This window comes from Schistocerca americana, chromosome 7 (genome assembly GCF_021461395.2).
Source record: "Schistocerca americana isolate TAMUIC-IGC-003095 chromosome 7, iqSchAmer2.1, whole genome shotgun sequence".
Taxonomy (NCBI): Eukaryota; Metazoa; Arthropoda; class Insecta; order Orthoptera; family Acrididae; genus Schistocerca; species Schistocerca americana.
The window spans coordinates 365,232,076-365,376,254 of record NC_060125.1 but is presented as its reverse complement, the minus strand read 5'-3'; the positions used below and the strand labels follow the sequence as shown (position 1 = coordinate 365,376,254).

The 144,179-nt window shown below is 41.3% G+C and overlaps 1 protein-coding gene across 2 annotated transcripts; it reads left to right on the top strand.

The window, feature by feature from the left end:
* The first annotated feature begins 42,463 nt into the window (after positions 1–42,463).
* Positions 42,464–129,596, top strand: LOC124622180 (BTB/POZ domain-containing protein 2-like). Of its 2 annotated transcripts, none has more exons than XM_047147826.1 (7): positions 42,464–42,772; positions 42,984–43,559; positions 58,576–58,911; positions 69,103–69,262; positions 89,029–89,186; positions 110,404–110,638; positions 127,528–129,596. In XM_047147826.1, the coding sequence occupies exons 2-7, from the start codon at positions 42,985–42,987 to the stop codon at positions 127,684–127,686; spliced, it is 1,623 nt and encodes a 540-aa protein (XP_047003782.1). In that variant the 5' UTR covers positions 42,464–42,772; position 42,984; the 3' UTR covers positions 127,687–129,596. The 2 variants fall into 2 exon arrangements, with proteins under 2 accessions (XP_047003782.1, XP_047003781.1); XM_047147825.1 differs by having other exon boundaries at positions 42,464–42,874.
* The last annotated feature ends 14,583 nt before the right edge of the window (positions 129,597–144,179 follow it).

Sequence of the window (144,179 nt, the reverse complement as noted above, 5' to 3'; positions counted from 1 at the left end):
TACAGTCAAAATGTCCAAAAGTGTCTCTTTACTTTTTAAAGATGACATCGGAAAGATGTGCTCCCATTCGGCGTTCACACTCTAACAGCCTGTTATGAAAACGCTGGAATGCGCGGTGTAGCAAATCTTGGGGAATGGCAGTGATTTCGTTTTCAATGTTCTCCTTCAGTTCATGGATTGTTGCAGGACGTGTACGGTACACCTTGCCTTTAAGATATCCTCACAGGAAGAAGTCGCACACACTAAGATCAGGGGATCTCGCAGGCCATGCAATGTCACCGTTACGTGAAATAATGCGTCTTCCAAACAGTTGACGAACTGCTGCCATCGATTGTCGAGCAGTGTGTGACGTGGCTCTGTCCTGCTGAAACATGTTTTCGACGTTAAGATTAAGCTCGTACAGTCTCTGCGTAAAGAATGTTTGAAGCATTTCAGCATATCGAGCGGATGTTACTGTCACTGCACTACCATCCCCACATTCAAAAAAATAAGGGCCGATAACACCATGACATGATACAGCACACCATATTGTGACCTTGGTGCTATGTAGTGGTCGCTGGTGAAACTCACAAGGATTGTCCTGTGCCCAAAAACGAAAATTCTGTTTGTTCACGAATCCGTTCAGGTGGAAATGGGCTTCGTCTGATATCCATAAGTAACCAAAGAAATTCGCGTCCTCGTTGATTTTAGCCAATATCTGGCTACTAAACTCCATACGTGACGCTGGGTCTCGTTCATGGAAGTGTTGCACAATCTGCAACTTGTAGGGATGGAAGTCTAATTCGTGCAGTATTCTTTGTAAGCTTCGTCGCTTAATCCCTAGCGAGGATGCATGCTTTCGAACGGAGCGGCGAGGACTTCCCTCGATTGCAGCTCTAGCAGCTGGAATGTTCTCTGGGGTACGTACCGTTGGAATGCCACCTGGAGGTTTCTTTTTCAAGGCAGATCCTGTTTCTTCAAAATTACGCACCCACGTTGTAATCGCATGCGCAGATGGGACAGGTCCATGACGTCCAAGTTGGTAATGCTGTCGAAATGTTCTCTGCGCGGCAGTCGCTCTATCACCATTTTTGTAAAACGCTCTCATAGCTACTGCACGTTCCGCACCAGTCCAATTCTCCATGATTACTAAATGGCAATGCGTTCACATCAATTGTGCAAAGTTTCGAACATCTGTCGGCGCTACAGTGCTGCCAACTGTAACATTCAAAATTTCCCGTTTCCCTGCGTGACCCTGTACATATACGGTAATATCAACAGCAGCAGAAAATGGTGTAACGCAAGTAGGACACGTCGTGAATGGGAAACTAAGGTAGGAATTGAGTTGCTGTGAAAAATTTAGTGATGAGTTTGTTCTCATCAGAATCGATAGCAAACCAGTGCAAACAACAGTAGTTCAGGTGCACATGGTGACATCACTTGCAAATGAAGAGACAGAGACAGTAGATGAAGATTCTGAACAGGTGCTCCTTAACATAATGGGAGATGAAAATTTAATAGACAGGGGTCTTGGAATACAGTATTAGGGGAGGAGTAAAAGGAAGTATTGTGTTGGCTACTGTGAGATTCAGCAGACACAAACAAGGATGGAGAAAAGTTGCGATGTCTGGTGGTAGGAACCCAAAATGTTCTGTATATACACTTGCAGATTAATAGAAGTTCTCAGTTTTAATAGAACTTCATAGTTCTGAAAAGGAAAGAAACATACCTTCTCATTATGAAATGGCTTGATGTGCTCCCTGTGTCTCCTGCATGCAATTATGTTACACACCATTACTACCCGCAGAACACAGGCTAAATATCGTCTTCCTATTATTCATTACTGATGCTCTCGAAGTCTGCAACCAAATTGGGCCTGACCACTGATGGGAAGCTGGTTAAGACAGCGTTGACAGGGGGTGCTGAACTCTGTCTTCCTGGAGGTGTGGCACTGCCCGCTCTTTCCACTGGCGCCGGATCAGTGCCTTCTTGTTGCCATTTCGCGGTGCTGTGCTGGTCAGGGTGCAGTTGATGCCTTATGACGGCGCAATCCGCCCTGCTCCCCAAAACGCCACACTATTGTAGTGCAGGGAGCCATCTTACGACAACATGGGGGGGAGGTGGAGGCATGAAGCTGTGTGGCGTGAGGAGCTGGGAGTCGCAACACCTGGCTGCGCTCCAAGGAGAACATTGGTCGCGAAAACCCCCGGAAAGAGGCCCACCTCTTCCTGAGCCAGTCCAACGAAAAACAGAGAGGATGGCGATAAGGAGGGCGGCGGCGGCGGCGACGACGACGACGACGACGACGGCACGGTGGGCGACGGGGACGAGGGCCGGGAAGTTGAACTTCTGCAGTAGTGAAGGCGACAGGTTCAGCTCCACTGGTCCTGCAGGCAGTGCCGAACAGGCACCCGAGTGTGTCCACGCCCGCCGCAACATCCCAGTAGGGGCAAATCTGGGGATAGAAAATCTATGGAAGAATCTCGCAATCGACACGCACAAATCTGCTTCTGATGGTACTGCAGCAACCCAGCAGGACCTTGAATTAAATACATGCAAGTGCCCAAATTTCGAAGAATCGTCCCTCTCTCCTAGGTCCTGATGTGAGCAAAATTCTGGAAAGCATAGAACCATTAGGCGCAAAGCAGTGCCTGAGGAATGTGGGAGGCGCCATGCGATGCGGCGCGTACAGCAACTGGAGCATCATGTGTGGCGCTGGGCATATAGAAGCTCCACCAGCGACGAGCATCGCAGGGCTGGGAGCAGTGCGTTGTCAGGAAGAAGGAGTAAGGAGTGCTTGCTCCCATGTGTGGCAGGCATGTAGTTTGTTCATCTATTGCTTGAACGTATGCACAAATCATTCAGCTTCTCCGTTCGACTGAAGATGAAATGGAGCACTGCTAAGGTGAGTAATACCACTGGCTGTACAAAACTGTTCGAAGTCCTGAGCCATAAAGTGTGGTTCATTGTCTGTAACCAACACTTCAGGCAAACCTTCCACGCAAAAAATAGATGACAAAGCGTGAATGGTACTACGCGATGTAGTCGAATTGATGGCACTGCAGACTGATATTTACTAAAAGAGTCCACAACAATAAGCCAGCGAGTGTTCCAAAAGGGACCAGCAAAGTCAACATGTAGTTATCGCCACTGCGATTTAGACTTTGGCCAAGATGAAAACCTTTGCGGCAGCACCAATAAATTTTCAGCACAAGTGCGACACTGTGACGTCATCTGTTCAATGTGGGTGTCCATGCCCGGTCAAGTAAAGTGCCGACACAGTAACTGTTTTGTGCTTACAATTTCCCAATGTCCTTGCTGGAGCAATCGTAGCAAATCTTTTTGTAACACTTTATGAACAAGCACACGTGATTCTCCAGAGACATTTTGCAATAAAATCACACGATGCTGCATGGAGAGACCGTGTAGACGAGCAAACTATTGGCGCACAAAAGAGTGCTGAATGGTTTTCACTGAACGAGGTCAAGCAGTACAGCTGTAGTGCAACAAATGGTTCAAATTAGGGTCTACTTGTGTGACCTGTACAATTTTCCAATAGTGCAGTGGAAGTCTGTAAAAGTTGAGTGTCCTGCCCATCGATCTGACGACAAGAAGCAGCAGTAACATCGAATTCAGAATCAGGACCAACAGGAGCGCGATAAGGGGCGTCAGCATATACACGATTCGACGTGGGCTGGTACAGTATTTTGCGCTGATACTGTGATAGTAACCAAGCGCAACGTTGCAGCTTCAGAGCCGTGTGTGGTAGGAAAGGTTGGGACACATGAAACAAAGACTGAGGTGGCTTATGGTCTGTCACTAGGTTAAACTTCCGACCAAACAAATAATGGTGGAACTTGTAACTCCTCCTTGCTAATCGGCCTATCCTGCTTGCGATATAAAATAAGACCATAGATCGCGTGTATGCCTAATGGATTTTTACTAATTGGATAAGCCTATCTTTCCCGAAGAAATATTACCGATAAGTAGGAGGAAAGTGTACAACAGACCCTTCTGGTGGAAAAGTCTACTATAAATAAAAGGTAGTTAAACCGAACATGGTTAAAATTTGGAAAAATGAAATTTATTTTGTGCACTCAGTCACGATCAACACTGGACAGAAAAGGGGTACCACTGATCATGAATCCAAAAGTTACATTAATGAACGAAAAGGAAATAATTAACAGTCGCCAGCCCACTAGGGCAGTTTACATCCAAAATCATGTACAAGATGATGTATTATTAAACACTGACATGGCAACTGAAGGTTGTCACTTTTTTTACGCTAATTATAGCGAGTACATAATGATAAATAAAATTGAGAAATTTCTCTTACGTTATGTTTGTCATTAAATTTTGAAAAAAAAATCGAGTAATGATTTGAAAATATGCAATTAAACTGTATGTTAGTACTGAGCTTCGTTATGAAAAACAAATCGAGTAATGATTTGAAAATATGCAATTAAACTGTATGTTAGTACTGAGCTTCGTTATGTGAACAATGACTTTCAGTGACCTCAATGTAACATCATCAAAGAAATTTAGAAAAAAAACCAAGCACTTTTTACTTTGCAGTTACTTATTTTTCAAATTCGATTTCAAATTATTGTCTTAACAAACGAGCCTCTTTTCCTGACTTAAACAGAAATAAATAACAGAATACTTACCAAACCAAACAGCCATGCGCTCCCAGCTGTATGTAAAATAAATGAAACTTCCCCAATCTTAATTTGTGCATTTCTTTATATCTGCATTTTTTCCTGTGATTGAGTCTCAAACTTGAAAAATGAAATTGCTTTACTTTATTCATAATGAAGCATCAGTTGTACAACAGTTAATTGAAAGTAGACTGAGGCTAAAATCCTTAAAAGTGAAATCATTCATTAATAAACTGGATGTAACTATTCAATTTGTTTCTCACGACACTCAGTTAGGATATAAGGAAAAAAAGGAAAAAGGATCCAGCTTGGTAACAATGTCTGAGGTCAATGAGGACACAATCGCCCTGAATTTAACTCATTATTGTTTAAATAAATTTTTATCAATCAAATTACATTCAGTTGCGCTGCTCCGTTAGCCGTTAATATTTTCTACCAATGAACAGTCTTATTTCAGTGCTGTGCATACGACGAACCTCGGAGCCAACGACGAATCTGTGTTGCTGGAACTGCTGCTGTTGTTGAAGACGGTAGCATCTTGTGGAGCACAACTAATTACAGGAATGGGCAATCGTAATTAATATAGCGTCTTCCGCCCGTCCAGTGTCCTTACTCCTGCTACTAGACATCTGGCCGGCGCGCGTACATGATGCCGTCGAAATGGTGAGAGCGAACACCACAGACTACTAGCTCTGGAACCTCTCTCTCTCTCTCTCTCTCTCTCTCTCTCAGCGCGGTCCGCGCAACAACTCCCTACCCAAAGATTTTACAGTGCACAAGCACAGCTATTATCGTTGCTAGTCGATGCAAATAACAATTCTTTTGGCTTTTCCCCAGAGCTTATAAGTTTCACAGTAAGACACAAATAAATACAATGAAATGTCAACAGACTTCTACCTAAATTTACACATACAGTGAAGCAATGTCCTTACTTATTAAAAGAAAGCATTTAAATTGCAAATATTTACATACTATTCAGCAAAAAAAATTATATATTGGTAGCAGGTGCCATGCATCCTGCATTTTCAGTGTTACAAACTTTGTCACCCCATAGATAATAGCGAGAACTTCCTTCTCGATATGGGAATAGTTACATTGAGTCGTGGTCAATAACTCGGAAGCGAAAGCAGTCAGCCTACCCTGTGAACCAAATCTGTGCGAGAGCACAGTTCTAATCATGTATGAAGAAGCATCCACTGCCAAAACCACAGGCTTTGTGGGACCGAAATGAACAAGACATGTGTCACTCAACAAGACATTTTTAAGTTTCTGGAATGCATCCTGACACACTATGTTCCAAACAAAAGACACATTCTTCCAGGTCAAATGATGCTACAGAGTCACGATCTGGATTGTGTTGGGTATAAACCGGATATTATATGTAATCTTCCCAAAATCTGACTGCAATTCCGTCGCGTTTCGTGGGGCTGGGAGGTCCTGGATGGCCAGCAAATGTGATTAAAGGGGATGAACGCCTTGGCTATTAAGAACACACTCTAAGTACTGAATTTTGGTCTGAAAAAAGGCACATTTGTCCAGGTGACACTTCAAATCTGCAGTTGAAACTATTTATAAAAGCATACTAAGGTTACTTATATATTCCTCTCGTGTACGTCCTGACACCACAATATCGTCCAAGTAATTTGAACAGAATGGAACTTTTGCGGAAAGCTGTTCTTACAAGTGAATGGTCCAACAAGACATGTCGAAACCTACCCTGAAATATTTTACTCAGGAAGAAGACAACAAAAGAAATAATTAAAGCTGCTAAGAGACACTGCAAGTATTTTATATTAAATGTCGAAGTTACACATTTGTGCTGCTCGAAGAACAGTTTATAACAGCGGTTTGTACAGCCCTTCCCACCTAGCGAATATAAAACTCTGTATAGGGAAAGTACGGCTAACTTTCCAGTGGCCTCCATTTTGGGCCCACTGCACCGCTGGCGATACATTGACCTCTGCAGCATGTTTAGCCATGTATATTAAAGAAGTGCACTCAGCCGTCTAATGCACTGCTAAAACTTATCAGTGGCTTCAAACGGAACATGCCGCATATTAAGCAACAAAAAGTCTCAACAAATTTAAGCTAAATGAGTCGAAAAGCATTTGTTGTGGTGAGCATGAAACACAATTTTTTTCCTGCTATCCTTTATTAATAGCGAAAGCCGATTTCGCAGTCTTTGTTGCGGTATCGAGATTGAACACTTTTAGCGTTAAATTGGTTCTATCCAATAGTCAACAGGACAAAAGGGATCCAATATTAATCCGCAAGTGCAAGGAAAAATCCATCACTAATTTAAAGCTCTATATCGACTTACTTCTTGTTCCTGCTACTCCGTATTACGAAAATTCGCCCCATGTCTATTTTGTCATACGAAATAAAGCTTTCGATTCAAATATATATGCGCGGTACCTTTGTAAAGAGAACTGATAAACATGCCCATATGATTACACATGCTTTATATATATATATATATTTTTCAGATCTGTCCCATAAAATTTTGTCTGGAAATTGTTCTATGACATTAGGAGAATGATTTCGAAAGTACAACAGAATACAATATCTTTAAAATGTGTTGGGATAAAACTAGGCCAACGATAAAAAAGTAGGCTGTAGGAAACAGTAACAACTGTATTCCTCCAGAATGAGATTTTCGCTCTGCAGCGGAGTGTGTGCTGATATGGAACTTCCTGGAAGATTAAAACTGTGTGCCGGACCGAGAATCGAACTCGGGACTCGAGACTTGAGTCTCGGTCCGGCACACAGTTTTAATCTGCCAGGAAGTTTCAACTGTATTCCTATTAATATAGTTTAGATTAGCAAGCAGGTTGCAAAGTAATGATAGTCTGTTATTAACATTAGTGGTTACTGAATGAAAAGTAGCAGGTTTGGTATTTGCCTAGTGCAAACAATTTTTTTTGTACATTATACTGTGTGGAACAAAGTACAACTTCTTATTGTGAGCATCGTAAATATAAGTTTAAACCATACTGTACAGTCAAGCAGGTGAAATTTTTTACCAGTGACTATTTTTCGTTTTATGTGTTAACAGTGGCAGTTTTATCTCTAAGATTTCTATTTTGTAATTAAATCACCATTAAACTTTAGCTCTTATGACCTTTTTTTGCTGTTCGAATGGATTGGGAACTAAGTAACAGAAATGTAAAAAGGAGACAAAGACAAAACGCCAGAAATGAATAAAATAAACTGAATGGTTAAGTCGAGTTCTTGCAACCTTTCCCTTTGTGACCAGTATTCTCCTTCCTGTTGCACCTCTCCCTTCGGATGGAATTCTGTACAGTTTTCCTCCATCTTTTCCTCGAAATGAACAGCCAAAAGCACTGCACTGAGGCATTATTCTACTTAAAACTTCGAAGACACACACTTCCTATGCTTCACACGTAACGCTTGGGCTCACAATGGCTGCTAATGTCACGTGACGCAGTTTCAGCCAATCCTAAACTGCGGGCAGCGACGAATGCAGGGGAAAACGATTTTTTTTTCTTTATTGTATTTCAATTCCCCAACGGGGCGGGCTGGCAGCAACATATGCGCTGCTCTTCAGCTGAAAGACATAGAACAATCAATAGAAGACATTTAAAAATAACAAAGGAGAGAATATGGTGAACATAGATATAAAAAGGGGGAACGTCATGGAAGGCAATAGACAAAAAACGGGGTGACCGTAAAATGGAGATAAAAAACTGTTAAAAAAGTTGAAAAGTAACACACAGAAAAAGCCACACACTGCGACAATTAAAAGAACACAAGGCACAGTATGACTGGAGCATAAAAGGTATTGACGGATGGTGTAGCACATAACAAACACTGACGGCGAACCTCAAGGCAGTACACAATTAAAAGCACACCTCTTGACACACAGGAGAAACAGCACTAAACACAACACTGATGTGGTACACTGACGATGATCAAAACAGAGGATCTGCCAGGCGCAAGGAGATGAGGGAGACAGGAAGGAGGGAGGGAGGGGAAGAGAGGGGGAGATGAGCGGGTGGCGCGCTGAAGAGGGCCAGGTAGGGAGGGATGTGGGAAGGAAAGAGGCAAGTATGGGGTGCAGGGTCTCAGGGGAGGGGGGGGGGGAAGGAGGAAAATCCGCTCTGGGAGAAGGAGGGAAGAGGAAAAAGGGGGCCCTGAGGAGGGGGGGGGGAACAAGGCCAGGTTATAGCGGGAAGGAAGGGTAGATGTTACGGCAAAGTTCGTCATCTGGGAGGGGGAGGCGTTGGAAATTGGCCTGATGAAGGAGATGGAGGGTGTGGAGGTGGAGAGGGGGAGGAATACAGCGATAGAGGTGTGGCAACAGGTGGAGGGTGGAGAGGAAGGAGGAAACCAGAGGGTGGGGGGGATCAAGCCTGCGGACAATGTAAAGGATGCGGAGATGTTGGAGGACAGGAGGAGGTGGGGGAAGGGGATCAGTTCATACAGGAGCCATGTGGGGGAAGGAAGGCAGATACAGAAGGCAAGGCGGAGCGCATGGCGTTCAAGGATTTGGAGGGCCTTGTAAAAGCGGGTGGGGGAAGAGATCCAGGCAACGCTGGCATAACAGAGGATAGGACGGATGAGGGATTTGTAGGTGTGGAGGATGGTAGAAGGATGCAATCCCCATGTCCGGCCAGACAGGAGTTTCAGAAGGCGGAGGCGGGAATGGGCTTTCTGGTGGACGGTCTGGAGACGAGGGGTCCAGGTGAGGTGTCGGTCGAGGGTGAGGCCGAGGTATTTCAGGGTGGGGGTGAGCTGGATGGGACGACCATAAAGGGTGAGGTAGAAATCATGGAGGCGAAAGGAGCTAGTGGTGCGGCCTATGAGATTGCCTGGGTTTTGGAGGGGTTGAGGCAGAGGAACCACTGGTTACACCAAGTGGTGAACTGGTTTAGGTGGGTTTGGAGGGTACATTGAGACTGTTCAAGGGTAGGATAGAGAGCCAGGAAGGCGGTGTCATCAGCATACTGGAGAAGGTGGACTGGTGGGGGTGGCTTGGGCATATCAGCTGTATACAAGAGATAAAGCAGAGGGGAGAGGACAGAACCCTGGGGGACGCCTGCCGTGGGATATAAGATACGGGAGTTGGTGTTGTGGAGGGTGACATAGGAAGGACGGTATGAGAGGAAGGAAGCGACCAGATGGACAAAATTGATAGGCAGGGGGTGGGTTTGGAGTTTAAAGAGGAGACCGGTATGCCATACACGGTCATAGGCGTTTTGGAGGTCAAGGCAAACAAAAATGGCAGAGCGACAGGAATTGAGCTGGAGGGACAGAAGGTGAACAAGGTTGAGGAGTTGGTCTTCAGCAGAGAAGGAGGGTCGGAAGCAACACTAGGTAAGGGGGAGGAGGTGGTGTTGAGCAAGGTGCTGATGGATACCGTGGGAGAGGATGGATTCAAGGACCTTACTGAAGACAAAGGTGAGGCAGATGGGACGTTAGGAATAGGTGGCAGAAGGGCGTTTGTTGGGTTTGGGGAATAAGAGGATGCGGGAGGTCTTCCACAGGTCAAGGTAGAAGCCAGTAGAGAGGATGACTATAGAGATGGGCGAGGACAGTCAGGAAGGAATAGGGGCTTTCTCAAGGGTAACGGTAGGTGACACAGTCGTGACCAGGGGCCGTGTTGCTTTTGGACTGGAGGATAAGTTTAATGTCTTGTGCTGTGATGAGAGTGTTTGTGTTGGAGGGGGGCAACTGTCCCAAGTACTGGAGACTAGGAGCAAGTGGAGTGACCAAGGTATCGGCACGTTCCATGACGGTGGGGAAAAGCGAATAATCAAAGTGGGGATCATCAGGGATGGAGAAGACCTCGGAAAGGTGGGAAGCGAAGTGGTTGGCCTTACTGAGGTTGTCAGGAAGGGGGCGATCGTTAGGGAGAAGGGGGTAGTGGGGAGCGGAATGGGAACCAGTAAGGCGATGGAAGGCGGACCAGTACTTGGAGGAGTTGATAGGGAGGGTAGCGTTGAGTCGTGTGCAGGTCTGGCGCCAGTCTCGGCGTTTCATTGCTGTAATAAGGTTCCGTACGTGTCGCTGTATTTGCCGGTGGCATTGGAGTGTATCCCTGTCACGAGTGCGCAGGAAGGAGCGATAGAGGTGGCGGGATTCACGGAGGAGGAGGACAGCCCGCGGAGGGAGAGTGGGACGGTGTGGGTGGATGGTTTTAGTAGGAACATGGGCCGCCACGGTGTCAGTAATTACCCTCTGAAGGAAGGACAAAGCATGGATGATGTCGTCAGGATGGCGATAGGTAAGAGGGTGGCTTTCGACCTGGGTGGAGATGGAGTCCTGGTAGGCATCCCATCTGGCACGGTGATAGTCATGGACGACCTTGGGAGGGGGTTCAGGGTGGGGGGCCGGAGGGGGGCGGTGAGCAGACGTTATGGCGAGAAGGACAGGGAGGTGATCGCTACCTGTGGGGTCAAGGATGGCGACAGCAATATGCCCAAGGAGGTTGGCAGAGGCAATGACAACATCGGGGGTGGTGTCACTTTCAGGTCGGGTGTGCTGGGGAAGGGGAACAAGGTCACCTTGGATTGTGGAGAGGAACTGATGCCACCGCCGAAGGGCAGCAGGAGTGCAGCTATGGATGTTGAGGTCGGAGGCAATCACATAGGTGGAGAAGGTGCGGTCAATGTGCGAGATGAAGTCATAAGGAAGAGGAGCAGGGGAGCAGACATAGATGGTGGCACAGGTAATGGTGAGGGAGGGGAAGAAGACGCTAAGGATAAGGTGTTCAGTGGGGTAATTGAGGAGTGGTTGTGGCCAGATGGGAATATGCTTAAGGTGGCCAATCGCGACTCCACCCTGCACACGAGGACCAGGAGCGCAGTGCGGTGGAGGATATAGGGAGAGGTGCGGATAGAATGGTGGGGCTGGAGAAAGGTTCCGTTCAAGAGGAAGGTGTCGATCTGGTGGTGGGAGAGGGTGTGCATGAGGAGGTATTTGTTGGAGCGGAAGGAGCGAATGTTCTGGAAGAGGATGCGATACTCGTTCCGCGCCATGGCGGGAAGGAGGGGGGGAAGAGATGGAATTGAAGAGACTTAAACTAGGGTGTTGAGGCAGGTGAAGGTGAAGTGGGCTTGGTTGTGGGAGTAAGTGGCGAAGGTGTTCAGGTGGAAAACGGAGCGAGCAGCAAGGGAGATTTGTTGGAAGGTGTGGGGGTGCTGAAACGGGTGAATGTTTTGGAGTACAAAGGTAAGGAACCGCATGATGTCCTCGGCCATGGGGGGTGGACGGAGGGAATTCTTGGGACAGACAGGGGGATCGACAGGACGAACTGGGACTGTAAGCTCAGGGGTGGCTGGAGGGGGTTTAGCTTTACACTTGTGGGAGTAGGTGGGATGGGGGCCATTGCAGATATTACAGGAAGGAGGAGCAGCGAGGTTGGGGCAGTTCTTAAGAAAGTAGGAGGCCTTGCAATGGGGACAAATGGGAGGGGTTTTTGCAGTTGGGAGTCAGGTGGTCATTGTACATCAGGCATCACTGGCAACGGTAGGATTGGGGAGGGGATTTGGAGGATTCGACAGGATGGCGACGGTGGTATATCAGGGCACCCTGGGTGAGGAGATGGTCAATGGATGGGGCAGACTCAGAGAACACCCGCATGAGGTAGGTGGGCCCAGAGGCATTGTGGATACGGCGGTCAGAGCGGATTTCCAAGTCCGGGTGGGAGTTCAGTTCTGCCAACACTTCATCCTCTGTGATCACCGGGCTGAGCTCGGTGATCACAGTGGTGTAGGTTGGGGGGGCGATTGGGAGGCTGGGGCTGACGAGGAGTGGAAGCGGAAAGGAAGGGTTTCAGAGAGGTGTGGGGGCCAAACATAACTCATGGGAGTTTTTGCAGGAGGTCAGTGTGAAAGGATGGGGACGGAGACTTGATAAGGACTGAGTCCCTGCGGGGAATGAGTTGGGAAATGGGAACACCAGGTAAGTACTTTCGTATCTCCATGGTGAGGATACGAGCGTCGAGGAACTTAGGATCGGGAGTTGACAGGACAAAGGTGTGGAGGGTGGGGGCCGAGGTATGGGTGGCAGGAGGAGGGGTGGTGTCCATGGAGACGGCATGGGGAGGGGGAGGTGGTGTTGACTTTTTGTGGGAAGTGGCAGGAGCAGAGTCGGTAATGACGCGCTTTTGGGGTTTTTGGAGACTGGAGGCTGGGCGGAGGGGAGAGGGACGGGGAGGAGAGGGAGGTGGCGGGTGGCAGATCCTTGTGTCGTAGTGGAGGCGCCAGGAGAAGCAGCCGGTTCAGTGGTGGCGATGGTGGCTCGGCGCGACGTGATGCATGCGGGAGATGCAGATGATGAAGCGACGGAGTGGGTGAGAGAGGGAAAGCCAACCACCTAAGGGGCGGCAGCAGAGGTGTACGTGAGGGCGGGGGTAGTAGTGGGAGCCGTTGAGGGTGTGGAGGCTGGAGGAAGGGTGTAGAGGTGTGGGTATACAGCAGGGCAGGAGATAGGGGGATGGGTAAGTGGGAGAAGGGGAGGGGAGGTGTAAGGAGGGAGGCCAGGGGCGGCACTCCAGGAAGTGACTGTGGTAGAGGAGGAGAGGGAGTGTAGATGACAGTGGAGGTGGGAGTACTCATTGCAGACGAACGGCGACGGACAGACGGACGGGCAGCAGGTGGCGGCGGCGGCGGCGGCGGCGGCGATGGTCGGCGACGAACAGACGGACGGACAGCAAGCAGCAGCGGCGGCGGCGGCAGCGGTTACGGCGACGGCGATGGACAGCGAGCAAGCAGACGGACGGACGAACAGCTACAGCAGCAAGCGGCGGGCGGGCGGACAGCAGACGGACAGACAGACACAATCTTTGAAGACGGAGATTTCTCCCTGAGAGTAGCCCAGGCTTTGCAATCTGACGCTTTCGAAGGAGGGGTTCCAACCCTCTAGATGGGGAAAACGAAACCCATTCTTTCCTTTATACAGAGCTTTAGACGAATCACTTACGCAGCGCCGCGTAGCGGAACTATCCGGAGTTCACAGACACCAATTTAGCCTGGTTTACAATGGGGCGAATGGAAGCAAACACGTGCGAATGAGCATTTGCATAAAATTCACTACCATTCGCTTGTATGTGGGTAGATTCGTTTATGCTAGAGGGAATGGAAGAGAACACGAGGTAGTGAACATTTGTTATGAACGCTGTGTTATTAGTTTTTAGTTTTTGGAGTTACTATTTGGCATAGAGGATACAACTCTATCGTGTTAGAGCCACAGTACAGAACTTTGCCGGTCGCTGTGGCCGAACGGTTCTAGGCGCTTCAGTCCGGCGCCGCACGGCTACTACGGTCGCATTTTCGAATCCTGCCTCGAACATGGATGTGTGTGATGTCCTTAGGTTAATTAGGTTTAAGCAGGTCTAAGTCTAGGGGACTGATGACCTCAGACGTTAAGGCCCATAGTGGTTAGAACCATTTGAACCATTTGAACAAAACTTTGTTATTCAGTGAGGATTATTTTACATGGCGAGCGCACTGTTCTTGACGGAGGATGCATAATGATACAGGGAAGGAAAAATTTAAGTGTCTCAATTTGAATGGAAGCATGACGTGCATGGAGATCGTGCACTTTAGACGGAATTGCATCTACATCTCTCCTTAGCACTGGTCCAAAATTTCCCTTGTATGTCGGCTCCCACTTTTCCCTGGCTTCTCATTACCATTGAGGTGAAATTTATAAACAGAACATTAATTACCGACGTCGAGCATCATCTCGAGAGATGACAGCTAGCGTTTCCACTAAACGTGTAAGGTCTAACGGTATTTTTTTTCTGGACCAAAACTGGTCTAGTGGCAAAGCATGCACTTCATGATCCAGACGGCGTGGGATCAAATCCCATTCAGACCACAACTTTTTCACTATGAGTTTTTACCGAGCATCCACATCTCACAGATGTTGGAGTGGCCACGAAAGACATGTAGTTCGGATTCCACATTAAACTGCAGGTCTCTATTTTCCGATTAGGTTACTGGGGAAGGTTGAAAGACCTGCAAGAGGCCTATAGCGTGCACCATACAGAATTTCCTTTTGCTCGTGCTTGTTAACTTGCTTTCTCCGGTGAAAACCTGACTTAAACAATACAAACTTTTTGAATAACTTCATATCGCAGTTCAATTCTTGGACATGTAATTCTGATTAAAGTTGCTAGCAGAGAAAATAAAATCATGGCATTGTTTGATGTCACAGACGACTTCCATCAATGAGGACTTGTAACTCTTTGAAATGAAATGGGTCTTGCAGTATTAGATTTTGTAATAATTTCTGTAGGCCATTCCTTATAATAATGTTTGAATGTTGTACATTTGACTAACAGTGAAACAGTTCTTTGTTTATTCTTTGTAGTCGTCATAAAAATGTGAAGTGTCTAGTGAATGACAAAAACAAACATTTTTCTTGCACCAGGCCCTCCAGAAAGAGGAAAAATTGATGCAGTCAGGCACTTCGCAGTAACCACTACTTTTACTTAGAACTGGGATGGAGTCAGAAAAATCTCCTGGCTGCTGTTCTGCATATTGCACTACATACCAGGCATACTTGATCGAATTCGTAAAGCGTGGCGAAGAAACTGGTAAAGCACGAATGACTGAAGCTTAAGAATACTGTTCCGCTGATAAACCTGAAATGAGAGAGAGTTACCGGAAATGACGTTATCTGATAATTTCCTGAAAATGCTGTCCATTATCGAAAAAATTGTTTATCGAGAGGTTGAATCGTGCTAGTAGTTCCAGGCGGAATCCACATTAAATCTATAGATTCTACGTCGTCCTCCACAAAAACAGAGGCGTCATTATGCCCAGACAATGAATCCAACAAAAGCAGTGAATTAATTTCTGCAGCTGGCAGGAATACGTTTCGAACGAAAGGTTGAAAATTATCTTACCCATTTTTCCAGATTTTGATTCCACTTTTTATTTTTTGGTCCTAATTTTCCTTGCGGTTCTTGGAGACAGATATACAGCTGCGGAAGCAGTAAACCACTCATGTTTATCACTGGCATTATCGTATATAAATGAATGATTGCGTTCATTGACTGGGCAAGCGACTCCGTGTTTTTTACACCCAAAAATGATAAAATGCGGTGTGCACGGATTTCTTTCACGAAATCTGACTGATCAGCGTTATAAACAGCAGTTGCTGGCATAGCAGCAAATGTCTATGTCAGCTATGAATTTCTCTATAGCATTGTCTATCACTGGCAGCTGCTCTACACGTTTACGTGACGTAAACTTCGTAATTTTGGTACTTCCTACTCTGTACAATTTCTTCAACCTTCATAGCCAGGCCGACGAAGCTAGGAAATTAGCAATGTTTATGTCAGACGCAAATCGGAGGGCTCAGTCTCGTAGATCTCAATTGGTAAAGGTGAGTAGCCTCTCACGAGCAGTTCGAAATCTCTCAAACAGTTTTTGATTCATATGGTTTCGGGTTTCCATTTGGCGCATATTTCTTACTTTATGTAATTCATTCTTCCATTTGTACGGCTCATTCTCCGATTTTACGAAACGAAAACGCCTTTGCACACTGCGTAACTTCAAATGTTTTTCCCTTCCTTTGTTTAATCAATATTTCACTGCCTTTTTTGTCGCTGAAAGCTGTTGCAGTACGTTTTCTTTTAGTCTTAGAAGGTATAGGTATTCTTATTCAGAACTGTTGCTGACACAACTGATGTGGTTCGAACCACAATTAATGGGGTGGTCACAGTTATTTCCTATTTCTTCTAACGCATCCACAATTTCAAACGAAATGTCGATATCATCCGAATCGATGTCAAGGGAATCAACTAACAAATGACACATATGTACGTCCTCAGAAGAAGTGGGTGATTTTGGCTGGAACCACGTTCTTCATATTTCATCATTGCTAAATTGAGAACGTTAATTGGATTCCACATTACTGCGAAACTGGAAGAAAAAAAAGGTACTATTAGCAGGCATGCCTTACGAAAGCACAATAAATATTAATTCAGCTTTATCTGTATTGTCAATACTTACCAATACTGCTAAAAGCAACTGATAATTTGTAATAGATGTTACTTGGGTGGCTTATTCGAAAGAACAGTAATGTGTACTGTAGTGTCAGAGAAACTACCAAAGAACAGTAACATGAAACGTCCTTCACAAATTACGATCAGATTGTGTCGTGTTTCCTGTTTACAAATGAGCCGCCGACCTCGGCTGTGTGTGTGTGTGTGTGTGCGCCTAGTTGCGCATGCGCCGTTGCTACAGCCACAGTAGGTTTGTACATTTCTACCGCCGCCTTGCACGAATTTCGCAATTTTCAGCTATATTGTTAACACTGCCAGTGCCTCTTAGCAGCTAAAATTTGGTAGTGCATTTTTTCGTTGTCTTCTTCCTGTGTAAAAAATTACAAGGTACGTTTCGACATGTCTTGTTGGACCATTCCCTTGTAAGTAGCATTGGAACATGGCAAGCGCAGAAGCGCTGCCAAGGGTAAGCGCAAAAATTTGAACATTCCTAAATGTGTGTTGATCACAAACTCTTTTTGAGACTCCTCATCTATCGCTATTTGCAAATGCACATCACGTAAGTCAATTTTTGAAAAATAGTGGCCTGTACCAAGCCCCTGTCCTCAGGGCGAGTCAACGGATAAATATCAGTTATTGTTTGTGGAGACACAGTGGCTTTGAAGTCAACACGAAGACGAAGTCTTACAAAAGGCTTTGGTAAGATTACTAAGGAGAAGCACATGGACTAGTCTGGTTAGCAGCAATAACACCATTGCCATTCCTTACGTTCACTTGCAACTCTGTCTCTAATTGCATGAGGCACGGGACGCGCCCAAAAGAACTTAGGGTGAGCATTTTCATTGTAATATACGCCACAAAATTATTCGCTCTGCTGAGTCCTTCAGAAAATAAGTCAAGAAAAACCTCAACCAAATGAGTAACACTATCTTTTAGGTTGAAAGCAGAAACAGAAATTACATTGCCCTGTACACGAAAACCAAACACATCATTTGAATCTAACCCCAAAATATTTTCACAGTTTCACGAACGCAAGATTATAAATGTCTCTTGTATGAGACTGGAATGTGGCAAGCAAATTATACGTACCAAGCACTAGAATGTCCTGACCATTATTCGCAGTAAGTTACGTGCAAGATTTTGGCAATTGTGGCGAGCCCAATTGTTCATAAATGGCACGATTAAGGAATGTAACAGAAATGCCAATGTGTAATTGAAGTCGCACACAGCATCTTGCAACGACTAAGTTCACAAACAGTTGTTGCACAGCACTTGGACAGGGTGAAGGCACATCCTGAATTTCGTCATTACTAGTGCCGGCAGCCGGCTTCGTAAAAACTACATTCACTGAATGAGAACGTGCTCTGTGCTTGTGAGAGTGAAACGTAGGTAGAGTTCTTTTTCTGTTGCAAGCACACAGACTATACATGACCTGGCTCTCCACAGGCAAAGCAAGTTGCATTCCGTGAAGGGAAATTCTTTCTTTTACGTGTGAAAAAGCAGCGTGTACATGATTTCACAGCAGACACATGCATTGACACTTGTTTACTCTGTCCAAGGCGCGGTGACTTGTTTGCGCAAAGCGGTCGGTCACAAGGTCATACCTCTCTGTCATGTTGTGTTGCACTGAAAATTGGAACTGCCTCAACGCTACCTCACACGAGTCCTAGTGTTCAATAATTTGTAACTCTTGTTTCAAAACAGCATCAAAATCTCTGAGAATTTATTAACAAATCCAACTGTCTGGCACATTGTACATAACTGCATCACGAATCATTGTGTAACTATAGTACTGTCCAGTGCTGCATTGAAAACGACACTGTCGTGCCAAACTCTGGAGTTCTGTGACCCACTGATGGTGGGTTTTTTCCCACAATCGAAAGAACTTGTAATGAACTGCAGCAGCCTGTACCTCATCCTCATAATACTTAGTGAGAGTGGAAACTAAATCTTCAAGAACTAGCAACTCTGGCCTACTACTCAGGAATAGCTTCTGAGAGAGGCGGTAAAGTCCTTTGTCGGATGTTGACAAGCTATGGGGTACACTGACAGACATATACAGACTCTCTGACACTGCCATAGAGTGCCTCAAGAACATTTATAATTTTGTATAGTATTATAAGAACACATTTAAGGTATATTGTAATTCAGTTAATACATTTTCTGATGACTGCCTTTGTAAATGACAAATGATTAAATAAATATATAAAATCCAAAAATGTTTTTGACTTGGTGCTTTCATTATCTTATGTTTTGAATTCAGGATTTAGTCACCACAGTTTCTGATAAATTCTTTCCAAGAAGTGGACAACTTGCATTATGAATTTGCGAGAATCTTTCCCCCAGGATTAAGTTGTGTAGCACATCACTAGGATTACAATATGTTAAAACAAAGCCAGTGTCAAGTCAACAGTAAAAAAAATGAATTAAATTGATTGGAGACATCAAGCATATTTCATTCAGCCAGCTGGCATCACTCCTAATTAGTATTCAGAGCTACAAATAAAAAGAAAGCAATGTGGTCTGTTATCAGAAGAGAAACTGGCAAAACAATGGAAAAACCCTGTAACATTAATATATTTGAAAGTAGAGACAAAATAATTATCCACATAGAGTATCTGATGTATTTAATCTGTATTGCATGGAAATAGCAGACAATTTGATAGGCAAATACCAAAAAGCATCTTCTGAAAACAGATGCACAAAAAATCTATTTAAATGAAGAAACAATTTTTTGTGTTCAACAGATGAAAGAAAATACTGAATACTATGAAAGAATTAAAGTCAAAGTTTTCTTCAGGCAGAGACAGGATTCCTGATTACATATTTTAAAAAATGTGCAAGAGTACTGACTAAGCCCCTAACTCATCTTTGCAACTCTTCATTATCTGGTGGTGTTTTTCCAGAAAAACAAAAAATAGCCAACATAAGGCTCCTGTTGAAGAATGGAGACAAGACATATGAAAAGAATTACCAACCAATGTCTCTGCTCTCTGGTTTTTCTAAAATACTGGAAAAAGTATTTTTCAAAAGACTTACTTAATTCATACAGAAAAATAATTTTGTGTGAAGTATTCAAAATGGATTCAGAAAACTTAAGTTAATAGAAACTGCCGTTTGTGATTTTGTTAGTTAAGCCTTGACTACTATAGACAAGAAATCACATGTACTGACAATATTTCTGGACCTCACAAAAGCTTTGATCTGATAGAACGCAACTTACTGCCTCAAAAACTGGAATATGTAGGAAGTAAGGGCTTGGCAGACGAATGATTGACATCTTACCTGAAAAACAGAAAGCAGATGGTAGGAATGATGAACCACGGAAGAAATAATTATGTACGCTTACAAATCTAAAAAAAGAAATTAAGTATGTTGTGTTCCAAGATTCTATTTTGGGTCAAGTGTTGTTCTTCATATTTATCAATGACCTAGAGTCATCCAGTAACTCCATAAAGTATATATAAATTGCAGATGACACAAGTGTACACATTCATCAATATCTGCAGCTATACTCTGTAAACCACCATGAGGTGCATGGCAGATGGTACATCCTATTGTATCAGTTATTAGGATTTCTTCCTATTCCATTCATGTATGGAGCATGGGAAGAATGATTGTTTGAATGCCTGTACAGGTGCAGTAATTATTCTTATCTTATCTTCATGATCCCTATGTGAGCAGTATGTAGGAGGTCTTAGTATATTCCTAGTGTCATGATTTAGAGCCAGTTTTTGAGACTTTGTTAACAGACTTTCTCAGGATAGATTACATCTATCTTCTGAAGCCTTCCAGTTCAATTCCTTCAGTATCTCTGTGACACTCTCCCATGGCTCAAACAAACATGTGACCATTGATGTTGCCTTTCTCTGTATGTGTTCAATGTCTCCTGTTAGTCCTATTTGGCATGGGTCCCACACACTTGAGCAATATTCTGGAACTGGTCATATAAGAGATTTGTAAACAATCTCCTATGTAGACTGATTGCATTCTCCCAGTATTCTATCAACAAGCTGAAGCCTACCACCTGCTTTACCCACAACTGAGCATATGTGACCATTCCATTTCATATTCCTACAAAATGTAACACCCAGGATTTTATATGAGTTGGGCAACTTTAACAGTGACTCACTTATATTATAGTCGTTTTTCATTTTGTGAAGTGCACAGTTTTACATTTTTGAACATTTAAAGCAAGTTGCCAATCTTTGCAGTACTTTGACATCTTATCAAGATCTGACTGACTATTTGTGCAGCTTCTTTCAGACAGTACTTCTTCATACATACCCGCACCATCTGAAAAATCTGAGATTACTATTAATATTGCCTGCAAGGTCACTGATATACAACATGAACAGCAAGGGTCCCAACACACTTCCATGGGGCACACTTGAAATTACTTCTACATCTGAAGATGACTCTCTATCCAAGATAATATGCTGCACCCTCTCTAGCACAAAGTCCTCAGTCCAGTCACAAATTTCACTTGATACTCCATATGATCGTACTTTTGACATAAGCATATGTGTGGTACTTAGTCAAATGCTTTTCAGAAATCAAGAAATACTGCATCTACCTGAATGCTTTGATTCAAAACTTTCACCATATCATGTGAGAAAGGTGCCAGTTTGGTTTCACATGAATGATGTTTTTTGTATCTGTGTTGTTTGGCATTGAGGAGTACATGCTGTTTAAGATATTTCATTATGTCTCAGGTTAGAATATGTTCTAGGATTCCACAACAAATCGATGTCAAGGGTATTGCACGGTAGTTGTGTGGCTCACTTCTACCATCCTTCTTGTAGATGGGTGTGATCCGTGATTTTCCAAGACCTGGGCATGAATTTTTGTTCGAGGGATCTACAACAGATTATAGTTAGAAGAGGGGCTAATTCAGCCGAAAATTCAGTATACAATCTTACAGGGATTCCATCAGGTCCTGGAGCTTTGTTCAGTTTCAATGATTTCAGCTGTTTCTCGACACCACTGATACTAATACGCATTTCATTCATCTTTTCAGTGGCATAAGAATTAAATTGGGGTTTTCCTTTGTAAAAGAACATTATAAAACCGAGTTAAATATTTCAGCTTTTGGTTTGCTATCCTCAATATCAGTTCGTGTCTCATCCCCCTGAAACTGGACACTAACTTTGGCGCCACTAACAGCCTTTACATAAAATCTGATTTTCTTTGGGTTTGTGATATATCATTTCACAATATTTTCCTTTGATAGTTATTGAAGGCATCATGAATTGCACTCTCGACAGTCAAACGTGTTTCATGCAGAACCTCTCTACCTACAGTCCTACACTTTATTTTACATCTATTATGCAGTTATCTCTATTTCTTTAGAAATTTCTTTACAGTGATTGTATACCTTGGAGGGTCCCTCCCATTCTGAACTACTCTATTGGGTACATATCAACCCAGAACATGATCAACTATTCTTTCAAGCTTGAGCCATAGTACCCCTACATGCTACTGCCCTGGGACGAAAGTTTCAAGTTCTTCATTGAGGTATGACGCTACTGATCTTTTGTCTAGTTCACTGAACATAAACAGGGTGATTCTTTCCACAATGTACAGACTCTAAGGACTGATTGATACGAGAATACAGAACAAGAAAAATCTTATGAACTTATGTCTGGAAGTGGACAGTTTCCTCACTGAAGACCATTTATTGAATCATACATTGTTACACATTAGACACAAAGCCCACGCCTACTACAGTAGTACAAGTTTATATGCCAACTAGCTCTGAAGATGACGAAGAAATTGAAGAAATGTATGATGAAATTGAAACGTCCCCTTTCAACAATTATACATGACTGTGCTTAAACTGACACACAATGTAGGCTGTTTAGGTTTTTTATTGGTAACGCCACCTCTGTAAGAAAATCACTGGCTGTGCTGTGTGCAGTCTGTGGCTGCTTTGCATTGTTGTAATACTCGCCATTGTAGTGTTAGGCAGCTGGATGTGAACAGCGCGTAGCGTTGCGCAGTTGGAGGTGAGCCGCCAGCAGTGGTGGATGTGGGGAGAGAGATGGCGGAGTTTTGAAATTTGTCATGAACTGCTATATTTATATATGATGATATCAAGGTAAATACATTGTTTGTTCTCTATTAATATCTTTCATTTGCTAACTATCCCTATCAGTAGTTAGTGCCTTCCATAGTTTGAATCTTTTATTTAGCTGGCAGTAGTGGCGCTCGCTGTATTGCAGTAGCTTGAGCAGCGAAGATTTTTGTGAGGTAAGTGATTTGTGAAAGGTATAGTTTAATGTTAGTCAGGGCCATTCTTTTGTAGGGAATTTTGAAAGTCAGATTGCGTTGCGCTAAAAAAATATTGTGTGTCAGGTTCAGCACAGTCATGTATAATTGTTCAAAGGGGACGTTTCATATGGCGACCCAATTATTCAGGTAGTGAAGGGAGACGAAAATTTAATAGTCATGGGTGACTAGAACTTGAGGTAGGAAAAGGGAGAGAAGGAAACGTAGTAGATGAATATGAATTGGGGCTAAGAAATGAAAGAGGAAGTCGCCTGATAGAATTTTGCACAGAGCACAACTTAATCATAGCTAACACTTGGTTCAAGAATCATAAAAGAAGGTTGTCTATATGGAAGAAGCCTGGAGATACTGACAGGTTTCAGATAGATTACATAATGGTAAGACAGAGATTTAGGAACCAGGTTTTAATTTTTGTAAGACATTTCCAGTGGCAGATGTGGACTCTGATCACAATCTATTGGTTATGAACTGTAGACTAAAACTGAAGAAACTCCAAAAAGGTGGGAATTTAAGGAGATGGGACCTGGATAAACTGACTAAACCAGAGGTTGTACAGAGTTTCAGGAAGAGCATAAGGGAACAATTGACAGGAATGGGGGAAAGAAATACAGTAGAAGAAGAATGGGTAGCTCTGAGGGTTGGTTGGTTGGTTGTTTGGGGAAGGAGACCACACAGCGTGGTCATCGGTCTCATCTGATTAGGGAAGGATGGGGAAGGAAGTCGGCCGTGCCCTTTCAGAGGAACCATCCCGGCATTTGCCTGAAGTGATTTAGGGAAATCACGGAAAACCCAAATCAGGACGGCCGGACGCGGGATTGAACCGTCGGCCTCCCGAATGCGAGTCCAGTGTCTAACCACTGCGCCACCTCGCTCGGTGGCTCTGAGGGATGAAGTAGTGAAGGCAGCAGACGATCAAGTAGGTAAAAAGACGAGGGCTAATAGAAATCCTTGGGTAACAGAAGAAATATTGAATTTAACTGATGAGAGGAGAAAATATAAAAATGCAGTAAATGAAGCAGGCAAAAAGGAATACAAACGTTTCAAAAATGAGACTGACAGGAAGTGCAAAATGGCTAAGCAGGGAAGGCTAGAGGACAAATGTGAGGATGTAGCGGCTTATCTCACTAGGGGTAAGATAAATACTGCCTACAGGAAAATTAAAGAGACCTTTGGAGAGAAGAGAACCACTTGTTTGAATATCAAGAGCTCAGATGGAAACCCAGTTCTAAGCAAAGAAGGGAAAGCAGAATGGTGGAGGGAGTATATAGAGGGTCTATACAAGGGCAATGTACTTGAGGACAATATTATGGAAATGGAAGAGGATGTAGATGGAGATGAAATGGGAGATACGATACTGCGTGAAGAGTTTGACAGAGCACTGAAAGACCTGAGTCGAAATATGGCCCCGGGAGTAGACAACATTCCATTAGAACTACTGACGGCCTTGGGAGAGCCAGTCCTGACAAAACTCTATCATCTGTTGAGCAAGGTGTATGAGACAGGTGAAATACCCTCAGACTTCAAGAAGAATATAATAATTCCTATTCCAAAGAAAGCAGGTGCTGACAGATGTGAAAATTACCGAACTATCAGTTTAATAAGTCACGGATGCAAAATACTAACGCGTATTCTCTACAGACGAATGGAAAAACTGGTAGAAGCTGACCTCGGGGAAGATCAGTTTGGATTCTGTGGAAATATTGGAACACGTGAGGCAATACTGACCCTACGACTTATCTTAGAAGCTACATTAAGGAAAGGCAAACCTACGTTTCTAGCATTTGTAGACTAAGAGAAAGCTTTTCACAATGTGGACTGGGATACTCTCTTTCAAATTCTGAGGGTGGCAGGGGTAAAATACAGGGAGCGAAAGGCTATTTACAATTTGTACAGAAACCAGATGGCAGTTATAAGAGTCGAGGAACATGAAAGGGAAGCAGTGGTGGGGAAGGGAGTGAGACAGAGTTGTAGCCTCTCCCTGATGTTATTCAATCTGTATATTGAGCAAGCAGTGAAGGAAACAAAAGAAAAATTCGGAGAAGGTATTAAAATCCATGGAGAAGAAATAAAAACTTTGAGGTTCGCCGATGACATTGTAATTCTGTCAGAGACAGCAAAGGACTTGGAAGAGCAGTTGAGTGGAATGGATAGTGTCATGAAAGGAGGGTATAAGATGAACATCAACAAAAGCAAAACGAGGATAATGGAATGTAGTCTAACTAAGTCAGGTGATGCTGAATGAATTAGACTAGGAAATGAGACACTGAAAGTAGTAAAGGAGTTGTGCTATTTGGGGAGCAAAATAACTGATGATGGTCGAAGTAGAGAGGATATGAAATGTAGACTGGCAATGGCAAGGAAAGCGTTTCTGAAGAAGAGAAATTTGTTAACATCGAGTATAGATTTAAGTGTTAGGAAGTCGTTTCTGAAAGTATTTGTATGAAGTGTAGCCATGTATGGAAGTGAAACATGGACGATAACTCGTTTGGACAAGAAGAGAATAGAAGTTTTCGACATTTGGTGCTACAGAAGAACGCTGAAGATTAGATGGTAGATCATATAATTAATGAGGCGGTATTGAATAGGATTGGGAAGAAGAGGAGTTTGTGGCACAACTTGACTAGAAGAAGGGATCGGTTGGTAGGATATGTTCTGAGGCATCAAGGGATCACCAATTTAGTATTGGTGGGCAGTGTGGAGGGTAAAAATCGTAGAGGGAGACCAAGAGATGAATACACTAAACAGATTCAGAAGGATGTAGGTTGCAGTAGGTACTGGGAGATGAAGAAGCTTGCACAGGATGGAGTAGCATGGAGAGCAGCATCAAACCAGTCTCAGGACTGAAAAACACAACAACAACAACATTGTTACATAGACTGCAGTCTACCATGCATGGTACTACACAGCTACAGTTATTGCATGTGTTGAAAATGGTTTCCATGTGCTAGTGAGCAAGTAGGCCATGCAACTGGAACCCCTTGTCCGATCCATCGACCAGGGAAAAGACGATTGAGATGTGTCCAGACATTAATGACGAAGTGGGCTGGAGCACCATCATGTAGCAAAAACGCATAATCCTTCGAATCATCTATGGTACTTCTTCCAGCAGAGGAGGAAAAGTCACCTGTAAGAAACGCCGATGGTTCTGGCCTGTTAGGCGACGTGGAAGGAAGACTGGCCCAAGAGTATGGTCGCCAATCATTCCTGACCACACATTTTCGCTGCACTGATGCTAATGATTCCCTGTCACCATACACTGGGGTTCTGCCTACTATTCCACAGATGAGTAAGATCTCGATTACAATATGGAGCCATCGTGTACCACGCTGTATCACAGCTACTACTAGGTGAGTTGGCAAAAGATGTGAATCAGACACAACATTACCAATTACAATGGCAGTAGAGGCGCTAGGGTATGATGTATGAGGAACAGTACCACTCTCTACCATTCATAATTTAACTGTGGTTGCGTGGTACAGAAAATATCAGACCGCATTCTCTGTAACAAAGTGTGATTGAGTAAATGGTCTCTAGCATGGAAACCATGCATTTCCAGACATAAGTTCATTAGACCTTTTTTGTATCATATATCCTCTTACTGATCAATCCCTAGAGTTTGTAGATGGTGGAAAAAATCACCTTGTATATCTTTCTGCTTGTGGTAGTTGTAATTTGTACTTTGATAATCACTGTTGGCATAGCCACATCATGTTCACAGACACCAGTTTTGATGAGGACCTCCTCAAAGAGTCTAGTTGTTGCCACTATATCAAATAGATTTCCATCATGAAGGGGGATTCCTACTGTTCTATGTAGTTTTCAGAGAAGGCATTTAGTAATGTTTCACAGGATGTCTTATGACCCACACCACTAACAAAACTGTAATTTTCTAAATTAATTGGTTGGTTGATTTGGGGGAGGACACCAAATATGTAGTTTTCAGAGAAGGCATTTAGTAATGTTTCACAGGATGTCTTATGACCCACACCACTAACAAAACTGTAATTTTCTAAATTAATTGGTTGGTTGATTTGGGGGAGGACACCAAATAGCGAGGTCATTGGTCCCATCGGATTAGGGAATACTGACTGTACCCTTTCAAAGGAACCACGCTGGCCTTTGCCTGAAGCAATGTAGGAAAATCAGGGAAAACCTAAATCAGGATGGCCAGACGCAGGCTTGTACCATCGTCCTCTTAAATGTGAGTCCAGTGTGTGACCCACTGCGCCATCTCACTTGGTCTCAGTTAATTGTTGGATGATTAAAGTCTATGGGGATGATTACAGTACAATTTAGGAACTTACGTACAAGTGAAATGAGGTTTTCTTTGAAGTTTTTGGTTACATCAGGAGATGAATCTGGTGGCTGATAAAAGGATCCACTTATCATTTTACGCCCACCACTCATACTGAGTCGTGTCCAAATTCTCTCACACACAGCTTCAGTTTTTACCGTGGTGGATTTGATATGCAACAAATACACCACATCCATTTCCCATTGGCCTTTCCATTCGATACACACTCAAATTTTCTCAAAAACTCTCACTGCTGCCAATTTCAGGTTTCAGCCAGCTTTCTGCATCTAGTATAATGTGAGCTTCACTGCACTTTAAGAGCACTCCAACCTCTGGTTCTTTGTTGTGAATGCTTCGGCAGTTACCCATTAGAATTTTAACATTCTCACCTCTGAGATACTTTTGGGTTTCGTACAGCTATCGGATGGAGTGTTGCCTAATCTAAAAACCGTTGAGTGCGCCCCAGTAGCAACCTCTGACATAGAGTGCACTCCTGACCCATTTAGGGAGCCCTACAATTCTCAACCCTTTGGCGCAAGTCAAGGAAGTCGCAGCATAGCTTGTCATAGAACCTTTGAAGTTTCTGGTTCAGATCTTCTGCTCAACTCAGAACCAAAGAGCCACAATCAGTTTTGAGGACAATACTGCAAATTGCGAGCTTCGTTGAAACTCTACACACAAGGCTGGTCTTCTCAACCTTCTCTGCCAGACGCTGGAATTAACTAAGAATTTCGGAGCCCAGACAACAGGCTTCATTTGTTCCAATGTTCATCACAATCTGCAGTTGGTTGCAAACTGTTTCCTCGATGGCTGTCGGAATAGCCTCTTCAACACGTTTGAACTTCTGACGATTAATAGACCGCTATACTTTTGCTTTTTGCCTCCTCCTGACACCAGACAAAACAGGTTTCTCCAAAACATGTGAAGAGAGTCCCACTGCCTCGGTTTCAGTTTTAGTTCAAGACAGCACCTGAAACTTATTAGTTATGGGGATCAGTACGACACCCTGAGTCCTTCCAGGCCTCCATCCTTCCCTGTAGAGGACGCCTAGATCTACCATTCGCACACAGCTTGCAGTGAAGTGGACGAGTAATGGCATATCCTGAACTTTCTGCAGAGGATATATGATCCACAGGAAGGGATAGTACTCGAGGTACCTCTGGTACGAGTATCACAGTACATGACAATCAGGAACTCTTCCAACACATCAATTCGTAGCAACTGCCAATCGTTTGACAGTAGTCAGAGCAATTTCCAGCTGCGTACGAACGACAACCAACTCGTCCCGTGTTTGAGAACAGCATTCATAGTGGAGCTGCGCTTTAGCTGGTACAGTGTATTAAAGGGCCTTAAAATACGTCCACTGATTATCATTTAATCTGTTGAGCTAAAAAGTTGCTAATTCCCTGTATGAATTGAAGAAAATGCACAAAACGAGATTTCTGTTAATGCAATACAAAAATCTGTGATTAAAATTACAAGTTTCCTAAAATATTTTGAGTTAATTTTAGTTTTTAGCAAACTCAAAAACAGAGTTAATTTACGATAAATGTAAATAATATATAGGGCTACTCCTCTTTAAGGGAGAAATAGATGTAACACAATGTGTTAGCTAGAATATCTGCTACAGTAACTAAATCACAAGCGCTGATTTACTACAAATTACTCATAAATTATGCAATGGACAATGACAGCTTCTGAAAATTCTCAGAAACGCACGTTTATATGTTTTGGTATACAATGAATTTCAGATGTGATGTATTCTTTGGTAGCAACTGTGAACAGCTGATTTGCTACAAAATGGGTTACATGTTCATAACAGTCGTATTGGTAAGCTTTGTAAAAAAAATCTATTTCTCATGTAATTATACAATGAAATTAGGGAATGATTGTTTTGAATGATGGTAGGCCTACTGTTCTTAAAATTTTGAAACATCAAAATTAAGTTAAAGTCTAAAACTAACAGCAACAATATATGTTTATACTCGCGAATGTTCGAAATTTCAGAATATATTACAATACAAATGGGTATTGGCGCAATCAATGGCAGATTATGCAGAAGCGACATGAATAGTAATATATATGAATCTAGGGCTTCAAATCGGCACACGAATCTTGTACACATGGTCTGACACAAAGGAAATTCTGAAGTCAGATTTTATATATGTATAAATAAACGTACCTCTTGCACGGATTTTTCACTTAGCTGTTTTTGTGCACAATGCTACACTGGCTTGCAGAAGAGGAACACTGCAGCTTGAGTTAATCTCACTCAAAATCGCTAAACTGTGCAGCACCAACAAAGTATGTCTTCAGACAGTTGCTGCTAATAACATGTGTTCAAAAAAGGCAAACCTGCAGCAGAACTACAATATGAAATACAGAGTTGTACCAGACACTTTGTGGAATGGTTCACCACTAGCAGTCTTATAGTTAACACAGGAAACTTTTGCAATACACCTTCATTACCACAAATGAAACATCCATTAGCACCCACCATACATCTATTTAATAAACAATTATAACTATTAAACTCAACAAAATTTCTAGGAATATGGATTCAGGACAACATGAGGTGGCACACATGCTTCAAATACATAAACAAGGAGCTAAGAAGAATATGTAATGACAGAAAAATACTTGCAAGATGTGCAAAAAAAGAAACATTAAAATATGTCTATTATGCCAAAGGGGAATAACTGCTATGATATAGGTTACTTTTTTAAGGCAACTCACCAGTAAGCAAAAGCTGCTTCATAGCACAGAAGAGAATCTTAACAGTAACGGAAAATACTACACCCATACAATCTTGCAAACTGCTTTTTAAAGCATCTCATAACTACTACTACCACGCCTGTATACTCCTGAGATAGTTACTTGCATAAAGACAATTTCAGAGGCTAAAAATAACTTAGTTTGTACAAATCAAGCAGTCCACACATATGATACAAGACAAAAATTGGACTTTCACAGTGAGTATGCAAGCATGTCACTCAGACAAAAAGGACCACTGCAAACTGGTAAAAAAACTCTGCAATTAACCTCCTTACTACACCAAGACAATAAAAGAAATGCAAAAATTCGAAGCAGCTCTAAAACACAGTGCAAAGCAGGTGCTATTCCCTGTAAATGAATATCTTTTAACATAAATTAACCTGTATCATATATCAAAAATATGATGAATAGATGCTTAATAAGTAAAAATAAATAAGGTGGGTGGCAGGGATGTAGCCTTTCCCCATTACTCTTCAACATATACTGTGAGAATGCAGTAAACAAACAGAAAAGTCTGTATGTTGAGGCAATAGCTATACGTAAGAAAATATAAAAATGCTTAGATTCACATATGGTACAACAGTGGTAGCTAAATCTGAAAAGGATTTCTAAAATACAGGATATGCATTTTCAGTTGTGAGTACAGGCAACCTCCAGCTGTAAAATAGAATAATGACACTGAAAATTTGTGATGGTCGAGGACTTGATCCCAGATCTCCCACTTGTCACAGGCGGTTGCCTTAATCATTTTCGTTACCCATGCATGCTTCACGGCCAGATCGAAACTTCCATATGTCGATATTGTCACCCATGTGTTATTAATCTGCATTCATACACATAATATAATTTCTGTTCAGGGGAAACCTTTCATCAAAAGTCACTAGCCACACATTGGCAGATAAATACTATATTACAGATTATAAGAAGTGTGATTCTATGTGCCTTACGTGCATGCATGCATTTAGTCTGTGGCAAGCATGTCCAAAGCAACATTATGTTGCATTTCTTACAAACACAAGCACTGTAGAATAGTATTTATCTCCCGATACCAGGCTAGCGACTTTCGCTTAAACATCTTCCCTGTGCAGGAATTACAGGAGTTGTAAGAGTGAAGATTAATGACACATGTATGATGATGTATGGATGTTTGGGAGTGCCTGTGAAGCATGTATGGATAGCTGAAATGATTAAGGGGGCTGCTTGTAACAAGTGGGAAATCCAGGTTCAAGTCCTGGTCTGGCACAAATAATCCCTGACGTCGTTCCATTCTACATTGCAAGTTGCCTATATTCATAACTGTGAATACATTTCCTGTATTTCATAACAATTGTAGTCGCCACAGAACGTGTTACTTTGGACACTCATGCAGGCAAACTGTATCACAATTTTTACAAACACAACCACTGCAATATCATAATCTTCAAAATGCTATAGACGTATCAAACAGTGTATTTTGAGGGATATATGAAAATAAGGTAGAAGAAAATCAAAAACCTCATATGTAGCAAAGCTCCAATAGCAGCAAACCTGTCTATGAATTAAGATTATCTGGAGCAAATGACTGGCTTTAAGTCCTGTACCTTGGTATTAAATTAACAGAGGATGGTGGATCATGCCAAGTGATTAAATCCAGAAGCGCACATGCGAAAATGGCATTTAATAAAAGAGAAGCTACTAATACGTAAAAATTTTAGTTTCAATGCGCAGTACACAAAAAGTTTTTGTTTGGAGTGCTGCTGTTTACTACTTAGAGACGTGTAAAGTAGTAGAACCAGAACGGAAAAGTCTACGGGATTTTGAGGCATAGTGTTAGAGAAGAGTCCTGTAGATTTCATGAACAAAGAGAATGACCAGCTAACAAATTTTCAAAAACAAAGTAGAAAAAAGTCTTGATGGGGAATTGTCAAGGAACAGAGGGACCAGTGCTTTGGATACCTAAATAGGCATTGTGTCTCATTGCGAAATTAATAAAATAGAAATGCCTGAGAAGAGTGCATGAAGAGACCAACACTTCATTGCATCAGGCAGATAAAAGAAAATCTGAAACTGACAACACACTTGGAACTGAATAGGAATGTAGACGATGGCTAATATGGAGAACAGGAATTGCAGCTGATAAGCCATGAGCTGAGAACAAAAGAATAAGTAATTGGTGATTTTTTTAGACTCATGCTCACAAACACATCATGATAAATAAGAATACAATCTCTAAAAGAGAAAGGGCTTTGTGTGTATCTAAATGAAGCACTGCAAAATTTAAACCCAAGATTTTGGCTCCAAAGATTTAGTGATGGCGTTGAAACACAGATTAACATGGTTAACTATATGATTGCTCACATTTTACATTGTTGTCACATGACAGGTTGCAATGTTATTTTAATTTCTTGATTTCTCATCATTCTGACACTTCATTAGCGTCTGTTGCATTGTTGGTCTTCTCATTCATTATTGCCTCACCACTGTTTACTAAAGCCACTTATGACACATTATAATTGTTGTATTATTCATAAAGACTGTATAAAACTATAATATACCACTGTTTCGCTGGGATAGGGGAAAGAGTATCTATATTTAGGTCAGTACTCAAAAACTTTGCTTGCAGTTTGTGATGTGAGGTTACTTTTGGTACTACTATCATTTCAGAGCTTCCCTTTCCATTTGTGTATAATGTGTGATAAGAACAACTTTCGATAAACCTCCAAATGGAGTTCAGGTTTTCTGATTTTGTCTTTATGGTCATTTTGCGAGGTACATGTGCGAGGGCATAATGTGCTGCCCAACTCTTCTTGGAACGTACCCTCACAGAGGTTCAATATCAAAATATCCGTTATGAACAGTATCTTTCTTGTACAATGTTTGCTACTAGAGTTTGAGGAGCATCTCCATAGCGCTCTCATGCTTACTAAACGATCCAATGACGAAATGTGTCGCACTTTATCGGATTTACTGTATCTCATCCATTAATCCACCCCATTACAGGTCCCAGACTGATGAACAATACTGAAAAATGTGTCATACAATGGGTTTACAAGCAATTTCTGTCATTGACGTCTTACATTTCTTTAACATTCTTCCACTAAATCACAAGCTTCATCTGCTTTCCTACAACTAGTCTTTTGTAGCCATTCCAATTTAGGTCATTCCATGCAGTTACTGGAAGCTATTTTACCATTGTTACTGTTGTTGGTGATTGATTACCATCAGTGTAATCAAACAGTTACAGATGCTGTCGCCTATTTACACACAATATGTCGTTCAGAGTCAGCTGCCAGCTGCTGTACCAGTCACTGAATTTCCACAGGTCTACTGCATTTTGCTCCATGTGCTAGTCTTCTGGCATTGAAGATTTCCTACACAGGACAACATCTTTGAAAACAGCATCATGGAGCTTCTGGCGTTACCTGCTACTTTCTTACATTATTGACCATGTCTGGAGCTGCATATTAATGATATAGCAGAGAGCATCAGTTGTAATGCCATAATTTTCTATCTGATAAATACTATACTAATTTTATAAATTATCAGCTTTGAGAGACAGCAGCATCTAAATCTTAATACAGAGTGACACAAAATGATGCACTTGTCAAAACATAAAAACTTGGTAGTCCTTGCCTACAGTTTCAATCGCCCCATTTACATGGGGCTCCCAAAACCGAATCTCGTAAACCGATTTCCTAATACTGCTTTTGGTTAGTCATGTAAATACCTCTAATTCAAGTCTGTAAATTCGCTTCTACTTGCCGGTTTTCCAATTCTACAATCGATTTCCGCCTCCATGTAAACGCAACTGGTTTTGAAACAGGCTTGAGTCATCACGTCTTGTCTTTTTTATTTAAAAAATATTGGCTAATATGTATGGAGTGGCTCTTTGAACTGTGAAGGATAAGTAGAAATATTAGACTGAAGCTGTTTACACCTCATTTAACTGAAGGGAAATAGTGATAGTGCTGACAAAATCAGAAACTTTTGTAGCTGTTTTTCAGGCACCATAAGTGGGTTAGAAAATTCGCTTCAAACCTTAACATGTAAAAGCGACAGCGAAAACCAGTTTCCCAAATTCGGTTTTTGTCTTTCGGAAAATGTGTCTCATGTAAACATAGTGTATAAGCCACAACTAATGTCTGCTACATCACACAAGTACCGTATAACGAGGTGAATAGCAACAAATTTGAACTTCAGTTGAAAAATTTACTTATTGTTTGTCAAGTTTAAACAAAAAAATACTACCCAAAACTCTGATCTGTATTGCTCTTATCAGCATTTGATATTATTATCAATTTTTTTCTTTCAATAAATTAAAAAAAATAAGCGTGCTGTTTCTAATCACCCTGTACAAAGGGTGAATAAAAACAGTGTTATAAGACTCTCATTTTTTCTTTTAAAAGCAACGAGAGATTGATAAAAGCTATGAAATATTTTTTCTATTATAAAATAAGCAGATAAACATTTATTTCAAAAGATAATGGTTTATTAATTTTAAAAGTAAGTAAAATATACAAAAATGTTTGTGTCACATAGCTAATCTATGCAAACTTAAAGGGAACAAACAGAACACAGCTGTTTACCACGTGTCTGGGATTGTATTATTAATAAATTGTTAAATCAGACAGCTCATCCTCAAAAAATAGCATGTCTTTGGAACGAGCACTTGAACTGAGAGCCTGCGACAACAATTTTAGGACGACATTGTTTCTTGAGACAAAAGATTCATCTTCAGCCACTGTGAACTTTTTGGTTTGAGGAACTCTTTTTAAAAATGTTCCAACTAAATCATTGTCAATAAGGTAATAAACTTTGCAAACATAACATCGAAAAGATGATGTTTTACCATACACTTTGACCACCATATAGTCACCTTGGCTTATGGAGATACCAGTATTTTCATCTTGATCCTTAGAATCTGATGAGGACAAAATCAAGTCTTCACCACTGTCCTGCACTGAGTAGGCATCTTCATCCTTTGATGATGAATCAGGAAGTTTTCTGAATGAGATTTTGACGATGCAGCGGAGTGTGCGCTGATATGAAACTTCCTAGCAGATTAAAACTGTGTGCCGGACCGAAACTCGAACTCGAGACCTTTGCCTTTCACGGGCAAGTGCTCTAGCAACTGAGCTACCCAAGCACAACTCACGCCCCGTCCTCATAGCTTTACTTCTGCCACTACCTCGTCTCCTACCTTCCAAACTTTACAGAAGCTCTCCTGCAAACCTTGCAGTACTAGCACACCTGAAAGAAAGGATATTATGGAGACATGGCTTAGCCACAGCCTCGAGGATGTTTCCAGAATGAGATTTTCACTCTGCAGTGGAGTGTGCGCTTATATGAAACTTCCTGGCAAATTAAAACTGCAGAGTGAGAATCTCATTCTGGAAACATCCCTGAGGCTGTGTCTAAGCCATATCTCCACAATATCCTTTCTTTCAGGAGTGCTAGTTCTGCAAGGTTCGCAGGAAAGCTTCTGTGAAGTTTGGAAGGTAGGAGACGAGGTACTGGCAGAAGTAAAGCTGTGAGGACGGGGCATGACTCATGCTTGGATAGCTCAGTTGGTAGAACACTTGCCCACGAAAGGCAAAGGTCCCGAGTTCGAGTCTCGATCTGGTACACAGTTTTAATCTGCCAGGAAGTTTCAAGAAGTTTTCTGTTTTTCTTGGTAATTTTTTCCTAAAACCGACAACAACATTTTTTGGTACAAGGAGTCACACAACATTTTCAGAAGCAGAGGAAATTTATCTTTAGGAACTCTTGCCTCATTTTTTCTTGGGGCTTTATTCCAGTCTTCTAATATTTGACGCTAAGTAGTTTTAAGAGACCGAAAATATGCCACATCCAATTGTTGTGTCAGGTATGTTGAATTTTCTGGTAGGAATATAAATCTTATGTCAATGTCCTGACACAACTTAACTGATTCTGTGCACAGATGCGAAGCCGGCCGAAGTGGCCGTGCGGTTAAAGACGCTGCAGTCTGGAGCCGGAAGACCATTACGGCCGCAGGTTCGAATCCTGCCTTGGGCATGGATGTTTGTGATGTCCTTAGGTTAGTTAGGTTTAACTAGTTCTAAGTTCTAGGGGACTAATGACCTCAGCAGTTGAGTCCCATAGTGCTCAGAGCCATTTGAACCATTTTTGAACAGAAGCGAAGATAAATTGTCTCCAATGAGAAATTTCTTACCTTCCAGCTTTTTTATGTGTGGGACAGCAAATGTAAGGTCCGAATCATTGAAGCAGAACGAATCGAACCAGCCAGATTTTGTCTGATTGCATCTTGCATATTTTGGCCCACCTTTGGTCCAGCTTCGATATAAATGCAAAGCAAAGCCTTATACATGACATATGGAGGTAGTATAGTGCCATCTGCAGCAGCTGCAAACATTACAGAGATTGATGCCTTTGAGGAGTGCATGACCCTTTCGGGATATTTAGTTCCCCTCTGCATGACTACCTTTCGTTTTCCTGGGTCATTTGTAAGGCTTGTCTCATCATAATTTAATGTATTAGACGGCAGCACGTTCTCCAATTTCTTAGAAAGTTCAACGAAGTAATTGTTGATAGTTTCTGGTGTAACACCAGCTCTGGAGCGTTTTATGTTTGGCACATTGGCACTGCTAATTGATCATTTTGTCGCCTCATAAATGATTCCACAAAACCATGACCAGGGAGATTATTCGTAAACCTTCTCACTTCCTTCCCCCTTCTGTCCAGAGAATCCTTTACTATAAGTCTTAAGGTTGTAAAGTCAATAGGATAACCCCATTCACAGCATATCTACAATCTGTCCACAAACAGCTTCTCTTCTTCAAAAGACAGTTTGTCCACCCTGAGGGTTAATGTTAACGCCTCTTTTTAGATGTCTGTAGTGCAGTAAAATGAATCCCATGTTTTTCAGCTGCTTTCTGCAAGCTAGCGCCTGATTTGATGCCAGAGCAGGCCCTGTTAAACGATTAAGTCTGTGTTTTTGCAACCATCTCCGATGGCGGGTTTGTATTTTCATGGCATATTTAAACAAAAACTCTGAAACAAGGAAGATATGATGTAACATATGCATGTAACATAACTAGAGAATTATGTAGTATTAATATGGCATACTAATAGAGTTTTTAGATTTTGTTATTGTGGGGTAAATAGAAACACCATAATTCATATGTTTCTATTCACCCCACAAAGCTTATAAACATAACCTAAAACGTTTGAAAATTCACAGACCTGATTTCATTGAAAGTGAAACAAAAACCAGCCCTAACTGTTTTATATAGCTGTTATATCTACTACTTACAATGCCATTAACTGTCATATGTGGAATATGTAAAAAGGTATAGGAAAATATACCGCAGAGTAACTGCAAATCAAAAGTTACTAAGTAATGACATGGAAATAAAACAGTCTAGAAATAAAACTAAAATACCATGGGAAATTGTGAGAAAAGAAACTGGGGTACCTCATTAAAATAAGGAAATTATTCTAAAAGATAAGGAGAATTAAATGGTATATAAATATGCCATACCTAATTATATAAATAATTACTTTTTAAATATATCCCAGACAATAAGCAGATTAAGAGAGCAGCACCCTAGGCAGCCAGCAGTATGATGGCAGTCTCAACAAACGAAAAGGAGGTTTTAAAAGTGATTAAAAGTCTGAAGTCCAAGATGTCAGCTGGAGTAGATGAGGTGCCAATAATACTAGTAAAGAAAACAGCTAATCAAATAGCGAAACCATTATCGCACATAGCAAACTGGTGAATGGCTGAGGGCGTGTTTCCACAGAAACTGAAAAATGTCTAAAGTCGTTCCCCTGTTGAAAAAGGGTAATAAGCTTAAAATAGAAACTACAGACCTGTCTCACTTCTCCCAATTTTCTCTAAGGTTTCAGAGATATTAATGAAATATAGTCACACATTATCTTAATATCCACAATCTGATAAACAGTAATCAGCATGGATTTCAAGTGGGAGAAGTTCCGAAACAGCTGTACCGGAATACACAAAAGAAATAACCAATTAATTGGAAGAGGGAAAAAGTGTAGTTGCGATAAATCTAGATCTGTCAAAAGCCTTTGACACTGTTGACCACAGCATACTTTTGAAAAAGCTTGAAGCTATAGGTATCAGAGGACCAGTAAAAAAGTGGTTTGAGTCGTATCTGGAAAAGAGGATGCAGGTGGTTGAAATTACAGTATCAAATATTAACCAAAAAATTAAACTAAGATCAGATCTAAGGGACGTCACAGTAGGAGTACCCCAAGGAAGTGTATTAGGCCCCTTGCTGTTCCTCATTTACATTAATGATATTCAGGTGTCAGAGAAAAAAGCTAGACTCTTGTTATTTACTGATGATACTAGTTATATAGTTAGTGATATGAAGCAGTAAATTCACAGTACTGTGGACCATGTCTTACAAGATATACAAAAATGGTTTAGGTCAAACAAGTTAACACTGAATGAAAAAAAAAAAACTAATTCTGAGCAATATGGAAAAATAAGTGAACATGACGACCTCAATCCCACCATGGAGAGCAAACAACTAGAAAGTGTACAGTGTGCAAAATTCCTGGACATCCACATTGATGGGAAGATAAACTGGAGGGACCATGTGGTGAGTTTAGCACTAAAACTAAATTCAGTATTATTTGTACTTAGAATAATTTCAAGAGTTTGTAGTAATGACTGTACCAGATTAGTATATTTTGGCTATTTTCAGTCCATTGCAATCTATGGGATAGTATTGTGGGGAAAAAAATTGTTGTCTAAATGAGATTTTCAAATTACAAAAGCGCGCTATTCGGATAATGACCCAGAGCCCACCTCGCACACATTGTAGGCCCCTTTTTAAAGCATTGAAAGTTTAACAATTCCATCATTATACATTCTGAAATGACTGATCAAAAGAAATCAGGACAAAATGAAAACCAACACAGACTACCATAATTATAATACACAGTAATGTAAAGATCTCCACTTACAAGCTGTTTCAAGGACCCAAAGTCAGAAACTTGTCTGTAATCAAGACATCAAACTTTTTAATGCACTACCAAAATATATCAAAGTGCTGGAAAATGAGGATAAATTTAAACCTGTTATAAAGAATCACGTGCTCGACAAATGTTACTACAGTGTAAGTGAATTTCTATGCTCAACTGTATTAGAATATAAAGAGCCACATGCTTGGCAAATGTTATTACAGCATAAGTGAATATCTCTGTGCAACTGTATAAGAATAAATGTTTAAATTAATGAGACAAATGAAATTACATCAATGAATATGTCTCTCAAGCACATAAGAAGATTAAGAACCACATGCTTAACAAATGTCACTACAGTATGAGTGAATAGCTCTGCTCAACTGTATAAGAATATATGATATCATAAATGTGACAAATGAAATCACAACATCATGGAATAGGTCTGTCAAGAACATAAGAAATTATGTTATAAAATCACTTATTAGTTATATATTGCATTTAACATAAGATAGATTCATATGAATTCAGCATAGAAAAACATTTTGTAAAGATATTACATATTTGTTGAAATGTATCTTGACAAATCCTATATCACAAATGTGATCATTGGGATGATAATAAATAAATAAATGTAGAATACATGCTTACTTACCAGAGAAATTCAAAGTAGTTAGGAACACAACTTAAAAACTATTGACACAGACAAAAGGATAAACATCAACCTACAATGCTGTCAACCCAACAAAACATAATTTCCTTGTTAGTCTGAAGTGTTGCCAACCCACAAATGGTAATAGTTGATGTCCAGTACAACCTTATAGTATTCAAAGTAATTGTGTATATGAAGTTTTGTTTCTATTCACCATGCTGTTTCTATTCACCCAGTTTTATGGTATTTAGAGAGTAACAATCAGTTGAGTTATGATGTGAAAGCAACATATAAGTTCAATTTTTTGTAAAACAGTTCACAAGTTTTGTTTCATTGATAGGCTAATGACTAACTGCGGTTTGTCTGCAAACGAGTTTGCTTACAGAACTCTTGTACAGACCATAATTGAATGCTTCTCATGTGTACATGGACCAGATTATACTGATAAGACAAAGTAAATTGAACTTATAGATAAAGGGAAGTACAAAATGATTGAAGCTTGTGTGGCAAGTATGAGAGTTTAATGAAGTTGTTGAAGGTCTTAATAACAGACAGTAAAGTAGTATAACATAATTTTCACGATAACTCTCTTAGGTAACTCCGACAAGCTGGTTTCGGAGCTGAACTTATGAATAATCTGAAGTCCCCTGTAGGCACAAAGATCGTGAAAATAAAATTAAGTGTATGAGCAATGATTTTCACGTGAACTATCTGTAAATATAATGGACAGAAACCTTAAATATTTATATAATAAAAATAAATACTTGGCTACACTGTAGAAACACTGATGCAAAATAAAATAAAAATTCGTAGATAACTGTCTGCCTCATACTTTTAATACTTTATAGTGATTATACTATTTATTATACTATAGAAGTAGAGCTCAGATGGAAACCCAGTTCTAAGCTAAGAAGGGAAAGTAGAAAGGTGGAAGGAGTATATAGAGGGTCTATACAAGGGCGATGTACTTGAGGACAATATTATGGAAATGGAAGAGGATGTAGATGACGATGAAATAGGAGATATAATACTGCATGAAGAGTTCGACAGAGGACTGAAAGACCTGAGTCGAAACAAGGCCTCCGGAGTAGACAACATTCCATTAGAACTACTGACGGCCTTGGGAGAGCCAGTCCTGACAAAACTCTACCATCTGGTGAGCAAGATATATGAGACAGGCGAAATACCCTCAGACTTCAAGAAGAATATAATAATCCCAATCCCAAAGAAAGCAGGTGCTGACAGATGTGAAAATTACCGAACTATCAGTTTAATAAGTCACGGCTGCAAAATACTAACGCGAATTCTTTACAGATGAATGGGAAAACTAGTAGAAGCCGACCTTGGGGAAGATCAGTTTGGATTCCGTAGAAATATTGGAAGACGTGAGGCAATACTGACCATACAGCTTATCTTAGAAAATAGATTAAGGAAAGGCAAACCTACGTTTCTAGCATTTGTAGACTTAGAGAAAGCTTTTAACAATGTTGACTGGAATACTCTCTTTCAAATTCTGAAGGTGGCAGGGGCTAAATATAGCGAGCGAAAGGCTATTTACAACTTGTATAGAAACCAAATGGCAGTTATAAGAGATGAGGGGCATGAAAGGGATGCAGTGGTTTGGAAGGGAGTGAGGCAGGGCTGTAGCCTGTCCCTGATGTTATTCAATCTCTATATTGAGCAAGCAGTGAAGGCAACAAAAGAAAAATTCGGTGTAGGTATTAAAATCCATGGAGAAGAAATAAAAACTTTGAGGTTCGCCGATGATATTGTAATTCTGTCAGAGACAGCAAAGGACTTGGAAGAGCAGTAAAACGGAATGGATGGTGTCTTGAAGGGAGGATATAAGATGAACATCAACAAAAGCAAAACGAAGATAATGGAATGTAGTCGAATTAAGTCGGGTGATGCTGAGGGCATTAGATTAGGAAATGAAACACTTAAAGTAGTAAAGGAGTTTTGCTATTTGGGGAACAAAATAACTGATGATGGTCGAAGTAGAGCGGATATAAAATGTAGACTGACGATGGGAAGGAAAGCGTTTCTGAAGAAGAGAAATTTGTTAACATCGAGTATTGATGTAAGTGTTAGGAAGTCGTTTCTGAAAGCATTTGTATGGAGTGTAGCCATGTATGGAAGTGAAACATGGACGATAAATAGTTTAGACAAGAAGAGAATAGAAGCTTTCGAAATGTGGTGCTACAGAAGAATGCTGAAGATTAGATGGATAGATCACATAACTAATGAGGAAGTATTGAATAGAATTGGGGAGAAGAGGAGTTTGTGGCACAACTTGACAAGAAGAAGGGATCGGTTGGTAGGGCATGTTCTGAGGCATCAACGGATCACCAATTTAGTATTGGAGGGCAGCGTGGAGGGTAAAAATCGTAGAGGGAGACCAAGAGATGAATACACCAAGCAGATTCAGGAGGATGTAGGTTGCAGTAGGTACTGGGAGATGAAGAAGCTTGCACAGGATGGAGTAGCATGGAGAGCTGCATCAAACCAGTCTCAGGACTGAAGACCACAACAACAACAACAGAAGTAGAAAGCAATTTTTGCTGTATCTATGTATTGTTTGGTACCGTTTCAGTCATTATACTTATTATAGTTTCAGAATAGTATAGAATGCATGAATTCACGAGAGTGAAAATGCTAATAGGCGACCTTTGTTTAATTGAAGGTCACGAAATGGCCTATCGTTGATGATGTTTTATTCTTTCATGAATGATTTTATCAGTAGCCTTTGTTGACAGATATTGAATGAATACATAAATGTTTTACAAGACCATTGGTAACCAACAACAGTCGTAACTTTTATCACCTTTGATTGGCGTACTGCCATTTATTGTACGTATAATATCTTTGCATGTAATGTTTTGTTTCGTGATTGTCAAGTGGGTGGTGTTTGTGAGTGAATCAAAGAGTGTCGGTATTAACGTTGTAGAAACAATTGTACGGTTTTGGTGGTGAAGGAAGCTTATTGGCTTTCAGTTGAATGAAACGAATACGTTATCAAGAAAACTGTGTTAATTCTTTAATGTTACTATTACGAAAATTGAAGTATGCTGCTTCATGAAGCAAATGTTCTACAGCTCTGAACTATTGAAAAACTGCACGATAGAACTCGGCGTGCCTTAGTTCTTCAACTGAACTACAGCTTTCAAAGCTGTACAGTCTGTATGGTTAGCGAATCCCTGTAAATTTGTTCATTCAAACCCCGTCTCTTGTAAGTTAAAGTTTGTGGAGGATCATATTTGAAGAAATTAGAAGGGTACCATTGGCAGGTGATGCGTTTGTTTTGTGATTTGTTATTTGGCAACGCCCATATGTTGGTAATTATGAAACATTATCAATAATTTGTATTTGTCGCTTAGCTGGTGTGTTATTTTGCAGTATGTCGCCGGGAGTTTCAACGAAGGATTTATACAACATTCTCAATCCATTAGAAAGACCTGCCAGAAACGTAAGAATGGATGAGTCGGACGGTTATACTGAGCATGCAGACGTCCCTCAGAATATGTTAACTCTTGGAGCTTCCGGCCCACAGAATCACCTTCACTCAAATTCTGCGGAACGAGACAGTTCTCCATGCAATGTAAACGGTTTTTCTGCATGTGCAAGGCATGGCAGTGTCAATAGTAACGGTAGCGCATCAAATGGAATGTCAGTAGCACAAAGCCTAACGAATACGTCGGCCCACAGTTCAAATAGTCATACTGTTTACAATTGGCAGGCAACGAAAACAACGGTGAAAGAGCGATTTGCTTTTATGTTTAATAATGAAATTCTTTGTGATGTCCACTTTATAGTTGGACGTGATATACAGCAACAGCGTATCCCAGCGCACAAATTCGTTCTTTCTGTGGGAAGTGCTGTATTCGATGCCATGTTCAATGGTACATTGGCCACAAAAGCTGATGAGATTGAATTACCTGATGTGGAGCCTGCAGCTTTCCTTGCCTTGTTGAAGTGAGTATGATGAACCTTATAGCATGAATATAAGATAAAAGTTTCTATGCGGAATGTTGAATTTACAGTAGTTTTTAAACTCCTGTTAACATTTTTTAAGCTTGTTATGTATTTGTGCAATAGAATCTTTGAAATACATTAAATATGTTATGAATGAATTCTTGTTTTGCGGGTATGTCAGATATTTGTGCTGCTGTCCATGATGAGGGAATGGAATTGTCAACAGTGGTACTTCTGGACTGTGCAGAGTGAGATTTAGTGGTACTTAACGTAATAATATTGTATTTAAATATCCTACTGGTTACTGTGAAGTCAGATTTAATACTTATCGGCAACTATGATTGTTGGGTATGATAGACCTAAATACAGTTTTCTAAACGTAGAGCAAACCCACTCTTTTACATTGCCATGTGTATTTACTGCTTTCTCCTCTGCGACCACATATCGTCATTTGATGTGATTGGTTTAAAGCACTAGGATTGTGTTTGGGAGGGTGCATTTAATATCCTTGTTTGGCAATCCAATTCTTTTTGCCATATACCTTAAGGCACAAGTCAGATTTTATCCTTTGAAAAGCTAGATAGTTGATTTCCCTCCCAGTTCTGACCTATTGAGCTCATGCTAAGTTTGTAATGACCTTGTTAAATTCTAGTCTCAATTTTTTCCTATACATATTTTCTGCTTGTGTGAGAAGGATAATGAACTGCTGCTTGCCATCAGGTACATACATAATTTAACTACAAACCATGGCTTTTGCCTTTACCCTTCCAAAGATGTCATTGCATTACATGGCAATTTTACACTCTTATAAAGGGCTACTGTGAGTAGCAAGTAAGGATTGTTTTGTTTGTTGATTTCAGCAACCAAAACAACAAGGTAAGTTATTTGCAAGTTAAGGTTAGTTTTAGATAAAGTCCACAAAATTACACAAGAGATTCAGACTTCTTAACTTTTATGGTTATGTTAAATACAATTTCACCCTTCTCTAGACTGGAGTACAAAATACCATGGATGTTCAGTACTGCTCTTTATCATCAGGAGCTATGATCTTATGCGGATTCTCAGTGCATAGGGGATTACAGGAGCATCCGATTCCACCTGTCTGCTTTGACCCGTGATGTCATCAATATGGCAGAAATGACCATTCTCAGCGTCTCCAATATGGCGCCTTTGACGTCACTACATAACATGGCAACAAACATGAAAATACATATAAGTGCAATATCATCTCCCTCCAAAAATATAATGACACTAATGGTATAAGCGCATTGGGAATTGGGAGTTTTAGGATGGGGACTAACTAAATATAAACATAAAAAGACGCACACCACAATTAAAAAAAGAAAAAAAACCGCAATGTTCCCACTTTCCGCTACACCCACAAAATCCACAGGCTTTCCCCCTCACCTACATAGCTCAACTGCTAGTGTCAATACCACCAAAAAAACACCTAAAAATACAAAAATTGGGATCGGAGACTTCCCTTGATGTATATACGAGGGTCACTCCAAAAGAAATGCACACTGTTTTTGAAAAAACAAAAAACAGTTTTCCTTCCCCCTTGTTTTCAAACTTAGTTCAACCTGTTCCTGTGAGTGGCGCCATCACAGCATGTCCTCAAGATGGCTGCTACACTTGACGTTCGTCAGAAGCAATGTGCTGTTATAGAATTCCTGTACTGTGAAAATGAGACAGTGGGAAACATCCACAAAAGGTTGAAAAAGGTGTATAGAGATGCTGCTGTCAATCACAATACAGTTAGTCAGTGGGCAAGCAGGTTATGTGATGAAAGCGGGCACAGCAATATAGAGGATTGTCCTCGTAGCGGCAGGCCTCGTACACACTCCAGACGGTGTGCAGAAAGTTAAGGAATTTGTGACTGCTCACAGACGCATCACAGTGAATGAATTGTCACACTACGTTGGGATAGGGGAAGGAAGTGTTTGCAGAATACTGAAAGTGTTGGCGTTAAATAGGCTTGTGCCAGGTGGGTTCCCAGGATGTTGACAGTGGCTCACAAAGAAACAAGAAAAATGGTTTGCAGTGATCTTTCGGAAAAGTATAAGAATGGTGGAGATTAATTTCTTGGAAGAATTGTGACAGGTGATGAAACATGACTCCATCATTTTTCACCAGAGACGAAGAGGCAATCAGTGGAGTGGCATCATGCAAATTCACCCAAGGAAAAAAAAAAATTCAAAACCACACCTTCTGCTGGAAACATTATGGCTATGGTGTTTTTCGATTTCGAAGGACTCTTGCTTGTGCACATCATGCCAAGTGGAACCACCATAAATTCTGATGCATATGTGACGACACTGAAGAAACTTCAAGCTCGACTGAGTTGTGTTTGACCACATCAGCAAAAGCAGGATGTTTGCTGTTGCATGACAATGCACGGCCATATGCCAGTCAAAAAACCATGGAAGCAATGACAAAACTCAGATGGACCTGGCTCCATGTGACTATCATCTCTTTGGGAAACTGAAAGACTCTCTTCATGGAACAAGGTTTGAAGATGATGACTCCCTTGTGCACACTGCCAAACAATGGCTCCAACAGGTTAGTCCAGAATTTTACCATGCGGGTGTACAGGCGCTGGTTCCAAGATAGTGTAAGCCAGTTGAGAGGGATAGAAATTATGTGGAGAAATGAAAATATTGCTTGTAAAGGATGTATCTACACACTGTACAAATTTCAAACATGTAGAATAATAGATGGATTAAAAAAAAAAAAAAATGTGCAATTCTTTTGGAGTGACCCTCGTAGCTCAACCACAACCATCGATACCACAAGCCCAACACCTAAAACAATAAAAATTGGAATCGGGTTCTTCCCTTAACCTATACATGTCAGCTACAGCTGATGACACCAAAACACAAACGCCTACAACTGAAACAGTTAGAACAGTGCCTCTTCACCCTCCCTATGACTCATTAAACCGCCTCCCAAAGCCCTGTGTTGTATTAGTACAAGCCCCAGTTTCATAATTTTTAACCTCAAAACTATGGTTTACAACTAAATGATCATAACCCTTCTTCCTCAAACTCCTGTATGATGAAAAAGCGTCTGAAACTACAGTATTCCCCTCCTCAGTATACTCTTCAATTAAACCCACCAATTCGCTCTTAAAACTACCCTCCAAATCCCTGAAAACACTATCAGCATACACAACCCCCCACACCCAAAAACCAACCAGAGACTTACCCCTCCCATACTTCATCTTCCCAATCCATGATTCGTCTGTCTCAGCCATCACCCCCAGCCCACCCAACTTATCCCTATACTTCACATACTCAGAACACACTTCCCTACAAAAAGAAAACCAATCTAACACTGTTCTCTCATTCACTCCAGTCTCTTGTGCACAAAAACTAATAGAGGACATATAACAAAAGTAGTAAGTCATCAAAACACTCTCTCTCATGGCCAACCTAGTTTCTCAAACCAGGTACCGTGTCTAATGCAGCACCAAAGGTTGTCCTTTAGACACTGCCACATGTACTTGTCCCTGGTCTGAGACACCAGAACTCTTGCCAACCTCATATTTTCTGGGCAGATGCTACATTTGACAATCTTTGCTATCAATCCAAACATTTGCAGGAACTTGATCGAGGACATCATGTCCACCCGCAACCTCGCGCTATTGAACTTGATCATCATATCCATATCCTTGGATCAGGTATGGGGTCTCACATTGGTGTGGACTATACTAGGCATGGCCTTCACGTCAGCGGGAAAGGGGAGCAAAAACTGTCGGGGCTAACAGCAAATAACTTAAGTGGGGCACTATCACAAGTGGTAAAGTATCAGTTGTTAAGTGACAAAATAGCAGTTTTTTGGGATAGGGAGGGCAGAACAAAAGATGTTCAGAGACAGGCTGAAAATGACATTCACACTGATAAAACAGGCAGCCAGAAAGCAAATTTTAATGTACACAATTTATGCAGACAACCTCTGATTGAAACTGGAGGTATTCAAAAATTGACAGAAAAATTAGTTTCATCCAGTTGTAATTCAGCCAGTGCACAAAATCGGTTATCCGTATTGCATCAGAATATCCAAGGACTAAGGGGTAAGTTTAACAAGTTGCTTGTTTATGTTTAAGAATTAGATTTGAGCAAAACAGTTAATATAATCAACTTAAGTGAACATCATCTGAGCACTGGTATAGATATGCAAAATGTTACAGGATTCGAGTTGGCTTCTGTAGAGAATACATGCAGAAAGGAGGAGTTGCCACATTTTTCACAATCTGTTTTCATGTCAAGAATATTAATAAATTTTGCTCAGAGCAGCACTTACAAGCTTGTGTAGCAGTAGTAGTATTTCACAATAAGTCCTTTATAGCGGTAAATATATACAGAGCACAGCTTTAACCTCTTCATAAAAAATCTGGAAGCTTTGCTGTCCTACCTCACAGTAGAAAATAAGGAAATAGTGGTTGCTGGTGATTTTAATGTAGATTTATTGAAAATATCTGCCAGTGAACAATTACTGAATGAGTAATTCTGCCATTCAATTTAATTCCTACTGTGAACTTCGCAACTTTTCTCAAGTCTTCAGTCTTTTGACTAGTTTGATGTGGCCCACCTCAAATTCTTCTCCTGTGCCATCCTCTTCATCTCAGAGTAGCACTTGCAAACTATATCCTGAATTATTTGCTGTATGTATTCCAATCTGTGTCTTCCTTTACAGCTTTTGCCCTCTACAGCTCCCTCGAGTACCATGGAAGTCATTCCCTGATGTCATAACATGTTCTATCATCCTATCTCTTCTCCTTGTCATTGTTTTCTGCATATTCCTTTCGTCCCCAATTCTGCACAGAAGTGCATATTCCTTTCCTCCCCAATTCTGCACAGAAGCACCTCATTCCTTATTTTATCAGTTCACATAATATTCAACATTCGTCTGTAACTCTGCATCTCAAATGCTTCTGTTCTCTTCTGTTCCATTTTTCCCACAGTCCATGTTTCACTACCATATGAAGCTGTGCTCCAAATGTACTTTCCCAGAAATTTCTTCCTCAAATTAAGGCCTCTGTTTGATACCAGTAGACTTCTCTTGGCCAGGAAAACCCCTTTTGCCAGTGGTAGTCTGCTTTTGATGTCCTCCTCACTCCGTCTGTCATTGGTTATTTTTCTGCCTAAGTATTTTAATTCCTTAACTTCATCTACTTCATGACCATCAATCCTGATGTTAAGTTTCTTGCTGTTCTCATTTCTGCTACTTCTCATTACTTTAGTTTTTCTTTTATTTGCTCTCAGTCCGACTGTTCATTCCATTCAGCAGATCACATACTTCTTTCTCACTTTCACTCAGGATAGCAATGTCGTCAGTGCATCATATCATCAGTATCCTTTCACCTTGAATTTTAATTCCTCTCCTGAACCTTTCCTTTATTTCTATCATTTCTTCTTCAGTGTACAGATTGAATAGTATTGGCAAAATACTGCATCCCAGTCTCACACTCTTTTTAATCCAAACATTTTGTTCTTGGTCATCCAGTCTTATTATTCCCTCTTGGCTCTTGTACATATTGTATAGGATCCATCTCTCCTTATAGCTTAACCCTATTTTTCTCAGAATTTTGAACATTTTGCACCATTTTACATTGTTGAATGCTTTTTCCAGGTCGACAAATCATGTGAACGTGTCTTGATTTTTGTTTAGTCTTGCTTCCATTATCAACCGCAATGTCAGAACTGCCTTTTGCATCTTTACCTTTTCTAAAGCCAAACTGATCGTCATATAGCACGTCCTCAATTTGTTTTTCCATTCTTCTGTATATTGTTCCTGTAAGCAACTTGGATGCATGAGCTATTAAGCTGATTGTGCAATAATTCTTGTACTTGTCAGCTCTTGCAGTCTTTGGAATTGTGTGGGTGATATTTTTCCGAAAATTGATGGTATGTTGCCAAGCTCGTATATTCTACACACCAATGCGAATAGTCATTTTGTTACCATTCCCCTCAATGATTTTAGAAATTCTGTTGCAATGTTATCTATTCCTTCTGCCTTATTGACCTTAAGTCCTTCAGAGCTCTTTTAAATCCTGATTCTAATACTGACTCCCCCATCTCCTGGAAATCTACATGTCTTTCTTCTTCTATCATATCAGACAAATCTTTCCCTTCATAGAGGCCTTCAGTGTACTCTTCCCATCTATCTGCTCTCTCCTCAGCATTTAACAGTGGAATACCCATTGCGCTCTTAATATTACCACCCTTGTTTTTAATTTCCTATAGGCTGAGTCAGTCCTTCTGACAGTCATTTCTATTTCGATTTCTCTACCTTTTCCCTGCACTGCCTATTTAGTTCTTTCCTCAATGACTTGTACTTCACTATTCCTAAGTTTTCCTTCTTTCATCGATTAAGTGAAGTATTTCTTTTGTTATCCATAGTTACTTCGTGGTTACCCTCTTTGTGCCTATGTTTTACTTTCAATCTTCTGTGATTGCCCTTTTTAGAGATGTCCATTCCTCCTCAACCATACTGCCTACTGAACTATTCCTTATTGCTGTATCTATAGCCCTAGAGAACTTAAAGTGCATCTCATCATTCCTTAGTACTTTTATATCCCACTTCTTTGTGTTCTGATTCTTCTTGACTAATCTCTTAAACTTCAGCCTACTCTTCATCACTACTACATTGTGAACTGGGTCTACACCTGCTCTTGGGTACGCCTTACAATCCAGTATCTGGTTTCAGAATCTCTGTCTGACCATGACGTGATCTAACTGAAATCTTCCTGTATCACGTGGCCTCATCCATGTATACCTCCTGCTCTTGTGATTCTTGAACAGAGTATTCACTATTACTAGCTGAAATTTATTACAGGACTCAGTTACTCTTTCTCCTCTCTTGTTCCTTGTCCGAAGCCCATACTCTCCTGTAACTTTTTCTTCTACTCCTTCCCTTACAACTGCATTCCAGTTCCCCATGACTATTAGATTTTCATCTCCATTTTTGTACTGTATTACTATTTCAATATCATATACTTTCTCTTCTTTTCATCTTGAGCATGCAATGTCTGCATGTGTACTTGAACTATCATTGTCGATGTTGGTTTGCTGTCGATTCTGATAAGAAAAATGTTGTGATTCGCCAATCTTTCAAAGTGCCGCCATGCAGTTACGCACGTCCTCTATGTGCGGCGTTGTCTTCCAGCCATGCAGCAGCAGCGCCACCTAAGCGGCCAGCCAGCCAGCGGCCGCTAGACTTGGACTCAGTTATGATTTGACTGTTAAAGTGTACACACGTCTTACTCTGTTTACTTGATCTGTGACTTTCATGTATTGCATCTTCCTTGAAATATATTTGTTCAACTTGAAGTTATTACAATTGGCGACGAGGTAGTGATTTTTCTTTTCCATCGTTGACCCACATGTTTCCATGGCTACTTTAGAGCAACTATTGCAAGGTCTCATAGAACAGCAAACGCTTCTCACAAATGTGATTCGTGATTTCGTCGCAGCATCAAATGTGGGGCGTCTCTCATCGTTGTCTCTACCTACTTTTTCTCCTTACAACGAGACGGCGGAAGACTGGTCTGATTACGAAAAACGTCTTTGACACACTTTTTGGCATTTCATGTCGCAGACGAACAAACGTAAGTCTCTGTTCCTTCCATGGATTTCACCTCAAATGTATTGGTTGTTGTCGCAATTGGCTCCTTTGAAGGATCCTGTGTCTTTGTCCTTTGCTGAAATGTGCTCACTTCTGTCCATCTATTTTCAAAAGCAAACGCGTGTGGTAGCCTCTCGTGTTGCCTTTTATTGTTGTCAAAAACAACAGTCATTCGTATCGCACTTGGGCTGCTGAACTTCACGGCCTCAGTAGAAAGTGTCAATTTGTTACTGAAGTTCACAAAGAATCCTACTCCGATTTCGTGGTACGGGATGCTATTATCCGATCGGCGCCCAATAAAGAAGTTAGGCAACGTGCCCTTCAGTTGGCAACTCTGATTCTAGATCAGGTCTTATCCATCGCTCAGTCTTTTGAAATTTCTTGTGCCGCTGGAGTGCAAATAGAGGCATGGGGCGACGCCGGGGAAATACAACCTCTGTGTGATGTTGACGAAGCATGTGGAGTGTCCCTGCCGGCCGACGTGGCCGCAGTACGCTCCCAAGCGCAGCCTCGGCCTAACCATAAACAAACCTCTAAGAACCTGCAGCAAAACCCACGGCAACTTCCTTCATGTCCGCGGTGTTTTACGAAACATTCATGGGAAGATTGTCCACAACTTTGGGCCGTGTGTCACAAATGCAAAAAAAAAGGGTCATGTGTCATCCGTTTGCAAATCCGACTGCATACATGATGTTCATGAACATGACGCTGATTCTGATTATGTGTTGTTTGTCAATTGTACTTCTTCCCTTTCAGGGAAGTTATTCCTCACTGTCCAAATACTTGGTCGAGATGTTCGCATGCAGGTGGATACTGGTTCTGCTGCCACTATCATCAATTCTCAGATGTATCTTCAGTTGGCTTCTCCAGTCCTGTCACCTGTCACTAGGCAATTACGGACTTACAATAAACAGAAGATTACTCTCTTGGAACAATTTGATGCTGAGGTATCTTACAAATCTGTCATTCGCACTCTTCCCATATTTGTGGTCGACCATAGTAACGCGGAGAGTCTTCTTGGTTTCGATGCCTTTCACATTTTTGGGTTCTCCATAGATGACTCTGTCAATATCATCTCTGATGCTATTCGTTATGCTCAATTGGATTCCTTGGCGACGACATTTTCGTCCCTTTTTTCTCCTGGGTTAGGCCGTGCAAACGACTTTGAAGCTCATATCACACTCGAACCCACTGCTCGGCCTAAGTTTTTTCGGGCTCGGCCCATTCCTGTGGCCCTTCATGATCAGGTCAAACGGGATCTGGATCGTCTCACTGCTTCAGGGGTCTTGCTTCCTGTCACTTCCAGTGAGTGGTCCTCTCCTGTTGTCATTGTTAAGCCAAATGGTGATATTCATCTCTGTGGCGATTTCAAAGCCACTGTAAATGCTCAGTGCCTTATCGACACTTACCCTATGCCTTGACCTGAAGAATTGTTCACTAAACTTGCTGGAGGCCAGTATTTTTCTAAACTTGACCTGTCAGAAGCTTATCATCAACTTCCTCTCGACGCTGCTTCCCGGCAGTTTCTGGTCCTTAACACGCCTTTCGGCCTCTATCAATACCAACGATTGCCATTCGGGATTGCCAGCGCCCCTGCTCTCTTTCAGCGATTCTTGGAACAATTATTGCTCACTGTCCCTGGATGTATAAACTACCAGGACGACATTGTTGTCACTGGCTCCACCACTGACGAACATCTTCAAAATCTCCGCACACTTTTTCATGTCTTACAGACTGCCGGTCTTAAGTGTAATCTTCAGAAATCAACTCTCTCGGGATGGTATTCGTCTGCTTCAGCAAACTGTCGCTGCGATCGATGCCCTTCCTCACCCTACATTTGTTAAGGAACTGCAGGCCTTCTTGGAGAAAATAGCATACTATCACAATTTTTTACCATCTGCTGCTTCGGTGGCTCCGCCATTGCATCGCCTGTTGCATAAAAATGTGCCTTTTCACTGGTCCGCGTCGTGCGATGCGGCTTTCCAAAAAAAGAAGACTATGCTGAAACAGGCCTCGTGCCTGGCTACTTATTGCCCTGGCCAACATCTTGTTCTTGTCACGGACGCCTCTCAATACGGGGTCGGTGCAATCCTTGTGCACCGTTTTTCTGACGGTTCTGAACAACCCATTGCTTGTGCCCCCAAAACGCTCGTGGATGCCCAACACAAATATTCTCAAATTGAAAAAGAAGCTTTGGCCATTATTTATGCTCTTCATAAGTTTGGTGTTTTTCTCTATGGATCCAAATTTCATCTTGTTACGGATCACAAACCACTTGTTTCCTTGTTTCATCCATCAACGTCAGTTCCCGAAATGGCTGCACACCGCCTCCAGTGTTGGGCTCTTTACTTGTCTCGTTTCAGTTATTAGATTCATTTCCGGCCAACGTCTCAACATGTGAATGCTGATGCACTGTCTCGCCTTCCCATGGGTCCTGATCTGGCATTCGATAGGGACGAACTTTTGTGTTTCCACCTGCGTGTTGCCGAGCAGTGGGTTGTGGTCGGGTTCCCCATCACCGGGGACCGGCTGGCGGCTGCTACGGGTTCTGACCCTACCCTCTCCCGGGTTTTACTCTGTATTCAGAAGGGTTGGCCAGATCGTCCGTCCGCTAAGACTTCTGATCCGTTGCGGAACTACTACACTCTGCGTTACCGCGTCACGGCTAGGGATGGTGTTATCCTACTTTCCACCGAAAATGCTTCGCCGCGTGTTGTGGTACCTGCATCTTTGCGTGCTTCGGTCTTGCGCCTCCTTCACCAAGGGCACTGGGGTGTCTCTCGCACAAAATCTCTGGCGCGTTGTCATGTATACTGGCCTTGCATCGACTGAAATCGCACACATGGTCGCTGCCTGCGGCCCTTGTGCGTCACAGGTCGCTGCCCCAAAGTCATCTTTGTCACCGTGGCCTTCACCTGAGAAGCCCTGGGAGCGTATTCGTGCTGACTTCGCGGGACCTTTTTTAGCTACTTATTGGCTCCTCGTTATTTGATGCCTACTCCAACTTTCCTTTCATTGTCCGTTGCACGTCGCCTACCATCGTGGCAACCACCAATGCTCTCGCTCGCATTTTCTCTTTGGAAGGCCTTCCCTCTACTCTTGTTACTGATAATGGTCCGCAATTTGCCTCTTCCGATTTTGCGGATTTTTGTGCCTGTCACGGCGTCATGCATGTCACAGCTCCTCCGTTCCATCCACAGTCAAACGGTGAGGCTGAACGACTGGTCCGCACATTTAAGGCTCAGATGAGGAAACTCCTGACTTCTTCTGCTGATGATGCGCTTCTCCAATTTATGGCTTCTTACCGTTTCATCCCCATGGGCGACCATAGCCCGGCTGAGCTCTTACATGGCCGACAGCCATGCATGCTACTTCATCTTCTGCGGCCTTCTGCCTCACGGCCGCGGGTCCCTTTGCTTGACCATTTCACCACCGTGGATCTTGTATGGGTACGGGTATATGGCAGGTGGCCAAAATGGAGTTCTGGCCCCATCTTACGACACCGTGGCCAACACCTGTATGAAATCCAGACGGACACGGGTGTTGCAGTGCGTCATTCGGACCAGCTTCAGCCTCGTGTGCCGGCAATGCTTGTTCCGGATGCCGTTACACCACCTTTGGCTCTACCTGTTGCTCGGGACACTGGAATCTCTCATTACTCACAACACCATCATATCGGTGCCAGCACGAGAACTGACACCACCAGGAGACGTGCCCTTGCAGGAACCAGATGACCATCATCTGTCGGAGCAATTCTACTCGCCTCCTTCTCCTACGGACGTGGGCACATCGCCCATGTCTCCTGTTATAACAACCGGACTTGACGCAACGGGCAGATTGGTGCACGGGGCCCCAGCAGATTCTCTCCCCACATCTCCTGTCATCTTGACCCGTTATCATCGGGGACACTTCCGTCCGTACGGAAAGCCTCCTCCTCGAGACTTTACAGCCAGTCAAACAATACCTATGAACGTTAGCAATCTACAGGCCACCTCCATCAAGACCTGTGCAAAAAATTCAAAGGGAGGAAAAGTGTTGTGACTCGCTGATCTTTCAAAGTGCCACTGTGCAGTTACGTGCATCCTCTACATGCGGTGCTGTCTGCCAGCCATGCAGCAGCAGCAGCAGCGCCACCTAAGCGGCCAGCCAGCCAGCAGTCGCTCAGTTATGATTTTACTGTTAAAGTGTACACGTGTCTTACTCTGTTTACTTGATCTGTGACTTTCATGTATTGTGTCTTCCTTGAAATATATTTGTTCAACTTGAAGTTATTACAAAAACCCCTGTCACTGAACCTTTCTCAGTAAAAAACACTCAGCCCTTTCTTCCTATTTGTAATGAATCCTATGCCCATTATATCATTTTCTGCTACCGTTGATATTACCCTATGCTCTTATGATCAGAAATTCTTGTCTGCTTTCCATTTCGCTTCACTGACCCCTACTGTATCTGGATTGAGCTTTTGCATTTCCATTTTAACATTTTATAACTTCTGTACTACATTCAAGTTTCTGACATTCTGTGCCTCAACTTGTAATACATTATCCTTTCATCGGTTATTCAGACTTTTACTCATTGGCTGTCCCATGCCGGAGATCCAAATGGGGGACTATGCCGTAACCTTTTGCCAGTGGAGAGATCATCATGACACTTTTTCAGTTACAAGCCACAAGTCCTGTGGAGACATGTTATGTGTCTTTAATGCAGTAGTTTCCACTGCCCTCTGCGTTCTCATGTCATTGACCATTGGTGATTCTTCCACCTTTAGGGGCAGTTTCCCACCCCAAGAACAAGTGTGTGTGCCCCGAACCTCTGTCCGCTCCTCCATCATCTTTGCAACTAGGGTATGTAAATGCTCAGAGACTGCTATTGGTAATATTGTTGTAGACAAATCTACGAAAAAAATCATGTAACAAAACTAGCGGTAAATGGATTATCTGATTTTGAATGCAGCATCTTGTGTTAAATGTTGAAACTTGTCACAATAAAAAAAATCTATTAAATCTGAGTACAGGAGGGCAATAAACAGTAAAAAATTGAAAATTTTAGGAGATTGTTCAATGATATGAACTGGATAGATGTTTACAATACTTCTGACTCAAATGGAAAATACAAAGCATTCATTAGTAAAGTTGCTTCCTCTTTTGAAAATTGTTTTCACCTAAAGGTAACTCAAATCAAACAGAAGGCTAAAAATAAACCATGGATTAAACAAGGAATAAATATATCATGTGGGACCTACTATGTAGGAACATAGTAGTGCATTGCAAAGAATACTGCAAAATACTGAAACAAGTAATCCAGAAGGCTAAGCAGCTTTGTTGTGAGAAAAGAATTATTACATCAGGCAACAAAATAAAAGCTATATGGAATTTAGTGAAGACAGAGACAGATAGGGCCAAAAATAAATGAGACATTGGTAACAAGTGTATGTAGTGTTGCAAACCTCTTAAACAAGTGCTTTGCTTTTAGTACTGACAGCTTGGGGTTATCAGGTTTGGGCCGCGCGGGGTAGCCTCGTGGATTGAGGCGTCTTGTCACGGCTCGTGCAGATCCTCCCGTCGGAGGCTCGAGTCCTCCCTCGGGCATGGGTGTGTGTGTTGTCCTTAGCATTAGTTAGTTTAAGTTAGATTAAGTAGTATGTAAGCTTAGAGACCGATGACCTCAGCAGTTTGGTCTCATAAGATCTTACCACAAATCTCCAATTTTATCAGGTATGGTAAACAGTGCAGTGGAGTACCTGGGGCCAGTCTTTACAATTAACTTCAGTAAAAAGGAAATAACACTCATGTCTTCCAAAGTAGTAGCATCCATCATAAAATCCTTAAAATCTAAATATCCTATTGGTTATGATAAAATATCAACAACATTGATTAAAGAGTGCTCACAAGAGTTGAGTTCTGTCTTAATGTATTTGTGTAATGAATCTCTTGGGGGGGGGGGGGGGGTCACATGGGAGGTTTGAACGTGGATCTCTCATCTCTCCCGTTGCAGTCTAGTACTTTGACCACATAACCACGATGCTGTGGCTAGCACTCTTGAGCTTGGAGTGTTCATTGTTTCTGTTTTGCTTCTTTTTCCATAGTTCAGTACACCATCTACCTGTTTTCATGCTTGATTTGTGTTCAGTTTTTAATGAACTATCCACTGGGCAGGCCATCTTACCATTAAATCGGAGGTGTGGGGGGGGGGGGGTGAGATGGGGAGTTTCCCTTGTGAGGATCTGTCTGTTGACTTTACATGTGGCAAAAACATCCTAAGATTTCCTAACAGCCTTTTTTTTTGTACCATCTGACTGCAAACTCGAAACTATTGTAGGCTACATCCGTAGCCTTTCTCATAGAGGAATGAGATACTATGAAGTTTTCTTTATCAATTTCTCAACGGTCGTTGTTTTACCAACATTCTCAGAAAAGCATCATTAAAGCCAGGGTGGACCTGTGCCATCTTTTGTTACATTGGTAGTATTTTGTATATATGGGTGAACAATAGCTGTGAATTTCATGAGGGAAGTCGTTTACCTGTGTGGGCCATTGTTTTATTTTTAAGTGACCACTTTATTTCATAAGGTGACAGTTAGGATTTACTAACTCACAACTGTACTTAGAAAAATGGTAGATAATGAGTATGTAGCCATATTTTCATATTAATGTGTAATTTCAAGGTAAAATGACTCATTCCACATAATTTTAATAATTATACAAATGATACATGCTGCATGAGACTGACTATCTAACACTTACATGGATTTTATAACTACACTACACTACACTGCGCTACATTACATTACACTAACATATTTTAATGTGTTGAATGCTGGCACAGTGACAAAACCCATATAAGGGTTGCATTTTACTTACAGATTTCATGTCTAATATATTAGTTTGATAATGTCCAAGTGGGAAAAATTAGCTGATCATTAAATTAGAAAATAAAGTGGTTGTTTCAAAATAAAACAGCAGCCTACACAGGAAAATGACGTCCCTCAAGAAATTTTATTAATTTACTCGATATGTAGTGGTTGCTTACAGCTTCATTTACTCCAGAAGCATTTTTATTTATTTTGAAGTAAAGCACTTCAATCCTTATTCATCATCGTATTACAGAATAGTCATGCTTAATAGTCTGTATCTCTTAAAGGTATCAGTTCAACCATGTGACAAATGAAACTTACATGAAAAACTTTTTTGTGTATTTAGTAATTTGCTATCATAATGTGCATTTATGCTGACTGAACTTCCCTATGTTTTGGCAAAGGTAAAGTGTGCTGTAGACGCATACCAAATTTCATGGAAAACTAAAATATAAGCTTTTAGTAGCAAAAGATTATACTCTTTTGTCAGCTGCTTATATTACTAAAATAAACTTACTGTTTTATTTTTTGTAGGTTCCTGTACTCAGATGAAGTGCAAATTGGACCTGAAACTGTTATGACCACTCTTTATACTGCCAAGAAGTATGCTGTACCTGCACTCGAACGCCACTGTGTTGACTTCTTGAAGCGGAATTTAGGAAGTGATAATGCATTTATGTTACTCACACAAGCACGCCTCTTTGATGAACCACAGTTGACTGCTCTCTGCTTAGAGATGATTGACAAAAATACAGCAGAGGCTTTAGCCGCTGATGGTTTTACAGATATTGATCTTGACACACTCAGTGTTGTTCTCGAAAGAGACACACTTCGCATTCGGGAAGCTAAACTGTTCCAACATGTAGTCAGGTAAGTAAAACATGTTTTCTGTTCAGTTATTTACAGCTGGTTTGCACTGTATTAGTATCTATCAACCACTTTATTTTTTACAGTTTTATTTTATATTTCTGTCAAAGTAGAAAGGTGGAATGGGCCAGATTATTCCAAATACGGGAAAATTAGGGACAGTATGCTCAGAACCTTACACACTATTTGGAATGTGAGATTTTCCTTTGCAAATAGTTTCTCTATCCCCTCTTCGCCCACCTCCCTTCTCTTTTCTCTGACACACGCAAATGGGTTACTTAAAAAAAAAAAACAATAATTAATATCCAGACACTGACTGGTAATACAAGGTAGTAGACAACAATTAATATCTGGACACTGGCTGGTAATACAAGGTTGTAGATACTACAGTTTTAACAATTTTCAAATAGGTGGTCTTGCGTCACGGGTTACATTTTTTGCAAATAATCTGCTGTTTTCAGCACTTCTTTTGTTTGCTTTTGCATTCTGTAGAAGTGACTGTAATACAGTAACAAGATTTTGAAAATAATGATGTAATCAGTGATGCTATTTTTGAAAATTGTATAATGTAAAAAATTAAAGGAAGTGCATTTTTAAATACAAGCATTTTATTTCTTTGCACTTAGGGTGAGCTTCATATCAGTTCTTAACACAAAATTGTATTGTTTATGTTGTCGATGTTGAAAAACATATCTTTAATACTCTAAGCAAAACCTCATTGCTGTCATTGATATCGTTTCTTTAAGAGCCATGAGAAGCATACTTTCAGTTATGGATGATATGTGTTGCTGACAGTGCATCTGTGTTCACATTACAACAGTTTTAATTTTTACAGTTCTACTAGTTACTAGTTCCACATCATCTTCAGTGGATGATGTCAAGTTAAACACCTTCCAGACATCAAATTTCGACCTTATTTTATTAGGCAACCAGTTTCAGTACTTTATTACACTATCTTCAGGCCCCTGACATGTGTAGGAATAATCTACCTCGCTTGTGATCGAAGCAGGGGCCAGCAATACTGGTATTAGTAGATATATACTTGCTACAGTGACCACTTCAAACAGCACCCGCTAAGTCGGCACATTATGTACTTTGTTACATATAAACAACAAATAAGTACACAGAATAGAATATTAACAAAGAACACAGGAGTTCTTTTTATCTAAATGGGAATCTCTATATTTTCATCCAAATACTAAAAAACCTCCACCTGAGGAAAAAAAATTAAAGCAGTGCTACAAATGTACTGTGTAAAGTGACCACTCTACAAAATAGATGCTTCCTCTAGTTTAAAGTGAGCACAGGTCTTCCATCCAATAAGTTCACTTTAGACTAATTACAAACAAATTCACATCACTCTGCTGGTTGGTGATGCCCTCAAACAATTTCCATGCCAAGACAGACTGTATACACATGAAGTACTTGTCGTATAGATTTATTTATTTATTTATTTTGAAGAATTGGAAATTGAAAACATAGTTTGGTGACCTCAGAATCCTTACCTTGTGTTCATTATATCAATTAAAACACTTCGAACCTCTTAATCTTGGTAATGGATAGTGGTTTTGGAAAAAGGTTCAGGGTTCCCTGAGATCATCTTAAGAGTATACGGCAAAAATTTTGACGATTTGCCATGAATATAAATTAAAAATGTGGCTATATCCACAATTTTTTGTGTTTTTTCTCAGAAACTGCCCATGAACAAAAGGTGCCTAAGGTCCAACTTAGACCATACCTAACGCAGAACAACCAACTGATTTGCTCAGTTTGCCTGGAGCAAGTGTGTAATGTTTAAATTTTGATCCTGTACTTAGGGTAGCTGCAGTATTCCCATTCTTCCAGTCAGTATGCAAATAGTCACAAGGCTAAGGGCTATCAAATACTCTTGATCCCTTATATCTGTGATCAATACAAGCCAAGATATGACCCCCTGAAAAATTTTGCTTGGCTTTTTGGAACATAATGGTACCATGCAATGTTTGCATGGACTGATTTAATAATTGAAGTGGCTTTAGCACAACTATCTTCATTTGTATGTTCCAAATGACACATTTTACCTTCTGGGTAATGAATGTGAAATATTATTGTTACTCCGTTTCATTGCCAACACATTGATATTACATCTTTAGATGATTTCATGTTTTTTCATATTAGTTGACTAAATCTTTGGAGATCGATCTCCTTAATTTGCTTACAGTACCCATGGCTTATATCCCATCTTGAGCCATATGCTTGAAGAACTGTGAAGTTGGCTCAAATCTGGTGGGCTTTTTTTTTTTTAAATGCTCCATGTGTGTACTGTTGTTCATAATGTCCAGCAAGTAAAATATTTTGGTGGTCAGACATGTCACCATCATCAGGTGGGCTGATGATCTGAGCTCCTGGGAGCATGCAGCCAATGTATATCCCCTCCCACTGCGAGCCATTCCCTACGTTGTTCATGCCAAGGGTGCATGTTGGCAACCGTGGAGGCGATGGATCCAGTGCCTGAGGTATTGTAGGTGTAGGTACTGTGTCCACCCTGGCCACCAGATCATTGTGTTTGCTGAATGTCTTCTTAATTGGATGCAGTGCTGGCTCCCAAGACTTGCTGAGATTGTAGCCACAGTCCCAGTTGAGATTGGCCCTGGTGTGAATTTTGATGGCTTGTCTACCAACACTGCCCCAGTATTTTGAAGTATGTGCTAAAATCATGGTACATTTGCATTCCATCATGTTTCTTGAAGAAACAGTTCTCTGCAGCTGGTGGCTTGTTGGGGTACATTAGTTGAGTGTGCTGCTGGTGTTTTGGCATTGATCTTCGATGGTGAGCACTGTTTGTCCAATGTATCTCTTGGCACATTGGCTTGGAATCTGATATATTCTGGCCTTCCACAAACAGAGGTCATCTTTGACACTGTCTGATAATGCATTTTTCCAAATAGTGCACAAATGTACTGTGTATAAAGGCAGTGGTTATCTCTTTCTGTGTCACTTCTTCCATCTCCATAGTGATGGAACGGAGAGCATGCCTAATCTGCCATTCTGAGTAACCATTTTTTTTTTGGAACAATTTTCTTAGGTGTTCCAGTTCCTGGGGCAGACACTCTGCATCAGAGATGGTGTGCACTCTGTGTAGAATGCCAGTCTTCTGTGCAGGATTGTGACAGTTGTCTGCCTGCAAATACAGGTCAGTGCTCTTCCAATATACACTGTGGCCTAGGTTGCCATCAGTTCTTCTCTCGACCATAACATTCGTGGATGGTAATCTTCCTTCTGCTTCAGTCTCTTTTGTGAATTTGATGTTGGGATGTGTGGTGTTCAGATGTGCAATCAAGAAGTTTGTCTCGTCCATGGGGTCAGATGACATATATGTCATCCACATAATGGGGAAAAGCAGGTGGATTTCCATTTTGATGACATCAGGGTTTCTTCATCGAAGCACAGTCACAGTTGAGAGTGGGCTGCCCATTACTCTGTTTGTTCATAGCATTCTACAGCAAATAGAAAATACATGGTGGTTAGCACATGCTTGAAAGGGGTAGTGTCTTCAAGCATCATGGTGAATAATGAAATGACATTAAAGCTCACCAGGATATCTTCTAGTCCGTCAGCCTAAAGTTCGAGGTCATTCAGAAAATCGACAGTATCGCAGATGTGATGTGGCCATTTACCCACAAAAGGGCTTAGTATTTCTGTTGGGTGTTTTGCCAGCAAATATGTGGAAGCCCTGATGTTGCTGACATTGGGGCATAATAGTACTCCATCTTTGTGGATCTTAGGCAGCCCATAAAATCGTGGTGGAATGGCTTCTTTGGCTAACAAATGCTTGGTGATCTTCTCTGATAAATCCATGTTCATGAGAAGTGCTCTCGTCCTGTTCTCCATCTTCTTGGTGGTGTCAGCATTTATCTTCCTGTAAGAGTCATTTAGCAGGCACTGGATCCTCTCAGTGTAGTCCTTGTGGGAGAGAACATCAGTAGCATTGTCTTTGCAACAGTTCTGACAACAAACCCAGGTCCCTCTCTCAGCAGTACACTTGTGGACTGTTTTATCAAAAAATATGCAGGAGAAACTGAAGAATCAGTATGAAGAATCAGTATGACTTTGTTCAGCAGTTTATGGGCAGACACCAGCCTCACGACAATTTATCAGGCGTCGTTTGAAAAGGCTTAGATCTTATCAGAACATGACAAGTTTCACAAACTTCTTCAGCAGCTTTAGGTGGTAGTTGTGCTGCAATCTTCTCAGCTACACTGGTGATATCTGTGATGGCTGGGAAGTCTCCTCCCCAGAACACAGAGTAAATGCACCTATACTACTACAGAGAGACAGACATCATCATCTCTGCAGCTGCTGATTTGTGTCCTCAGTTTTGGATTTTGTAGGGAATGGCTTGTGGGTGCTGTTTGCCATGTGCCCGCATGAGCTCATAGATTGGCAGTGCACTTGTGGACTGTTTGATCAAAAAATATGCAGGGAGAAACTGAAGAATCAGTATGACTTTGTTCAGCAGTTTATGAGCAGACAATTTATCAGGCGTTGTTTGAGAATCTCCTTCGACTCGTGCCTCAAAATTTATTACATAGTCACTACTTAGTCCAGCACAGTGTGCAGCCTTATCATGTTTATGTGGTCTTTCATGTACACAAAATCTTACATGGTCATCCATGGACATATTTCTTCATTTATTGTATTTTCAGAAGGATTGTATGTCAAAATGCACTTCTGTATGAGACTATTGTAACAAGTGTAATCTCCCCCCTTCCTTCCTTCTTCCTGTTATTGTCCACATTAAGCAATGCCCAGTCCAAGTCATTAATAAGCAAAGTCTTTTATGAAGATCTGAGGGGAGTCAAGACTACAATAAACTTTCAAGTTACTTAGCTTGTTTTGTTGACCTAGGGGTCTGATTCTTGAAGCTGAAAATCTAACATCAGCTCCTCACAGTTGGTTTGAACTAAATAAATTGGAAGATCGTTGTTGTGAAATTTTTTATGTAGATATATTTTTCATTGATTTGCTCACATTTTAGAGTATCATACAGTATTTTGATTTTTCACATTAACTAAGCTGAAATTACATTCTTCACATCTATTACACAAATGTACATCTGATCACATCAGAGGCAAGCTTAAGACTCTCACACTTCACAGAAATATCAATATTCCAAAGGGTTTACAATTTTTCTTAACAAATGAATTCCTACTAGTTTTCATTACATTATTAATTTCAATTATTATTTCATAAATGCATCCAGAAATAAACATAGTAAATAGTACAGGATCATGTAATAGAAGTTTTAAGTGTGCAAATAATTTGTAATTCCAAATATTTAAAAAAAATTGAACTGTACATTCAGAACTAGTACTTATCAATTACAACATTGAAACTAAAATATTTTACAAAATAATTCCTTTTCATAAATTTTAGCTTGAAATATAACATACTGTGTGTAAAATTGTATGAAAGTTTTCAGAAAAACAATTGAACTGATATTGACCTGTCCAAAATTCGAAAAGTAACACTTGATATCGACAACTAATGTTGAGGAAAAGTAATGCTAGAGGAGGATGTCCCATTAAAAATGGAAAACTTTGAAAAATGGACGAAACACTTCACCTGTTGTTTTTTGTCTAAAACTGTCAAGATCAGATTATTGTAGTATAGTTCAAACACCTCTCCTCTACTGAACAGAAATTACTCATCGTGGGATTAGTGCTCCAGTGATCATCAGTTATTGTCCTACTTGGGATGGGTCAAAAATTATTCCCAAGAGACTTCAAATACTGACTCCATGTTTGTTTTACTATTTTTATTTGTTATTATTTGTTTTACTATTTTTATTTGTTAATATTTGTGACGCACACAGCTTTATTTGGGCTGTCTTTTCTCTAATGTCTTAATTTGTTTAGAAAAAACTTTTATGTAAATCAGTACTGAACTAATGAATTGATGCTTGTGAAAATATCTCTGTGCTTTGTGTTGATGAGCTGAAGATCCAACTTATAAACCCAAAATGTCACTTCCGCAACTGAAGTGACAGACTGTGCATATTATAACAATGAAAATAATCAATTTTTGACAATAAAATTGGATAGATAAAAAACCTACTCATCAAGTGGTGGCGGGACATCGCACACATAAAAATATTTTACTTACACAAGGTTTTGGAGCCAGTAGCTCATTCTTCCAGCATAAGGGTTGAAGAGGGGTGAAGAGAAAGGAACAGAAGAGGTTTATGAAAAGGTGTAGAGTTCGGAAAAGTCATCCCGAACCCTGGATCATGGGAGACTTTACCACATGGGATGAGAAGGAAAGCCTGATTTCTAACAATTAGTCTTTCCTCCTTCTCCCGTCCGGTAAGTCTCCAGTGACCTGAGGTTCTGGGTGATTTTTCTGAACTCTACCCCTTTTCCTAGAACTCGCCAGTTCTTTCCCTTCACCCTTCTTCCTTCCCCGTCAACTCTTCTGCCGGAAGAAGGGCCACCAGTTCCAAAACCTTGCATAAGTAAAACTTTTTTTATGTGTGTGTTGTCCTGCTGCCACTTGGTGAGTAGATATTTTTATGCATCCAATTACATTAGACTGTGCATATTGATATCTGTGATTTGTACTTATAATATTTATGGTGTTCAGTAGGAACTGTGATGCTGCTGAAAGCGAGGGGAACTAATCATGTATTTTATGAAGACATGGAGCTCTAAACCGCAAGTAATGAAATGTAGTCAGATTAAATTGGGAAATCCTAAGTGAATTATATCGGGATGCGACACTTAAATTAGTAGAGAAGTTTTGCTATTAGGGGAGCAAAATAATTGACAATAGCTGAAGTAGAGAAGATTTAAAATGCAGACATTTAGTTGCAAGAAAAGCTTTTAAACAAGGAATAGGTTAACATTGAATATAAATTTAAACATTTCGGAATCCTTTATGAAAGTATTTGTCTGCACATCTGTGCACTTTTAATTATTAATATAACTATTATACCCCTGCAGTTATTTGCTTATGACAGTTATTTATATGAATAGTGTTTCATGCAAGTGCTCATTTAGTATATAAACCTGCGAAGTATGTCACTGATCTGTGGAGTGAGTGAGTGGAACAAGAAATGTGGAAGGGATGGAGGGAATTGAAGTTTGATGCCGAGGAGGCAGTGTCAGCAAGGAATGAGACTGGAATGGGACATTGGTGTTTCTACCCAGTCACAAAATGTGGGGGAAGTTGGGTATGGCACTTGAAGTAGAGGAATGGGTTGGGAAGGGAGGTGGGGAAAGGTAGAACAGAGGACAAGAAAGACTTCGGAGGGAATAGCGTGAATGGGTTAATCAAGTGACTTGGGAGGCATGGTGACAGGGGTGGAGTTGGATGTAAGATATAACTCCCTCTTCACTCCATTAAATGGTAATACTTTCCTTTCTGCTGTCTCCATAGTCTTGTCCTGTCGTGTGCTCCTGCCCTCACCAAATCCACTATTTTACATTGTGTTCCCTTCCTTTCCTATTGTTTCCCTGGCTGCCTCTGCCTCTCAGCTGTAAACTAAAGAGTAGGTGTGTGGAAGAGGGGTGTTGTGGATGCTTTAGGTAGTGCTAGAGCCGAAACTTAATAAAACATTGTCATGTTGCTCTGGTGGTATCATCTGGTAATGGTGCAGTTGGCAGATAGTCATCAATTTCATTGGAAATGGTGATTTCGTTTGCAGGTGTGATAGTGACAGCGGAGTGACAATGATTGACAGCAGCTATTGGTGGTCATGGCAGCCAACATCAATAACCTCATTATTAACAACTGCTATCCTGGCATACTGTGGTTTACAGAATTATTTTAGGTGCATTTTTTGTAGTAACTGCAGTTCTTTATTAACAACACAGAAGTAAGCTGAGCACAGTACTACACAAGCAACAGAGAACATTAATTGCAGAATACAAGTCCAAGTAGAGTCTGATCACGTGCTGTCATTCTATAATGACAGGCAACTTCCGCAGTCTGTGAGATGACCCTTCACCTAGCACAGCTGTTGCACAAGAATGAAGCCGGCACTGCCGGCGTGCCACCGGGTACACTCATCATACGAAGCAGGCACCCCAGGCACCCCCTCCTATTGTCGTTTTGCGTGCGACACCAAATATGAGAGGTCTGGTCAACGTGTCTGTGGGCTGATCCTTGGGGATGCAGGGGGGGGGGGGGGGGGGGGGGGGAGAGAGAGAGAGAGAGAGAGAGAGAGCATTTTCCATAGTAGCACAATGTCTCCAACTTGTTGAAGGTTATCAGCATTCTCCCATGTAAAGTATTGTTCTATTGTAGCAGCACACTTGACCACATGATTTATACTTTTCTTTATGAATTCTGTAGAGACTCTTCAATAGTGCCATGAGACTAGCACCTTGAAGGGAAATTATGAAAGGGTTACTAGCTTATGCACAACAGGATTGAAGTAATTCTTAGTATGCTTCATGAAAAAGGCTGTAATCTGGATGGAATGCCAACTTGGCATACAGTTTTCATGTGCCACGTTGTGGAGATCCTAAATCATCGCACATAAAGATATTTCTTTAGTCAAACCTGTCATTATCTACTTTATTAAATTATCAGTCATGAGAATATGAATCTTTAATTAATGTAGTTGAGAGAGGTGGTGGCGGCATTGTAATGCACCCAGTGGTCTTGTTATAACAGGCAATCAAAGAGAGAGAGGTGATGTAACTGAATAGCCTTTGTAATGATTCAGTTGAGCTGTAATATTTGCGCACTGGTTTGGAGGGATAACACAGAGTACTAAATTGTATGAAAATGCAAATGAACAGGTAAACACATGGATCAGAATAACATAGTGATTGACAGGTAGTTGTTAAGAAAAGAGCTACTGTAACAATGACCAACCAGAGAATGAGCTTGGTGACATCTTCAGTTTTGTTTGCCATTGTCAGATCACTCTGCAGATGACAATTACAACCGTCAGCATAACCCTTGTGATTTGTTTTCATTGTGCTTTGTTTCATTGTGCTGATTTTTTATAATACACAAAGAACATTTGCAAAATACAGTAAAAGTAAGTACCAAAGTATTAAGGTTCTATGGCCCTGCAAGGGGACCTCAGTACTGTGCAGGTTAACCAAAAACATACAAAGGAATTTATTTAATTATTAATGTATTTATCTGCCTTTACTCATCCAGTCATCATTTCACAATGATACAGGGATTAGTAATGAAAGGGCATAATTACAATACCCTGTCACATTTCAATATATGATCATGGTTTACTGCTTTCTCTGAGACCTCTAAGTAAACTTCAATTGTGTAGTGTGAATTGGTTATGAAGAATGTTTTAGCTGCCTTTTTTAACAGATGTATTTTAGTAATCTTTTTCATTCCCTTTGGATGTTTGTTCATGATTTTGTTCTACGATAGAAAATGCTGTTTAGAGTTGGGTTTTTTTTTCCATCGTTATATATAGAACTATTAGTTAAATAATTGGTAAGATTTTTTATGCTGTGCGCCACAGACTGGAGGGTGCAATAACTTGGTGCAACAAGGTTGCCCAATATTTTAAACAGCTATTTACAATGAGTCCAAGTACAAATTCTAGTTATTATTCATGTGGCTCTTTTACACAGTTCTAAAACTGTGTTCATGTTTTGTGCCTTTGATCTCCAAAAAAGAATCCTATAACTGAGGACTGAGTGTACATAGGCTTAGTATGTTACAAGATATTGGCTTTTGCAAATGGGTTCTAAGACCCTGAGAGCATAACAAGCTGATGATGATCTTTTTGCCAGTATCTTTGTATTCTCATCCCATGTTAGTTGACAAGCTCATTCCTGAAACTTCAAGTTTGTTAAACAGTTTATAATTTTTTCATATATGCTTAATGTGACAGAGTTGTTTTTCTCTCCTTATGCTGAAATGCATAATGTTTCTTTTATGTTCAATATTAATTTATTACATGTCGCTAATCGTATCACATGTTCGAAGGTTTCATTTACTTTCTGTAATAGGAGTTACGATATGTTGTAATGTTTCATTGGAGCTTCATTTCCATAAAAGGTAGTATATATGTAGGATGGGGGGGTGGAGGGAGGGTGGATGAATTGTTTATATATTTACAGTTTATGTACTCGGTGTTGCTGACCTTTATATGTAATGTTTCATAATGTAGATGCTTATAATTCTACTCTCTGAGTTCAAAATTAACCATTACTTAAAATGTGACAGGTGGTCTGAATGTGAATGTGCAAGACAACAGCTGCCTATCACCCCAGAAAATCAGCGATCTGTACTTGGCCGTGCTCTGTCATTGGTACGCTTTCCTCTTATGACAGTGGAAGAGTTTGCCATTGGGGCTGCCCAGTCAGGATTGCTTACTGACAGAGAGGTGAGTAGTTTAATTTAATTTTGTTATGCTCTGATACGTATTCATAGGCTATTTGTTTAACTTAGGAATCATTACCTGATAACTAATGTGAAAACCCCCCATGAACCATTGACCTTGTCGTTGGTGGGGAGGCTTGCATGCCTCAGCAATACAGATAGCTGTACCATAGGTGCAACCACAATTGAGGTGTATCTTTTGAGGGGCCAAACAAACATGAGGTACCTGAAGAGGGGCAGCAGCCTTTTCAGTAGTTGCAGGGGTAACAGTCTGGATGATTGATCTTGCCTTGTAACATCAACCAAAACGGCCTTGCTGTAGTGGTATTGTGAATGGCTGAAAGCAAGGGGAAACTACAGCTATAATTTTTCCTGAGGGTATGCAGGTTTACTGTATCGTTAAGTGGTAATGGTGTCCTCTTGAGTAAAATATTCTGGAGGTAAAATAGTCCCTCTTTCGGATCTCCAGACAGGGACTACTCAGGAGGACGTCATTATCAGGAGAAAGAAAACTGGTGTTCTATGCATCGGAACGTGGAATGTCAGATCCCTTAATTGGGCAGGTAGGTGAGAAAATTTAAAAAGGGAAATGGATAGGTTACAGTTAGATATAGTGGGAATTAGTGAAGTTCAGTGACAGGAGGAACAAGACTTCTGGTCAGGTGAATACAGGATTATAAATACAAAATCAAATAGGGACAATGCAGGAGTTGGTTTAATAATGAATAAGAAAAAATAGGAAAGTGGGTAAGCTACTACGAATAGCATAGTGAAAGCATTATTGTAGTCAAGATATACACGAGCCCACACCCATGATGTGATAAAAGGAATTATTCAGATAGTTAAGGGAGCCAAAAATTTAAGTCATGGGGGACTGAAATTCGATAGTAGGAAAAGGAAGAGAAGAAATGGACTAGGGATAAGGAATAAAAGAGGAAGCTGCCTGTTAGAATTTTGGACAGAGCATAATCTAATCATACCTAACACTTGGTTTAAGAGTTACGAAACAACGTTGTATATGTGAAGAGGCCTGAGACACTGGAAGGTTTCAGATAGATTATATAATGGTAAGACAGAGATTTAGGAAACATGTTTTAAATTGTAAGACATTTCCAGGGGCATATGTGAACTCTGACCACAGTTTATTGGTTATGAACTGTAGATTAAAACTGAAGAAAGTGCAAAAAGGTAGGAACTGAAAGAGATGGGACCTGAAAGAACCAGAGGTTGTAGAGAGATTCAGTGAGAGTATTAGGGAAAGAAAGACAGTAGAAGAAAATGGGTAGCTTTGAGAGATGAAATAGTGAAGCCAGCAGAGGAGCAAGTCTGTAAAAAGGCGAGGGCTAGTAGAAATCCTTGGATAACAGAAGAGATATTGAATTTAATTGATAAAAGGAGAAAATATAAAAATGTAGTAAATGAAGCAGGCGAAAGGAAACAAACGCCTCAAAACCAGGATCGACAGGAAGTGCAAAATGGCTAGGCAGGGACGGGTAGAGGACAAATGTAAGGATGTAGAGACATGTATCACTAGGGGTGAGATAGATAGTGCCTACAGGAAAGTTAAAGAGACCTTTGGAGAAAAGAGAACCACTTGCATGCATATCAAGAGCTCAGATGGAAACCAGTTCTAAGCAAAGAAAGGAAAGCAGAAAGGTGGAAGGAGTATATAGAGGGTCTATACAAGGGCGATGTTCTTGAGGACAATATTATAGAAATGGAACAGAATGTAGGTGAAGATGAAATGGGAGATATGATAGTGCGTGAAGAGTTTGACAGAGCACTGGAAGACCTAAGTCGAAATAAGGCCCCGGGAGTAGACAACATTCCATTAGAACTACTGACAGCCTTGGGAGAGCCAGGTCTAACAAAACTTTACCATCTAGTGAGCAAGATGTATGAGACAGGTGAAATACCCTCAGACTTCAAGAAGAATATAATAATTCCAATTCCAAAGAAAGCAGGTGTTGACAGATGTGAAAATTACCAAACTATCCGTTTCATAAGCCAAGGCTGCAAAATACTAACACGAATTCTTTACAGACAAATGGAAAAAGTGGTACAAGCCGACCTCGAGGAAGATCAGTTTGAATTCTGTAGAAATGTTGGAACACATGAGGCAATACTGACCCTACGACTTATCTTAGAAGAAAGATTAAGGAAAGGCAAACCTACGTTTCTAGCATTTGTGGATATAGAGAAAGCTTTTGACAATGTTGATTGGAATACTCTCTTTCAAATTCTGAAGGTGGTAGGGGTAAAATTCAGGGAGCAAAAGGCTATTTAAAATTTGTACAGAAACCAGATGGCAGTTATAAGGGTCGAGGGACATGAAAGGGAAGCAGTGGTTGGGAAGGAAGTGAGACAGGGTTGTAGCCTCCCCCCGATGCTATTCAATCTGTATATTGAGCAAACAGTAAAGGAAACAAAAGAGAAATTCGGAGTAGGTATTAAAATCCATGGAGAAGAAATAAAAACTTTGAGGTTCGCCGATGACATTGTAATTCTGTCAGAGATAGCAAAGGATTTGGAAGAGCAGTTGAACGGAATGGACAGTGTCTTGAAGGGAGGGTATAAGATGAACATCAACAAAAGCAAAACGAGGATAATGGAATGTAGTCGAATTAAGTCGGGTGATGCTGAGGAAATCAGATTAGGAAATGAGACACTTAATGTAGTAAAGGAGTTTTGATATTTGGTGAGCAAAATAATTGATGATGATCGAAGTTGAGAGGATATAAAACGCAGACTGGTAATGGCAAGGAAAGCGTTTCTGAAGAAGAGAAATTTGTTAACATCGAGTATAGATTTAAAGGTCAAGAAGTCTTTCCTGAAAGTATTTGGAGTGTAGCCATGTATGGAAGTGAAACATGGACAATAAATAGTTTACACATGAAGAGCATTGAAGCTTTTGAAATGTGGTACTAAGAAGATGGGTAGATCATGAAACTAATGAGGAGGTACTGAATGGAATTGGGGAGAAGAGGAATTTGTGGCACAACTTGACTAGAAGAAGGGATCGGTTGATAGGACACTTTCTGAGGCATCAGGGGGTCACCAATTTAGTATTGGAGGGAAGCGTGGAGGGTAAAAATCATAGAGGGAGACCAAGAGATTAATACACAAAGCAGATTAAGAAGGATGTAGGTTGCAGCAGTAACTCGAAGGTGAAGAAGCTTGCACAGGATAGAGTAGGATGGAGTGATGCATCAGACAAGTCTCTCGATTGAAGACCATAACAACAGTAACAATGTGAAAACAAGTGTTAAAATTTATTTTTATGCACATAGTTGTGGGTAGTGCACTTCCTTTCGGGAATCTAGGTTGAAAGTAATACTCCACATCACATGTTTCTGCATTTCATAATAATAACTAAATATGTGCCATATGATGAACAGAGAGTAAAACAAAAAAAAAACATTTCTGTAGTGGTATCATTCATTAATAAAATTACCTTCTACACGTTTTTAGAAATGTTTTCATTCTTTGCTGCTTGTGAGTCTTTTCAATTTCTGGTTGATAGCATCTTCAAGGTCTTATTTATTATGAATTGGCAGATAGCTAATTAGAATTGACATTGGTCAGTTGCCTGCCCTGTGGTAGAGTGAACAATGAACAACAATCTATGACACTGAGCAGATTCTAAAGTCTGGGACACAGTATTTAATTATGAGTAAAAACATTGAGTGAGTGCTGTAAATATGGAGATAAAGTTCAAAAAAAGGTTAAAAAAGGATACATTTAACTTTTCAACTTTCATCTTCTGTTTTTCATTCCAGCAAATAGAGTGCAGTTGTGTATGGTGTCCAGATAAATTTCTTCTGACCATTGAAAGTTCTCGGCTTGTGAAATTTTTAATATTTGTGAATTTTTTAATATTTGTGAATTTTTTTTTGCTAGTGTTACATTCTCCAAAATATTCTGATGTCTTCCTTTGAAGCTTCGCATGGTACACTTCTTTCAAAACATTATCATGATATTCTACTTAAAGGCCTCTCTCTCTCTCTCTCTCTCTCTCTCTCTCTCTCTCATTAAGATCCTGTATCCCATGGCATCTACATGCTCTTTCTCAGCACAATCGCCTTTATGTTACAACAATCTTGTAACCTCTGTTGACCCCCCTCTAACCAGTTTTTTGGAGTACATCATACCCACCACAGGACAGCTACTCGCAGTTCCAGGACATCTGCGAAATGATGTCTGTTCCATATTTTCCTCATAGCCACAATCAGTAGTGACAGTCAGAAAGGGCCAACTCAGGAGAATACGATGAAAGTGGCAGTATGGGGAAACCACTGTTTGCAGTGGCAGCCATTGTTCTCCAACTTGTATGGGGAAAAGCATTATCTTGTTGCAGGAGCACTTCTTTCATCCATTTCCTTGGCAGTTACTTTTGAACTGCACAGTGCAGCCTCCGAAGAGTCTCAACTTACAGCATTCTGTTAACAGTGGACCCTGTTTCCATCCTTGTTCCAAAAGGCTGTGGCTATGTGTTTTCCTTCTCAAGGTGCCGTACAGAACTACTTCAGCTGATCCTGGCTGTATGCCTACAGTGCATTAATTGGCCTTTGCTCTCTGGCTCATAGTAGTGGGGCCAAGTCTCATTGCCATTCAAGAGTTTGGATATGACACCTTGTGGATCTTGGTTGCAGTATTGAAGGTCATTGTGTACATCCTAGCATTGTTGTGTTTGTGATGCATTTGGGGATATGGAACACCTTTCTAAGTGTAAGTTTTTAATGCTCTGTCTAACTCTACATCAGTACTCCACAAGCCAGCTGACAGTGTGTGGCGGGGGTACTTCTGATACCACTAAGTGATTCCTCCCTTTCTTGTTCTGCTTGCGAAAGGCATGTGGGAAGATTAATTGTTCGTAAGACCCTGTTTTAGCTCTAATATCTCAAATTTTCTCATCACAGTCATTTTGTGTGATGTAAGTTGGAGGAAGTAATATGTTGTCCGATTCTTCCCAGAGTTTTGAAATTTTGATAATAAACCCCTCTGCATTGGACAATGCTCTCTTGTAGCGTATACGACTGGAGTTTGTTGAGTATCTCTGTGCCGACTGAATGATCCTGTGATGTAACGCGCTACTCTTCATTGTATCTTATTTTATCTCTTCTATCACTCCTACCTGGTATGAGTCCCAGATTGATGAATAGTACTCACGAATCGGTCGAACAAGTGCCAGATAAGTTTTTGTGGGTGAGTTGCATTTCTTGAAGATTCTTCCTATGAGACTCTGTCTTACATTTGCTTTTCTTACTATTTGTTTTACGTGGTCATTCCACTTAAGGTCACTCTGGATAGTTACTTCTAGATATTTTATGATAGATACTGTTTCGAGCAATTTGCCGTCTTGCCATCAGTAGTTGTGCAGTAGGGGATTTCTTTTCATATGTATGCTCAATATGTTACATTTATTTCAATTCAGGGTTAACTGCCAGAGTCTGCACAGTTCATCAATCCTCTGTTGCTCATTCTGTAAAATGATACCGTCCTCTGGCAAAGCTACTTTCTTATAGACAACTGAATCATCTGCAAACAGTCTTAATGAGCTTCTGACACTTCCTGCTAGTTTATTTATGTACATTGTAAACAGTAGTGGTCCTGTCATAGTTCCTTAGGGTACTCTGGAAATTACCTTTCCATCTCTCTCTCTCTCTCTCTCTCTCTCTCTCTCTCTCTCTCTCTCTCTTTCTTTCTCTTTTTCATAAAACAGTGGTGCGGGATGGTGTCAAATGCCGTCCCAAAGTCAAGGAACGTGGCACCAACCTGAGCATTATTGTCTACAACATTAAGCATCTTATGGAAGAACAGAATGAGCTGAGTTTTTCATGATATATTTTTGGAGAATTCATGTTGATTTTTATAGAGGAGATTTTTGTTGTCTAAAAATGTAATAATTCTTGAGCACAAAACTGGTTCCATAATTTTACAGCTTATTGATTTCAATGATATAGGCCTGTAATTATGTGAATCTGTCCTATGACCCTTCTTGAAAAAAAGGAATGACCTCTGCTATTTTTTTCAATCTCTAGGTTCCCTTCATTTCTTCCCTGTTCTATGATAAACTGCTGCTGTAAGAGGAGCATGTCTTTCACATAATCTTTGTAGGATCTTGCAGGTATCTCATCTAACTCTGATGCCTTTCTATTACTGACCGATTGTAGTTGTTTTACTATTCTGTGTTTGATTATCTCAGTATCTGCCATTTTGACATTTGTATGATGATTGAAGGGATGGGCCATATTACGATCTTCCACGGTGAAACAACTATGGAAGATCAAATTCTATATCCGGTCTTACCTCTGTTATCTTCCATTTTGGTGCCTTTGTGGTCACTGAGGAACTCAATAGATGATTTAGAACCATTTACCAGTTTTATGTAAGACCAAAACCCCTTCAAAGTCATTGAACAGATGTCTTGTTGCTCTCCGTATGCTCATTTTCGTGATGCAGAAATCTTCTGGCAAGTCGTGGGTCTGCCTCCAATCTTGTGAACGTGATATGCCTCACCTCCCCTCCCCCCCCCCCTCCCTCTGCCGTCTATCCCCCCTCCTCCCAGCCCTGTCCCGTAATCTCTTTTGTGGCTATGTGTGTGGTGCACATGGGGTTCTGAGTTGTTGCAACCTCTCTTCTCTCCCAGGCTGCTTTCCCATCCCAATGTCCACTGCTTTCCATGCTAGCTCCTCCCTCTCCACCCCCTCTATCTCCCTTGGTGTTTCCCTGTATGACATCCCAGCCATTCCTTTATGCTCTTGTCTTGCTTATTCACTCTCCCTTTTATTTTTTTGTTTTGTCTTTTTCAGGTTGCCCTTGGTGTTTGACCCCCCTTTCTAAATTGTTTCTGTAGTGTGAGCCACTTGGGGAAGAACTCGCTACCTAGCATCTCCAGTGTGGGTTGCTCCCCCAGCCAGGCAAGTACCACCGTGCCAGGTAGCCCTGGCTGCAACTGGGTGGCACCCATGGGGTGACTCCTGATCATAGTGGGTTGTACCAGGCCAGATGCTCTGCACATGTAGCGTGTTAAGTTCCACACTTCTGGCCACTTGTCTCGGACCATCTCATCAGAAAGGAACAGTTCTCTGCCTGGCCCTACTCTTGGTTCCTCTGCCTTCTCATCACTGGCCATCCTCTAGGAGGAAGGCCAGGTCCTCCAGATCGGGGTGAAACCCTTTTCCCCTTACATGGTTTGTTCCAGGACAGATGGGGAAATTTTCACCACTATTAAACTACTCTTTTTTGTCGAACACACAGAAAATAAGTTTAGTGAAGTAGACTCACTCAGTAAGATGCGATGTGGTTCCCTACTGATTAAATGAGGTTCTGCCAGTAAGTCAGCCTCTCTTTGTGTTTGTGGGCACTTAAGACATCCTGGTGGTCATCACTCCTCACTAGTCCTCAAATATGATCCAGGCTATTATGTTCCATGCGGATCTCGTCCTTCAGTCTGGTTAGGAACCACGGACTAACCTGGCACTGCACGACATTCATTTCATCTGGCGAGTCCAGAGGTTCTAAGGACAATTGTGTTGATACTGACACTTTCATTCTGGCTTTTGAGGGGGATACCATCCGAAAGAAATAGAGTTTATGGTTTACCATTGTGACGTGAAACCCTTTATCCACGTCAATATGCTGTTACCAGCATCTCTGTTTTGATCACATGTCTTCGCAATGTGATGAGGCAATTGTGGGTGCACTCTCCACATGGAGAGCCTCGCACCCCACCATCCAAATGCATGAACTGATCTGACTTTTACTCTCCTCACTCTCTGGATTGCCTGAGCAATGAAATGGAAAGGAAGATTCAGAATAGAAAACTCTTGACTGTCCATCTTACTCTGACCCGGTGTCTTTAATGTCACCCTTCTCTTTTGTTGCATCTACATCTACATCATACTCCGCAAGCCACCTAATGGTGTGTGGCGGAGCGTACTTTCGGTACTACTATCTGATCCCACCTACCCTGTTCCACTCGCAAATAGTGCATGGGAAGAATGATTGTCAGTAAGCCTCTGCATTTCGAGAATTTTCTCCTTGTGGTCAATATGCAAGATGTATGTGGGGGTAAGTAATATGTTGTCCGACTCCTGAAAAGTGCTGTCTGGAAATTTCAATAATAAATCACTCCGTGATGTACAACGCCTCTCTTGTAATTTCTGCCAGTGGAGTTTGTTTAGCATCTCTCTAACACTCTCTCGCCAGCTAAACGAGCCCGTGACAAAACACACCACTCTTTGTTGGATCTTCTCTATCTCCTCTATCAGTCCTATGTGATAGGGATCCCAGATAGATGAACAATACTCAAGAATCTGGTGGGAAAGTGCCTTATAAGTCACTTCTTTCATGGATGATTTACATTTACTTAAGATTCTTATGATGAATCTGAGTGTGGTGTCTGCTTTTCCCACTATCTGTTTTATATGGTCATTCCACTTAAGGTCGCTCTGGATGGTTATGACTAGATATTTTACAGCAGGTGCTGTCTCCAAGTGTTTGTCTTTCCTATGTATGCGCAATATGTTACATTTATTTACATTTGGGGTCAACTGCCAGAGTCTGCACCATTCATCAATTCTCTGCAGGTTGTTCTGCAAATTCTTACTATCTTCTGGCATTGCTACTTTGGTATAAACAACTTCATCATCTGCGAATAGCCTTAAAGAGCATTTGATGCTTTCTACTAGATCATTTATATATATTGTAAACAGCAGTGGTCCTATCAAACTTCCATGTGGTACTCCGGATACTACCTTTACATCTGTCAATTTAGTTCCATTAAGAGCAACATGTTAAGTTCTATCTGCAAGAAAGCCCTGAATCCAGTCGCAGGTCTGCTCCGATACTCTGTAAGCTCGTTTTTTTTTTCATTAAACGGCAATGTGGGACATTGTCAGATGCCTTACTTGAAATCAAGGATATAGCAAGCTGAGTTCCGCAGGATCTCTGTTTGTAGAATCCATTTTGATTTTAATAGAGGAGATGTTCATTTTCCAAGAACGTCCCAATTCTTGAGCATAAAACATGTTCCATAATTCTACAACAGATTGACATCAACGATATAGGTCTATAATTGTGTGGATCTGACTTACGGCCTTTCTTAAAAATGGGAATGACCAGCGCTTTTTTCCAGTTGTTAGGTGCTATTCGTTGCTCAAGTGATCTATGATAAATTACTGCTAGAAGGGGAGCAAGTTCTTTTGCATAATCTTTATAGAATCTAATAGGTATCTCATCTGGTCCCTATAGCCTTTCCACTACTAAGAAATTGTAGCTGCTTTTCAATTCTGCATTTGGTTATTTCAATATCTGCCATTTTGATGTTCACACGACGATTGAAAGGAGGGACAGTATGCAATTTTCCGCAGTGAAACAACTCCGGAAGACCGAATTCAGTATTTTGGCCTTCTCTCTTTCATTTTGGTGCCAGTGTGTTTGCTGAAAGAATGAATAGATGATTTTGACCCACTTACTGATTTTACGTACGCCAATATCTCTTATGGTTTTTACTCAGGTTGGTTGATAACGTCTTACTTTCAAAATCATTGAGCGAGTCTCTCCTTACACTCATTTTTGCTTTGTTCAACTTTTGTTTGTCAGCTAGGGTTTTACTTATCTTGAGTCTGAAATGAAAGGCTCTTTGTTTATGTAACACTTTTCTAACACTGCTATTAAACCATGGTGGATCTTTCCCATCCCTTAAAACTTTACCCGGAACGTGCTTGTCGAGGGCATATTGAATGATACCTTTGAATTTTTTCCACTTGTTGTCCACATCTTCATCCTCATCATTGAATATTTGGTGCTGACTGCTGAGAGATCCTGAAATTTGTATCCTGTCACCCTTGCTGAGCAAATGTATCTTCCTACATTTCTTAACATTCTTTGTAGGACCTGTTATCATAGATGCTGTCACGGCCTTATGATCACTGATACCTTCCTCTACGTTAAGTGATTCAACAAGTTCAGGTCTTTTTGTTCCTTGGAGGTCTAAGACATTACCCTCACGAGTTGGTTCTCTATCTATCTGCTCAAGGTGATTTTCGGACAAGACATCCAGAACAATGCCACACGATTCCCTGTTTCTGGCACCAGTTTTGATGGTATATAATACTCCCAATCTATACCTGGCAAGTTGAAGTCACTCCCTATTACAACTACATGGTCAGGAAAATTACTAATGATATTCTGAAAGTTCTGTCTGAAGCACCCTACAACTACAGATCCTAACCCAGGTGGTCTGTGAAAGCATTCGACCACCATTTTTGACCATTCTTTGATACTCAATTTCACCCAGCTTAATTCGCATTTGGAATCCGTGATAATCAATTTCACCCAGATTAATTCACACTTGGAATCCATGATAACCTCACTAGATTTTGTCTAACTTTTTACTGCAATAAACACGCCGCCACCTATGGCGACTAACCTGTCCTTACCATAAACAATCCCATCTGGACTTAGGATTTCGTTGTCTGGCTTCAACCAGCTTTCTGTTCCTAATACTATCTGTGCATTATAACCTTCAGTAAGCGATACTAATTCTGGGGCCATTTCTTGGATGCTCCTGTAGTTTACTAAAATCATATTAATCTATTTTATCTCTGACCTGCAAGAACCGAGATTCTCTGAGGTCACTTAGGCTGAATTAGTAGGCAAATCATCTTTGCTCCAAGGGAGGAGTCCTCTAGCCTAAAAAAGCTCCAAGTGCATGTCACACGTACTCCACTTCCTGCGTGTAGTGCACACCTGACCTTTGAAGGGGAACCCTAAAACTCTGCAGCCGTCTGAGCCTCTGGTTTAGAGCTTCCACTCTGCTCCAAACTAGAGGACCGCAATCAACCCTGGGTACGATGCTACAAATAGACAGTTTAGCCTACAACCTATGTGCGTTGCTAGTTGCCTTCACCAAATCAGCCAGCTGCCGAAAGGAGCCGAGGATGGCCTCAGAACTCAAGTGGCAGGTGTCATTCCTGCCGACATGTGCAACTACATGCAGCCGGTTGCACCCAGTGTGCTTGATAGCCACCAGCAGAGCCTCCTCCACATCACAGATGAGACCTCCCGGCAAGTGTACTGAATGCACACTGGAATCTTTCCCACCTTGCCTGCTATCTCCCTGTGGTGCTCCTTCACCTGCCTAACATTGTAGCTCCCAATGACTAGCATACCCACCCTCTGTACTTGTCTGGAATGGCAGGAAAATCGACCGCTGACCCAACAGGAGAGGCATCCCATGCTGGCTCTAGAGTTATCAACAACGCTGGGAAGCACTTGTACTTGTTGCTAAGATGTAGGGAGCCAGTCTATTCCCACTTTCACCTTCTGCCCAGTGACACGCAAACCCTCCACTGTTTGCCACCCACTCTGGAGTGAGGACAGGCCGGTGAGATGAGATGTTGTGTATCAGAAGCCGCAACGACATCTGGGTCACCAGGGGATTCCAGTGACACCAAAGGTGTCACAGGTCTTGTCACTGGCACCCCGATGTCACTGCAACTTCAAGCATTAACTAGAAGCTTGTCAATGGTAGCCAATGCAGCTTCCAGCTGTTTATGGACGGCAGCCAACTCTCCTTGTGTCTGCTCACAACAAGCACAGTCCCTAGCCATATTGTACTATGTATAAAATAGATATAAGGTCTCAAATGGTGCTACTGACTTTGAAAATATACCAAAGGAGAGTAAAGCAACACTAAAAGTTGATGTGTAGATTTCTCACTGTTCTCTGAGACTGCAAGCTATTAAACAGAAATAAATTTCTCTACATGGAAAATTTAAACTAGGAAGCCGCCCTGCACAAGGATATTCACAAGACTTACACAGAAACAAAAACTATGGTTAATTTTCTAACACAGTAAAGTACACACATACAGGTCATTTCTTTGCAGAATCACATGAACAAAAACCAAAGACTAAATTAATTTACAGTTTATAACACAAGTGCTGCCGCTGCTCTGCTGCACGTCCTCTCGGCTCGGCGGCTGCTGCTACACTGCATCCACGTTGTCATCGTCGTTCTGTCTCCTATACCCCATACCTCTTCCCTCTTCCCTTTCCTCCCCCTGAGTGGTTCTCATTTCCTCCCCTCATGGAACTGCTCCTCCTCAGAAGAAACCCTCTTCTCTGACACCTGCCAGGGATTTGTCTCCCTCAAGAAGTCCCCCTCCCTGGTGTCTCCAGAACAATAAGCATATTCCCAGAATGAGATTTTCACTCTGCAGCGGAGTGTGCGCTGATATGAAACTTCCTGGCAGATTAAAACTGTGTGCCGGACCGAGACTCGAACTCGGGACCTTTGCCTTTCGCGGGCAAGTGCTCTACCAACTGAGCTACCCAAGCACGACTCACGCCCCGTCCTCACGGCTTTACTTCCGCCAGTAATAAGCATATTACTTCTGCGGGTCCGGGTGTAAGAATAGGCCCGAGGTATTCCTGCCTGTCGTAAGAGGCGACTAAAAGGAGTCTCTCACGTTTCGGCCTTTATGTGATGGTCCCCTGTAGGGTTTGAACTACATTCTTCAAAAATTTTCCAAAGAGCAAGCCAATTGGGGAAGGGCGCCTTACATGGTGCATCATGTCCATCGTGCCTTGAGATCTATAGCCCGCTTTCTCATCGTCACATTGCAGTCCCTTCATTCTCCATCTCTTGGGCGAGCACACCTTCCTGGGTGCATTTTCCACCATGCACTCTGCAGTGTTGCTTTATGCGCCAATGATGCACCTGACTCCAGCACGGTAGCCAGTCCGTTGTAGTGGGGCCACCATGTACCCTGTTGGTTGTAGCCCTCTGACAACACAGGGAGTGCTCTGCTGTTGCCTGTGCCGTTAACTCCCCAAGTATGCCAAGGAGTAGATGCCTGTCACCCTAGGACATCGGGACTCCCGGCAATGGCCATCTGCCAGGTGGCCTTTGCTGCAAGTGGGTGGCACCCGTAGGGAGGTCCCCTGGTCAGAGTGGGTGGCATCAGGATGGATGATGTGCAATGAAGCGTACCACATCATCACTTGCTGGTGATCAAACACCGGCAGTCTCTAAGCGTTCTAAGACTCAGTACAATGCAAGGAAGTACGACCCTAAATCATTCCCCTCCCAGGCCACACCAAAGGGAGGAACGCCAGGCTAAGCATGGCAGTGAACATTCACCGCGGTACCTCGTATGTACGAGAAATGATGGACTCTTTTGTTTCGATGAAGCCACTGTTTTTTGTAGACCATGTAGAGGACAAGTTTGGGGGGGGGGGGGGGGGAGCTTGTCCAATATGATGTGATCAGGGCCAGTCTTGATAAAAACAGCATCCTTTGCCCAATCACGGGCGTTACTTGCTTGCTTGTGACAAGCTGGGGGATGTTTACGTTATCATCATGCCCCATAAGAGCTTTAATATGGTCCAGGGTATTATATTCCACAGGGACCTTCTTTTGCATTCTGACAGTGAGCTGTGCATAAACTTAGAGTGATGAGGCATTTTCATTTTGTCCGGCACATCCATCGGGGTCCGATGGGTTGCTACCAGTGCCTTCATCCTGGCCTTCGAGGGTGACACATTGCCCGAGAAGGTCAAGGTGATGGTCTACCACTGTGATGTAAAGCCATGTATCCTCTCCCTATGCGGTGCTTTAAGTGCTGGCCATATGTCTTCCCACAGTATTCCCAGCGTCACTTGTCGAGATTGTGGTCGTCCGTCACATCCAATAGTCCATGTGCCCCACCTCCCATCTGTGTCAACTGCCGAGAGCATCGTTCCTCTCGCTCGCCAGACTGCAGGATTTTACAGCGCAAAAGGAAAATCATGGAATACAAGACCCTGGACCGACTGACCTACCCTGAGGCTAAGAGGGAATCTGAACGCCTACATCTTGTGGCTGTGACCTCCTCTTACACCGCCACTACGAGAACAGTTGTAGCCCCATCTGTTCTGCGAATTCTCATCGACTCTCCAAGCCAGAGGACTACACCTGCCCACTTGATGATCTGGGGGACTTACCTCCCTGTTGCTCCCACACCACCTACCTCGGGAGCTGCACTGATTGGTCAACTCCCTAAACCTTTCATACTTTTGGGAGATTTTAACACTCATAAAGCCTTGTTGGGTGGCACTGTGCTTACTGGCAGAGGCAGATGTGTCAAAAATTTACTGTCACTACTCGATCTCTGCCTCTTAAATACAGGTACCCCCACAAATTTCAGTATGGCACATGGCACATATTTGGCCATTAATCTCTCTGTTTGCAGTCTTGGCCTTCTCCCATCTGTCTGCTGGAGAGCACATGACAACCTGTGTGGTAGTGATCACTTCCCCATCTTCCTGTCACTGCCCTAGCGTCAGGCCCATGGGCGCCTGCCCAGATGGGTTTTAAACGAGGCAGACTGGGAAACTATCACCTCTGCTGTCACCATTGAATCTCTGGCACCTGGTAACATCGATGTGATGCTTGAGCAGTTGACTACAACTATCTTTTCTGTCTCAGAAAACGTGATCCCTTGCTCTGTAGGGTGCCCACGGCGAAAGGCAGTCCGTTGGTGGTCGCCCGTAGTCGCTGAAGCAATTAAGGAGCATTGACAAGCTCTACAGTGACATGAGCAGCACCCTTCCCTGGAACACCTCATAGCTTCTAAACAGCTCTGTGCCTGCGTTCGCCACCTTTCAAACGATGGAAGCAGGGGTGTTGGTAGAGATACGTCTTGGCCATTGGGTGCCATACGTCACCTTCCCAAGTCTTGGCAATGATAAAACGTGTTTTCGGGTACCAGACCCCAACAGATGTTCCCGGTGTTAACATAAATGGCATGTTATCTACCGACGAAAATGCGATTGCCGAGCACTTTGCTGAGCACTATGCTCGAGCCTCTGCATCGGAGAATTACCTCTCAGCTTTTTGCACTCTCAAATGGTGGCTGGAAGGGAAAGTGATGTCGTTCACTACATGCCCCATTTACAGAGTGGGAGCTCCTCATTGCCCCGGCACATTGCCCTGACACAGCTCCTGGGCCAGATCGGATCCACAGTCAGATGATTAAACATCTCTCATCTGACTATAAGTGACATCTCCTTGTCATCTTCAACCGGATCTGGTACGATGGCATCTTTACATCACAGTGGTGGGAGAGCACCATTATTCCGGTGCTCAGACCTGGTAAAAACCCGCCTGATGGATAGCTATTGGCCCGTCAGACTCACCAACGTTCTTTGTAAGCTGCTGGAACATATGGTGTGTTGGCGGTTGGTTTGGGTCGTGAAGTCACATGGCCTACTGGCTCCATGTCAGGGCGGCTTCCGCCAGGGTTGCTCTACCACTGATAATCTTGTGTCCCTCAAGTCTGCCATCCGCACAGCCTTTTCCAGATGCCAACACCTGGTTGCCATCTTTTTTTAATTACGAAAAGTGTATAACACGACATGGCGACATCATATCCTTGCCACATTATACGAGTAGGGTCTCTGAGGCCCGCTCCCGATTTTTATCCAAAATTTCCTGTTACTTCGTACTTTCAATGTCCAAGTTGATGCCTCCCATAGGTCCATCCAAATCCAGGAGAATTGAGTCCTACAGGGCTCTGTATTGAGTGTGTCTCTATTTTTAGTGGCCATTAACGGTCTTGCAGCAGCTGTAGGGCCATCTGTCTCACCTTCTCTGTATGCGGATGACTTCTGCATTTCTTACTGCTCCTCCAGTACTGGTGTTGCTGAGCGGCGCCTGTGGGGAGACAGAGACATTCACAAGGCGGAGTCGTGGGTTCTAGCCCACAGCTTCCAGTTTTCAGCCGTGAAGTCATGTGTCGTGCACTTCTGTCGGAGTCGTACCGTTCATCCAGAACCAGAACTTCATCTTAATGATGATCCACTCACTGTAGTGGAGGCATATTGATTCTTAGGACTGGTTTTCGGTGCCCAGTTGACCTGGCTATCTTACCTTCATCAGCTTAAGTGAGAATGCTGGCAGCACCTCAGTGTCCTCCGCTGCATGAGCAACACCAATTGGGGTGCAGATTGCTCTATGCTGCCGCACCTCTACAGAGCTCTTGTTCAATCCCGCCTTGACTATGGGAGTGTGGTTTATGGTTCGGTGGCACCCTCGGCATTGTGTTTACTCGACGCAGTGCACCACTGTGGTGTTTGCCTAACGACAGGTTCTTTTAGAACGAGTCCAGTGACAGTGTCGTGGTGGAGGCCGGAGTCCCTGCATTGAAGGTTAGGCGTGCACAACTGCTTGCCAGTTATGTTGCACACATTCATAACTCTCCTGTGCATCCGAATTACCATCTCCTTTTCCCACCCATGGCAGCCCATCTCCCGCATCGGAGGCCCAGCTCAGGGCTAATGATTGCAGTTTGCGTGCGATCCCTACTGTCTAGACTGGAGTCCTTCCCTTTACACCCTATACTTGAGGTCCATTCACGTACACCTCCATAGTGTACACCTAGGCCGCGGCTTTGCCTGGACCATTCACATGGTCCTAAGGACTAAGTTAACCCCACGACTCTCCACTGTCACTTCCTCTCGATTCTCGACATGTACCGGGGCCATGAAGTGGTTTACACTGATGGCTTGATGGCCGGTGGTCACGTTGGCTTTGCTTATGTTCATGGAGGACATGTAGAACAGCACTCCTTGCCCGATGGCTGCAGTGTTTTCACTGCAGTGCTGGCGGGCATATTTCGTGCTCTTGAGCACATCCGCTCATGCCCAGGTGAACCATTTCTCCTGTGTACTGACTCCTTTAGCTATCGACCAGTGCTACCCTTGTCATCCTTTGGTAACGACCATCCAGGAGTCCATCAATGCCCTGGAACGGTCCAGTTGTTCAGTGGTGTTTGTTTGGACCCCAGGTCACGTTGGAATCCCAGGCAACAAACTCGCTGACAGGCTGACCGAACAGGCTACGCGGAAACTGCTTCTGGAGATGGGCATCTCTGAACCTGACCTGCGTTCTGGCTTACACCGTAGGGTTTTTCGGTTTTGGGAGATGGAATGGCGTAACAGTACGCACAACAAACTGCGCATCATTAAGGAGACTACGAATGTGTGGAAGTCTTCCATGCGGGCCTCTTGCAGGGAATCAGTTGTCCTCTGCTGGCTCCGCATTAGCCACGCTTGAGCGACCCACGGTTACCTCCTGCGCCGTGAAGGCCCGCCTCAGTGTCGGTGCGGCGCCCGGTTGACAGTGGCCCGTCTTCTCGTGCACTGTCCCATGTTGACTGCCCAGCAACGGAATCTTGGGCTACCGGGCTCATTTCCACTAATTTTATCTGACAATGCCTCATTGGTTGATTTAGTTTTACGTTTTATTCGTGAGGGTGGGTTTTATCATTTGATTTAAGTTTTGGCGCATGTCCTTTGTCCCTGTGTGTCTTCCAACCTAGTGCTTTTAGGGTGGAGTTATCAATGTGTTGCAGAGTGGCTGGCTTCTCCTTTTTATTCTCATGGACAGCCATGGGCATCTGCTTTGTTGTTTTACTCTCTTCATCCCATTTCTTGCGTTTGTGTGGTTTTCTTGTCCCCCTTTTGTCCATTTACATGTTTGTTGCCCTTCATCGTTCTTGTGAGTTTTCCTTTCATTCCATTTTGTGTTGTCAGCCTTGTTTGTTTTTTTCTCACACTTGAGACATTGTTTTATTTGGAACAAGGGACTGATGACCTCGTAGTTTGGTCCCTTCCCCCCCCCCCCCCCTCCCCCATTTAATTCAACCAACCAACCAGTTCCGAGTCAGAATGGGAGTCTTTCTCTGTGGGTCTCAAGGCCACTCGTTCTGTTTCAGGTCCGGATATTGCTGCAAGTTAATTCTTCTAGCCCCTCAAAGGAGGAGAAGAAGGAGATGCGTAAGGCACAGATGAAATCCCTCCCCCCCCCCTGCCCCCCCTTTGACGTTCCAGAGGATATTGTCCCCTCCATCTCAATCAGGGTCCGATCTTACACTCAAGGAGGTCACTCCATCCTTACCGGTGATGGTCAGTGACTCAGCACAATGATCGATTTTGGCCCATTTGACATCCACCCACATCTTGTACTACCCTCCTCCAGTGGAATTGTAATGGTTACTGAAATGTCCAAACATAAGAGGGACAAAGGATAGGAGACGTGGAAGGGGAAACCCAGGTTGAGCACATCATTTTTCCTTAAGAAATTACAAATTAGTTTCAAAATATGCCAACGCTCAGAATAAGAATTCAAACCACAGCCTTCTCTTGAACCTGATATATAATAATGAACAGAAAGTTTCTCTTTCATAAGCAGTCTTTTAAAACAAGATAAATATCAATTTAAATGACAAGCTTCACTTACACAGGCAAATTTAAACGGGAGAAACAATAATAGAAATAACTACTGTTTATCACAATAAGCAGGCTGAAGCCACCCTTACCCCTGCAGAGGCTACTTTTAAAACTTGGTAGACAACAAGTTAAAGTAACCCAAAATTTTAAATGGCTGTAAGGCCCTTAAATAAAGCCCACACAAGTATAACAATGGAATTAAGTAAAGATTCCTAAATTAAATTACACAACAACCAAGAACAAGAATCAGTCCTCCAATAAAGAAGGTGAATTTAAGTTTGGTAATCTTCCAAAGAGTTAAAAGAAGTGTGCAATCAGTGAATTAACGATGGAATTTAAACGTTTGAAAACTTAAGTACCGTAAATGTTTTTAAACTCAAGCACAGAAAATAGATTTGTAGGTTTGTTACACTAGCTCACAGCAAGACAGGGCAAGCCTGAAAAGCCAGTTACTTAAAACCACCCATCAAATAGAATATCTGGAAAACTTAAGTTGTTCAGTAGCTGCAGCTATGTTGAAGGCAACACATTTCCTGAGTGAGCGAATTGTTGCAGCAGTGAAAGCTGGTGCCACCACTTGAGAACTGGAGTCATAAGCTTTGAAGATGCAGTTGTGTCATCCATCGCCCCCCCCCCCCCCCCCCCCTCCTTCCCACCCTCCCAAAAGACAGCCACCTGCTGGAAAGGTGACACTCACCTGTTCTTTGATTACCAGTACCCATTGCATATTGATTTCAGGGAATCTGTTTCTCCTTACTAGGGAACAGGGATATGTAAAGCTGGTATAATCATTGTGTACAATTAGGATGAAATATCTGGGAAAACTTTGACAAGTGGTGCTTGTGCTTCATGATAACGCATATCCCCATACCACAAATTTCATAATGCAGAAGTTACACTAACTCAACTAGGAGACCCTCGAGCACTTGCCCTAAATTCCTGATCTCTCCCCATGTGATTATCGTGCCTTCGGGCCATTACAAAAGGCCTTGAAGGCTCAACAATTCCTGTTAGACAAGGATGTGCAGCAGGCAGTTACGGACTTCTTCATCCAGAAGGATACAGCGTTACAGCAAATGGGTATCTTCAATCTGGGACATTGGTAGGATTATTGCCTCAGTGCTCATGGTGATTTTCCTGCTTGGCATAATGATCCTATACTGTAAAGACTTCAAATGGAAACTTTCTGATCACCCCTTATACTATTTGGCATTATTGATATTTTGGCTTCCAATTCTCAAGGCAAAACCTAAACACTCTCATTTGCTTGTTCTTTGATATAATGATGGTAACAGGTTGCAAATGATATGGTACAGCTTGTACTATTTACTTTCATGCATTTGAATCTCATGTGTACATCTTCAGTGTTTGTAATTCCAGGAAACAGTGTATTCAACATTTATTGAAGATGAAAAGTATGATTAGATTAATAGACCATATTAACATAGTTTTCTGTGACGTGTGTGATTTTGATCACTGTTTTTCTCAGGTGGTATCACTATTCCTTTATTTTACGCTTAACCCAAAACCAGCAGTTGGATTCCTTGAAGCACCTCGCTGCTGCATGACAGGCAAGGAGCAGGTAGTCAATCGTTTCCAGGTGGTTGAGAGTCGTTGGGGCTACAGTGGCACAAGTGACCGCATCAGGTGAGTCAAAGATTAATTAAGGTTGCATTATTATTGATAAACTTTGTTAAATTGAGAAGGCCTACATATAGTTTATAATGACTTTTTTGTATATTATTATATAATATTTTGGACCAGTATCCAGCATACACTTATCAGACCAGTAGAAGATTCCTAAAAATAGTATGTAATACATGTTGTAGGATATATGCTATGAGAATTGGAGTCTTTTTATAATGTTATGTTAGATGCTGTAGTACTTACATATATTTTGGTTTTAATTCTTCGTATTAGTTTTTGCTGATCGTATATGAATATTATACAGTTTCTACCACATTATCATGTGAGCTTAAATGAGCCTCATTGTACTTTATATCAGTGACATATTTTGTTGTTGAAGGTAACAATTCTTGTGTACTTTATCTTTGTTTTGGTTATGTATATGATCTGTGTTTTGCCCATTGCTAACAAATATATAAAAATATAGGTAGTGTAAAAATAAATTGTGTAAAGTCTGTTTAGTTTTGTTTAAAAGATTGCTTCATTATAGGATGAAGATATTTGTAAATTTTTGATAAAATGTTTAGTTTTTAGATCTGTTTGTTCATTTAGATTACCACTTGGATATTCTTTCATGTGAGTAAAAATTACTGTGTGTGTGTGTGTGTGTGTGTGTGTGTGTGTGTTTCCTTGTTAAATGTTGCCTGCTTTTGTATTTTATTGTTTATTTTTACTGTATTTGCATCGTACCTATTCTTCTGTGAAATTCATTTTGTAGTGTTCAGTTCTTCTGTGTGTAGTCATGTTTATTCGTAGGTGTTATGTTCAGTCTGTGTAGTAACTATCTGAAACTGGCCTCCTTATGAGTTATGGGCTGATTGGATTGGTCATTATCCATAACTTATGACTTACGAATGTTGGTGCTTGTGATTCCTAGAAATCATGAAGTCATGTTTGGGGTTTCTCTCATATATGGTGAGATCCAAGAAATTTAGTTTTTCATCTGTTTGTGTTTTAATAGTTAACTGTATTTATGGTTGGATAGTGTTATGTCCTCATGAACTTCTTTAATACGAAACTGTGATTCATCTGTTAGACAAATTATATCATCTGCATATCTGTACCAATATTTTATTTTGTATTGCTTTGGTTTAACTATTTTGTCGAAGATTTGATTTTCTATGTGATTGATGGAAATGTCAGCTAAGAGGCCACTGATTAGGCATCCCATAGGTAGTCCTTCTTGAGAGTAAAACTTCTTGCTGAATGTGAAGTAGTTTTGCTCTATGATGAGCTTCAGTATGGCTGATATTTCTTGTATGTTTGTTGCAGGTATGTTTCCTTGTAGTTGCAGATTTCTATGATGTTGATGGTTTCTCCTGTTGGAATGTGTGTGTACATGGTAATTATGTCTAATGAAATTAATGTTGCTGTGTTTGGTATTTTTTCATTTCTTATTTTTTTCTGTTAAGTCATTTGAGTTCTTTAGGCATCTGTTTTCAGTGTGTTTGCATATTGTTTGTAGCAACGTGTCTGTTTGGCTAAGTAGTATATTGGTGCATTGGGAGAGTTTATTATTGGGCATAGTGGTATATCTGGTTCATGAATTTTAGGTAATGATTTTAGAGTGGGAGCCTTGGGATGTTTGTGTATCATTCTTTTAATCTCTGTGTCTTTGAAAATTGTTTCTGTTTTTCAAAGTTTTTGGTAAATTTATTTGGTGTTGCTTTGTTGGGTCACATGTTAATTCTGTGATGTTGCTTTGGATGAATTCTAATGTTTTGTCAGTGTATTCCTTTTCTTTTAAAATAAAATTTAATTACCCTTGACGGATTTTGTGGTAATGGCGTTTTCCTGTATTAATTTTTTTTCTATACATTTTTTGTCATTGCATTTTCTGTTACGGTGATTATGTTCTCTTTGTGTTTTATTTCCTCAGCGACTAGTTCTTTTGTTACATTTGCATTTAATTCAGGTGTGTTCAGTCACTGTTGCTGTATGATGTGTTCAGTTTCTGTTATGAGATTCTGTGTTGTTCTGTGGGACCATTGTGTTTGTTATGTTTGGGATCCTTTTCAGTCAGACTGCTTTCTTGTTCAGAGAAATTTATCTGTTAGATTAATCACTCTTTTGTGAAAAGTGTGTTTGTTATATTGATGTTGTGATTGATGAGCAATTATGTGAATTATAATTTTGGTGTTTCTTTTGCGGGATTATTTGTTTTCTTTCTATTACAGTATCTGTGTATGTTCTAAACCTGTGCATTAATTCATCAAAACTGGTGTATTCTTTATATGAGTTGCTAGCTCCTATAAGCAGTATGTATAGTTCAGTGTTAAATGCTTGTTCCTCGGAATACAGAGACCGGACTTCTTGCTTTATCCATATGATTTCAGCTTTATGTCTTGTCTGTTGTGCTGCAGATGGCATGTTGTTTACAGTTGTGATTACATAACTGGGTATTACTTTTAGGCCAAACATACTTTGTTGAATGTTATATCAACCCATTGGCTACTACAGACAGGCTGTCTGCATTCCATGCTGAGTGCAGCTTTGTTGTGGCTGTTTTGCTTGCCACCATAATGAAATGTGGTGAGAGATGGCATCCCGGCTCTTATGAAATACTTATCACCCAATATTAAGAAAACTGTTTGCTGAAAAAATTTATTTTTGTACATCTTACACACTGATTACTTTGCTCAGTAAAGGACTGAATTTCTTTTTGTTATTCTTCTTAGTTACTGTATTCCATCAAATTAAGTAAAACATTACATGCGATTTTAAAGAGTTTACAGAGGTAAAAACACATTCCTTAAACTTTGCTTTGTTACTTTTACCACATACATTGCTGCATGTAGATAAGATATCTAAATTTTATTTAAAATTCAGAGCAGAGCAATATCTCATTTTGTTCCCCAGTTGTTGACTTTTATATCCAATGAACAGTCGTCCACAAGAAATCCATTACCATCCCTGCAGGTCAGGAATTGTGTGTCATATTTCATTCACCATTGGAGATATTGAAATGAATATTTTTGCAACTGATAGCATGCAAAGAGGGACATATGTTGTGTGACAAATATGTGAATCTTTTTATTCACCAAGATATGGGTGTAAGTCATCCACAGCATTGAGTGGACAGTGGCTCAGGGTGCTTATCACAGTCAGTTGCACTGTAGGAAATCCCAAACGGCACGCATATACACTTCCACAGCACCTGGGGAATGCCAGAGCAGGATATGCATATACATCCACAGCAGCGAAAGGGTTAAGCATAGTTTTCTGAAATTTGATTGATATATTGTGGAATTTGTTGAAGAGCTGCGAAGAAAGGACCTGGCTCGGCATAGAAATAATCATCTTATGACTGCTGCAGTTCTTACTTTTGTGCTAGCTAAGAAAAAATGGAGAGGAATTCTGCTTAATGAAAGACACAGTTTTGTAGTTTTGTTTTCACCCAAATATGTTTCAGCACTTTTTGCACTATCATCAGTGAGTTTATTAGTTTGCTTTCTTCGTTGTCACATGTTAACCTCTAAGGAAACTTTTGGTTCAAAATATTTACATTGATGAAATGAGCAAAATGAGCAATTGTTGACAAATATCTTACATTCATTTGCATACAGCATAGAATTGAGACATATATCACTGAGTTGAAGCATTCTGTATTGTTTATTTGTGATATGTGTAAAGGTACTAGTTTCATAATAGATTTGGAAATCAAGTGGATGTATACATTTATATAGATGCCTGACATGTTGGTTGTTTGTGCTGGTAGTTTTAAATCTTCTACACAATTTACAGCTTGTCATCTACAAACAGCTAAGTGGTTTGTAACTGTATCTGCAATTGTAGCTTTTTTGAAAATGTTGAAGGTATGTGCTGAATTTTCTTTACGTGTTTCTAGGTCTAGAAAATTTATTTTGTTGCTCTCCTCGTGTTCTATTGAGAACGTGATTTGGAGTGCAGGTAACTGAATTACAAGCTGAATGTGTATCTTTCTTGTTTAGTTCCACTTATTGTGACTAGTGTTATCAACATACCTTCAGTAGTACTGTATATTATTGTGCCTTTCTGCGTGCCCGTTCAAGATAGCATTTTCAATTTTGTCAAGGAATATATTTGCTAGAGTGCCAGCAAGATAGTTTCCGATTGCAAGGCCTTTGTCTTGTCTGTTGCATTCATTGGTTGGTAAAAATAAAATCACCTAAGTTTAAGTAGTGAGATTAATTCATCTACCTTGGCCCTGCCACCAAATTCATCTAGCTTGGCCCTGCCACAAAAGTTTTCTTCAGTATTGTGAATAGTTTCATTGACTGGGACATGGATTGTTTGGTAATGTCTAGGGAAAATAATTTAGAATTTTCTGTAATTTTATGTCTTTAATTTGATGAATAAAGTCTGTTGAACTTTTGATTGTTTATTGTTTGTTACAAACATAATTTTGTATACGAAATAAACGAATGGGAAATGGTGGTTGGGAAACAGTGACTTCCAGTTGCACAGGGCATTTTGGAAATGCGTTGATGAAAGTTGAAAATTTGTGCCAGACTGGCACTCAAACCTAGGTTAACCCTTTCTCATCAGCAGATGACTTAACCACTTCAGCCATCTGAGCACGGCCCGTGACCGACCCAAATTTCCAACTTACCGCATGCTGCAAAATGGCATCACTTGTCCATTAACCCCCTACTCATAAATTATTCACTCCCATAGTGGTTCAGATGATATTAGTGCATGCACACTGAAGTAAATATCATGGAGCCATCACAGGAGGGAGAGAGAGATAAGAGAGAGAGAGAGAGAGAGAGAGAGAGAGAGAGAGAGAGAGAGAGAGAGAGAGAGAGACTTGGTCAGTATGGTTTTTTTTTGTCTCTCTTTTATTTGTGCTCATAATTTAGGAGTGAACCCATCATTGTTACACACCATTGCTTAACAGTTTTGTTGGATAGGGTGCCAGTCTTGTTCGAAGCTTTTTAAATGAGTGCTGAAATCTGTCTATTGGTGTCTCTTGCCAGTACATTTCATTTTGTTCTTACTAAAAGTACTAATGTTTTATTAATGTATTCTTGTTTTCTGATTAGTATGACAGTATTTCCTTTGTCTGCTTGTAGAAGCATTGTTCTTTTTTGTTTTCTCATTAATAGCATTTATGGTTTCAGTTTCACTGGTCCTAGGACTGTTACTGTATTCTAGAATGAGCTTTCCACTTTGCAGTGGAGTGTGCACTGACATGAAACTTCCTGGAAGACCGAGACTTGGACTCAGAATCTTTGCCTTTCGCAGGCAAGTGCACTACTGATTAAGCTACCCAAGCGCAACTTACGACCCATCCTCACAGCTGTACTTCCATCAGTACCTCATCTCTTGCCTTCTAAACTTCACAGAAGCTCTCGTGCTGAAACTGAAAGGCCAGCACACTTGGAAGAAAGGTTATTGCACAAACATGGCTTAGCCACAGCATGAGGGATGTTTCCAGAATGAGATTTTCACTCTGCAGCAGAGTATGCTTTCGGTAGAGCATTTGTCCATGAAAGGTAAAGGACCTGAGTTCAAATCTTGGTCTGGCATAAGGTTTTAATCTGCCAGGAAGTTTGTTATTGCATTGTTTATTATGTTTTTGATTCTTCATGATCTTCTTCTTCCTCTTCCTCTTCTTCCTGAAACATTTCTGCTTATAAACATATTCCAACTTCTGTAACCTATCACCTATATAGCACGTATCGTGTATTATTTTTTAAACAATGGAAAATCCGGGGCAGAAGAAGCTTTGTTTTACAGTCATTTTGTTGTGTCTATCTGCAACTTTTGATAATATTGTCATACATTATTTTTATGTATCTTCTATAAGACTGCTGATAATGAGCATGTGCCAGATACCAGTCCATTAAATTAAAAAATATAAAAAGCAAGCAGCCTTGTCTTTATAAAAAAGTAAGAGTTGTTTGTGAACCATTTGAAAGTTGCAAGACACATTGAATACAAAACATTTGTAAATCTGGCACTCAAGAAAAAATAGGTCTCTGAATACTAAATTATATGTCATCATCATCATCATCATCATCATCATCATTTAAGACTGATTATGCCTTTCAGCATTCAGTCTGGAACATAGCCCCCCTTATAAAATTCCTCCATGATCCCCTATTCAGTGCTAACATTGGTGCCTCTTCTGATGTTAAACCTATTACTTCAAAATCATTCTTAACCGAATCCAGGTACCTTCTCCTTGGTCTGCCCCGACTCCTCCTACCCTCTACTGCTGAACCCATGAGTCTCTTGGGTAACCTTGCTTCTCCCATGCGTGTAACATGACCCCACCATCTAAGCCTGTTCGCCCTGACTGCTACATATATAGAGTTCATTCCCAGTTTTTCTTTGATTTCCTCATTGTTTCTAAACAAGATACGCAGCGCATACCGTCGACATTTGCACTGTTGTGCATATAATTTCAGTGCAACACAGATACAATGATAAGTGGGAGGGAAGGGGAGGGAAATATGCAAAATGCTATCTAGCAAGCCACCAGTGATAGCGTGTTCCTTGCACGAAAATATCCCTCAACAACCTCCAAAATTTTGTTGGTATTATTAGATTTCATCACGTACAGTGTAAGACATAGTTTTTCATCAAAATATATTCAAGAGAAAGAGTTGTACAAATTGAGCAGTATCTAATGCATTAGCCCACCTCTGGCCCTCACGTAAGCAGTTATTCAAATTGGCACCAATTAATGGATTTGTTGGGTGACCTCCTGAGGAATATCACACAAAATTATGTCCAACTGGTGTGTTAAATCTTCAAAATCCCGAGTTGTTTGCAGAGCCATGCCCTTAATTATTCCAAACTTCTGAGATGGGGAGAGATCCGGAGTCCTCGCTGGCAAAGGTAGGATTTGGCAAGCACGAAGACAACCAGTAGAAACTCTCCCGGTGTGCGTGCGGACATTATATTGCTGAAATGTAAGCCCAGGATGGGTTGCCACGAAGGGCAACAAACCAGGACGTAGAATATCATCGGCGTACCACTGTGCTTTAAGGGTGCCGCGGATGACTACCAAAGGGATTCTGCTATGAACTCAAATGGCACCCAAGAGCATCGCTCCTGGTTGTAAGGCCGTATGGCGAGCGACATTTGGGTTGGCATCTCACCGCTGCCCTGGGCGTCTCCAGACATGCGTTCCTTGGTCATCGGGGCTCAGTACGAAGCGGGACTCATCACTAAGGACAATTCTGCTCCACTCAATGAGTTTCCAGGCCGTATTTGTCCGATACCGCTACAAACGGGGTTGTTGGTGTACAGAGGTCAATAGTAGTTGGTGCAACGGGTGCCGTGAGCTCAGTCCCCTTTCTGTGAGCCATCTAATAATGGTCCTAAACCATGAATTTACTTTGAAAACTTTTCTTAAGAATTTACTTCATTTACTGGCGATTCACCAAGAACATTAATACATTTAATCACACTGTATGGGCGTGTAAGTAGTTGCCAGGGAGTAACTGATGAAATCAAAATGAAATTGCTTTTAACAAGTGGGAATTTTATTCCTACAAGCTTTTTTTTTTTCTTTTTTCTTTTTTTTAAGAAACATATTTAAAATTATAAGCAGAAAAGCACCCTCACCCTCTACATATCAAGTTACAATTTATTCAGAGGCAGAAAGAAACAAATTTTTGAGTGTATGAGCTTTCGGGCTGAGAACCTTGCCGCCCCCTTTTGACACGGCCGTAGTCACGACCGCTCACAACCACCTCTGAAAGACTATCACAGGTGCAAATCTGCAACATACCAGATTAGCTTAAACTAAGGGATGGAAATGGTACAAAACACTAAATTTGAAAGATTAACTTGCCACCGAAGGTGCAACTTGATTTTAACCTCTAAGAAAAGTCTTACGGTGGAAGGGTGGCAACTTTATACACTAAAATGACCATTTAAGTAAAAGCCCATGAAATGCAATCTTACATAAAATTATACAATGTTGGCCAAACATGCTCTACAGTACACATATACCGTCTCTCAAGATGATAGGCAAGATAAAAACACTCTGTAGCTGCTTCAAATTCTGCGGCGAAGGCAAGTCGTGTATGGCACGGAGGTGCTCTGGACTCGGATGTATGCCTTGGGCATTGATTACATGTCCCAAGTATGGTAAGTCACGAGCAAAAAACACACATTTGTCCTTCCGCAAGCGAAGACCATGTTGTCGCAATACCTGAAATAATGTTCGGAGGTTGGCTAATGTTCTTCTTCTGTCTTTCCGGAGATCACAATATCGTCCAGATAGTTTGCTGCAGTAGGGACCGACGCACAAACAGTTTGCAGATATTGCTGAAACAATGCAGGGGCGGATGCGCACCCGAATGGCAGTCTTTTGAATCGATACAAACCAAGATGCGTGTTAACCACCAATACGTGCTGGGATTCATCGTCCACCGGTATTTGCAAGTACGCATCTGCTAGGTCCAACTTAGAAAATTATTTACCCGGGCACAGTTTGTCAAAAAGATCTTCCGGGCAGGGTAAAGGAAAAGTTGCAATCACTAGTTGTGGATTCACTGTTGCCTTGAAGTCCACACAAAGTCTCAATTTTCTGGAAGGTTTTGGCAAAATTACTAAGGGTGAGGCCCAGAGAGAAGCCTGCACACGTTCAATTACACCTTGTGATTCTAAATCGTGTAATGTTCTTGCGACCTCATCACGCAATGCATGGGGAACATTGCGCGCTCGGAAAAATTTCGGTTGCGCGTTGACTTTCAGTTCCAAATGTGCTTCATAGTTCTTAGCGCAACCAAGGCCCGGTGCAAAAATGTCTGCAAATTCGTCACATAGACGAGAAACACTGGCTGAAGGCACAGTCTGGTTCACTGATAGGACCTGATTAACTATAGACAAGTTAAACAACTGAAATAAATCGAAACCAAACAAGTTCACTGCAGAAGAAGAACGAAGGACGTAAAATGACACAAGTTTTGTTTGTCCCTTGTATGTTGCAAGAAGGCTGCACTGTCCTAACACAGGGATCTTGTGACCTGAATATGTAGTTAGCGTAACATTTGCGGCACGCAACGGAGGAGTGCCCAGTTGTTTGTACATGTCTTTATTGAGCAATGAAGCTGCAGCGCCGGTATCGAGCTGGAATGGGATCACGTTGTCATGAATGTCCAAGTCCACAAAAAGTTTATTGTCCTGTTGACGACAAGAGCGACTGTTTCGTGCAATTTGAACAGACACTGGTACAGAATCACTTGCAACTTGACGTGATTTCCGTCGATGTCGACGCACACATTTTGTGGGACGAACACAGTCACTGTTAGAGAAAGGGGCACTGGGCGGAGTGGAATTAATGACATGAATTTCCATGGGCGAAGGTTCACGAGCCTGAGCATTCTTGGTGCGATTCCGGCGCGAAGCAAAGGGCCGGGAATGGTGTTTTGTGTCCGATCTGAGCTTTTTCTGGCAAACACTCTGAACATGTCCTTTTTTATTACAGAAAAAGCAAATAGCGTGGCGTGACGGGCAATTCTCACGCGAATGTCTAGTGGCACACCGCGGGTGTGATTTCACTGCATTTGCATGCTTGCGCGGGACACGTGGCTGCGCGGACGTGCGCGAGGGCTGTTTACAGTTCTGTGCCTCTCGCCCGGCGGGCCGGTTAATGTGACACACAGCTGGCGAAGTTTCAAACGATTCCTGAGCAAAGTCAAGTGTGTCTTACCTATCCAATATGTCTATCACTTGTTGAAGGGAGAGATTGACTAGTTTCAAAATTTGCTCCCGTATACGAACATCAGAAACGTTCTGTGCAATTGCATCACACACCATAGTATCTGAATAAGGGAGTCCACATTCACACTCAAAAGCACAATCCCTTGTAAGGCCTCGCAAAGTTGCAACCCACTCCCGATTAGTTTGACCGGCAGTACGTTTTGTACGAAAGAACGTATACCGTGTTGCAACTAAATTAACTGATTCCTCGAAATAGGCATCTAAAGCAGACAAAATTTCTTCGTAGGATAGAGTTCCTACGTCGCGTCGGGGAAATAATTTCACTATCACACGGTACGTTTGCACCCCTACACACGCCAATAAATGAGGCTGCCGCTCATTACCTTGAATTCTGTAGGCGGGGAGATGAAATCCAAATTGGCGTGACCACTCCATCCAGGTTTCCATCGCCACATCATACGGTCGAAAAGGTGGTACAACTGTGTGTGTTGGCTGCAGTAGTGGTGGAGCGGCGGCTGCCGCATCGTTCTGCATTGCACGTTGACCCTGGACGAGCTGTCCAAGGGCATCCAATAACGCCTGCGTCTGCTGATTCTGCAAGCGATAAAATTCGGACAGTACCTCTGGAGATTGTGGCGAAGCCATGACACAAGTAAATTAGAGCAATACGACCGTTAAATCGTCGTCGCCAAAAATGTTGTGGACTGGCAAGACAGCCAATCCACAGTGACGGGTAACCGAAAGGCACGCGCTTATACTCACGCAGGCTGGCGTGAGGTCTGAAACAGGATACGTAATGAATGCTATAAAGAAAAGTACGTAGCTGCTGGAATACTTAACTTTAATCCACAATTGGTGAACATTGGTCTTGTTACTGTACATGCTTCATTAGATACATAGCAAAGGATAAATGGCGCCTTGCTAGGTCGTAGCAATTGACTAAGCTGAAGGCTATACTAACTATCGTCTCGGCAAATGAGAGTGTAATTCTCAGTGAACCTTTCCTAGCAACGTCGGCTGTACAACTGGGGCGAGTGCCAGTACGTCTCTCTAGACCTGCCGTGTGGTGGCACTCGGACTGCAATTACTGACAGTGGTGACACGCGGGTCCGTCGTATACTAATGGACGGCGGCCGATTTAAAAGCTACCACCCAGCAAGTGTGGTGTCTGGCAGTGACACCACACTGTTAATCGCGTTTTTTTTACTGGTTCGTCCAATATCCAGTTTCCAGAGCCACTTGCCGTTGAGCGACGTTCAGCACGTGGATGGAAAACCTTTTCGAGAGCGAAAAGCTTTTTTCCAATCACCGTACAGCTTTGTAGCTCCATATATTGTCTCAAGTATTTAATTTTGACCAAGGATTACTGTACGATATATGTAAAATAACCTGTTTTCTCAGAACTTTTGGAATGTCACTTGTTGTAATTAAGGTTAGTTTATGAGTGTTATGGGGTGTCTCATCGCTAAGAACGTGTTTTCTAATGTGTTTTGTATGACGGTATTAGTTGACGTTTAGATTGACTGCCATAAAGAGCTTTGGTCTCTGCCGGCCAGTGTGGCCGTGCGGTTCTTAGCGCGTCAGTTTGGAACCGCGTGACCGCTACGGTCGCAGGTTCGAATCCTGCCTCAGGCATGGATGTGTGTGATGTCCTTAGGTTAGTTAGGTTTAAGTAGTTCTAAGTTCTAGGGGACTGATGACCTCAGTAGTTGAGTCCCATAGTGCTCAGAGCCATTTGAACTTTGGCCTCTAGTAGTCTCTTGCGGTACCTATTGTGTGTAGTCAAACGACTGTACCCCACGGGGTTTTGGTGTTTAGAGGACCTGAAACACAGCTACATTATGTTGGTTGTATTCGGCAGTGACCCACTTTTTTTACTGTCAAGTGTACGTTGTTTACATTTGTGTTCACTTGAAGTTGCCTTTGCATAAAGGTATAACACGGCGCAAAAGTAATTGAAAATGGCCCCAAAGTGTCAGATTCCTTATGAATCACGGGTAATGATAATCACTTTGCACCAAGAAGGCAATTATGTCCTACAAATAGCAAAGAAACTGATGATTTCCATCAGCAGAGATGTCAAAACCATACACTGGCATCGAGAAACAGGCTCCTATGCAGATCGTCCTCGCTCAGGAGCACCCAGGAAAATATCAGAACGCCAGGAAAAGTATTTGGTAGTGACCAGTAAACGTAACAGATTAAAAACCGTCCGTGAATTGGCTGCTGAACTAAACGCAACGCGGGATACACCGGTGAGTCAACAGTGAGACGACGCTTGGCAGACAACAACCTCCGAGGTTGTGTAGCAACAAGGAAACCAGTGTTGCGTTCTGTTAACAAGAAGAAAATGCAACAGTGTGCTAAGACACACCAACATTGGACAGCGAAGGATCGGGAAAGAGTCTTATTCACTGATAAATTCAAGTTTGAAATATTTGGAAGTAAACGCCGTGAATTTGTACGCCGTTTACCCCATAAACGCTTGAATCCTCAGTGCGTAATTCCAACTATAAAGCATGGAGGTGGTTCTGGGATGGTATGGGGATCTTTGTAGGGAATAAAGTCGGAAAATAGATGGAAATAGATGGAAATATGAACCAAAAAGATTATCCTGCCATTCTCCAGCGACATGCTAAGATATCTGGTTTGCGTCTGATTGGGAAAGGATTTGTCTTGCAGCAAGACAACGACCCGAAACATACGTCTCGCTTGTGTCAGAACTATGTGAAGTCTCTAGAGGTTCGTAAAATATTGAAAAACATGGAATGGCAGCCCCAATCCCCTGATTGTAACCCAATCGAGCTTCTATGGGATTAATTGGACAGGAGGATCCGAAAACACGAAATCATGAGTGGGTGACAATTGTTGGAGGTCATGCAGCCATCTTATCTTGATCTGTCCCTTCACAATGCGAATATACTGACACAATCCTAATTTTCTTGGTAGACTGTCAAATATATCCACATCAGTCGTTCGTTTACATACCTTATTGCAACTACGCTGGGTTCCATTTCTTTCCTGATGTAAAGCCCTACACCCCATTGTGCTATTCCTGCTTTGACTCCTGACAGGTAGACCTTGTATTCTCCCACTTTCTCTTCTTTCTCACCCCTTACCCGAATGTCACTAACAGCTAAAACGTCCAGCCCCATCGTACTTGCAGCCTCTGCTAGCTCTACCTTCTTCCCAGAGTAGCCCCCATTGATATTAAGAGTTCCCCATCTCATTACCATTTGTTTGCCAAGTCGTATCGTAGGAGTCCCTGGTTATATGTAACACACCTAAAAAAAGGAAAACTACTACGGAACCGGTATTGTGATTATGATGACCATTATTGCTGCTTATGACAGAAATGGACAGGAGAAAGATTAGACATTGACATAGCAGGAAATAGAAACTCTGCTAGCTACCCCATGAAACCAGGAACAAATTGCAATTCAGAATTTCATTTCTGCAAAAGATCGTCAAATTTTAATAAATTTAATTTTAATGACAATGAAACAACTTATTACAGAAAGGTTTAACTTAATATCACTGAACAAAAACCATCCCATAGTAGCACAGTAGAAATTATGGAATGTGTAAAAATTGCAGTGATGCAGCAAAACCTCCAAGAGTGGAGCAAAACAATGTTCTTACTGAAATATCCAAAATAATCAAAAGTCATTATAATAAACAATGCAATAACCATCAGCTGATCAGTCAAACCAAAGACATAAATGCTATTAATGACAAAATAAAAATTAACAATGTTATGCTTCTAAAAGCTGGCAAAGAAAATATCATACCAATGAACAAACAAAAATACATTAAGAAAACACTAGAAATTTTAGTAAGGACATGATAAAACACATTGACAAGATGCCCGACAGATTTCAGGCACTTCCTTAAAAAGCATTAAACATTACTGGCATCCAACTCAACAAAACTGATAACTGTATCTTTCAATGAATTGGTGAATTTTATTACACCTTATGTACACGGAAAAAATACTGTTCATATACTCATTGAATTTCACTTTTCACAGTGTTGGAAGTTATCTACAAACCTGAATAGAGTAAAATACTTTGTTGTAAAGGCTCAGTATGTAGTGCTGTTATGTATTCCCGCAATAAATAATTCAAGATTCTGAAACAAATAAATAAGCAGTTGCAGTGCTATTTCCATACATTTAAATACCTTTGTTGAATGTTTCTACAGTTACTTACTGAATAAGTGTTAAATATCTAATGAAACTATTCCCCTGAATGCACTTCAACAGATGGTTCTTTTCATATGTCTTTCTTGATGCAATCAGTTATTCATATGGCTTCACTGTGTCAGTTGTTTGCATGCCTGCAAATCACAAATTCTCGGCAATCACTACTGTGTATTTCACAATTGCACCCTAAAACTCTATACTGGAGAAACCAACATTAATGGGGAAAAAATTTTGATCAAACTGTGACCCAATTCTGTTGACACAAAATATAAGTATGACAAAAGAAACATTTAATGATATGAATGTAATAGAGGGAAACATTCCACGTGGGAAAAATATATCTAAAAACAAAGATGATGAGACTTACCAAACAAAAGTGCTGGCAGGTCGATAGACACACAAACAAACAAACATACACACAAAATTTAAGCTTTCGCAACAAACGGTTGCTTCATCAGGAAAGAGGGAAGAAGAGGGAAGGAGAGGGAAAGACGAAAGGATGTGGGTTTTAAGGGAGAGGGTAAGGAGTCATTCCAATCCCGGGAGCGGAAAGACTTACCTTAGGGGGAAAAAAGGACAGGTATACACTCGCGTGCACACACACACACACACACACACACACACACACACACACACACACACACGCACACGCACATATCCATCCGCACATACACAGACACAAGCAGACATTTGTAAAGGCAAAAAAAAAAAAAAAAAAAAAAAAAAACAAAAACATTTATTATTATGAATTAAATAATGTATGGCCAGCCTGTCCAGATCATAAATTTAAAAATTTAAAAATGTATGGAAATAATTTCTTGCTTAAGAAATAGTTATTCCACCATATGGATGTATATAAGGGTATCTGTCTTATTATGATTCAGTTTTGTGTCACTCACTGTAAATCCAAATCCGAGGTTAATCACCGTTTCTAGAGGTGGAATAATCATATGGCAAATCATTTTAACCAGATCATGTCAGTGGTATATAGTGTATCGCAGTGCCCTTCTCAGGATGCACATATTGACTCATATTTCATATATTACTTAATGTAGTCCTGAATTATGATCCTTGAAGTTTCAACAGCCATGTAGAAGGTCAAAGTGCAGCAGGCATACTGGCTGTGAACATTGCAATAAGTATGACACTTATCAGAAAATGATGGTGGCACAGCAAGGTAACACCAAGTTTTTTGAGACCTCCATCGCTTGTGGGTGAGAGTTCTTCGAATTCAAAAGGAATACCAAGTGGCAGGTTCCTGGTTGCTCTTCAACAATGTCTCAGCCCACAAAGTGAAGATTGTGTGTGAATTTTTGGCCAGCAAACAGATCGCAGTCCTGGATCACCCAGTGTGTTCGCTGGATATGCTCCTAGCCAACTTGTCCGCCGCTCGTGGTCTCGCGGTAGGGTTCTCGCTTCCCGAGCCCGGGGTCCCGGGTTCGATTCCCGGCGGGGTCAGGGATTTTCACCTGCCTCGAGATGACTGGGTGTTTGTGTTGTCCTCATCATTTCATCATCATCCAGGAAAGTGGCGAAATTGGACTGAGCAAAGATTGGATAATTGTACGGGCGCTGATAACCACGCAGTTGAGCGCCCCACAAACCAAACATCATCATCATCATCATCCTAGCCAACTTATGATCATTCCTCCAAATTGAAGTTGGCACTAAAAGGACGCCATTATGGTGCAGTCAAAGACATCCAAGAAAATCGCATTGCAGCTCCAATAAAGAACTACAGTGACTATTTCAGAACACTTTTGAAACGATTTCAGCTCTGTATTGGGGAACGTGATTCATGACTTTTATTTTACATAGCCACAGTCCTAATGGAACTGGGATACAATATGTACTACTTCTGTCTTTCTGGTTATTACTGGCAAAGAATCACAATGAAAATAAAAATTTAACGCCACTCTCATTTAACAACAGTCATCAGCTCTTTCTTAAACTTCTGCTAAAAGCCAAACTCCATCTTCACTTTATCTGCAATGCACAGAAAAAGATAAATAAATAAAATAAAATTGTAACAAATATTGTTTTGATGTAAATACAGCTCAGCAAGCTCTCTTGTGCAGCATGCAGCGTAGTGATGTAAAATTACTGCACCATCACAACTCTGTGATAACTTGTCATTGTAGTGCAACTGCCACTGGTACTGCCAGCAGCAGCGAAGTAACTCTCATATAACATGAAATGTCCAATGAGATTGTCTAACTCTAAACCACTGCATACAAGTTTACACAAAGAATGAAGGATTCAGAATAACAGTGTGTTCATTTGTTTGAATTTCCTAATAACTGTTGTCAGAGGACATTGCACTTGTCCACTGTACGCCACTAATGCAAGGATCTCATACATTCGCGTCTGTGCTGGTACCTCTGCTCATGAAGTTACTGTGGTATCTATCCCATTTGGAGGACACTCATTGTCCCTTGGTGTGGCTCTCCACATGCAGATAATATGACAAATTCACACAATATTTGTGCTTTCCTCTATCACAACTTGTTTTATAGTTTTCATTTACAAATATTTTCCATTGGTAAGAATATGTAGGGTAGGTAGCATTCCTCTGAAGTTGTATGTAACAGCACACTGTGTGCTCGTGGTCATGTATGTCAAATAATCTACATGTTTACCATTTTACAACATGGAACAGGCTGGACATTTGATCATGTACACAGCTGGTTGCTTGTATTTATCCAGTCTCTAACTACTTTTAAATAAAACCTTTTGTTATTATTATTAATGTGTATTTATTTAAATCACATGGCTATTTGTAGGACACTGTTCCAATCAAAGCAGTATTAATTCAAATCATGTGAATGGTTGTGTCTGTTTCTTGCCTGTTCCTTCCGTTTCATAAAATCTAACAAGCAGCAAATATAAGCATGACTAGCACTTATATAAACATGGCCTAGGCACAAGTACATCTTGTAGATTAAAGTAAATTAATAAAATAGGTGGCCACAAATAACAGTTACTTACCATCCATAAATGACTTTGTACTTTATCACAAATAATAAACAACAAAAAATTGAAATTACAACCTTGGTAGAAAACAAGTGCCAAAAACATAAAAAGTTGTAGTATTCCCTTCATTCAGAAACCTATACAAAATTACTAATGAATTACAAAATATGGCCTAAAATGAAATTGCAAAAAAAAAAAAAAAAAAAAAAAGTTTTGTGCTTCCACTGGACATCACTACTGTAGATCACCAGACACGACTTCAAATTTGCCAAATTGCATCACACCGAGCAAGAATGTGCCATGTGTGAGGGAATCTTAGGTGGACTGCCATGGCTCACTGCAGCAGATTTTTTCACACTAGAAAGGTGCAGAGCTTTTGAACCTGCCGGAAATTCAACTGGACTGGCTGAGCCACCAAAGTCCATGTGTTTCCTTACACACAGCAAAATTTGGTTTGGCAGAGTACTATTTGGCTTGCTGGATTGTTCATGCACGGTGGCCTTAGACTATTTGGTCTACTCTGATCCTCTAGACTTGACAGTTAAAGAAGAGATTATTATTATTATTATTATTATTATTATTATTATTATTATTATTACTACTGTTACTGTTACCATTAAGATCATTATTTTTCTGTTGTGTTAAATTTGGGTTCATAATTCACCTCAGGTCTCAAAATTCTGAGTGTCTTGTTTTGCTTCACACAGACAAACGCCACATATTGTATGGAGATATCGCAGTTTTCTTGAGTATTCCTTACGTTGTTAACTGGATAAAATTGCTACTGTAGAGGTTTTATCTTTCCAATTCTTTGCCTTTGCTAACTTCCTACTCTTTGTTGCTTTACTCTTGTTCATAACAGAAATGCCTGGTATTCAAACTGACCGCGCAGTGACTCTGCTTTGGCTGACCATCACTCATTTCTGGACATCTGATTGCGTGTTGTTAAACATTTTAGGACTGAGCTTGAATGGCTTCCTAGTTCCATTTTCCTCCTTATTTTAATACTTTGAGGTCTGCCTGCTAAATTGGAGAGAGATCTTGTGATAATTTACTTTATTTCAAGTATCATCACTGAACACTCTTCTATAATATTCACATCAAACTTTCTTGACTTTACAATAACTTCGATATGCGATGGTCAGCTAGTTTGTCTTGGGATGGATCATTGAGCTTGAGAAGTGGAAAAATCCTCAGTAACATTTACTTTTTCATTGCATTCTTTCCTCTTTATGCAACAGTGGTTTCTGCTTGGTTCATAATGTGTTTGCCTATATGGTACTTTCCACTTCTCCAATTGTAAGCCTTGCTGTTGTTTCCATTATTCACGTTTGTGTGTTATTTGTCTCTGTTTCTGCTTCCTTGGCTATCAGGTTGATTTTAGTCCCCAAGTGATCTTTATTGCTGACCTACTTCTGAGTTTTCATATTATGTTCTAAACCACAGAAAAATGAATAAAATGTGCATTACAAGGGTCATTTGAAAAGTCCGTGCAAAGTCCGAGAGATGGCACCACTGGCTTGTATCGAGGTCATGTTTAATTAGTAGTATCTTTGAAAGGAATGCACACCAAGTTTCAGCCATATTGGTCAATTTCTTTGTGTTTGGAATTCGTGTGAATCGAGGAAGGCGAGTGATTCTCAAAAAATGGACGAAAAAGAATTTTGTGTGATGATTAAACATTACTTTATGAAAGGCAAAACGCCTCAGGAGACTAAAGAGAAGCTTGATAAACATCACGGTGACTCTGCACCTTCGATTAGAACAGTTTATAAGTGATTTCAAAATTTTCAGAGTGGCCATATGGGCACATGTGATGCTGAACGTTCTGGATGCCATGTGGAGATTACGCCTTTAGAAATCATTGATAAAATCCATGACATGGTGATGGATGACAGAAGAGTTAAGGTGTGTGGGATTGCTAGTGCTGTGGGCATGTTGAATGAATGGGTACATAATATTTTGCATAAACATTTGGACATGAGAAAGCTGTCCACAAGAAGGGTTCCGCAATTGCTCACGCTTGACAAAAAATGGAACCGTGTGAAGTGTTGCAAGCATGGTTTGGAGCTGTTCAGGAAGAATCTGTAGGACTTTAAGCATTGTTTCGTCACTGTGGGTGAAACATGAATACATTACTATACTCCTCAGACCAAACAAAATCTAAACAATGGGTTACCAAGGGAGAATCTGCACAAAAAAAGGCGAAGACCATTCCTTCAGCCGGAAAGGTTATGGCAACTTTCTTTTGGGATTCGCAAGAGATAATCCTCATCGACTATCTGGAAAAGGTATAACTATTGCAGGTGCATATTATTCATTGTTATTGGACAGTTTGAAAACCGAGCTGCAAGAAAAACCCCGGAGATTGGACCACAAAAAAGTCCTTTTCCATCACGACAATGCACCAGCACACACCTCAGCAGTTGTGGTCACAAAATTAATGGAAATAGGATTCCAACTAGTTTCACATCCCCCCTATTTTCCAGACTTGGCTCCCTCAGACTACTACTTGTTCCCCAATTTGAAGCAATGGCTGGCGGGACAAAGGTTTTATTCAAACGAGGAAGCAATTGCAGCAACTAATAGCTATTTTGCAGTCTTGGACAATACCTATTATTTGGAAGGGATCAACAAATTAGAACAGCATTGGACAAAGTGTATAAGTCTGAAAGGAGACAATGTCAAAAAATAAGAAAGGTTTACCCCAAACACATAAGTAGTTTTTATTTTTGCACGGACTTTTCAAACGCCCCTCGTACATCCACACGCCCAGCACTATAAGGCAGAATATAAGCAATACATTCATTTAGCTACATGAATGCAGTGCTTCCAGGTGACATAGTCATTATTAGATATGTAAGATACGTTCGCAGGAGAGCTTCTGTAAAGTTTGGAAGGTAGGAGACGAGGTACTGGCAGAAGTAAAGCTGTGAGTACCGGACGTGAGTCGTGCTTCGGTAGCTCAGATGGTAGAGCACTTGCCCGCGAAAGGCAAAGGTCCCGAGTTCGAGTCTCGGTCGGGCACACAGTTTTAATCTGCCAGGAAGTTTCATATCAGCGCACACTCCGCTGCAGAGTGAAAATCTCATTCTGGAAACATCCCCCAGGCTGTGGCTAAGCCATGTCTCCGCAATATCCTTTCTTTCAGGAGTGCTAGTTCTGCAGGTTCGCAGGAGAGCTTCTGTAAAGTTTGGAAGGTAGGAGACGAGGTACTGGCAGAAGTAAAGCTGTGAGTACCGGACGTGAGTCGTGCTTCGGTAGCTCAGATGGTAGAGCACTTGCCCGCGAAAGGCAAAGGTCCCGAGTTCGAGTCTCGGTCGGGCACACAGTTTTAATCTGCCAGGAAGTTTCATATCAGCGCACACTCCGCTGCAGAGTGAAAATCTCATTCTGGAAACATCCCCCAGGCTGTGGCTAAGCCATGTCTCCGCAATATCCTTTCTTTCAGGAGTGCTAGTTCTGCAGGTTCGCAGGAGAGCTTCTGTAAAGTTTGGAAGGTAGGAGACGAGGTACTGGCAGAAGTAAAGCTGTGAGTACCGGACGTGAGTCGTGCTTCGGTAGCTCAGTGGTAGAGCACTTGCCCGCGAAAGGCAAAGGTCCCGAGTTCGAGTCTCGGTCGGGCACACAGTTTTAATCTGCCAGGAAGTTTCATATCAGCGCACACTCCGCTGCAGAGTGAAAATCTCATTCTACGTAATTACTATTGTGATACTGTAGCACTGTTTACAACTGACCATTCACTAGCATAGGAAGCGATGCACAATCCATCTCCTGCTCTCCCTCCCCTCGTCTCTCCTGCTCTCCCTCCCCTCCTCTCTCCTGCTCTCCCTCCCCTCCTCTCTCCTGCTCTCCCTCCCCTCCTCTCTCCTGCTCTCCCTCCCCTCCTCTCTCCTGCTCTCCCTCCCCTCCTCTCTCCTTCTCTCCATCCCCTCCTCTCTCCTTCTCTCCCTCCCCTCCTCTCTCCTGCTCTTCCTCCCCTCCTCTCTCCTGCTCTCCCTCCCCTCCTCTCTCCTGCTCTCCCTCCCCTCCTCTCTCCTGCTCTCCCTCCCCTCCTCTCCCCTGCTCTCCCTCTCTCTCCCCTCCTCTGCTCTCTCTCTCTCTCTCTCTCTCTCTCTCTCTCTCTCTCTCTCTCTCTCTGGTACATCACTGTGAATGAGGCGGACTGTACTCAAACGTTCTCCACAGATAAAAATTTGGCAGTCATGCCTTAAAACCCATTACGCAATGTTACTAGGGCATTTAGTGTTTTGAACAACAAGATGTTTTTCTTAAGTCACTACCTTTTAATATACAATCAGTTCACTGAAATTAAAATTCTGTAAATTTTTCCAGGTTCACAGTTGATCGTCAAATATTTGTTGTTGGATTTGGTCTTTATGGCTCAATTCGTAATCCAACAGAATACAGTGTTAATATACAGATAATACATACTGGTTCTGGTGATCTTCTGGGCACTAATACTACCAGTTTTAGTTCAGATGGATCCAGTTCAACTTTCAGAGTAATGTTCAAAGAACCTATTGAAATACTTCCCAATACAAGTTACATTGCATCAGTCACATTGAAGGTATGTATGTCAAAAATATTGAAATAAAATGCAGAAACATTTTTATTTTATATAAATTGTATGTGTTTTGGGGTGGGAGTTCTATCTTAAGACAGATATATTTCATTTACAGATTGCTTTAAAAATAACAATGTCATAATCCTAAAACCAGTGGCCCAAGTAGTCTCTGTATGTGAGGGAAGACCCAAAAATAATGAGAACTGTGTAAAAGAAATTATGTATTGATGGAACATTTTTAAAACTTAAAACACCAAAATATTGTCCATAAGACATAATACACTTATCATAGCGTTTTTAACATTAGTGGAAGTTAAACTATTTAGTGCCTCCATCAGCATTTGAGAATGCATCTTCATTGGGTTTATTTTTATTCTTCTTAATAAAGGAAGTCACTGGGGGCCATGTAAGGTGAGGATGGTGGGGGAGCATCCATTTTCAGTTGGGTTTTGGCCGAACGGTGCTGTGTGAACACAGTAGTGTTGTGATGCAAAAATCAATTAGCTGTGGTGCTCTGTGGAATGAATTGCTTGCTTAGTCCTTGCCATTCCCTCTGAAACGTAGGGCCTGGTAAGATTTCTAGCAAGTCTCTTCACTTCACTCCAGGTTTTTCCCATCCTCTGCAGCTTCTCTCTCGATCGTCCTTTTCCATGTCTGTTTGTCATGACCACACTTTCTAACTCCTTGAGGGTTCCAGTCCAAAGCCATCCTCACTTGTTTCAGCTTGCTACTCTCCCTCAAGGTTTGTATATTCCAAAAGCCAATTTTCGTTTTCCTTTTCATGCCAAAGGTCATTACCAGTTTATCCATCCGGTTTTGCATTCGCGTCTCAGTAATCAGGTTATTTAAGAAGGGCGGGTGATTGGCCCACCACTTCCGATTGCCTTGGTGGGGCTGCCACCTTATCGCCGAGGCACTGACTGTTTGCCAGATGTTCGGCATATGGGCTTGGCATTTCCTCCGCACCCCTATACATGGTTTAACCGCTATCATTGGTTATGTGGGGGGAAATGGGAAGGAAAAGAAAAAGGATGGGCTAGGGATGGGAAAAGGATAGGAGACAGGTTTTCAATTGGTCGTTGAGGGGGACACTTGGTCTGTCCGGCATGGGTGACCCTGCTGGTAGATACGCTACCGCCGGCATAGCCCTCTGGATCCAGAGCACGCAAACCTCCTCACCCGCACGGACAGTGCTACGTTAAGGCAGTGTCCCCTGAGGAGGTGGAATGAATTAATGGTGGACCTTTCCCTTTGATGTTGAAAAAAAAAAAACCAACATTGTCTTCACAAGGGATCTCACCTGCTTTGCTTTCTTGGTGATGAATCCGCCCACTGGCTGGATTGTTGCTTAGTTTGTCACCAGTGATAACTTTTGCATCAAACATCATATCAGTTTCTGTCTGTGGTTTTGTGGTTTCAGTTCTCAGCACATGCATGAATGATTGGCTCTCTGAGCATAAGAAAGAGTACACAGAACAAAGCTTGCTGCAACATGTTTTATCTTCAGACCTTCAGTCAGAATTCACTGGCATGGGCTGTAAGATATCCTAGTCATTTCCACCAATCAATTGTTCTACGATGATCAAGCATGATCTTTTCAAAGTTTCTGTCTGTTCTAGAAGTCGAGGGACGTTTCAGTCTTGATTCATCTTCAATTGCCTGACTCCAAGATGCCTCCCCAAAACTGTCCAAAGCATTACAGTAGTTTCTGCTATTGACTTCCCTAACTGGAAACAGAACCCAATGTTGGCATGTCAGTATGTGAAAAATTATTGAACACATTGGAACAGCTTTTGCAGAAACAGTCACACTGACCACAATACTATTTGCAGACAAATGCTGCTCTGGCAAGTGATAAAAAAATTGTGTGCTGCAGGAGACTTCAGAGCTAGTGTTCTACCAACTGTCAGAGAGAAATTCTCATTACTTTTGGGTTCCTCTTCATATATGAATTAACAGCTAATATTTGACAAATTATTCAGTGCATATCACACTTTGACACACTCGACAGCTTGTTGATTTAATTGTGTACATTATGCATTGCTCTTCTGAACATAAACAAACAGCTGCGACTTTTGAGGTGTCGAAGTGTTTAAATCACTCAGTATGGTCTATACTTTTCCATGCTTGTCTAAGTGAATTGGGGGTCTGTTTCATCTCTTCCACCCTTAAATTATCATGTACTGAAGTGTATCTCAATGAAGTTTGTTTTGTTGTCATGTTTTACAATTTTCTTTGGTGAAATTTGTCAGATTATTTTTGAGTCAGAAATGCCAGCAGTTCAATTTTTTTCCTCACTTCCATAGTTGAGAACTGAAGAGTTGAACAAGACATGTAATGTCAGAATGAAGCCTCAGAAAGAACTGAGCAATAGAGCTCTTCTGTATTTTGAAATCCCACCTTTTGGGTTGCGGGCTATAATGGACACACTGCAATTCCCCACCTTCTGCTAGAGGTGGCTAAATGGAGTCTTATACCTAGTCAAACTTTTACACTGACAACTCTACTATTATTAGGACACCCCTCAATCTTAGCTCATTTCACAACCTTTTGGGCTTAATTACTTTTGGTCCCCTTGTAGGGTGTGACCTCACCTTTTCTAAATTTCACAGAACTGTGGGAGGTAGAAATTATTTTTGCATCAGAAATCCAGCATGGTAGCCAATGTTTTTTGTGGGGGTGGGGTGTCATCAAATACCATCACAGCTGTAATCCCGTAGGCTCACATTGCTGATAACCAAGCTGTAACCTGTTATATGCTGAGGAGTAGGTGTTGCCCAGTCTGGGGCACCAAGACTCTATGCAACGGCTTTGTCATGGTGGTGTGATGCACATGGGGAGAACACCAAGATGGAGTGAGTGGCATCAGGAAGGGTGAGCTGCAATGAAACATATCAAACTCATTGTACTGGTGGCCATGCCAAGAAGGCCATCTCTTGCGCACAGTAAACAGGATTCACACAGTTCTTGGTGTGCTCCAGAACTGAATGAGAATGCTTCATGACAATGAACCCACTGTTTTTCATTGAAAATATTGAGGATAGGTTCAGAGAAGTTCCTGCAATACAGAAAATGGGAAATATATCTCTTTGAATCAAAACTTTGACTGTGATCCAATCACAGGCACTTCTGACATGACAATTTTGTCTACATCTACATCTACATCTATACTCCGCGAGCCACCTTACGGTGTGTGGCGGAGGGTACTTATTGTACCACTATCTGATCCCCCCTTCCCTGTTCCATTCACGAATTGTGCGTGGGAAGAACGACTGCTTGTAAGTCTCCGTATTTGCTCTAATTTCTCGGATCTTTTCGTTGTGATCATTACGCGAGATATATGTGGGCGGTAGTAATATGTTGCCCATCTCTTCCCGGAATGTGCTCTCTCGTAATTTCGATAATAAACCTCTCCGTATTGCGTAACGCCTTTCTTGAAGTGTCCGCCACTGGAGCTTGTTCAGCATCTCCGTAACGCTCTCGCGCTGACTAAATGTCCCCATGACGAATCGCGCTGCTTTTCGCTGGATCATGTCTATCTCTTCTATTAATCCAACCTGGTAAGGGTCCCATACTGATGAGCAATACTCAAGAATCGGACGAACAAGCGTTTTGTAAGCTACTTCTTTCGTCGATGAGTCACATTTTCTTAGAATTCTTCCTATGAATCTCAACCTGGCGCCTGCTTTTCCCACTATTTGTTTTATGTGATCATTCCACTTCAGATCGCTCCGGATAGTAACTCCTAAGTATTTTACGGTCGTTACCGCTTCCAATGATTTACCACCTATGGCATAATCGTACTGGAATGGATTTCTGCCCCTATGTATGCGCATTATATTACATTTATCTACGTTTAGGGAAAGCTGCCAGCTGTCGCACCATGCATTAATCCTCTGCAGGTCCTCCTGGAGTACGTACGAGTCTTCTGATGTTGCTACTTTCTTGTAGACAACCGTGTCATCTGCAAATAGCCTCACGGAGCTACCGATGTTGTCAATTAAGTCATTTATGTATATTGTAAACAATAAAGGTCCTATCACGCTTCCCTGCGGTACTCCCGAAATTACCTCTACATCTGCAGATTTTGAACCGTTAAGAATGACATATTGTGTTCTTTCTTCTAGGAAATCCTGAATCCAATCACAAACCTGGTCCGATATTCCGTAAGCTCGTATTTTTTTCACTAAACGTAAGTGCGGAACCGTATCAAATGCCTTCCTGAAGTCCAGGAATACGGCATCAATCTGCTCGCCAGTGTCTACGGCACTGTGAATTTCTTGGGCAAATAGGGCGAGCTGAGTTTCACATGATCTCTGTTTGCGGAATCCACGTTGGTTATGATGAAGGAGATTTGTATTATCTAAGAACGTCATAATACGAGAACACAAAACATGTTCCATTATTCTACAACAGATTGACGTAAGCGAAATAGGCCTATAATTATTCGCATCTGATTTATGACCCTTCTTGAAAATGGGAACGACCTGCGCTTTCTTCCAGTCGCTAGGTACTTTACGTTCTTCCAGCGATCTACGATAAATTGCTGATAGAAAGGGGGCAAGTTCTTTAGCATAATCACTGTAGAATCTTAAGGGTATCTCGTCTGGTCCGGATGCTTTTCCGCTACTAAGTGATAGTAGTTGTTTTTCAATTCCGATATCGTTTATTTCAATATTTTCCATTTTGGCGTCCGTGCGACGGCTGAAGTCAGGGACCGTGTTACGATTTTCCGCAGTGAAACAGTTTCGGAACACTGAATTCAGTATTTCTGCCTTTCTTCGGTCGTCGTCTGTTTCGGTGCCATCGTGGTCAACGAGTGACTGAATAGGGGATTTAGATCCGCTTACCGATTTTACATATGACCAAAACTTTTTAGGGTTCTTGTTTAGATTGTTAGCCAATGTTTTATGTTCGAATTCGTTGAATGCTTCTCTCATTGCTCTCTTTACGCTCTTTTTCGCTTCGTTCAGCTTTTCCTTATCAGCTATGATTCGACTACTCTTAAACCTATGATGAAGCTTTCTTTGTTTCCGTAGTACCTTTCGTACATGATTGTTATACCACGGTGGATCTTTCCCCTCGCTTTGGACCTTAGTCGGTACGAACTTATCTAAGGCGTACTGGACGATGTTTCTGAATTTTTTCCATTTTTGTTCCACATCCTCTTCCTCAGAAATGAACGTTCGATGGTGGTCACTCAGATATTCTGCGATTTGTGCCCTATCACTCTTGTTAAGCAAATATATTTTCCTTCCTTTCTTGGCATTTCTTATTACACTTGTAGTCATTGATGCAACCACTGACTTATGATCACTGATACCCTCTTCTACATTCACGGAGTCGAAAAGTTCCGGTCTATTTGTTGCTATGAGGTCTAAAACGTTAGCTTCACGAGTTGGTTCTCTAACTATCTGCTCGAAGTAATTCTCGGACAAGGCAGTCAGGATAATGTCACAAGAGTCTCTGTCCCTGGCTCCAGTTCTGATTGTGTGACTATCCCATTCTATACCTGGTAGATTGAAGTCTCCCCCTATTACAATAGTATGATCACGAAACTTCTTCACGACGTTCTGCAGGTTCTCTCTGAGACGCTCAACTACTACGGTTGCTGATGCAGGTGGTCTATAGAAGCATCCGACTATCATATCTGACCCACCTTTGATACTTAACTTAACCCAGATTATTTCACATTCGCATTCGCTAATAACTTCACTGGATATTATTGAATTCTTTACTGCTATAAATACTCCTCCACCATTGGCGTTTATCCTATCCTTGCGGTATATATTCCATTCTGTGTCTAGGATTTCGTTACTGTTCACTTCCGGTTTTAACCAACTTTCCGTTCCTAATACTATATGCGCACTATTTCCTTCAATAAGAGATACTAATTCAGGAACCTTGCCCTGGATACTCCTGCAGTTTACCAATATTACGTTAACTTTTCCTGTTTTTGGTCTCTGAGGACGGACGTTCTTTATCAACGATGATAATGTCCTCTCTGGTAAGCCGTCAGGTATTTTATCGTTTCGCCCAAGGGGGGGTCCCTCTAACCTAAAAAACCCCTGTGTGCACGCCACACGTACTCTGCTACCCTAGTAGCTGCTTCCGGTGTGTAGTGCACGCCTGACCTGTCTAGGGGGGCCCTACAGTTCTCCACCCAATAACGGAGGTCGATGAATTTGCAACCATTATAGTCACAGAGTCGTCTGAGCCTCTGGTTTAGACCCTCCACACGGCTCCAAACCAGAGGACCGCGATCGACTCTGGGCACTATGCTGCAGATATTAAGCTCAGCTTGCACTCCGCGTGCGATGCTGGTTGTCTTCACCAAATCAGCCAGCCGCCGGAAGGAACCAAGGATGGCCTCAGAACCCAAGCGGCAGGCGTCATTCGTTCCGACATGTGCTACTATCTGCAGCCGGTCACACCCAGTGCGTTCAATAGCTGCCGGAAGGGCCTCCTCCACATTACGGACGAGACCCCCCGGCAAGCACACCGAGTGCACACTGGCATTCTTCCCCGACCTACCCGCTATTTTCCTAAGGGGCTCCATAACCCGCCTAACGTTGGAGCTCCCTATAACTAATAGGCCCGCCCTCTGTGACTGTCGGGACCTTGCCGGAGAATCGGCCACTGGCCCAACAGGCGAGGCATCCTGTGGTGGCTCGGAAACGATGTCATCACCACTAGGAAGCACCCCGTACCTGTTGGAAAGGGGTAAGGCAGCTGCCACGCGGCCAGATCCCACCTTCGCCTTTCGGCCAGGCACGCGCGAGCCCACCACTGTCCGCCATTCACCCTGGAGTGATGGCTGACCGGTAAGATGCTCACTGCCGGAAGACGCAGCGACATCAGGGGTTCCATGTGATTCCAAGGCCACCGAAGTAGGCATAGGTCTCACCACAGTTGCCCCAACGCCACTACGAGCCGACGCCTGCGCCTCGAGCTCGATGAGCCTAACAGACAAAGCCTCCACCTGCCCCCGAAGAGTGGCCAATTCTCCTTGCGTCCGCTCACAACAACCACAGTCCCTACACATGACTATGTTTACCCTACTCTATACGGTGACAAATTCCCAAGATAATCTTCTGATGAGCTACTCTGATAATCAAGAAACACTATACACCAGTTATCATCACAGGCACTTCTGACATGACAATTTTGTCTATACACCAGTTATCATCTATCCTCATAACAAACTCAACAGAGTTAGAGGTGTCATCTTCCATTGGGACCTAACACAAGAGATGAAGAACTTCACACTAACTAAGTGGTGTGGTACTGGCATTCAGAGAGGACCTAAGGATAATATGGTGGACACTGGAACTTCTGTCATAGCCTTTGATGGAAATGTTTTATTTGAATAATTGAAGGCCATGGTTTATAGATGTGATCTCAGATCCTGTTTTCTTCCTCCTACAAGTTGAGTCAGGTGCCAGGGATTTGGATAAATGTTCCCTCACTATACTAATGAGATTACTTGCTGGACATGTAGACGGGGAAAACACAAGGGCAGACCTTGCAAACAACATCCTACAAGTGTGAATTGCCCACATCATCATCCCCTTATCACCAAAATGTTCAGTTTACAAGAGGGAGAAAAAAATCCAGGAATATAAAAAATTGACCACCTGTGTTATCTAGATGCTAAGAAAAAGAAAAAGTTTGAACAGCTCCACCCAGTCAACATGACTTTGTGCCTCACAGGCTTATGTCAAAATCTACACCTGGCATGATTACAAGGTCTCAGATAGCAACTCCTAGCCCCAGACACATGTTGATGCCAGTTTTTCAGTTAGGGTAGGGGATATCAGTTTCCTTGCCCCCCCCCCCCCCAAACCCACAGCTGTAGTGCTAACACACCAACGGCACAGCTCAAGAAGCGGCAGCCCTCTCCAACATAACCAGGGGACGAGGACAACTACTACCGAAGTGCTCCCTCTTGGAATGAAACAGACCAGCGGCTGAAAGAGCAAAAGGCCGCATGTCATAGAAAAGAATAGTCCTCTCCTGTCTCAGAAGTCAAAGCAGGAAAATCTTTGCAGAAATCAAAAGGACAAGAAGGAAAAATAGAAACTTAAACTGAATTCTGCTGCTCCGGTCAATCCGGCCTCCATCCCCCTAAGGTTGAACATAGGAATACCATTGAGTGGAGCATGAGTCATCGGCACATTGTCATTCCTGTTTACCCTTTACTGCTTTCTCAGATCCCAATCTGATGTTCCTTCAGTGGAATTGTGACAGTTACCATTGCCACCTGGCTGAACTTGGGCAGCTGTAGCCACTTACTCTAAGGTTGGTGTGTCACCAGCAGACACAGTTCACAGAAACCCAACACCCAACTTAAAAAATTACAAATCCTACAGGAAAAATTGCATTAGCATCAGGAGGGCATATGGAGGAGTCTGCACACTCATAACGCTGTCGTTTTCAGTGAACAGGTGCCACTGAACACTGCATTAGAAGTTGTAAACACTGTGTTAGAAGTTGTGGCTATTCATGTCCTCAAGTCACTTAGGGTAACTGTATGTAATATTCATCTACAACCAGATAGGTCTGTCCATGTCAGGAGCTAGTAGAGCAGATGCCTCCACCCTTCCTTCTACTGGCTACTGGTACTAGTGGACTTCAGTGTCCACAATCCTGTGTGTGGCAGCAAAAATGCATGTAGTAGGTGCAATATAATAGAGCTATTAATTTCAGAAGTGGATGTCTGCCTACATAACACTAGAGCTGCAACACATTGCAGTACAGCATGGAACATATTCAGCCATAGAAATCACAGTCTGCAGCTGAGCATCTTCCCCTTAATCCAGTGGGATGTCCATTATGACCTCTGTGATGGGGAGCAGTTTCCTATCACTTTTTTTTTTTCTCAAATAACTTATCAATGGAATATGCATGATGTTAGTCACTTCAGAAAGCCAACTGGTTAGCTTTCACCTCCAAAGCAACTTTTGAAGCCAGTCAAGAGAATGATATGGAAAGGGTGGTTCTAGATAGCATTGACAAATTATTTATGCTGCAGAGGCAAAAATACCCTATACTTCGGGCCCTCCCTGCCAGAAACCCATGCCACGGTGGTCTGAAGAAATGGCTCCAGCTATCCAGAGTGTCAAAAGTGATATCCTTAACACGAATGCCAGCTGTCTACTGAACATTTAATAGCATTCAAGAGACTTCAGCCTCAGGCAGGGATTTAATTTTAAAAAAGAGAGAGAGAGAGAGAGAGAGAGAGAGAGAGAGAGAGAGAGAGAGAGAGAGAGAGAGAGAGTGAGTGTTGGGAACATTATGTATCTTCTGTAAGAGGCTTCAACCCTTCATCTCATGTATGGACCAAACTCTGCAACATTTGCAGCCACCAACCATTCACAATAGATGCAGACATCTCCCTCAGTGGTGGTATCTGTACTGATCCCGCAGGCACTCATGAATGTTTTGTGGTGCACTTTGCCAAGTTTTCCACATGCGGTAACTACCTCCTTATTTCCTGACCTGAAAATGCCTGGTGGGTTGAAACTACTTATCCTCATCCAAGGCTTTGAATCATAGAATGTTCCATTTAGTGAATGGGAATTCACAGTGTTTCACCAGTGTGTTGAGACACAGCTCTTGAACCCGATACAATCCACAACTAAATGCTTAAACATCTTGGCAATGGCAGCATAAAACACATAGATCACATTTGGCAGGAAGGGAATTTCCATCCAGATGATGGGAGGATATTAGTATTTCTATTCTGAAACTGGGAAGACACACTCAAAATTTTACTAATTATCAACCAAGCTCTCTAATGGATAGCCTGTGTAAATTATTTGAAAGAATAATCACTCAGCAATTGTTTGTGCCGGGAGGCTGGAGTGCGTTTGCACAACGTCGAAATGGGTTTTGGGCACACAGGTCCATCACAGACCAAATGATATGACTGGAATCAGCAGTGCGCATTGCTTCCATACATCACCAATGCCTGATCACAGTGTTTGTATCTGGTGAGTGCTTAACCATTTCCTATTCCTCCAAATGTTAAGAGTCAGGATAGGTTCAACCCTCAGAACCCAATATGTCATGTCGGTATTCTGTAAAATGAACTCACTGACACATTAGCTAAAGAACAAACACAGGAGACAAACTTGACTTTGGAGTACAGAACACAGACCTAATATTGCAACTGTGACATCAGACTTTGGAAACCTGAGATATGGGTCAGTAGGCTACCTTAACCCTCAACAAGCTGAGAGTTATCAAGGGGACCTCCAAAGCATGGCAAACTTTACTCCAAGCTTCTCAGCCAATGTACTGTACCGACTACTTATCGATCCACATGTTCCTTTAATGCCGAGTGAGTCACCTCATTGGGAACTGACATTCATTCACTTTCCCATCTGGATCCACTTTCCAGAGTGAGCTGGGCACTAAATAGTTAACTGGTTATTTCTCAACAGATCATACAGAGTTGGGCGATAGTAAGACCTGAAGTGCAACTGGTGCATCTATACCAGAGTCCTACAGCCAGCTTTAGAAGCAGTGCAGCTGTTGATGGAAAAAGTCATCCCACAATCAGAGCCAGGGAACCAGCTTTGGAATGAGTCGAACATCACCAGTGTTCCAACTTAACAGACTATTAACACTTTGGAGACCAAGCCTGATCACACCTCTATCCACAATTTTGTGTTAAAAAGACCACACCTGAGTATAGGTCAAGCCATGACTTTCTCAATGTGCAAGCCATCTGTTACTCGAAAACTGGACTCATTTTGTATGAGAACAATGTATCGTATCGCGCTCTTTGACTGGTGCTGCCTTCTGTCGTCAGTTGCTAAAATTATTTTGAAAGAAACATTAGTCAATATTACAGCTGCTATTGTGAATTACAAAGCCAGCACAATCACATTGACATAATTTCATGCAAGTACTCATTAGGTTTCCCAGTTTGCTGTAATTCTGCTACACATATGTCGCTTAGTTGAGTGAGTGTGAAATTTTGGAAGCTCGAGAGGAAGAAATTGCTCAATAACTCGTACTTCTTTCTTGGGTGGATAATTATACTTTCTGTAGTCATTATTTTAAAATTTGTGGTCTCTCAAAGAACTGAAATGAATATGAACAATAAAATTTGGAGCTTGGACATTTTTTAGTATTATTGCTCTTGAAAGTACATCAATTACTTATGTGCCAGTAACACTTTACATAATGTAAAGTGAAAGAGATGGGTTTTGCAATGGCATACATCACCTGTTGTCTGTGCTTCATATATTTTCATGGTGTAAGATCTGTCAGTTATCTGTTATAAAGGTTGCTGATGAAGGTCATCTTTAGAAATTGTTCTGGCTGTCCAGCTACTCCGTCCCCCCACTGTGTACGAACTTCCTTTTCTTCTGTAGTTGGGGGGTGGTGATGAAATGTTAGATAATGACTACTACTAAATAAACTCTGAACCTTCATTTGCACTTCTATGTATTTAAAGTCCTCAAATCTCACAATGACGGAGTCCAGTGATTGACACGCAGAATAGCACATTCTGACATACAGCATCTGACACTTAGGCTGAATATCAAAGTTCCTTATAACATAAAAGTGGTTCATTTGTTTTGGGTCCCCATTGACAGTGTCAATGGCCCTCTTACTCTGAGCCATTGACGACACTGACAAATTGAAGTGCCAAAGCACATGTATAGAACTGTGCAATAAGTGAATGCCATGCGTCGCACAACTGCTTGCTGCTGCCCTTGTTGTTACAGTGCACCTAGACGAGGGTGCATAGTATCTGCTTTTTTCTTGTACATCGTTTATCAAATATCCACGCTCATGATCGTCTTTATCTGGTACAAATACCCATAGCGAACCAGGATATTTGATGAAACACCCTCTTACAAATGGCATAAATGGCCAATTTCATAGGCCCAATATTCCTCTAAGTGGCTGACCTCCAAAGTGTTAAGCATTAAGAGCAGTGTTATGAATAACAATTGGAGAAAGAAATAAAGTCATGGCAAGTGTTTTTAGATACTCTGAATTGTGCCATTGGCACTATAAATGTGTGGGAAGTAAGTAGGTGGGGTTCTGGCAAATATGGGTCATCAATAACTGCTGTCTCCACACACCACCAGGAATTGGCTGCAGGAGTGTGCAAACTGCTGATGTGTGGGCAGACTTGCAGCCGGGCCATAGCATTCGAGGCCATACAACACTGGTTGTGCAATTTTGGTAGGGGTGACCAAACAAATTGCACATGTATAGAACACATGTAATTGGGCCATCTAGCAGTTAGCCTGCATTATCTGCTGCTGCCTGCAGGTGTGTTGAGGGGCAGGCATGGGTGTTGGAACAGCCTGTCCTAGAGACATTGTCTAACAATGACAAAATACTTCACTTTGGTCATCCTGACTGAAAACCAAGAGCCAGCATTACACTGTAGTCAGGAGTCAGGCATAAATGAAGAGGAAATGCTGGAACTTGAGTTCCATCATCACCTAAGAACAAAATGCCTGTTCGCCGTATGGAAATCTTTGCAGGACAACAAATGAATGAAATTTCAATCACCAATTTTCTCCTCCAATTGCGAAAACATTCTGTTGGCACCCACCTACATAGGGAGAAATGATCATCACGATAAAATAAGAGAAATCAGGGCTCGCACAGAGAAATTGAAGTGCTCATTTTTCCTGGCACTTTATTGTGAATACCAGAGTAATCACATAGATGTAGATGTGAGACTGGTTGATAAGTTCTCTATTTAGGTGCAGGGTTTATGATCCGGATGATCATCATACAGAAATGTAGAAACAGTGAGGTACCAAGTCACATTTCTGGCGTGCCACGAATTTCTTTTATGTGCTAACCTCTTCACCTCCAAGTAGCAGTTTCACCCTACCTCCTCAATTATTTGCTGGATTTATCTCCCCCCCCCCCCCCCCTCTCTCTCTCTCTCTCTCTCTCTCTCTCTCTCTCTCTCTCTCTCTCTCTCCTCCAGTTTTTAACCTCCTCCAGCTCCCTCTAGTATCACGGAGGCTTTTCTCTAATGTCTTTAACACATGTTGTATCATCCTGTCCCTTCTTGTCAGCATTTTCCATATGGTTCTTTCTTCCCTGAGTCTGCAAGGACCTCCTCAGTCCTTATCTTATCAGTCCACCTAATTTTCAGTGTTCTTTTGTAGCACCATATCTCAAATGCTGTACCAGTGTCCTCACTGTCCATGATTTATTACCCATACAATTCTATGCTGCAAATGTATGTTCTCAGAAATTTCTCCATAAAATTAAGTGTTGTGTGTACCAGTAAACATTTCTTTGCTAGGAATGCCATTGTAGTCCATCTTTTGTCATCCTTGCTTCATCCGTCATGTGTTATTTTAATTCCAGTTTAGCAGAGTTCCTTCACAACTTCTTCTTCGTGATCACCAATTTTGATGTTCAGTTTCTCGCTATTCTTGTTTCTTCTATTTCTCATTACTTTTATCTTTTCCTTGTTTACACTCAATCCATATTCTGCACTAATTAAACTTTTCATTTCATTCAACAGATTCTGTACTTCTTGTCCCCTGTCACTGAGGATAGCAATGTTGTTAGTGAATTATATTATTATAGCCTTTAACCATGGACTTTAATCCCACTGTTGAATCTTTCTTGTATTTCCAACTTAACTTCTTCAGCGTAGAGACTGATCAGTAGGAAAGAAAGACTGCATTTCTGTATCAGTCCCTTTTTAATCTGAACACTTCGTTCTTCCAGTCTTACTGTTCCCTCTTGCCTCTAGTACACACTGTATCTTATCTGTCTTTCCCTATAGCTTACTCTCATATGTCTCAGAATTTGAACATCTTGCATCATTTCACACTGTCAAAAGTTTTTTGTAGCTCAATGAAGCCAATGATTGTGTGTTAGTTTTCCTTCGATCTTGCTTTAACAAGCACAGTGTCAGAACTGCTCGTCTGGTGCCTTTTCTTTGTCTAAAGCTAGACTTATTGTTGTGTAACAGATCCTCAGTTATCTTTCCATTCTTGTGTATATTATTCTTGTCAGCAGCTTGGATGAATTAGCTGTTATGCTGATTGTGTGATAGTGTCTCTGAATAGTATTAAAAACATTCTGGTTCCCACCTTTGAACTCGGCCATTGCTTAGACTTATGGTATAAGGAGTCACTCTGGTTCTGCCTACAGCCCTGTTCAAGAGTATTGAGGGGGAGATGGAATTTCAGAGCAATCTCATGCCCTAGGGGTGAGGAACTGCCCCTAAAAGGTTGAAGAATCAGCAATGATCAGTGAGGATACAGAAGATGGTGGAAACCATGGCATTAAAAGGAAAACATGTCTATCACAAGACTTGTCGCATGTAGTTCAAAAGTGCCATGAAGATTAGGGATAAGCCCCCATTTATATCTCCATAGTGGACTACCAAGGAGGAGGAAATCATGAGAAAAAGATTGAATAAGTAACAAAAGGGTATTATAATGTGAGTTGGAGTGGGGAATGTCAGAAGTTTGAACATCATAAAGAAACTAGAAAATATGAGAAGGGAAATTCCAGGTCTCAGAGTAGATATAGTATGGGACAGTGTTGCGAAATGGAAAGAAGATAAATCTATCTGGCTGTAGGAATATGTGGTAATAACAGCAGTGGAAATTGGTATGCCAGCAGTAGGATTCACTATGAGTGGGAAGGTGGGGCAGATACTGAGTTACTGTGAACAGGTTAATAACAGGATTGTTCCCATCAGAAATAACTGCAAACCAGGTAAACATAACAAGCTCTACCGGTAGAGCACTAGCCTGTGAAAGGCAAAGTGTAGAGTTTGTGCCTTGGTCCAGCACACAGTTGTAATCCGCCAGAAAGTTTCATATCAGAGGCACTCTGTTGCAAAGTGAAAATTTCATTGTAGAAAGGAAAACACACACACACACACACACACACACACACACACACACACACACACACACACACACACACACACACACACACACACACAAACAAACAAACAAGCACATCTCATGCACTCAGGACCCTACCTGTGGCTGCTCTGGCCAGAATACAACTGTGTTGTGTCAAACGGAAGCAGCAGTCATAAATAGGGCAGAGAAAGTGGAGGGATAGTGGGGTACAGGAAGGGGGGGGGGGGGGGGGGGGGGAAGAGGAGTCGGCATTGCCTGTCAGAGTGTGCAGGAAGTAGATGGTGGCAGAACAAGGCTGCCAGGCAAAGAGTCGGGAGGCTGCGAGTGAGGTTCTTGGGTTGGAGGGGCAAGAGGGCACCATATCATGCTTGATTTGAGTGGCTGCTCCACAACCTGAGCCATCTGGATCCTCCCCTCAACCACCAGCATTCCTGAACTGCGCAGATAGGAGTTACCTTTACAGTACATTCTCCACTCTCAAAATTATCCTGACCTCAACCTATGGTAACATATTGACACCACACCCTCCAACCCCCTTATCGCCTCCTCACGGTCTGTACCTGCCACCCTTGTTGTGCACCATTCTCTGCTATTTCTCCAACCGGTCTGTTTCACTATTCTGCTCCTCTCCTTTTCTGCTCCCTTCTCTCCTCATTTTATGTTCCCTTCTCTCCTCCCCCCCCCCCCCCCTCTCCCCCCAATACCCAGCTATCTCTGCCCCTTCTTCACCCCACTTCATATTGCTGCTTCTATTCAACAAGATGCAGTTGCATTCTGGTTGGAGTAGCGGAGATAGTGGTCATGTATGCGTGAGGTGTGCTTAGTTGTGTGTGTGTGTGTGTGTGTGTGTGTGTGTGTGTGTGTGTGTGTTGCTTTCCAAAGAAGGCTTTGGCCGTAAGATCAGTGTGTAACAGTCTTCTTTATTGTGCCTGTCTCTGAAATGCAATGTGTTGTCTTTATGGTGTGTAACAGTCTATTCTTTTTACATTGTACAAATAGATACTGTTAACCAGATGTATTTGCTGATTAATTTCCTAAACAGTTTTGCTGTGGTGGTGCATGGACAAGGGCCGGCCACGGTGGCCGAGCGGTTCTAGGCGCTGCAGTCTGGAACTGCGAGACCATTACGGTTGCAGATTCGAATCCTGCCTCGGGCATGGATGTGTGTGATGTCCTTAGGTTAGTTAGGTTTAACTAGTTCTAAGTTCTAGGGGACTAATGACCTCAGCAATTGAGTCCCATAGTGCTCAGAGCCATTTTGCATGGACAAGGAAAAAAAAGTGGTAATTGAGGTAAATTCATGGCACAATATTGTAGAATTTTATTGTCAAGTGGATACACTTGCACTTTCTTCAAGTAGTTTCACAATGTTTCATTTTGTTATGGAGGAAGGTTAACAGATACTAGCTGATAACATTATGTCTGTGATTTATTTGTGTCTTCAGTGAGAAGAACCAAGTCAGTTGACAGATAATGAAGACAGCAACAGTGATCCAATTTTAGGCTAAGTCATATTGAAGCACCAGGGGAACAAGACATAAACACTCTGGAAAACCAGGCAGTGAAATTACACAGATGCGTGTGTGATACATTACATTTGCATCCTCTGATGCAAAACAGAAGTGCGACTGTGTAATATTGTTGATGGGTGTAAAAGCTACATTAATGGATGTAATAAATAACTTTGTGATTGACATCAGAGTGATAGAGGTGAGCCACCAGCAAACTGCCAGCCAAGTGCAATGTGTTCATCCGGTTGCCTGTTAGGTAGGTATCTTCAGAACCTTGCCAAGATGTAGCTGGCTGCACACCAGTAACACTGCCTCCGGCTACTGCAATCTGTCAATCACTCAGTTATTAATTTGAGCCATAGACAGTTCTGTGTAGTTGCCAGGAATTACCAAAGTATCGGAAAAACTCCACCTGCTGATATAGTTGTCATTTGAACTATTGCTTTGTATTTTCTCTATGTGTTTACCATAATTTCTTCAATCTTTCCAGGGTCCAGAATCTCACTACGGCACAAAAGGTTTGAGGAAGCTGGTGCTTGACTGTCCAAGTGGCGGCAAAGTTACATTTCAGTTTTCCTATGCTGCTGGGAACAATAATGGAACTTCAGTTGAAGACGGCCAGATTCCAGAAATAATATTTTATACATAAGATCACTTTTTAAATAGTTTTTGATGCTGTGACTGAAAGTGTGTGACTGTATTTTAAGTAGGAAGTTTCCTCTCTCACATTAAAGGGTAAATATCCTACTTCTTGTGATAAATATTAGTATTCTCTTTGTAAAATAATAGGAATGTTCATCATTATTATATAATTCTGTCCATTAAATGTGTTCTGATTTAATGGTGCATTGTGCTGGGCACACTGAAAGAAAAAACATCCGAGCAATAAACGGAAGAGAAATTAGTAGAGACGTAACTGTGATATGACATGTTAGTATACAATTTAAATTTTTCAAATTATGTCAAACTAAGATTTGATGTTGGCTGGTGCACACTTATTTGTTCAAACTTTGTCTGTTAAAGAAAAGGAACAAATCAGAGTAGATGACATGCAAGTTGAAAGAAGAAAATAATTATAAAAGAACTTAACAACCTAAATGTAAAGAAAGGTTGTAATTTGTGTATGGATGGGGGAATGTGTTTATGTGGTTGTTAGGAGATTGAATGTTGGAAAAACTACAAGCATGAGTCACACGATTTTGTCAAGAAGACATAAAGAGATCAAAGTGGTGAGACTTTTGTAAATGTGAAACGGTGTGGTTGCAGGTGCTTAGCCCATGTTAAATAAAAGTCCATTCGATCAGGATTCATGTATAAACAATCTAAGTGCATCTTACTAGAGTCAGTTGCTTCTGCATAACTCCTCTTTCTTGTAAAGCACTCTAAGAACAGACATTAGTCAGTATGTTTATCTGGATCTTGCTGTTCATTGAGCATAGTTTTGTCATCCAATTGTGTGATGTTCTTTTATTTACAGTTTGATTTTTTTAAACATGAATGGGCATTTTGTTTTAGTCTAATATATCATGTTTTGAAATCAAGGCATTGTGGAAAATGTTTGAGACATCAGTGTTCCAGTTTTTCCATTCAACTCTTAACAACACATTGTGAGCAAAGTGCCCAAATAGATCTGTGCTTTACAAGATAGTACTAGAATAAATCCACACAGACAACAAATTAAATCTGTCAGGTTTTTTCCACATTTAACCACCATCAAGTCTGCATCAAAAGCAGCACAGCCACTGTTTAAAGTTACTTTTGACTTCAACACCTCTGCAAATACCCTTTTCCTTCCTGTTTTTCATCTTTATTCAATGAAAGAATTTTAGAAACTTCCAATAGCTAGAAATTTAACATGTGCTGCTTTAGTTGTTCCTGATCCAATGAACTCTGCCCACTTTTAAGGAGCCAGTTTGGGTTAAATTCTTTTCTTAATTGCTATTTCTACTTGTACCAGTCATTCTCAATTTTGTCTACCTTTTAAAGCTTTCCCTGACAATTCAGCAGTAATGTGTAAAAAGAGATGTATATAAAATATATGTATTTGTAAATTACTTTCTTTAAAACATTTCACGCATGTGCATTTTAAGGCTGATCTTTTTACATTATTATCTGTTTTAATCATGATGGCTGTTAATTAGTTGTTTGAGGTATGAAGTATTATGTTACAGTAGTATCATAACTGTGGAAAGGAGAATTTAGTCATAACTCACTTGACAGTGAAAGTTTGTATATGGCTGGCAAACATGGCTCAGTATCTTGTAGTATTAGCTAGCCAATGAAGACTTACTCTGCTAGTGAGCTAAAATTGGTGTCTACTCTCCACATTTAATTTTTTGCCATTGAAATCTGCTTCGTTTGCTAGTATTATTACTTCAGTTATTCTTTAGTACAGAGGTGATTCACGCATATGATGTGTACAATTGTTCAGTATTTTTTGAGTGCAGTGTAGACTTAGGCAGAAATAATGTATTTAAAAAGATTTATCGAGGAAAGAGCACTTGCTTTCTGTAATCAGAGCTGTATTTACATTGCTCAATAAATAGTACAGAAAAAGAATTGTTGCTTGCTTTTCTTAGACACCAAATTTTGTAAATCTTGATTAACAAGCTTCATCAGTTGACTAACAAGCTTCATCAGTTGATTAAAAATAATTTTAGGTATGTGTTAAAGATAACATTATTTCATTGTTGTAAACAGTAGATGTGTAATGTCAGTGTCAAGTCCCATTAAACGTGTCACTAGTTTTGCATTAGGTCACTGTTAAAGACATGATCATGGTACAGTTCCTATCTTGTATTAATGTTTTAATCTTTGAACCAACTAGGCCCACTGCCGTAAGGAAATACTGTGACTGTTGTGTAATTAATAATATTAGTAATAATAATAATAATAAATGATTATTATTATAGCCTCAGGTCACATAAGTGGTATAATTACAGGTTTCACCTCATTAGCAAGTTGTCATCAGGTAATCTTTTAAAAAAGAAAGAAAAGGGACATAATTAAAAACTAGAAAACTGAATTACAAATAAAGTTAACTTATATGCACAATTACACATACTTGAATATGTTACATAGTAAATGGTCAACTGAAGAGGCCTTGAAAGGTATTCCCAGTGTAAAAACATAACTGTATTCTGTTTCTTGGAACTGAAGGCTAAAGTTGACAATGTACGAGGGTTATTCCAAAAGTAAGGTCCGGTTATAAAAAAAAATCAAAACTAAAATGTTTTTTCAAAACAATTGTTTTATTTACATTCCTTACATCTTTATCTATTTTTCTACATAACTTCCATACTTATTTAAACATTTGTCACATCGTTCAACAAGCTTTTGAATGCCCATGTTATAGAAATCGGCCGCCTGTGACGATAACCAGTCCTTAACTGCTTCTTTCACTTCATCATCTGTGTCGAAGCGCTTGCCGCCGAGAAACTCCTTTAAGTAACGGAACAGGTGGAAATCACTTGGCGCCAGGTCCGGACTGTAAGGAGGATGGTCCATCTGTTCCCATCCAAATTTCTTGATCAGAGCTTGCGTTTCATTTGCAGTGTGGGGTCTGGCATTGTCATGCAACAACAAGATTCCAGACGACAAAAGACCACGTCGCTTATTCTGGATTGCACGTCGAAGTTTAGTCAGGGTAGCGCAGTAGGCGGCTTTATTAATCGTTGTTCCTCTCTCCATAAAGTCGACTAACAATACTCCACGTCTATCCCAGAACACAGTCGCCATAACCTTACGTGTTGAGATTGTCTGCTTTGCCTTGACCTTGACTGGCGATGACGTGTGACGCCATTGCATTGACTGACGTTTAGACTCTGGAGTGATGTGAGAAACCCATGTCTCATCCCCTGTGACAACATTGTCTAAAAGACTGTCACCTTCCTTATGATATCGCTCCAAAAAATCAAGAGCAAAAGCCATTCTTTTCATTCGTTGGGGCTCAGTAAGCAGCCTGGGAACCCAACGGGCACACAATTTGTGAAACTTCAAATGTTCAGACACAATTCTGTACAAAGTTGTTCTACTCACATTCGGAAAATGCATGTCTACGTCTGTAATAGTGAATCGGCGATCTTCACGAATTTTTTTGTCAACCGCATTGACCAAATCGTCTGAAATCACTGATGGTCGGCCACACCGTGGTTCATCGTGCACATTATCCCGTCCTTCATTAAAAGCTCGCACCCACTTGCGCACTTTACTGTCGCTCATTATGTTAGGACCGTACACTTCAGTAATCTGCCGATGGATTTCCGCCGCTGAATTGTTTCTTGCAGACAAAAACCGTATCACTGCCCTTACTTCACAATCGGCGGGCTGATCAATTGTCTTAAACATTGTAAAGTGACACTGTGAACTACACTCAGCAACAGTAACAAAGCGAATGGCGGCGTTTGATGTGCAAGGCTTGCCGGGAGTCGGCGCGCATGCGTGTTTTGTCATTGGCGCCAAATTTCAATAGTTACGGCGAATCAGACCTTACTTTTGGAATAACCCTCGTAACAATATAAAGTTAACGACTGTTAAAAAACTAAAAAAAAAAATTACTTATTACTACCATTGTAGTGTGGACTAGGGGGGGTAAATGATCCCTACATGTAAATGTGATCCATGAGTAGTAAAATAGAATCTTAGAACTACTTTCAGGTCTGTTGTGATGTCTCCTTATCATGTCTGAACAGAAAGACATGATAGTCATAACAGTCTTTGTTGCTACCTAGTGTGCCTCACCATCACCATGAAGAAAATTTTAATAAAACCTTGGCAATACGCATCACTAGACATATAGATCATCTCAGCACACCCCCAATATAGCATGTGTTTGACTACAGAAGTGGAGTGTGATGGAACTTGGCAAATATTCCTCACAGTTAAAACTGTATAGTGTCAAATTTTCTTGTATGTTTTTCGTAATTAATATGTTATGAGACTTATCACACTTCACCTGTCTTGGTAACAGAGGACTTCCAGATGTGAAACAAAATGCTTAAAATTTCAAAGTATTTTGTGTAAAACAGCTAGTGGAAAAAAGACTGACCAGGAATCTGGAGACCCATATGGTTTCCACTGACTTTAACAAGGCTTATGATAACTCTCCCCTTCGTAAATTGTGGACTACAACGTTAGTGTGTTAATGAGTTGCTTATGTTCAAGCTGACAGACTTTATATAGCTATCTAGAGAGATTTCAGTGATCGATGTGTAATGCCAAGGATGTGCAGTAGCACCTTCAGGATTTAAAATATGCTTGAACTCTGCCTTAAGGTTATGTAAACATTCCTGTTATAGTATGAATGTGTCTACAAATAATAAGCTATTCAGTTTGCATTTTGCTCATGACAAAGTCATTTGAGGACGAGAATAACACAAACTAAATGAGTAGAAAGGTGCATAGAGAATATCAGAAATGGTGTTTAACCATTGATTTAGAGAAAACACGGTATTTGTTTGCTATAGAAATGTGTCAAGGCCTTATAACACTATAGGGGGATATTAACTTAGTAATCCCACCCTAGAATGCTATCCCTTGACCAGGATTTTTTAACTGATCATGTACTATTTCGTCTCCAGCATGAGCTAAGTATTGGAAGAATGAAATCTGTTGTCATGGAGTACAAATATATGGTAATGCACAATAGAGACAGTCCCCAGCCCCTATTACACAAAAGTAATTTAAGGCTGAAGTAAATCTGAACCAAGGGAGAGCAACCCCAATGTATCTCAAAGTGATAAACTATTTATCTGAGTGTAACAGTAAGTAGAAAATACTTTTTTGCAAACTACAGCACTGCAGTGACTATAAAAGAATTGGGAGTACATGCTCCACCAAATTTGCTGCAACTTCCTGTGTTCTTCGCAGGATAGCTAATGATTTGGTTTGCCAAAAGGTATTTCAAGCAATGTCATGTTCTAATTCAGGAGAGAGGGAAGATGGGGTTCCAAGTCAATCTGCAGTTTCCCAGTGGTTAGGAGCAAATTCAGAAAGACAAACTTCTAGTGAAGGCACATTGATTGTTTGCAGTAGTGCCAAGCACTTTCACAGGAAATAGTGAAGAGTGAGATGAAAGCTCCATTGTGTTTGAACACAGTGAAGAAAGAGCCTCGATTACCTCTGCCAGCTCCAGACAGAGATCAAAGATAATGAAAAAAACTGCAAAACTCCCTTACGACGTAGCAAATTTATTTATGTGAGGCACACTAGGTAACAGCAAAGACTGTTGTGACTATTGTGTCTTTCCGTTCAGACATGATAAAGAGACATCATAACAGATCAGAAAGTAGTTCCAAGATTCTATTTTACTACTCATGGATCGCATTTACATGTAGGCATCATTTACCCCCCTTGTCCATACCTATAATGGTAGTAATAAGTAATTTTTTTAAGTATCCACTCCAAGAAGGTTTTCCCCATACTGTAATCAGTTTTACACTGCCAAGAGTTTGAAATTTATATTTGTGTTTTAAGAGTTACCAACTATATATTGTTACATTGTCAACTTTAGCGTCACTGTCCTTCCTCTCATGGCCAGAAACAACTGTGTTTTACATCTCTTGGCACTGCCCAGTGGCCTTTTGTCAGTGGGGACTGCTACTGTAGCACTCTACAACAGCATCTAGGCAGTGGAAAGAGTTACGAGTAATCATTTTAAGAGAAATTTCTCCCCTGGGACAGCTGCCCAGAATGTCTGCAGTTTGCAGTTATTGTTGATCTCCAATAACCTACCACTTTTGCCTGATCTGTACTTTACCTTGGAATGTTGTTGGTTGCTTCCAGCAATCTTAACACTGTGCAAGTTATTACATCGGCAATATATATCTCCCCTACGTGAAAAATTTAATGACAGTTACTTGGCAACAAATTTTTAATCTGGCTTCTGTTGTGGGAAAGACATATTAGTTCTAAAAATATTATGAAAAAGAAAGTTGCCACTCACCATGTAGTGGAGATGCTGAGTGGCAGGTAGGCCTCCCCAAAAAAGTATCACAAATTAGCTTCCAGCCAGTATGGCCTTTGTCAAAAATAGACACCACACACACACACACACACACACACACACACACACACACTCACTCACTCACTCACTCACTCATGCGCAAATGCAACTAGCTCAGGCACGACTGCAGTCTCTGGCAACTGAATCCAGGCATTAATAATACATTGCCAGGCTTCAATTACCAGAGACCAAAGTCGTGTCTGTGTGATTTGCATTTATAGGCACGCGAGTGCGCACTTGCGTGCATGTGCTTGTGTGTTTGTTGGTCTATTTTTGACAAAGGCCATACTTGTGACAGTCTTTTTGTTGCGGCTGCCTGCCACTCAGCATCTCCGCTATATGGTGAGTGTCAATTTTCTTTTTCATAATATTTTTAGAACTAAGATGTCTTTCCCACAACTTTCCTTTTTATAACATTGTTACATTGCGTCCTGAATTTTGCATTGTTTTGTTCTAAAAATATTACATACATTCTTGGTTAATCACTTTAGTCATTTTTACATTTTGCACTTCGCAAAGTTAATTTTTCACTGCACTTTTGCACACATCATGTATACATCAGTATAAAACATTTTCATTTTTCCCTTTATTTCACAAATACATTGAAACCTCAGTTTAAATCATTGGCTAAATAACTTGTTTCTTCATATCACAGATGCGTAATATACGAGGTGCGACAATAAAGTAATGAGACAGATGTGAAAAAAATGTTGCTTACTGGTTTAGTCAAGTTTAGTGTTGTCTCCTTCAAAGTAGTTCCCTTCTGATTGCACGCACTTTTTCCAGTGCTTCTGGCATTGATGGTAACATTTCTGGATTTCATCTTCTGTAATATCCTCCAAGACCCTCGTCACAGCTTTTTGGATATCTTGTGTTGTTTGAAAATGGTGTCCCTTGACTGCCGTTTTGACTCTTGGAAATAGAAAAAAGTGTGATATCTGGTGAATAAGGTGGCTGTGGTAGTACTGAAATTTGTTTTGAGGTTAAAAATTGCTGTACTGACAGAGCAGTATGGGATGGCACTTTATCGTGATCCAGAATCCAATTATCAGCAATGTTGGCACGGACACAAAGAACTCTTCTATGAAGTCTTTATAAAATTTCTTTGTAGTAATATTGGTTAACTGTTTGTCCAGGAAGCATGCACTCTTTACGAACAATTCCCTTGGAATCAAAGAAGCACACAAGCATGCATTTCACTTTTGACTTTGACATGTGAGCTTTATTTGGCCTGGGTGATTCCTTTGAGCACCATTGGGAACTTTGGCATTTTGTCTCTGGATTGTACTGAAAAAACCAACTTTCATCACCAGTGATAACACAGCTCGACAATTCTGGATTGATTTCTGTTTGCTCTAACTGATCGGCTGCCACATTTTTCAGTGTTTCTCGCTGTTATAGTGTGAGATTTTTGGGGACTATTTTGACACAAATTTTTCTCATACCAAGATACTCAGTTATTATTAGACGAACTGTTTCTCGATTGATGTTCAGTTCTTCTGCAATCATTTTCACGTATAATCTTTGATCAGATCGTATGAGTTCACACACCCTGGCCAAGTTGACATCCAACCGTGAGGTCGTCCACTGCGGTCTTCATCTTCAACATTTGTTCTGTCTTCACTAAACATTTTATGCTAACGAAAAACTTGAGCTCTTGACGTAACCTGCTCTCCAAAAGCCTTCTGAAGCTTACCGTAAGTTGTCGTCGCATTTTCACCCAATTTAATGCAAAAAGAAATGGCGAACCGTTGCGCAATATTATGGAGTTCCATTTCCGTGACGAGAGATGCAAAGACGTGTTAACTTATTACAGCACAACTCGCAGTTGCATCGATGTGCCACTTGGACTAGTATCTGCTTATACACCAAGGTCGAAGATGATGTGCCTATGCAAGCCTGCAGGATTGCCAAATTTTGCAAAGTCCCACCTCGTACACAACAAAGGTAAAATATTTTTTCTCTTTTTTTCACATTTCATACACACATCAGTATTTATTTATTTATTTATTTATTTATTTTTCTTCACATTACACAAACATAAACATTTCTGCACAGAACATTACATATCATTACAATAATAAATCGGAGAAAGAATACATAAGATCCTTGTTTACATTTTCCTTATGTGATTCGCAATAGTAATTTGCTACCTAGTAAGGGACTTTTGCAGTGCTTTGGATTATCTTTGATCTCTGCTGGCACAGGTAACGGTGTAACACGCCCGGGAGTACTAATGGGTGGGGGGGGGGTACTTTATTCTGTTTGTCATTCCTTGACTGTGCGCCCTGTCCACACCACGTACCTGGTAATCCCGCGGCGGTCATACTGTTCTGCTCCACACTGCTGCTGGCTTGCCTGAAATTATCTATCGAAATATGCAAGCGGGTTTAGGGGAGCCTCTCAACATTAAAACGCAACACTGTCCGACGTCTGGAATGAACAACTATATTCTGAGACGATAAAAGAAAGTCACTGGTTGCACTGTTTACATTCTAATTCAGAAGTGTTAGCCCAATTAATGGTTGATTAACAGTCCACAATATCATTTGGACGAGCGCACGCGTAACCGACATGATGCGGGTGATTGTTGACAATGCGGAAGCCGAATGATCGCATGAAAGTTCTTATGCTCATCACGCACACACGGATATTTGGTACCAGTCCTCCTTGAAACTAGTAATGATATGGCACTGTTTGTAAAGTTAATTTTTCAGTTCTCACCTGTATGAGCGTGCGCGTAACCATCGCAGCGCGGCTGATTGTTGATGATGCGGAACGCGATGATCGAACGCACGTTCTTATGCTCGCAACAAGACACTGGCACTTAAATTCTCTCTTTTGTGGTAAATAGTATTACTGATTCACATTAGTTCATTCTTGAAGACCGAACACGGTGTGGATGATTGATACTGTACGGTATGACACGCAATGAGAGGATACACAAATACGTTAGCAGCAGCACTGCTCATTTTTAAATTACTTATTGACGCACTTTCCTCTGAATCATTTGCTTATTTTATCACTTTACTGTAATACCATCACTTCAACTTCCATACTAACAATGCCTCTCACATGTAGAGCTACACACTACACAATGTAACAGTTCCGTGTCCTGCGCTCAACTCTAGACGCGGCTGCCTGCAAAGATACTCCACAACTAAACCAGCGATATGACAGTGCACTTACAACGGGGGTCTTTCCTCATTGTGTTCAAATATAATGGAGCTTTCATCTCACTCTTCACTATTTCCTGTGCTTGACTGAAGAGGCCACCTGCTACAAATATATGTCATCACCAAACCTACACAGGTGAACAGTGAAAGTAAAGAACTGTGAAACGCAAATGTGCACCTGTCGGCTACATCATTTAAAGTAGTCTATCATGTGGAGTGTGTGTTTTCCTTCAGTAGCCAATGCCAGTTTAATTGGGTTGAGCAGACTTCAAGCCACATACACACAAGGCTTGAAACATGCTTTCCAAACATATGTCTGGCTTCATGATGTGTACACCATTTGGAAATATCTTTTAAAACATGGAAACATCTATCCCTAGCAGTGTCCGTGTAGGTCAAAGGAAACTATGTTTCAGGCCAGCTACGACATGTCACCACTGCACAGTGCAAGTGTATGTATGTGTGTTGCATTGTGTCATCTGCTATATAGAGGTCTTTAGGTGTTTTATTTTCGAATGTTGTATTAAGTTTTTCTGGGATAAAAAGTGCAGTGGAAGAGGCAGCAGACGGTCGAGTTGTTATCATTGTACCAGCCTGACAGCTGCTTGCGGAATATATGAAGCAAGTAGTACAAGAACAGTAATAGAACAAGACGCTCTGCAGAAAACTGCCGCTACATTTAGTAGAATACTGAGAAAGACTGCATAGAAAAGAAAAATAAAGTCGTTTCTTGTAGCTTGCTTTGAAATGTGAAATAAATACTCAAGGCTCTGGAATTGACAAAAAAGTAAGGCTAACAGCATGTTGTGTTGTAATTGCTTTCCTGAAATGCCTATCTTTTCTTTTTAAAGAGACAGTGATTGCCAGTATTTGCCAGAAATTCAAATTCATTAGATGATATCCAAGTCATATTATGGGCACTGGAGCTGTCTTCCATATTCAGTTTCTACATGTAGCAAGATTTTCCCCCCTAGTTGTTTTACAGTATGTTTTCGCTCACCAAAGACGACTATATGCAAACCAACAAATCAGTTTCATACTACAACTAATCTGATTTTATCATGCATCACCAGCTGCTCTACAAACTCTCCATCAAAATAATATCATAGTTTTTAAATCTATTCTGAAATTTTTTGATAAACACAACCTTAAGCTGTGAAACTATAAAACGATGATAGATGCTTATGGCCTTCAGGTCACAAGTCACTATAAATATATTTTAAAAAATGGACGATAATGTCTTTCATTTTGTTTGAGTGAGCCTTCAAGTATTAATAAGGGAGCAGCATATATTACAGTTTCCCTTTTCTCTAGACATGACATGGCAGACAATACCAAAACAATACAGCAAATAGTGTTGCAAACAATGTGAATATACTGAGAAATGTTTGCTGCCAGCATGGACAGAAATAAAGACAAAAAAACTAAGTAGTAAACAAATGCAAAACACTGTAGGGAATAATGTTTCCAACAGAAACATGTTTTCAGCGTCAGTGTTGAGGCGGCTTCACACTGCTTTCTGCAGTGGTGATGTCACTAGTAGGCTTCTGACTATCAACTTTTGCCAGTGCTTGGTAATGAACCCTGTGTGAACTTTGTGCATTTCAATTATTCATTTCTTTCGTAGTGTGTGCAGTATGGCATTTCAAAACAATGTTGCATATATCACAAACATCACACTATCATTAAATGTCAGTCATTAAAGCATTAATGATGTGAGGCTTCAAGAGATTTTATGGTAACTAATGCACAATGCCTGAAATTCACAGGAGTAAGCTTTAATGTAGTGGATAACGTCATGATTACCTGAGTTGGAGGTTACAGGTGCACAAATCGATGCATGCCAACTTTTATTCATTCCCCCCCCCCCCCCCCCCCCCTCTTAGCGTTGCTATCACATTCAGTATTATTATAACACAATATGTTCTGCAATATTCGATGTTGCTAAACATCTCTGTCTGGTTAGAGAATGAAGGATGAAATAAATATTTGCCTGTTTATTTCTGAACGTGTGGTCATTTCAGACTGTGTAATTAGGTAAATTTATGCAAGTGAAATGAGCAGCAATAAAATTCATAGTCTTCCTTGTCACAAATACTTCACTGTTTATTTCTGAATATATCGTGGTTTCCTAGTGTGTGGTTAGGCAGGTAACCTAAGACAACAGCTTAAATTGCTGCAAGTGAAAAGATGAGCAATGTCACAAATATTTCGCACTTTGTACAACCACAGACATATTCCCCTAAATAGTACTTGCTACAGCTAAGATTCTCCTCTCACTAACATATCCGTAATATGTATCAACTTGACAAATCAATAGTCTCATTCCTGGTCACCTTCACAGTACCACCACATCACGATTATGTCAGTTCCTGCAAAAAGTAGTCTGAAATATACTCAACCCTTCATCATTGAGCGGTGAAGCTAAACGTTGCAAGTTGTGTTGGCAGCGCCAGCTGTGGATTATGTCAGCATTTCCTCTCTCACGTCTCCCCCCCCTCCCTCCCCCCCATTATCATCGTCATCATCAGTGTTGTGCCAAAAGGCAGGTTTTCACATGGTAGTTATTCAGGCTGTCTGGTCTTCTGCCATCCTCTTCAGGTCTGCATAATTTCCTCTTCCCTTTATGTCGTCTATCATCTTGTATCTCCTTCTTCCTCTCAGTCTTCTCCCACAAACCAATCCTTCCAAAGCATCTGCTAGCAAGCATTCCCTTCTCAATGAATGTCCCAACCAGTTCTTTTTCCTTTCTCTTACAACCTTCAGCAGACATCTTCTCTCACCAACCCTTTTCAATACTCTTTCATTACTCACTCTTTCCATGCAGCTTATTCTCTCCAGTCTCCTCCACATCCACATCTCAAATGCTTCTTACCTTTTTTCATCCTCTCGTCTCAGCATCCATGTTTCTGCCCCATATAGTGCCACACTCCAGACAAAACATTTGCCAAGCCTTTTCCTTAGTTCTTTATCTAATTTGCCACATAAGAGTCTCATCTTTCTGTTGAATGCCTCCTTCGCTATGGCAGTTCGAGTTTTCACCTTGGTGACATCTCACGTCTTCAGTTATTGTACTTCCAAGATATTTAAATGCACATACTTGGCTAATGGTAGATTGTCCTATTTTAATATTGGACTGTCTGCATCTTGTACTGATGACCATACTCTTTGTTTTTGCTGTGTATTTGCATCCCATATTCCACACAAGCTTCATTCAGATGTTTCAGCATGTTATTCACTGTCCGCTTACTTTCTGCCACTGATACCATGTCATCAGCAAATCTTACACTTTCTATTCTCTTTCCACCAATCCATATTCCTCTTTTCCCATCTAAATTTTTTGCAATAATCTCTTCAAGGTATACGATAAACAACAGCAGGGAAAGGCAACAGCCTTGTCTAACACCTCGTCCAATGCTGCTTCCTTCTGGCTTTTCATTTTCAATCCTTATCCTTACTTTCTGGTGTAAATATAGATTCTGTATCCGTCGTCTCTCTTTCTAATCTACTCCTTTCCTCTTCAAAATATCCATCAGCTTGTTCCACTGAACTCTGTCAAAAGCCTTTTCTAAATCTATAAAAACAGCAAAGATTTCTGTACCTTTTTCCATATATCTTTCCCCCATAGTTCTTAACAGGCCAATAGCATCTCTTGTTTCTTTTCCTCTTCTAAATCCGAACTGCTCCTCTGCAATCCCTCTATCCAGCTTGCCATATAGCTTTCTATTCAACACTCTCAGCAAGACTTTAGCTGCATGAGAAATTACACTGATGGTCCGGTGCTCTTCACATTTTTTAGTGTTTCTCTTTTTCTCTATTGGTACAATAACTGTTGCAAGGGAGTCCTCTGGCCATTCCCCTTTGTCGTATATTTCATTACAGAGGTAGACTATTTCTTTTCTTGCCTCGTTTCCCAGACTCTTCAACAGTTCTGCTGGCAAATCATCAATTCCACATGTCTTCCTATTCTTCATCTCCTTTTCTACTTCTGCTTCTGCTTCCGTCTTCTGGCACATATTGCTCCTCTTCGACCTTAATTTTGCTTTGCGTTTCATCCACCTTATACAGACATTCAATATATTCTTGCCATCTGTTCAAAACCTCCTGTGGTTTTTCTGCTAGAGTACCATCCGCTCTTTCTATTTCCATGTTATTCCTCTTTCTTTTATGTTCAAAAACTATCTCACTAACCAGTCTATATATCATTTCATACTTTCCCTCTTTCTCCATTTTCTCTATTTCGTCGCATTTCTGTTTCATCCATTTTTCTCTTGCTTCTTCAGTTTCTCTTCTTAACTCATTACTCAGTTTCCTGTACCTTCTTTGTCAGAGCCCATGAGTCCTTCCCTCAGTTTTATCCATTTGTCATTAATACTTTCATCAACACTACCTCTTTGCCATTTTTCCATAAATCTGCTCTCCAGATTTGTTGCCTTTCCTACCTCTTTGAGTCTTTCTATATTTAGTCTTTCCTTTGCTTTACCTCTCCAGACTTTTTCAACTTCACTTGTATTTCTCCCATTACTAGATTGTGGTCTGAATTTATATCCACTCCTGGATAAGCTTTAGCCTTCAAACAGTTCCTAAACCTTTCTCGTATCAGGATGTAGTCCAACTGATATCTTTCCCTATTCAAATTTGATATCCATGTGTAACGTCTCCTTTTGTGCTGTTCAAATAATGTGTTACTCACTGCTAATGCACTTTCTTTACAGAAACTAGTCATTCAGCTCTCTCATTTCTTATTCCTAATCCAAATTTTCCTACTGCATCTTCATCTCTTCCTTCACCCACCACTGCATTCCAGTCCCCCATAATGATAACACAGGCATTTCTATTTTCTTTCTCGATGAGTTCTTGTATTTTCTCATAATATTCTTCCACTTCCAAATCTCTATGCTGGCTGGTTGGCACATATACCTGTATTAATACCAAATCTTTTTAACTACCCTTCAGTCATATCATCATCAGTCTTCCATCAATATATTGTACCTTCATTACCTTATTTTTCGACTTTTGCCCTATCAATATTCCCATTCCGTTTTCACCACTCTTGATTTCCCCTGAGTAAAAGAGCTTCTAATCTCCACTTTTATCTCCCCATTCTCTCCCCATCTCATTTCACACAAACTGAGAGCATCTAATCTGTTCCTTTTCATCTCCTGTTTTACATTCTCTAGCTTTCCTGTTTGCAGTAGTGTCCTCACATTCCATGTTCCAGTCTTTGTCTTTCCTCCCTTCACTGTCCCTTTCTTCCTTTCAAATACATCTACTCTCAATGTGTTCCCCTCCTGGAGATCCAAATGCGGGGAAGTTTTAACTCCTGAATCTTTCACATGGAGAGACATACCATGTACTGCTTGGGAATGTAATGTGGTAGCTTCCCGTTACTTTCCACATAGGCAGGAGGATGCCCAGCCTAAAGTCAGCCATTCACCATGAGTCAGACGCTGTCTGTAGCCACCCCTCTGGGGTTCAGTCACTACTTGTACTCTTTTTGTACCCAAAGAGAAAAGGTGTCTCTTCCGCCAGCTCTGCCATACCGAAGTCCATCTTCTCCGCCTTTGCTGCCGTTGAGGTCTCTCCCCCCCCCCCCTCCCCCCCACAACAGCCTAAAATATTTCCTTAACTCCCCCATCACCCATGATGTGAACCGTCTGTGTTTTTGTCACTTGTAACTCATTCAGTCACCTCAAATGTCAATAGGGAGAAAATGGAACGAAGTCAGGTGAGATATTGAGTAAGAAAGTATAACTGAGTAAACATTACCAGGAAGAAATATAAAAGCAGAGAATTTTTAGTATTGGTCTTATGGGTTTTTCAGAGGGGCTATGAATTTACGGTGTAGAATTGTGAAAAACGTAAAATCAGAGAACGAAAACTCAAAGCTCCACTGTATTCCTTTTTGTGCATTTACTATAGCAGAAATTAGCATATCATATTGTCTTTAAAACTCAGTGTAAATCGATACCAACTGTATTAACTGTTCATTAACAGTGGTGATCACAGCTAAGTGCTGTATCTTCTGATCAGTGCTATTAGCATATTCATTCATGTATCTATGGAGATTTTCTATGTTTTTAAGTGTCATTTCCTCTTTATGTGAAAGGCTAACTACTGGGTGACTGAAACTTTTCTAAGTTCTTTTAGTACTTTTACTTGCTCTTTGGTCAACTTAAGCAATTGTTTCTGTTCATTTTCAATTGATCAATTATTGATTTGAAATAGGAGGTATCCTGAACAATATTTTACTAATTTCACCCACAAAATTTAAGACATCTTTTCCTACAGGTCTCATGTCTTGTTAATTGTCCAATTAGACCTTGCAATTTCCGGATCTTCTTGATATGCCATTCTAAAGCTTGCTCTGCAGCAGTACACTCCTTATTGCTTATCCCAAACAATCTTTTAGTCTCATCAGCTTTTCCTTGAAGTTCTCCCACATTAATATAGCATAGATTTGTACCTTGCTAGTACTATCATAATATAAGCCTTGAAATTGTTCAAGTGTGTACACTGCTGCAGTACAGCTCACCGGGTGCAACAGTCATGTCAGTTTCCACATCTGAAACTCAAGAAAAAGTTATTTTTCAGTAGAACTACCTTAACCTATTGGCATTCATCATTAAAAAATTTGTTTCTCTTTAAACAAATGACCACATTTGGGCCTTTTGTCCTTATAGCAGTGTATGAGCCATGCCACTGCATGTCTAGCTTATGGCTTCTGCCCCTTCCAATGCTTCCATCATACAACAGAACTTGCACCTGTTTTAAAATCATCCACAGCTCGTGATCTAGTGGCTAGCATTGCTACCTCTGGATCGAGGGGTCCTGGGTTTGATTCTCAGCCGGGTCGGGGATTTTCTCTCCTCGGGGACAGGGTGTTTGTGCTGCCCTCATTGTCTCATCATCTTTCGGGAAATGACAAGATTGGAACTGGAAAGATTGGGAACTTGTATGGGT

Coding starts and splice junctions, on each gene's coding strand:
- LOC124622180 (XM_047147826.1), top strand. CDS start 42,985: ATGTCGCCGGGAGTTTCAACGAAGGATTTATACAACATTCTCAATCCA. Junction 43,560..58,575: donor GCTTTCCTTGCCTTGTTGAA/GTGAGTATGATG, acceptor TATTTTTTGTAG/GTTCCTGTACTCAGATGAAG. Junction 58,912..69,102: donor CTGTTCCAACATGTAGTCAG/GTAAGTAAAACA, acceptor AAAATGTGACAG/GTGGTCTGAATGTGAATGTG.